Consider the following 126,395-nt stretch of genomic DNA (forward strand, 5'->3'; position numbering starts at 1 on the left):
TACCAAAGTCCTTGGACCCTTCTTTTCTACAATGTCCTCATCTTTTGAGCCTAGAGCTGTGTCCACTGGGGTGTAACGTTCGATAATGCTGCCGCCTAAGTTTTCATTAACATTCTCTTTTATCATGTTGCCTTTTATCTTGCTCACGCTCCTGACATATTGGTGTGTAAAGCTGCAGTACCCCTCAACATCAACACACGTGCCACTGCCAGCTGCTCCTCCTACACTCTGTGCTGTGCACATCAACCAAATCAGATGTGGTTCTAACTCTATTCCAACCACATGACTGGTTCAGCCTTTCATCTTGGCTGTCAAAACATGGTTGAAATGAGTTCTATCAACTCTATAAAGGCCATGTCTCAAAATTTCTATTAAGGAAAAGTTATTTCACAATGATTATCTTTATTGTTTTGTCACCCAGCCCTGCTGCCTGGGTCAGCAGATGCCTCCTCACCCATGTCCCAGGATGACTCCATGATGACACTGGGCCAGCTGCCACCATGCTTCTGCCAAGCCTTTAGAGGGACTCCATCTTCGAAACTGGCTACCTACTCTGCTTAACCACTGCCAGCCACTTGACAAGCCAGGGTTCTTTGTCCCCCATCAAACCCTGTCAAGCCTCCAGTTCAGTAGCCAAAGGTTTATTACTCCAGTGGTTGGCCATCTGCCCTGCCTCATCATCGGCTCGTACCCTGGCCACCTTAGCCATCTGAAAAGCTCTGCCTTTGCAGTTGGCCTCCTGCTAAGCCTCCAGAGGTATTCCTTCTCCATTGTCACTGGAGGACATGAGTATGGCTTCATCTCAGGTGCCATCCCACCCGGTCTTCTGAGTCTTCTTTGTCCCTGGCCTTCTGTCTGGTTCCACCCCCATTGCTGGCCAGTATTTCGACCCCACATGGGTCTCCCTGCCCTGCCTTGCTCCATCTCCAGGCTGACCCCACAACTGTCTTTTTCGTTTTGTTTAGATTTTTTGTTTTTTGGTGTTTTGAGGAGTAAAAAAAGTCAGATAATTCAATTAAATTCAGTTTTATTTATATAGCACCAAATCACAACATACAGTTGCCTCAAGGCACATCATATTGTAAGGTAAAGACTATACAATAATTACAGAGAAAACCCAACAGTCAAAATGACCCCCTATAAGCAAGCTCTAGGCAACAGTGGGAAGGAAAAACTCCCTTTTAACAGGAAGAAACCTCCAGCAGAACCAGGCTCAGGAAGGGGCAGTCATCTGCCACGACCGGTTGGGGCTGAGGGGAGAGAGACAGGACAAAAGACACACTCTGGAAGAGAGCCAAAGATTAATAATAACTAATGATTAAATGCAGAATGGGATATAAACAGAGTAGAAAGAGGTGAATGAAAAGAAATACTCAGTGCATCATAGGAATCCCCCAGCAGCCAAGGTCTATAGCAGCATGACTAAGGGAAGGTTCAGGGTCACCTGATCCAGCCCTAACTATGATCTTGATCAAAAAGGAAAGTTTTAAGCCTAATCTTAAAAATAGTGAGGAAGGTAGATAAAGTCACAGTTGTGTAATAGGAACAAGTCTGGACATGGGGTTCATAAGCCAGAGAAACCGTAAACTTTCACATTCATAAGCCACCAGACAAGCTTCTGTTAAAGTGAAAATGATTCTGGGCAGCTACAGTATGAAGACATTACACGGGAAGGCCAATGCCACTTGATGAGAGTGAAAGTAAGACAGTCAAGGAAGAGAGGTTTACAAATTGGGAGACAGCTTTCTTGCGTCAGCTGGGCAATAAAGTTTCCTCTTTCAATCGAATTGGGACCAAATGAACTGCTGTTTGTGTAAACAGCAGGGACAGTCTGTCAGTGTCACAACACATTATTCAGTGCTATATTTAGTCCATTTGGCATATCAATCATGGTATTAAAATCTTTGATTGTGGTGTATGTAATTTTACAAAAAGATTATATATCAGGGTGTAGCACCCTGATTCATATAACTATCCCATTAAAATGGTATAGGACTGAATCAACAAACCCTGATACCTTAGTGAATAAGGCAGTGATGTCTTTTTGGTGTTGTTTTTTGTTTTATTTTTTATTTATTTATTTTTTTGCTAAAGGTATCATTACATTTCCAACATTATGAGCTCATAAGCCGAAGTGAGGATTTTGCAATAAGAAAATTAGGTAATAACACAACCGGCCTTGTTCCGAACATCAGTCGACATGTGACCAGGGCTGTGGCTCCTGCTGTAGCTAATGTGTTGGCAAATGGCTATAACATGAGCTGCTTCTGTAAAAGACAAAACATTAAAACCACTGACAGGTTAATATAAACAATACTACTCATCTTATTATATTAGACTATGTAATCCCTTAGCGGCTGTGGGCTGGGGGTGGCTTAGGCCTCTTCGGCATGGAGGCGGGCTCTGCTGGGTGTTGGCCGGCCTGGGGCCTCGGGCTCGTGCTGGGGGGGTGCTGCTCATTGCCTCTGGCTCTATGGGCTCTTGCCCTTTGACCTTGGGGGCTTCATCTGGGGTCTCCCTCCTTCCTTGCCCTCAGGATGTGGGCTTCGGGTCTTCTGAGCTCCTGGTGGGTTGTAGATGACCCTGGTCCCCTGGGTCCTTCCCTGTTTGCCTCTGGATCCTAAGGGGCATGGTTGTGGCTTCTTATTGAGTATGTTCCATGACAGAGGCACACACACATTACTCCAAACCACAGCAAGATTGTGTGTATATTTATATGCATGTACATATGTGAATATGTGTATGTGTGTGTATCAACCTCTATCCTATTATTTTTTTCTGTTTTCTCCCCTTTTTTTCCCTCTTTCTCTCTTCTTCTTACCCCTTCCTTCCTGCCTGTCAGACCTGGCATGAATAAATAAAATAAAAATAAAAATACAAACATTAACAAAAGTAGCCTATTGAAAACTTAGAGCGCTTCTTGTAAAAGCAAATATGTTTGGTACAACAGTGCATTCAGATCATTATTCTGATTGCAAAAACTGTCAGACATGACAGACTAAAAAAAAAAAAATATGTAATGCTCAGCTGGATAACATTGGATCCTGGCAGTATATTGGTTTAACATGCACCATCTAAACTAGGAGTGGGCAATTAATTTTCCCAAGGGTGCACATGAGAACCTGGGACTGTTGTGGAGGGCCACACCAATAAGCTGAACCCAGTTCTGCTCTATATTAATTTTATCTCTTTATAAGTGTATTGATGCAGCCCTCCACAACAGTCCCAATTTCTCATGTGCCCCCTTGGGAAAATTAATTGCCCACTCCTGGTCTAAACCATGCTGAAATCCAGGCACACCCCCTCTATGGCAACGACAGTCCTCTATGGCAACAGCACTCCCCAATGGCAGCAGCTTCCCCCAACAGGAAATTGAGCCCTGTAACAAACCACGGACCTGCTATGTTACTAAAACATCTAGATACCTGCCAGCACAGAACAACACATATGTGTGACACAAAGCAGACCTACACAGTATTAGGACTGTGGGTTTAATTTTGTGGTGGTTATTTTGACTTGACCCAGACAGCTTAGTAAATCTTCTCCAGCCTGGATTTGAACCTTACTACTTCTGTTAGATATGGCAGTTGTGTAATGACTATGTCCCAGTAACTGTAGGTTAGTAAATGTTATACATAATCATAATCATAGCAACATGTAGCTACATTTACATCTATCAGTCAAAGCTCATTGCCAGTAGCAGTCAGTCCTCTACTAGTTATTATACCATTAGGCTACAATAATAGAAGCCCATGTGATGACCATAATCAACTTTATGTTTATTAATGTGAATGGCAATATAACTATAATTTTATAACTAAGCAAGCTTCAACCCACACTGCCACCTCATTATTTATTTAACCTCAGAGCTTTGATGAGATTAAAAAAAAAAGTGTCAATCAAGTTGATGTGATGGCTAAAATGTCACAAAACTTACCTGACATGTGTCAAGCTATGAATAAAAAGTTAATTTCATATGTTTTCTAACACTGTGTGAATGATTGCTAGACACACAATGAATCGGCTAAAAATCCAGAAAAAAACACATTACATAAAGGTTATAAAATGATTTGCATGTCACTGAGTGAAAAATGTATTTGATCCCCAAGCAAAACATGTGTGTACTTGGTGGAAAACCCTTGTTGGCAAGCACGGCAGGAAGCAGTTTCTTTTAGTTGGTCACCAGGTTTGCACACATCTCAGGAGGGATTTGGGCCCACTTCTCTTTACAGAAACTCTCTAAGAGAAACCTTGGCAGTATGTTTTGGGTCATTGTCATGCTAGAAGACCCATCCATGACCCATCTTCAGTGTTCTGGCTGAGGTAAGGAGGTTTTATGGTACATGCCCTCTCCATTGGGCCCTCAGTGTGGTGAAGTTGTCTTGTATCCTTAGAAAAACAACCCCAAAGCATAATGTTTCCACGTCCATGCTTAACTGTGGGTATGATGTTCTTTGTGACATACTCAGCATTTCTGTTCCCCCAAACATGTTGGGTTAAGCTGATGCCAAAGAGCTTTATTTTGGTTTCATCAGACCACGGCACTTTCTCCTAAGCCTTCTCCGAATCATTTAGATGTTCACTGGCAAACTGAAGATGGGCCTGTACTTGTGCCTTCTTGAGCAGGGGGCCCTTGTGGGGACTGCCTAATTTCAATCCATTATGGCATAGTGTGTTAGCAAAGGTGTTCTTGGTGACTGTGGTCCAACTGCCTTCAGATCATTACCAAGATCCTCCAGTGTAGTTCTGGGCTAATCCCCCACCTTTCACATGATCATCACCACCCCATGAGGTAAAATCGTGCATGGCGCTCCAGATGGAGGATGATTGGTAGTCATTTTATAGTTCTTCCATTTCCAAATAATCGCACAGTTAACACCTTCTTATCAAGCTTCTTGCTGATAATCTTGTAGTCCATTCCAGCCTTGTGCAGATCTAAAATTTTGTCCCTGATGTCCTTTGACAGCTCTTTGATCTTGCCCATGGTGGTATGGAAGGAATTGATTCTGTGGACAAGTGTACTTTATATATGTAACGAGCTGAGATCAGGAGCATCGGTAATTGATTGATTGATTGTAATGGCCAGTCTGTGGGAGCCAAAATTCTGCCTGAGGTGTATGGGATCAAGTACTTATTTCACTCAATAACATGCAAATCAATTTATAACTTTAATGTAATGTGTTTTTTTTTTTTTGGTTGATATTTTGTCTCTATCCATAAAAATGAGAGATTATTCATTTCTTTGTAAGTGAGTAAAGTTAAAAATTCAGCAGGGGATTAAAATTATTATTTCCCCTACTGTAAATTTCCAGCCCCTATTTGCCTATAGCAGACACAGCCAGCCAGGAGCTGGTTGCAGTCTGTATGCAGTGCTTGGTCCTGTATTTTTATATAGGTGGTAAATACTATCTTTTATAGCCTTGGAAAAGGTCAGGGACAGCCTCTGATTCATCTTCTAGTAGCATTAAAAATTTTAAAGGTCCATCAAAGTCCATCAATACATTTTTTTCCCTTAAACGTAACCACTTCTCCAAGTCAGGGTTGCAGTAGGCTAGAGCTCCCAGCAAAAATATCTTAAAGGTACTGTATTTCTTTGTTTTTCAGATGTGTGCTACTCTATTACTTTTACACCCATTCTCTCAAGAGGCTTTGCCTTTGGCCAGGCAATCATTTTAAATAAGAATGTATTCTTAGTGACTTTAGTGAAACTCTTAGTACTGTATGTGTGTCCATTTGTGTAGGCATTTTTGTTACACACTAATAGCTTTTATGTATGCAACCTATGCTGATGTGCTTGCCTGAAGTGCTCCACAAAAACAGCACTGTGTAGCCTGGTACTGACGATGCTATGCACATAGGTAGAATGCTGATTAGGTGAACACAGGACTTGAATGGAAAGGGAGAGTTTACCACTATGAAAAAAAAATGAAATAAAAATGATCAAAATCAAAAATGCAACATGAGAAGCAGAAACGTTGCATACAATGGACAGTTTTCATTATTTTTAATGCTGTTGATCTTCACCACAAAGAGGTTTTTGTCTGTTATGACTTCATTATTTTCAGTGGTAAAGGCTAAGCTACCGCATCTGTTTGTGGTTTGCCAGCTGCACAGCAGCAGTGAGGAAGGTGCTCCAGAGGGTCATCACAGTCGCCCAGAATTTCATCAGATGTCCTCTCCTCTTCCTGGAAGACCTTTACAGTTCCTGCTGCCTCAAAAAAAAAAAAAAAAAAGAAGCCCAGAGCATCCTGAAAGACCCATCTCACCCCAGACACTCTGTGTTTGAACTTTGGCAGGCGTTTCAGGGCATTAAGAACAAACAACAACAACAAAAACAGATTAAAATATTTTTTTTATCCAAAAGTTATAACTGCACTAAATGCTTGGCAATTTTGTTAAGAGACTGAACTGCTCAGTGAGTGCCCATATACTGTGAAATGTCTTGTACACGGGGCATGATGTGTATTTTACTTTTTTAAAAAACAATATATATTTATAGACTTGTTGTACATATTTTTATGGACACATTTTTAAACCTTTTAAGCCTTTTTGAGACCTTTGCACTGATAGGTTTGAATCCAATTATGTTACACATGTGCAATAATAATAAATAAATATTATTATTATTAAAGTACTAACAACAACACACATGCAAGAGTAGCATACAAACCAGCTATTTCACATAAGTTTCAAATTGTGTCCTAGTGATGGTAGCAGCTCCAGTGTGTAAAAAATTGTCTGCAAATGGTCCATCTAGTCCCTTTACCTGGCTAAATAAGCATTAAACCAGCTGGTGGTACAAACTGGTTACATGAAAGTACAGCTAGGTCCAAGTTCATCTTCAATTGATATCTCTTCAACACAGTACATGTTTTCAACATAAAGTCATAACATTTCTTGACATTCTGTTGATTGGTTTAAAACATTTTTATACACAGGAATTTACAATGAGCACCTTTAATTTAATTTAAATTTGCTTGCATAATCTGAGATTTAGAAAGCTATCGCTGTAAAGCTTCACCGCTGTATGGCACCAATCACCCTCCATACGGCGGAGGGGGCGTTCCCGGTTTGTGTCAGTTCTCGGGTCAGTCAGTCAGCAGCAGTCTCTGTGTGCAGGCAACGCTGAGCGGGGAGACACGCCACTGCTCGGCTGGGCTGATACCACCTGAGATGTTGTTCCTCGAAAAGCCGCTCTTTTAAAACTGATTGTTTAAGTCAGAGGTTAGAAGTAAGGGTGGCGAGTCCAGCTCTCGGTGACCGGCTGAGAGAGACAGATGACTCTGCTGTGTCTGCGGCTGTAGTAAGGTCTGTCTTTGTTTGGCTGTGGTATCTCATCTTCAGCTCCAATATGGACCATTTAGAGAAGGAGCACAGGTCTGACGACGAGGCTGATTATGAAGACGAAGAGGTGGACCCCAGAATCCAGGTGATGAATCTTTACTTTTAAAGCTTTAAGTGTTTTATTGATCTATTTAGTACCGACAGCAGCAGCAGGTCTGTCTCAAGACCGCTGTAGCAGCTAACAGCAAAGTCCTAGCATGATTCAGCCCCTGGATTGTCTTAGTAATTTAATTGTTTTTTGTAGTAAATATAAGGTAACACCGTTAGCCTTTAGTCAGTTTGCTTCCTATATTTGTATAAAATAATCCCCTCTGTCATGCTAGACTGCTGCTGGTTACGTGTAGATTGTAGCTAGTGTAATACTGGATGGAAGTGTGGTTAAAAAAGCCAGGGGATTTTACAAAAGCAGAAGTACCTGTGAATAAAGGGGAATACTTGGTCTACTGGGACATGCACTGAAATTAAAAGTGAGCCTGATTTAAAATGTTCAGAAATGCTTTTTTAAATTGTCATTTATTTTTTTAGAAAAGGCAAACATAAAATAATGAAATGGTTAATGAATGAATAAATGTCTTAAGTTAGTTTGCTTTGCACAGTAAACAGTCTATTTAATGTCATGTATAATTCACAGTTTCAGTGTTTATTTTTTTCTCCATAAACTCGACTTTAACATTTTAGATGCATGCCATACTTTACATTCCTTTCTTCCCTGTGTTCACTTAATTCTTTCCAGATGTTGCTAGTTTCCTCTCCCATACTTTTAGGTGTTATATTACGTTATTCTCCCCTCCTTTTTGCTTCATCTCTTTGTTGTTATATCACTTCCAGGGGGAGCTGGAGAAACTCAACCAGTCCACTGTCGACATCAACACATGCGAGACGGAGCTTGAGGTCAGTCTGTTGGTGTACACAGTGCTGTGTGTATTGAATGTGTTTGTGGGGTTTTTGTGTGCTGGAGTTGTGTGTTAGCTTTTGACTGAGCAAATAATCATGCTTACATGACCACTGTCAGCAAATAAGATTTAAAATCCACTGCCTGCCTCAGCTCTGACAAAGTCTCACAGCTTTTGAGATCAATCTGGCAAGTTGCCTGTTTTTTTTTTTTTGGTGGTGGGGGGGGGGGGGGGGGTTGAGGTTTTCAAAATATGTATCCAGCTGGACCTTTGCTCTTTCTCAAGGCTAAATTTTATGTGAAGTTCACATTTTATTCCATGTCAGCAGGTTTCTGCTTGAAAGAATTTGACTTGTAACTTGTCTGTGAGAGACACTAACATACTGTATTGTGTTACAATAAACTGATTTAAGCCTTAAAGTCATTTTGCTGACAGCTTTATCCAAAGCAATTTGGAAAGCAATAAGCACGCAAGCTTCAGAGTCTTGGCAAACCACCTCAACAGGGAACACCGGACTATTGTGGAGATATAAAGCTGTGATGACCAAAACAGAAGTAATGCTCTGCAGAGACATGACTCACACTCGGGCCATCAAAACCATTTAACTTGCTGAACTGATCTTTGAATCCTATTAAAACACAGTAGCAGCTGATGTTTTGCATTTATGTAGGTCGGCAACATTGTATGCAGCTTTACGGAGGTAAAAGTCCAAAGCTGTGTTGCATTGCAGATGTTTGCAATTGTTCACAGGGTTAATTGGGAAACTGAGAGGTTAAGCTGAACAGTACTGCATGAGTTTGCATCTTATCAGGGTTTGTTTTAAGTCACTGGTCTCTTTTGCTGCAGCAACATTTTGGCAGCATGGATGATAGTTGTAGTTGTTCAAATAAAATGAGAGCATTTTTTGTGATCTTTTGTACAGCAGCAATGAAAATCATGAAGATCCACTGGTAACATCTATGCAACATCTATGCAACAACAATACATAAATTATCCACCAACCCCAACTGTGCACATTCAGCTTCAGAACTGCCCAAAGAAAGCCATCCTTTTTCTTTTGTCAGCAACGGGGACACTTTCTTCTTCTTTGAATAACGGTTATTGCAGTTGTCCCGCTGAGCCGTATGGGATCATCTTTTGTCTTACCCAAAGAGGCTTTTGATTTGGAGTATTATTATACTGCTAAGTTAAATAAAGAGACTGAAATAGAACTGATCCCAGTGTTGTCAAGAAAACAGTGTATCTTCACAGCAGTGATGCAAATGATATTCAAACAGATAACCACAAGTTGCTGACACACTGCCTTAAGCTTGAATGCATTAAAGCCGAATTGCGTCACAGCGCCAGTGTCCGAACCCTGAGAGGGAGGACTGACACCGAAGTCTGCATCAGCATCAGTAAAATCCCAGAGATGGTGCGATGCAGAGGAAGGGATAAAGAATCAAAAAGAAAAGGAATATGTGGTTAAATGTCTGCTAAAATCCTTTCTCATAAATGCTTATCCCTACAACCTTTAAATGTCAGAAATTTTTAATTCAAATCAAATCAGTTTTATTTAGCTTGGCTCAAAATCACAACAGCAGTCGCCTCAAGGTGTTTTATACTGTAAGGTAAAGCGCCTACAGTATTAAAGAGAAAACCACATCATCAAGTGGTCTCCTATGAGCAAACACTGGGTAAACTCCCTTCAACAGGAAGAAACCTCCTACAGAACTAGTCTCAGGAAGGGGCAGTCATCTGTGTCACCAGTTGGGGTGAGGGAGAAAGAGAAGAGAAAAAGCAGAGCAGAGGGAGACAGAGCAACACGCAGACTATAAGAGAGAAGACAATTTAATGACATGCAGTGTATAAACACCTGGGGAGTGAAAAGAGGTGGGTGGGGAAGAAATGTTCAGTATATCACATGAAGTCCCCCAGCAGTCAGAGCCTATGGCAGCAAAAGGAATGCTCCAGGGTCACCTGATCCAGCCCTAACTACATGTTTTATTAGAAAGGAAGTTTTAAGTCTAAGCTTACAATTGGAGAGTGTGTCTGGGGGCTGGTTTCACAAAAGAGATTTCATGTTGAAAAGTGCCATATTAGCTGGAAATGAAGTGATGACTGCTGAGGGTTTTGAAATCCACATCTGACAAATTATGTGGAAACTGCATTACTTTTTATAGACAACCAAGTGTAAAAAGGATCACAGTTCAATCCTTTCCTCAAATTTAAAAGTCAGCACTCTTATGGTCACTGTTTAACTAGAAACAGTCACTCCCAGTGTGCTGGGCTTCAGAGTTACATCAAATGTACTGTAAATTGTGTAGTTCTTTTACATTTTTGGGGGTAATATTAGCGCTGAACATATGATTAACACAATTTTACAGTAATTTAGATATTTGTGAAATTATTTTAATCACTCATCAAGCTAAGATGATGAAGAATCACTGATTCTCGCATCTCAAGTGAGAAGGTTTCAGTACATTTTCTAATGTTGGTTAGAGAAAACCAAACCGTTGCTGTGGTCTTTTGGAAAATATTGAATTAAGTGGAAAGTCGGGGCTTATCAAAGTCATAATGATTCATCTTGTGGGGAACACTAATGTCTGAATAAGGAGCTGACAGTTTATTGATGTTCAGTGATGCACCGATTGACCAGCATTTCCTTTTTTAACAATGTTTTTGTCAATATAGTATTAATGCATCAGTTGCTGTCATTTGATGTAGAAGAAGTGCGCAGGGTTGACAGATTAGAAGATAAGTGGCTGAAGGGCATTTTTAAGAGGGGTGATGTGGATAAGAAGACTGGCCAAATGATTAAAAATCAGTTTGACAGAACAGCCACGGGCTAAAAATCAAACTCGAGAGGGAACGAAAGGACTGAGTGACTGTCAATGAGCCTGGAGGGGAGGATACAGTCAAAGTCAACATCGAGTTCAGACGTGAGTGAAAGCAAGCTGTAATCTAATGTTGGTTTTTAACTCTCTGTGCAGATGTGACACCTCGGACTGCTTCAGAATAGACTGTCACAGCCTCGTGAGAAATCTAACATGAGAGATGGCATCCTTTTAGATCCAGTACACTACTGAAAACAGGTTTCTCTCAGACATTAAAAAGCATAATGAAAGGTTCCTTTCAGGGACCTGAAAGTGTTAAAAGAAATTTAAAATCAATCAGAATTTGCAGTAAATCTCATTTACTCTTACTGACATTAATTTTCAACACATAACAAAACTTTGTCTGATCCACTGAAAGGCTATTTTTAAACACATGAGAGCATCTGTCTTTCAGCCACATCCAATATCCATAGAATGAGTGGTAAACAAACATCTTGTTCTCTGGATCGAACGTATTGCTGCCTCGAAGCTCGCGTTTTATTTTTTAACCCAAAGACTTCCACCTTAGTTAAAAATGTTCCCTCGCTCCCGGCTTGCATTTATTTACTTAACACTTTTCTGTTGTGCATAATATTTAAGTAAACAGGAACTTCTGCATTTGTTTCAGTGCATTTGTTTCCCACCCTGGACCTCCGTTCTTGTGGTTTCTCTTAAATTAGAATCTGAACACATCTTTCTTTAATATCAAACTGCATTTGAATGACAAGCCTGTAAGCATTATAAATATAGAATGTGGAGTCCAGCCTGTGTGTGCCCTCATGGACCTTTGTGGTTTTGAGTATACAGTGCAAAACAAATGAACCTTCAGAACTCATGCCATCGTTTAAAAGTTAAACTAATGGGGGCTTGTTAAGGCTGTGAGGCTTTGCTGTAGCCTATTCTATTAATATTCTAACAAAAGGAGCATAGTACTTAATTGGTTAACTATTACTTGGTATTGCCTTTTTTTAAGTTCAAAGAAACTTGGAGCACTCTCCATTTATTATGAGAATTAAATAAAAGTCAATCCAAAATTGACGATCAAAAGCAGGGTGCAAGTAATTTGTGTGCAGGCAGCACTGGCCTTACTGTGTGCAGCCTGTTTGCAACATGCATACCACATTATGTATGTTGCAAACTGTCATATGCAACATGCAGTTAAGGATGCATCAGTATTTTTGAGTTTTTTACTTCCTGGTGTTTTTGCTTTTTTGCGTTAATGTTTGTCATGCAGATTAGATGACTGTGATGAGATAAAAGTGTGAGAAGTTCCCCTTGTTGCATACAAGTGGACAAATAAAGCTCTCTAAGACTGAACAAACAACTATCAAAAGTGTATCAGACTTGAGTTTTTCACAGACTGTACTCATCAGATTGGATTTAGTTTGGTTTTCAGTTTCAGGAAAAAAGATGTGCCGGCTTTATGTGGCACATGGTATGAACACTTTATCCAGATTAAATTAAGTTTAATGCTTGAAAGCCTGTGTTTCCTTTTGGATTATTTAAATCCACTTTGTTTGGTTTTATCTTAAAGTTCTTGGGTTCTTAAGGTGCTTTAGTTCTTACTGGCTGTGACTTACAAGAGAGGCAACAGCAGAGCAAGTTTCATTTCCTCAAATAGTAACTTTACACGCTGAGAGTTTAATAAAGGTTAGGGGTTAAGAGCTACAACAGCCAGTATAATGATATGACAAATCAAGCCAGATAGGAGCATGTCTAATGACAGAAGCTGAGGTTTCTTCCTTCCTCCAAAGGAAAATTACCAGGATTATAATAAAATACATTTTGTTTTTTAAACTAAAATAATACATTTTATTTGTAAGCACCTTTCATTTGAAGCTTCTGGAGGGATTTGTGAGGGAGGCCAAATTGAGGAGAATTACAGTAATCGATACAATACAAGACTGTGAACAAGAATGGAGGAGATATGTGAGGAGAGGGAGGGGTGGAGGCGATTTATGTTTCGTAGATGGAAATATGCAGACTGGGTTATATTGATATAGGAGTGAAAGGATAGCGTGCTGTCAAAGATAACACCCGGACTCTTAACCTGAGGGGAGGGGAAAACTGAGGCGCTGTCAATTGTGAGGGAGAAACTGTCAGCTATGGATGGGGCGGATTTTGTTCTGCCGAGGAGAAACTCAGTTTGTTGCTCTTTTAAGTTAAGAAAATTTGAGGTGAACTGGGATTTGATTTCAGATAAGCAGGTGGTGAGGGAGGAGTTAGGTTTGGCGGATAAGTAGAGCTGGGTGTCGTCTGCGAAGCAGTGGAAATGGATGCTGAATTAGGGGTGCCAGAAACAACAAGAAAATGCAAATTGCTGTACATGTTTTGGCCTTTTTAAGAGAACTAATTTATGTGATCAGAGGAAAATTTAGGTGAGCAGGGGAGTCCTCAAGATTTTATCCATTTTTTTTTTTTTTTATAGTAAATTAAGCAGAAGACTTTTTTTCTTTTTGCTTCCAAAGAAGTGTTTGAGACGGGTTTAAGAGAGTAAGAGCAACAATCTATCCCCAGTTTATTTGGACTTGAATTGCTAAAGCTTTTCTTTCTTTCTTTTTAACAGGATGCAAGGCAGAGGTTCCGCTCGGTTTTGGTGGAGGCCACAGTGAAGCTGGATGAACTGGTGAAGAAGATCGGCAAGGCAGTGGAGGAGTCCAAACCTTACTGGGAGGCCCGCAGATTGGCCCGACAGGTCAGTCAACACTGGAGGAGTAAACATTCAAAACTGTGTCTTTAAGTATAGTGGAGCAACTCCAACTCACCAGTTGAGACAAGATCAGATTTTAGGCGCGGTCAGAGCAAACCTTGAGTGCAAGTCTATCAGGTTTCTGCACTGACCAATAAAATAACATTGCACTTTGTGATTTCTTTTCTTTTCCTGGTTGTTCAAACATATGTCGGCCTACTGATTAGATATTCAGTGTGTTTAGTTGTACATGACCTGGTTGTTCTTTTTTTTTTTCGTGGAAACACAAATGTTTGCTTGATCGCTTTTGCTTTGAAAGTAGGACAAATTCCAGCAAGTTTCCTGTCAGCAACCATTTACTTGTAACGCATAAAGACCTGGTTATTTAGGAGATCTGGATGGATGGATGGATGGATGAATAGGATTTATTGATAATTTACTTAAACAATCCGTGATTAAGTCAAAAGACATTAAAGACATTCCATTGACCATTGGTGTCCAAACCTGATTATGTGCACCAGAATTATTTATTTACTTTTCCTGCTTGTTATTAATGGTTTAATCTTCAGTAGTCTTAAAGTGATCTCTGTTTAGCTTTCTGATCTTTGTTTAAATCCGTTTAAACAGTAAAAGGTTGGTGAGGGGAAATAGAATAATTTCAGACTACAGTCTCAGTTCCTCTTTAAGTTTAGCCTGTGTGTATGTGTGATGGTTGTGAATAAAGGGGAAGAAACCACCTGCACATCTTGATAAGAGCCCATGTAGCTGTAAGTGCCCATTTAGAAGGCACTGAGACTCTAAAGACTTTGTGTCATTTTATAGCTTGGGACATGGGTCTTACTGGCATGTTTTCAGGATTTATGTGTTCACAAGGAGGTAAAAATGTGTTTGAAGGGTAGTTTTCCGCAGTGTGGTGAAATAAAGGCAATGTTGACAGAGCTTCTGTAAAGTGACCCTGTAGCCGGACTTCCCCCTTTTTAGCATTATGACTTGGTTCTCTGAGAGCACTACTGCTATTATTATGATGAAGGTCACATGGAAAGTTAATCTAGTTTGTGGCCAAAAATATAAATTCCTTGAAGAAATCATTGACATTCAGATGTGCTATAATATAATACTGTAGATTAGCTTGTTTTTTTTTACCTTTAATCTGAAATAGGCCTGAAAATCCAATATACTAGTTGTCTAATGGATGATTTTATCTGAAATATTTTTTAGCCATGGCTTACAGTTTCTTTAATGCTATTGTTAAGAGACCAAGGCTGTCACGCGTTCCATTTACAAATCCGTCCTTCATTTACTCATGTTAAACCTTTCTTGCCAGAAATACTATCCAAAGTGTGTTGCTAGATAAAAATGCATAAACATGAATGTAAAGTATGACATAAATATGAGATATGTCAGGTATCTGTAAAGAAGTGTCCCCTCTGGCAGGCTTTCCAGTTTTGGTCCATAGGGGAACTGAGATAAAACTGCACCGCACGTGATTGTTCTAGTTCCCTTCTACCTGTCAGCTCACCTGCAAGCCTAGTTTTATATTGGTCTTTTTCTGTCACCTTTCTTACACTTGTAAAGTGTGAATGTGGAATAACAACAGAATTAAAAAGGCTGTATTCACAATGCTTTTCTTGTGTCCCCAGAAAGGACGTTGAGAGCAGAATTTAAAAAAAAAGCTTAGGCTGGTTAGATGGTTGTTTGGGAATGAAGAGTGACAGGGAAGGGAATCAGAAATGATGAACATCAAGGGTGAGGCAGAGTTTGTGCTTTTCTATAGAGAGGAAAAAAAAAGCTTCCAATTTTATCCACTCTTCCTTCTTTATTACTCTGTCAGAGGGACTATAGAAGAAGTTACTCAGCGATACTACACCACTCTTTCTGCATGGCCAACCAAGCGATCATAGCGTGATATTGGTCTGACAAAAATAATTGGTTAAAGTTTGCCAGAGGATTTTTAGTTGGGCTCGTGACGTGCTGATGACCCAGTTTGATGACCCAGCTTAGCGAGAGAAACTGTCCCCTAACTCGAACAAAGAAAAGTAGCGATTTTGAAGCATCTTCCCTTCTATTTTGAGGAAAACATGTTTTAAAGATCTTGGCCACTGTCCTTATTAATATATAGGTTACCAAAATTTGTGTAGTGGAGGTCCAAAGCTACATTTCTGGAGTATTTTGTTTTTGGTGTGAGGCTACTGTTATCTGCCCCTATGTAACATGTAGGAATGATATTAACAATACATGTGTCGTCCTTAGGTTAAAACAACTTACACTTTACTGTTTTCCAATTCTGTCTCTTATTAAATTGTCAGATTATTACTCTTATTCTAAATGGCTTTGTTAATTATTTGATTTTTCCCTTTGACAAGCAGTACCAAGTTTCTGTTCTATAATTTTTGTGCTCATGCTTCTCTGTAAACATTTGTGGTTGGAACGTGTTATTCAAGGATGCTTGAAATGCTAATTTATCTCATTAATTCAGATTTTCTCAGCAGGTCTGTTTGAAAACGGCGATTTTGAAATCCCAGCCACCTTGCCAACCTCAGTGTAGCTGAATCCACTGTCATAGACCTTTTCTGTCTGGTGTAGCAAAGTGTACTTGCTCTCTAAGTGCCTCCCAGGGCCTGTTTAGTTGCTGTTATGCTTCGTATCAACAGTAGAGGATAAACATCAGTTTCAGTATGCCAGCTATGTTTTTGCACTGAGGTCTTTTCATCACTTGTGTCTCGCTGTCCTTCACTTGTATGTCACCTTTCTCTTCATCTTTCCTTCTCGCTCATGACTGCAGTAATTTTTTTCATCTGCAGTAATTCGCTGCACTTGAGCGTTTAAAGCTAAAGCTTTGCTTGCAGTCAGAGAGGGAAAGTTTTGGATGAGATTTTTGGCATATAGCTCCACTTTAGGTAGAGCAATATTGTTGATTATTGTGAATCTTATGATAATTCTTAATATTTATGATGCCATGTGTAATTGCCTTCTTTGTGCAGGTAAGCATTTGTGTGCAGGTACCTATTTCATGCTGTGATGAAAGTGGATTGATCCATTTAAAAGTGATTTTGTTTTAGCTGATTTAGAGGACAGAACATGATCCCTTTGAGCTGACTGGAAGTGGACGGTGTCTGTTCATCTTGACTTTCCTTTTATAGTTAGACTTTCTCTAAATTTGCCACTGACTTTGCAAGACTGTGCAGTCCTTTAACTTCCTGTGGCTCTGTAAACATTTATAAGGATCTTCCAGTATAGGCTGTGATCAGTCTTCTCTGAACAGATGGGGAGAAAAAAACTAGTGGAGCCAAAATAGAAAGAAGTCATGCAGAAGCAGCTGCTTATTGGAAGCTGTGAATGTTTTTTTTTTTTATTTATTAAGGTTAGATACTGAGGGTTTCTAACCTCTCTAATGAAGCTGTTACTTGCTTTCGAATCCTGCAAATCGATTCTGACACAATTGGGCAAAACTCATGCACCGTTCCCTTGATGCCATTTACTTTAATCACTTTTCAACTAAAAATATCTCATATTAAAGAAATGCGCTGGGACATTTTGTCACAGTCCTCACCCACATCCTAATACAGTAGAGCTGGCTTCTGCTTGTGAGCTTATTAGTCAACCTCAGCAGAGGTTTAATGATGTAATTGCTGTTTTCAGCGCATCCTGCTTACATCTGTTTGGGAGCAATGTAGGCAAGCTTGGATACACAGCATCATTTCTTTTGTTTTGTTTCTTGGTTCATTTCTTTCTTTCTCTTTTGATTCTTTATTTTCTTCTTCCTCCATTGCACCCTTTCTTCTTTCTTACACAACGCATGTGTCATATTTACTTCCTTTATTGTTACCCTTCCTCATCTCTTGCTTTCTTCCTTTCAATTTTTTCCCACACTTTTCCCATTATTTCCTCACCCTTCCAGCACGCTTCCTTTCAGGATTTTGTCACCTTGTTATATTTCTCCTTAATGTCTTATTTTTGTACACCTGATTGCTTTCTTTCCTTGGCCTTTTCTCAGCTTCCATCTCAGACTCTTTCTGCTTTCTTTCTTTTCTTCATCTCACTTCAGGTTTGCCCATTCTGTCATCACAGTATGCACGCAATATGCTTTGTTTTCTTATTCACAAAATATTTAACTTTTCGTCATACTGTCTGTCACTCTCCCACTCAGTTTGATAAGAAACAAATTATTTGCCATATTAGATACGTAGCAGGCAAGCACCCAGGTAGCAGCAGCAGAGGCCGATGGAAACAAACGATTGGGTGCGACCTTAACTTGAGATAGACGATAAAATCCAAGCCTAGACTTCAAAGTGTTAGATAATCTACATTTGCATATAAGGCATCGTGCTGGCAGCTAATGATTCATGAATGAGTCATTATGCAGGAGAACAATAAGGGTTTCCCCACTGTGTTCCCCAGGGATTGAACAATCATTTAAAGTTTTAAGTTTGAAAACATAAATGAAAAGCCTTTATAAATGCTTCTCAGGTCGCTTCAGTGTTCTTTTAAGGTTTTTGAGGTAGTTGATCCTAATCTACTTTTTTTAGTTGTCTTTGGTTTGACTTTGCTTTGCCTCTTTGAGGGAATCTGCTTATTCTGATGATTGCAGGCTGAAATGTTGCTGTTATGACTATTTATGCAATCCATTCCCTTTGGATCAAGCAGAACTCTTTTCTTCAAGGGCACGAGAAATTAGAAATTAGATTTTGCATGAAGTTTCAGACCTTTCTGTTGGAGAAAAAGGTTTGTCAGGTGATCCAATAAGGAAAAAAAAAAAAAAGAAAAATAAATGCCCTCACTCGTGACTTCAATGCTAATCCAGGAAGTGGGTCAGGGCTAAAAAGTTTGCAAAGTGATGGCTCGAGCACACATCGTTTCAAAGACACACGTTTTTAAGTGCTGACTCTGGTGGGATGAAGTAAAGCTGACATATCTCAAATTAGACTTTCAGAAGTGTGTGTGTGTGTGTGTGTGTGTCTTTTTAAACATTATGAAATATGCATTGGGCTCACTATATATTCCACTTCACCTCTCACGACTCTGCAGGAGATTGAAGTAAGCATATGCAAATGTATCGCGTCATACTGCTAATACGGTATGTGAACTGGAAGTCTTCAGTGTTTCTTGAACACAGACATTTGAAGGCTTGAAGTGGTTTTTGTTATTCTTTGACAGTCCCTTTTGAAATTGTGGATATTGCATTTTGAAGAAGAAAAACCACTTGTCCTTGCCGGTTATTTTGTTTCAGAGGAGTGAAGAGCAGCAGTGGCTCTCCTTGTGTTATGATGGAGCATTAAAGTGGATGACTCAGTTTCTCCTCATCAGTGTGGCAACTGCAGATTCTGATTGAGACCAGCAGCCCACTCAGCCTGCTGTACCACAGTGTGTGCTTGCAGGTCTGCTGGTCTTGGTTATAGAGAAAGAAGGGGTAGTTTGATCTGACAGACAGGAAGGAAAAACGAGTAAGATGGGAATGTACAGGATTTATATGAGGAATGATTAAGATTAAGATCACATGCACAGTTATACACAGTACAATGCACAGTGAAATGTATTTTGTACCTGCAACCATATATACACACACAAATAAATAAGAAGAATAAAAATAAAAATAAGTAATTCACACTATACACTATACTCTATATACTATACACTATACACACTTTTACATGGAATTATAGATTATAATAGTTACATTGTGCCATAATGGTCCAGTTAGGGCTCAGAGTTTAGCAGACGGATGGCTTGTGGGTAAAAACTCTTCTTCAGCCTTTCAGTCTTTGTCCTCAGGCAGCGGTAACGCCGGCCTGATGGGAGCAGGGAGAAGAGAGAGTGTCCGGGGTGGCTGGGCTGTTTTAGGATCTTCATGGCCCTCAGCCTGCACTGCTTGGTGTAAATGTCCTGCAGGTTGGGGAGGGTGGTTCTGATGGTCCGTTCAGCTGAACGAACCACCCTTTTTAGAGCCATGAAGTCCTGCTTAGTGCAGTTTCCCATCCAGGTGGTGATGCTCCCACGCATGATGCTCTCGATGGTGCAGGTGTAAAAGTTCCTGAGCACCTTGAGTGGGAGCTTGAAGTCTCTCAGCCGCCTGAGGAGGTAGAGACGCTGTCTGGCCTTCTTCACAGTGATGTTAATGTGATGAGTCCAGGACAGGTCCTGTGAGATGGTCACTCCCAGGTATTTGAAAGTGTCCACTCTTTCCACCTCAGCACCACTGATGACAAGTGGAAGGTAGTCCCTCTGCTGCTTCCTGCTGAAGTCCACAATCAGTTCCTTTGTTTTGCTGACGTTGAGCAGGAGGTGGTTCTCCTGGCACCAGTTCTCCAGGCGGGAGACCTCTCTCCTGTAGGCTGTCTCCTCATTGTGGGAGATTAGTCCCACAACAGCAGTGTCGTCAGCAAACTTGATGATGACGTTGGACTCTGACGTGGCCTCGCAGTCATGGGTGTACAGTGAGTACAGCAGAGGGCTGAGCACACAGCCTTGGGGGGATCCGGTGTTGAGGGTAAGGGAGGATGAGGTGAGGTGACCCACTCGTACCACCTGTGGTCTGCTGGTCAGGAAGCTGTGAACCCACCTGCACAGGGATGGGCCCAGGCCCAGGTCCAGCAGCTTAGAGACCAGCCTGGAGGGAACTATGGTGTTGAATGCTGAGCTGTAATCTACAAACAGCACTCTCACATAGTTCCCCTTACCGGTGTCTATGTGTGAAAGGGTCTTGTGGAGGAGGAAGTATATGGCGTCATCTGTGGATCTTTCTGGCCGGTATGCAAACTGTAGTGGGTCGAGGGTGGTGGGCAGTGAGGAGGTGATGAATGTCTTGATGAGTCTCTCAAAGCATTTCATCACCACAGAGGTGAGTGCTATGGGCCTGAAGTCATTGGGGCTGCTGGGGTGTGGTTTCTTTGGGACAGGGACTATGATGGACTTTTTAAAGCAGGTGGGAATCACGCACAGTTTCAGTGAGAGGTTGAATATCAGTGTAAACACTGAATGAAGGAAGAGAGGAGTAAATTTGCACATAAGAGGATGATTTCCTGTGATGTGATTGATGCACTCATTTAAGACTAGTATGCAGAGGTGCAAATCTGTCAAAATCGCAAAGAGGTCTGGTTTTATGCCATAATATAATCAAATATAATCTACGTTGTGAGCTTGGAACATTCATTTACTTGAATTTAAAAAACATTTGTATCTTCTCACTAAAAGCATATGGCTGAAATCTGTTCATCACTGCAGAGTACTTTTTTAATGCTTTTACTGTGATATATAAACTGTGCCCTGATATATTATAGATAATGTGTACTCGTTGGTTAAATATGACCACTTCCTTCTCAGATGTTTGCTCATGGCAGATGGCTGTCCCTCCTTGAGTCAGGTTCTGCTGGATGTTTCTTCTTGTTAAAAGGGTCAGACTGTCACCAAGTTCTTGCTTGGGGGATCGTCTAGATCGTTGGGGATCTCACTCTAATATTGTAAGGTCTTTACAATATAAATAATTTGGAATTGAATGTTGGCTGTGGGAATCTCCTCCGAGATCATAAGAATGGTCTTGGTTTGAACAGGCGTCATGGGGATTTGTAAGGGAAAGAGGGAATTAACAAGCACATTTCTGGCTGTTGAGAGGATGATATGCTAGACTTGGAGTGGAAGATTTAATCCAGTTGAAAGACAAGGCTGTGAGTATGTGGAGGAGGATGAGCACAAAGGAGTAGCAGTCAGCAAGAAAGTTCACGCTTTGCTTAATGAATGTGATTTGATTTGACTCTCTCAGCAGTGAACAGCAACACCTGTCCAACATGTCTTCCAGCCCTATTAGGGAGATGGGGCTTGGTGAGAGACTATGGGTGAGTGGAGGGGTGATACTGAAGAGGTAGCCACTGATCAAATGTTTAAGGTTGAGGTGAGGCTGTAGGGAACAAGACAAAAGGCATCTTACTGAAATTAAAATGTTATATGTGACACACAAATGCATTTATATGCAAATGAATTCTTTGCCTCGCTGATTAAAGGTCAGCTTACATCAGAGACTGACAGCAAAACAGTCTTTGTGAAACAGGCAGTCCTAGAAACGTGTTCAGGAACTTCAGGGGTAATCGTTTCATTTGTACTGCACAGCTTTCTGATATTTATTTTCTCAGGATTATTCTTACTTTGTTAAATATTTAAAATCTGCATCTAAAGGCATAAGGTTTAGGAGTGCTGCTCCTTTTGTTTGTTTGTTAGGATAGTAGTTATGTAGAACAGGTTTGTTTCCTCTATTTTCAATGCAAAATTAGATCATGCAAGGTTCACATGCTTTTTTTTTTTTTTTTAAATCAATTCACCCCCTCCTTCCTTAGCTCTCCAGTTCTTGTCCCTTGTACCATTTTCCACTTCTGAGCAGTTAAAACTGTTAAATGTATGTCAGCCTTGTCCATGTTTAGAATCATATGTCAAAATGTAGTTTCTTTTCTTTTCTTTTCTTTTCTTTTCTTTTCTTTTCTTTTCTTTTCTTTTCTTTTCTTTTCTTTTAGCATTAAATGTAATTGAATTTAAAACTCAGTCATCTCTGGTAACAATGTAATGGGTAAAAGGAGCCTTCACCAAACCTTAGAAAGCTAGCATCTTTCATGTGGTACTGTATGATACTGTATAACTTGTTTCAGATATTCAAACCTTTTAAAAAGCAGTAAAATTAGACAGTCATCCTTTCTTAGAGCTAAATGGAAAAACTAGAAATTATTTTAGCTATTATGTTATATATTTTGACAATGAAAAAAATATCTGACTTTAGGGGTGACTCATAGATGTGCCCCTGTGCTTCTTGTCGGCATATCTTCCTCCCTTCCCCTTCCCTTCTCTCTTTTTATCTCCCTACTTTGCTGGTATGAATTGTTTTTGGCAGGCAGTGCAGGCACACATGGGATGGTAATGATGGATGAAGTGAAATTTATGGATGGGTGGACTGAAAGATAGAGGGAATTTGGTTTTCTTGGGGGGAGAGGCAGAGGAAGCTGCTGCAAGGTCAAAGCCATCTGGTCTTGTTTTGACCACCTGGGACTCTGTCTGTGTGTGTGTGTGTGTGTGTGTGTGTGTGTGTGTGTGTGTGTGTGTGTGTGTGTGTGTGTGTGTGTGTGTGTGTGTGTGTGTGGTTTGTGTTGTCATATTGCCACTGGCCTTTATGTTATTGCATAACAACTATGGCAGGCACATCACTGAGCAGCTCTGACAGAGTTCTTTGTAGACGAGTGGATTTCCTGCTGTACTTTTGACAATGACTCAATAAGAGCAAACAGTGGTGTATGTGTGTTCACATTTATGTGTGTGACTTTGTGCTTTGCTCTAGCATTCCCACAAACAGAAATTAAACTGCTTCTCTTTCCCCCCTAATTTTAATATTTATGTTACAGTTCATATTGGACTGTAATTTTTAGCTGTTATTGTACAAGTAAGGGCACATTTAATATGAAAAAGTATAAATCATTACAAGTAAATTTAACCAATCTTTGAAATTTGAGCAGATACGTTATGAATATTTTTTGGATCTTTGTTTTTGGGCTTTGATTAAAAATGTCCGTCTCCCTCTGCTCAGTTATGGGATCACCATAAACCACTTTTGTCTTAGAGGTGTCTAAGCTAAAACTGACATTATTCCTCAATGCCTGCCCATTAATATATACGAAATAGTACCTGGCAAGGACTTTGGCAATGATACCTTGACTTTAACCCTTTATCACCAAGTAGCATCTAACAGATACATCAGCATTACTGATATAAATGACCAATTATACCTTAACAGCATCAGCACATGACACACGATTCCTCAAGATATCTTAGCTGAAAAATATGCAGCTCTGAGCTTATTTGGTCACAGTCCTTTTAATATAAGGAGATTCTTATCAAGAGCTTATATCCCAATAGCAGTTTTAAAAAAGTAAGCAGTGGCGATGGTCAGGTTGACAGATGAAGTCAGGCAAATGTCTCTGTGGATTATGATGTTTGCAGATGATGCTGTGATCTGTAGTGAGAGGGGAGCCCAGAGAGGGGGAGGTATGCTCTGGGGTGAAGAGCGGTGAAAGTCAGTAGAAGCGAGACAGAATACATGTGTGAATGAGATGGAGACAGGTGTAACAGTTGTTATCTCCACTAGATTTGTGGACAGACCAGACCTCTGGCAAAGTGTGCTTTCTTTAGTGTGGCTCATAGCTGGTAACTAGCTTTCTTGTCTGGAATAACTCAGCAAAGTGGAGAGATGCAGAGAGGCATTTAGGACTCTATTCCTTTAAGAGGCGGCGATCACAGTACATTGGATACTAATAGTTCACTCGTAAGTGGGCCACTTCAACACATTTTAGGTTGCTGTAGCTACTTCTATCAGCATGCTCTGCTCTCACAGAGGGATGAGACTTTGTATCGCTAACATTACTCCCACTCACTCACACACCCACAGCAGTGGGGGCAGTCCCTCAATTCCCCACAATATTGGACCGGTGCCACAAATACATTACCCATCTGGCTACCTTCTTACTGAAAAAGGGCTCTGTCTGTAACCCAGTGAAGGTGGAATTAACAGTGTACAAGAGGGGTGAAGAAGAGTGCAGGCAGGTGGATGGAGATGAGTGTCAGGGGTGATTTATGACACAAGGATAGCAGCAAGAAGGACAGAGGGATAGCTCAGGTTGAGTGGTTTGGAGACAGAAAGATAGATGTAGAAGAGGGATAGTGGATATATGGGGCATAGGATGATGAAGATAAAGCTGTCAGAGAAGATTCATAGATGTAGTGAAGGAGGACATGCAGAGGGTTGGCATGACAGAACAGGATGCCAGGGATAGGGTGAGATGGAAGCAGATGATCTGCTATGGCAGTCCCTAAAGGGAGTACCCGAAAGAAGTAGTAGCAAAGGTGTACTAAACTTATAAAGTTCATCTTCTAGGGTGTGCATAATTTCACTAACACCATTCATAGGGCCACTTCTAGTTCTAGTGCAGGAAGGTTAAATTGTTGCTTTCAGGAAGCTGAAAACTTTTGAGGCACATGTTTGAGTAGTTTAGTGCAGCAACTTGTTCATTTTACTTCATGTATGAAAAAAGTTGTTGGTCATAATTGTAATTAGATTTGTACCAGCTGACAGAGCCTGTTTAAAAAGTGAAAATTTCCCTTCGAACACATGACACAGCAGTCATCTGTCCAACATTGTTTATATCTGGGTTAAATTGCTTGTGTCAGACTGTGAAGTGGACATCAGAGGCTTAGGCTTCCTCCCCGCTGCTGAAGTCATCTGTTCAACCCTGAAGCTCTCTCGTTTATCTAGGCCAGTCGCAGTTCGTTCCCCCTCTCCTGGTATAAACGGCAACATCAGATAGTTTGCCGACAGCTGAGGTTAGTCAGGCGTACCGAGACATAAAGGATGTCATGTTTACAGCGTTGTGCTCTTCAGCCGGCATCTTTAATAGATGTTATTGTCCCAGATTATGCTTCCTCCTTGGAGAAAATTAATTGCCAGGCTTGATGGAGGAGCTGAGATAAAAATAATCAGATTTCCTGGAAAACTGGCCGAATCAGGCCACTTTAAAAACAGATTCAGCCTCGTGCATTCCCAACCCTTCTTCTTGTCATAATTGTGGATGACAAACAGATTTATGGTTTGCCCGGACTTTGAATTGTCTCCTCCTACTTTAGTCTGACCTGATACCTCTGAACATTGTTACTGCTTATCATGAATGTGAAAAAGGCATATCCAAGCCTTTCCTTCCCAGGTAAAGAAAGAAACACCTGAGTTCAACAGATGCAAATGTGTTATTTCTTTGAAATAACACAGACTTTGAAATCTGGGCATGTCTTATTTTCATCTTCTCTGGGATGCTGTGATGGTCAATGTAAAATCATCTAAAGGCTCATTTTTTACACACCTTTGTCCTTTGTCAGCTCTGACTGATGATGACATTTGTCCTTTTTTTGTGTCCTCTCATCCTTCTTCTTTATTCTTCTCCTGCTCGGGTTTGATAAAAGGTTTTGAAGATCTACAGATTCTCACACATTTCTTTCTTTATTTTTTTAAACATCTGTTTTACTTGGGTGCTCTTGGTAAGACTAACTTTGTGATCAGACTGCTCCTCTTCCCCACCTTTTTCATTCTTTTTTCATTATTTTCTTTGTGCCAATAAATTAACAAAGTTGGTAAAGCAAGTTTTCTTACTTTAAAAGAGGCTTGAATAATTGAAGCGGCTGTTGAAGTAAATTGCACTTGTCTCAAACGGAGGGGCAGACATGAAATCACAGATCTGTCTCAAGTCTTGCATTACTTACATGCTGGCTTCCCTCTGGAGGTTTGAATCTCTGAACATTTCATAGGGCTATGTGCAGAGTGATTTAAAATATGAAGTGGAAGAGCAAATGGTTGGAAGAACAAGGAAAGAAATAACTTATCATTTTGCAGAGGCGTGCAGGAAGAAATAGGGGAGTGTTAAGCATGAAATGTTGGGAAAGATGTTTAAAGAGGGAGACAGAAAGTCATGAATGTGGCTAGTGAGAGATCAAGTGGGATATAGAAAGTGACAGCTTTGGAAGAGAAGGGAAAGAAGAATAGATGTTGCTGAAGATTTGGGAGAAGGGTCTGATGTGGGAAAGAGTGACGGAGATGGAAGGAGACAGATGGATAAAGATGACAACTGAGGAGAAATGGCAGAACAATGGAAAAAGTGAAGCAACGAAAAAGAAGAAGAGTTTGATGAAATACAGTACAGGTTCCATATACCGGTAAACACAGGACTGGTACTGTATGATGGAGAAGCAAATCAGGTAGAAATGGAGAGAGAACCAAAAGAAATCGAAAGTACAGGACCAGAATTAGAGGAATGAGACACTTAAAACAATTTTTTTGTCACGCTTTTCCAAAGTGTGTTGCATTTTTCACATATACATACATTTAAAAGCAGAACTGGTCTGCTGTGGTAACGACGCCTTTCAAAACTCAAATCAGTATGACGGCAACTAGTAGCAACACTCACTATTAAGTCTCAGTCAGATTGAAGGAACAGGGCATGAACTGCAATTGTGACTAAATCAGACCCAGAGACTTTATACAGGGTGAAGGCAAACGATCTCTGTAATCAGAGGATGATCAGTTGTAAAACTGGTAAAATTATACAAGTGGCCCCACCACTTTAATGTTCATTCTTTAGCTCGTGGGTTTAACTTGCTGGTTCAGGTGCACACGTGCTTTTGGCCATGTAGTATTCAGCAGTAAGAGGATGCATATTAATTAGGGTGTTTTTAGTTTTTTGCTTTTTTTTAATCTCTTCTCCACTTTCTGCATCACTTTTTGCCCTTTCTTCCTAGCACTCCCCTCTCCCTCTTTCTTCCTCCTCTCTCTTGCTTCCGTGTGAGTGTTGTCTTTGAACTCTGGCTCAACGATGGCAGCACTGACGCCTGTAGCTGACATGTTGACACTGCAAAGGAAAACTGGGATAAAGGGAGAAAAACAGGCTTTTATTTTTGTATTGTCACGTGTTTAGCTGTTTGTTGTGTTTGAGCGTCTGAGATCTGCTTTAAAACTCAACCGTTAAAAACGCGAACACATTTCTTGCTTTGACAAGAGAATGCAGTACAGAGAAGTGTAATGGTCTCCTGTTAAAGCTGCATTACTCAGTGAAGAATGGGAGTTTTGAGTTTCGGGATTTTAATTTGGTGTGTACTGAGATGACACATTCAGTACCCGCTCAGCATCAAAATGATCGTCTGATTTAATTCTTACCACAAAAGACCAAGCAGAGTTTTGCTGACAGAATGGGAGAGGTGAGTGCAGGAGGTAGATGGAGTGAGCACGTGTATGACGGGTTGCTTGTGGGCAACTTGAGAGCGGAGAAGGAGGTAGTGAGGGAACATGGGGGGGGGGACAAGTGGCATTAAAAGGTGATAACCTGTAAGGAGGTGACAGATGGAGAGAGAACTTTTGAATTCTCTGCTTTGCTCAAAAATGTGCAGTTTGGTTTGAAAACTAAAAGCTGTGATTATGACAGCCACAGAAACCCACACAGGAAAATGATATGGTAGATAATTTTTCTACTTTCTCAGTTCTGCTCTCTCTTTACCAGCAGTGAGCATGCAAACATCAGCTTCATAGAAGAACTGTGCAGTCTAAGCCAATAAACAGCCTTTATGATTTGTTAGACTTGCTTGTTTACTGTGTCGTATGGTGATACTACCGGACACATCATCAGTGATGTTTCTGTAATCATCTGTTTCCACATGCCCTCGTTAAAGTGATCCATCTACTTATTACTAACAAGCTTCTCTATAAGATAGAGATTGAGGTTGTTGGTAGGATTGGATGGAGCCATTAGCGCTGAACATGTCAGGCTCAGCTGTATTTAAGGCTCATGTTAGCATACTAATATCAGGAATGTCCACAGGTAGATGTTCTGTGTAAATATTAATATTCTCTGTAAGGTAACACACACTCATTTATGGGTAAACCCTGTTTGTTACCTGTCTTTTTTTAAGTGTTAACTTTTTAGCATTCAAATCAACTTTTAATACAACTGAAGACCAGCTGGAATTTTAATTTTCACAAACAAATGCAGAATTAGAATTAATCAGTGAAGCTTTAGATTAGTTGGCAGTGCCAGCTGAAAAATCACAAGGTTACAAAATAAATGTTCTCTTGTGAACACGAATCTCTGAGATCTCTCAATAGTGAACTTTGGTGGTTCAGCTTTCATCTTACGAGTTTGGGAACTTGTCAGTTAATCAAGTGGCCAGAGGGTGTATGGTTTATGAGTTCCTTTTCTATATGTGGTCATTGTGTACAAATGCAGATACGTTTATCAAAGCAAAAGCAAGCATTCTTTTGCTCTCCACTTGGATTGTTTGCCAGCATGCAGCCAAAGCTTGCTTAGATGTCACTGGTCTCTGATAATAAATGGAAACCAGAAAGCTTGTTTGGTTTGTAGAGCTCTTTTATATCCAAATATCTGTTTATAGATATCTGTTGTTAGCTTATCCAAGAGTTAAATGCAAATAGTGTTTGTTTACAATAGCATGCCTGGTGATCCTTTTACCCACAACAGGATCAGCTTAAGAGGCCTTCCTACAAGATGAGCAAAAATGAAGAAATAAATCATCTGAATAATTAAATACTGCTGTCACAGGAGACAGCAATGTAAGAGACACAACTATAGCTAACTTGTGGCTCTCTGTAGTCTTCAGAGAGTCTGGAACACAAAGCCCACCACATGACGGCAACAAGGCAGAGGCTGTTTGGATCCTGCTGTGCTGGCATGTTGATGACCATCGATAATGAAATTACAGTGAGCATGTGGTGATGTCAGAGTGTCTGTAGACTAGATTTTGACTGAGAAAGCTGCTGGAAGACAGATGGAGTGTCTGTGAGTTGAAAATTCTGAAAACTAACACATTCCTGGAATGTAAATGGAACAATAGACCAATGTGCATGTATATTAATTAAATATTAGCATGGCAGTAAAATCAGTCTAGACAAACAGGCAGCAAATGTTCTCTTCTCTTCTTAAAAAGGCAGTCTGAGGTATACATGACTGGTTTTATTAGTTTACAGTAAATGTAGGTCAATCTGTATTTCATATGAACACAAATCTTCTTAACTTCACTACAACACTTGGATCTGTATATTTTAGTTGTGTTGATTCTCAGCCTGATTGCATCCAAAGATTATCCAAGTTGCATCTTCCTGCTCTGAAAAGTGTCTGAAACTTGTCTTTGGCCTGCAGGGGGCGTGTCTTCTGGTTGCAAAATGCTGTCCAGTTGACTTTGGAAAAATGTCTCAGCCACAAGTTCCCAGCATGATGTTCATATTGTACATTATAGTTCCTGTTAAAGTAAAGCGGGAGTATAAAATGTGACCTAACAGTGCCTATCTTTTATATACAGTCTATGGGTGGAACACAGACTTGCAGCAAAGTTTGAACAGTAACAAAGTTACCATAAACTGGGTCAGTGGAAACAACAGCTGATTTAATATTCATCAAACTGTTTTCAGCTGCAAGTTTTTCTCTCTGAGGGATCCGTCACTCTGCAGCATTGTACAGTTGCCACTTCATGCCGAGCTCTTCCTATTAGTCTAAGTATTTCCTTCAAAACTTCCAAAAACTTTCAAAAATGCCGACAGGGTAAGCAGCACGTCTTATTTCTGTCTCCGAGTAGGAGGGAGAGAGAGAGGGTGGGATTTTCTGCAGTACATCAGTGGTGATTCATTACATTCACATTACATACTGTACTTCATATTTGCAAGCACACCATGCACTCTTTCTCACTTACTCAAAGTGCGGTCAGCTCAAACTCTCCAAATAAGAAGACTGGATTAGCTGAATGGATGCACTGAATCCACAGATGTACACTATAATTCCTTGCCAAACTTGTGATCTTTGGTTTTGTCACCTTTTTTCCTGGTGTTGAGCCAATGTGGGTGTGGCCTTAATGCAGCCAAAGGCTTTTAGATACGACATCCACCGTCCATAGGATTCGTTAATAAAACATTGTTACCCTGAGCCTAAAACTAATCTGGGCATCCCTGTCATTTTCAATTTATTGCCATATTTTAGAGTTTAGAGTTTTACTTCAGAAAGACAGATGCGTGGCACATTTATATGGAGCCTACATGTTCTAAAGTAGCACACACAGTATTTTTTCGTGAAATACAAACGCCAGTACAGCATTCAGATTGCTTGAGCTGCAGTGATTTTTGCAGCTCAAGCTATTAACTCGCCCTAAAGGCAAATGAGCGCAACATCTAGATAAATCCTTTATTGATGACTAGGCCATAGTTACACCATATAAGTCACAGTCACATTTCTAGCTAGGATGTTTTATGTTAGTATTTTTATGTACCCAAATGGCTGGGGCACAAGAATAAGAGTATGTCCTTCAAAAGTGTCTGTAAGTCAGCTGTGTTTATTTATTCACCCTTGAAATGTGGACTTTATAGGAGAAGGCTCCCCTTAAATAGGACTCATCTTGTGTGTTCGTCCTCTCTCTCTATATCTCTCTCTCACATAGAGGCAAACAGTGGGATTCCTCATGTAGCTGCTGTGTAGATAAACCAGCTGGAGAGAAATGGAGTGTTGCAGTGTCAAGGCTGCAGCAGCTCTGAGCTTTTATTGTCTCTCTGTATAGCTTTTATTGGCCTGCGTAGCGTTGTGAGTTAAATGTTGCAGCTGATGTGTTCAGGCAGAGCTGACAGCAGCTGATAAGACTGGCAAAAAGCACAGGACACAGAGGCTTTCAGCTTCCCGGGATTAGAGTCAAAATGTCTCTAACTTGTGTCCATTGGCACAGAAAATTGTTTAGTCTCTTAATCCATTAGTTTTATTCACAGGTAGAGACATATACTTATGAACACCAACTTTGTAAATAAAATCAACACAATGTGATTACATGACCAGGCAGATTTTACTGATTTCTTCCAAGTGTGATCTTTTCTACTAATATCTCATCTATGAATGAAACTGTATCTCTTGGTTCATTTGAATTAATTAACTTGGACTTGGGAAAATTGTGTCAAAAATGGCTTTTGGGATTTTACAGACCAGAAATCCTAAATAATCAAAAGCATATGAATAATCTGTGGAATAATTTTCAAATAAATTTCCAAAAAAAGTGAAATGCAGATTAAAGTAAATGGTTAATGGCGGTACAGGTCTCCTCTCAATACTGACCAAGTGTACTGAACAATCATTTGCTAATGCTAACGCTAGCTTACAATAGCAATGTGTTCTGGTAGCTAACTGCTGAAGTTCTCAGCCCAGCGCGACCGCACCTCAGCGCCGGGCTGGGCGATCAACCGCTGCTGAGAACCCTGAGATTGATTTATTAAAAGTTCAGAAGAACTAAGGCCTTATTTAGGCGCTTTCTTGTCAGCAAAGTAGAAAAATTAGGTTCTCCCAGTTTTAAACTCACTGGAAATGTAAGTTTAAAAAAATCTGAAGGGTTTGGAGAATTACAGCAGTTCCTCAAGAGTAAAAGAATTTTTTCTTTCTTAGAAACAGACAAGTGCTTATTGTGTTACAGCCGAAGTATGACGATTACGTTTCAAAACTCAATAATGCTTCTTTCTTTATTAAATGATGGCTGGCAGATGTAAATATTGGAAATGTCTTTAGTGTGTAAATTAATTTAAGATAGCACCAAGTGAGTGACCTGTTCGACTCCTGACTGACTGACCTGGCTTCTTCTGCCTGCCACTTTTAACAATACTGCAGCTGAAAAGGTCTGTAGCCATAATTGAAACACAATGCATGTTGATCGTTTCCCTCAGGAAGCAATAAGCACAAGTTTATTATGGCACCAAGAAAGTATTCACAGCACACAGGCAATAAGAGTTGCTCAGAAAAACATAACTGTAAATATCCACAAATTCCTGGGAACAGTAATAGATTAAAATCTGTTGAAAGCAAAAAACAAATTTCAGAACTTTATTCTTTGCATTTCTCTTTCCCCCAGGCCCAACTGGAGGCCCAGAAGGCCACGCAGGACTTTCAGAGAGCCACTGAGGTTCTGCGGGCAGCAAAAGAAACCATCTCCCTGGCCGAGCAGAGGCTCCTGGAGGAGGACAACCGGCAGTTTGACTCCGCCTGGCAGGAGATGCTGAACCATGCCACTCAGCGGGTGAGGATGGGGAAAAGTGGGAGAGTTGACCTCAAAAACTGAGTATTAAGGTTCATGCAGTGCTTCTCACATGTTTAGTTTAAGTGAATGATGATGGTGAGTTCTGATTGGCTGCTACAGGTTATGGAGGCGGAGCACACCAAGACGAAAAGCGAGTTGGTGCATAAGGAGACGGCAGCAAAATATACGGCAGCGACTGGCCGTATGAAGCAGCTGGAGAAAAAACTCAAACGCACCATCAACAAGTCCAAGTAAGAGCCTCAGTCTTCTGTTGCAGCTCAGCACAATTTAACTGCACCCAAAATTCACTTATCAACTATGGGAGTTTTAGGACCACTGTTCTGAAAGGTTTTCAGGTTTCGATTTTATAAAAATGACATTAATAATATATTGTTCCATTTTTCTTCTGAAATTGTCTGTTTCTTTGGCACAAAAATACAAGTCTGCCTCAAAATTTCCAACTCAATTCAACAAATCAACTTCAAGTTTAATAATTGGATAGAAAAATTATTCATTCTCTACGTTAATATAGATTGCTTTTTTTTTGTGTGTGTGTGTGTGGGGGGGGTATTTACTCATCATGCATGAATCTAAAATCTGAATCTTGAGCATGATTTAAATCAAGATTAAATGGAAATTTTTGTGTATTTAGACAGAAAATTACCCTTATTAAATTAAACAGACTGCACACAGCTCTATTTTTTTTATTTTATTTTTTTTTAGACGGGCCAAGTTTGTATCTGATTTATTTTTGACCGTTTTATCTTTTGGTGGACTGGCATGTGGACTCAGTGGGGTGCTGAGCTGCAGAACCACTAAAGCAGACCGTCAGTGTGTACGTTGTGCTTGTGGGCGATTTCAGGCCAAATGTTCAGCTGTTAGGAAAGAATAAAAGCCTATAATAAACCTAATAAAAGCGTTCAATATATTGGACAGTTTTTCTGCAGCCAGTTTCAGGCTTTACTTGTGCCATGTATGACAAGTGATCTGCTCCTCCAGATGCAGCTGTTCAAACCTGCTTTGTTTTGCTTCAGTTTTCCGTGAAAGCAGCACGGCCAGGTTCAGGTGAAAGCAGCTGCTGTCTGATGTTGGGAAACTTTCAATTACAACCGCATTAAACGTGTCTGTTTTAATATCTACACAAAAGTCAGGTGTTAAAGGGGAAGTCTGGCTAAATGTAGTACAGTCATGAGTTGTTCCCCTTCTATGGTATCACATGATAAGAGATGCAGCTGCCAACCTGAAATGCTGAAGATGACATTTGAAGGTTTTTGTTATATGATGAATAAATGCACAACACAGCATTCCCCTTTATTTGTGAGATTAATTTATTGTAAAAGTGTAACAAAATTTAAAATATTGGACTGATGACAGACACACAGTAGCTTCAGTTCTAGAATATAAGAGTTAAGCTCCAGGCATTTTACAAATCACTGAATATAATATTCAAAATATTTATTATTGAAAACTACATTGATAGAAGTAATATGTCCTTAATATGCTAGTTAGTACTGATTGTTGGCCTGCTTTATCAAATCAGCAGTACAAGACATAAAAATATTTAAGAAAAAAAAGATTTTTGCAAATGAGAACCTTAAACATGATTTTTTTTTTTTTTTTTACCTTTATAAAAACATTACTTAAATTAATGTAATCAAATAATATTTACAGCTCTAGTAAATGTGAACCTTGAAAACTGAACTCCTTTAAACCACTCTGCACAGAGGCGAGAGCCGCCGCTTTTATTAACATGCTGCCAGCACCTTTGGAGTTCATTTGCCTGCATAGGAAAAAGTACATTTGGAGCTTAGATGTAAATTTCTGAACTTTAACCTTTAAGTAAAACTTTAGTTCGAAGTTACATAACAACCTCCCTCAAGTCCCGTATCTTTGTCTTATCACTCAGTGGCTGTTCTAGTCAGTGTGACCTCCAACTCCTTCTCTCTCTCTTAGTTTAATTAAACTCTGCAACTTATGAAGTCTATCAAATGTATATAAGGCAAACACAAAATTTGCATTTGATGTGTCGTCTCCCACAGATAGCTCTAGAGCAGGGAAAGTAAAGGCATATAAAATATGTATATTGAAGCATTCTACTGAAGTACAATTGTCTTCCCTTAAGGACTGTTACCAGTACTCTTGTACCTGTGTTCATTTACACATTCAGACTGAAAATTTGTTGCTTTAATAGACATTACTTGCAAGTTGGCAAAGTTGTATAAATTTGCTGTCCTTGAGTTTTTTTTTTTGTTTTTTTTTTAACCTTTTTTAACCTCTGTCAGACTCATTGTGTTCTTGGTTTGCTCTTTGCTCAGTCCCCTAGGAGTAGAAGAGTAGAATTTCCACCAGTTAAACACAATTTGTCTTATTGTGGATTAATGAACACCGAGGCTTTAAGAAAACATTATTTAGCCTTCACAACTACAGGCTGGAAAGACTCTGTGATGCTTCTTTTAAGGTCCTTAAGGTTAAAATTGTGTTCAAGGCATGAGTCACACGGGAGCAGATTTTGTCAGTTTGTGTACCTTATTTTAAGGGGAATGTACCTTTTGTTGCACATACTTTCTATCTCATCACTGTGATTGAAACGTTGATTCAAAATAGTTGAATCAATAGAAAAAAATCATTAACAGATAGTTTCACTTAACTTTTCCTAACATGAACTGTGTTTGTCTTTAGGCTTGGATGACTTCCTGGTAATTCTAAAAGTTTCACAACCGTTTTCTTGTAATGAAACATTTTGTTTCAAACTTTGGTTGTTTGTTTTGTTTTTGTTTTTTTTCACATTCAAAGCAGTATTTGAAAACATGGTTTCAAATCTTCTATTTTCCCCTCTAACATTAGATACTTATGACTAAATAGGCAGTGATAACTCAAAAAGCATCAAAGAAACAAAAAGAATTTTGTTAATACTGGAAATTTCAGTAAACTCTCCCCATCTACTGTACTTTTACTTGACAGCTGCAATTACTAGTTGAATCTCAGATCCAGAGTTTGCTTATGAGACAAAATCTGCAGATTCACATTCAGTCAAGTTTTTCCCAAATCAGTTATCCGGTTCCCACGTGAACATTGGAACACGGTTTGCTTGCTGTAATTGTTCCTTTTGGGCACACTGGCTATGAAACCCACAGTCTGTATTTGATGCAGACATTCCACAGTTTATAAAAAGATAACTTTTTCAGTGCCTGATTCCCAGAATTAAAGACAGTAATCTACAAAGTTTTCTCTCTTTTTTTTTTTTTTAAATTAAATAAATTAAATACCAATACCCAAATTAACTCATTAATTTCACAAAGAAAGAATTGTTCATTTAGTCCCCAGGTGGGATATATTGTGTTATTTTTTTCTGTAGTACATGTTGATATTTATATTAATACAAATACGATGCAAAATGAGCATACACTTATCAAATAAAGCTTGATATTTGCTCTGTTGTTGATGTTTCCTAAACAGCACTGAAAACAGTTGGCTTTTATCTACAGTGTGTGTCTCGTAAATTAAAAAGTATAACCGAGTCGATCACAAACCAGAAGTTGTTCCTGGATCAGTGAAGTTCCAGCTCTTAAAGCTCTGTTTTGTTTTTCTGGACTCTTCTAACCGAATTATCAGCTGCAGCCTTGCCGTGTGTTGCCTCAGCAGGGTGTTAATCCATTTTGCATCGTTCGCTCTTCCAACATCACAGCCCCCTTTATCTCCCTTTCCTTTGCCAGGTTGCCATGGTGACGATGTGGGTACCGGTCTTTTCTGGGTTAGCCTGTTTTTTTTGTTTTTTTTCCCATGATCTAATCTGTCTGTCCTGACCTCTCCTCCTCCCTCTCCACAGACCCTACTTTGAGATGAAGGCGAAGTACTATCTGCAGCTGGAGGTATGTGACCACTGTTGGGCTTTTACTTTAAACCACTTTCCTTCTCTAAAGGTTATGAGGATGCTGTTCTGTTTTATTGTTTTTCTGGATACTGCCAGACCTTCATAAAGGGTTAAACAGCTTGACCACAAACTGCAGTTGCTGTTTGTTTGTTTTTTATTCCATTACCTGCACATACCATTAGCTAAAGCTGTGCTTGAGGCTTTATCAGATTGAAACTGTTTTTCTCAGGCTTGATTAGAAATTGCAGCAGCTGTTAGCATTGTTAGGGCCAAAGAGCCTCATGCCCAGTGAAAAGTTGTATGGTATCTAATTAGCATGAGATAAAATCAACATTACTGATGCTGTGTCTTCTATGGAATGGGGGGGGGGGGGGGTGTGTGTGTGTGTGTGTGTGTGTGACTACATTCAGATATATTAAACTTTCATGAGGTGGTTCTGAAAAGTTTGTATCTTTCTCCTCTGGAGAGGACAGCAGCTGTAGTCAGCTTGAATTGTCTGAAGTCAAGATGAGTTACCATCAAGTTCCAGAGAGCAAAACAGAGCTGAATACAAAACTTCAATCTCTGAGCATCACTAATCTGAATCATCAGACTTTCCTCACCACAGAAACAGCACAGCAGACTACAAAGACTCACCAAATTGTGTGCTTTTTATTGATTAATGCCAGATCACCTCATTGTTTTCCCTTCAGAACCTGAAGAAGAATGTGGATGAGAGGCAGGCCAAGCTGTCTCAGGCAAAAGGCGAGTACAAGACAGCCCTCAAGAACCTGGAGATGATCTCTGATGAGATCCATGAGCGACGGCGTAACTCTGCCATGGGTCCGCGGGGACGTGGTGTTGGTGCTGAGGGGAACAGCATTTCTGGGGATGACATCTCCAGCTTTAAGATGGATTCAGATGGAATGTCCAGTGAGTACAAAACAGTCTTCCTCTCCTTTCACTTCAGCTCATCAATCAATCAAAGATGCTGGTTGCACGGACTCCACTGCAAATGTTGAAATTTGTGTCTCTGCACACTTCAGCATGCCTCAAATGATTTCCTGGACAATTCAGCTGATTCAAAAGGCTAATTAGTAAAGGTTAAACGTTTCATTGTTTTTGCTCTGTCGATCTGTGCAGCAACAGCTGCTCACTTCATGGCTCTCTAAATGTCAGGGTTTGCTGTAATGAGATTTTGTTGCAGCCCTGCTGCCATTTGGCAGGATTTAGTGTTTAACAAAGACTCTTAGGAAACTTTGAAAACATCACAGAGGAGAAAATTATTTTTGAAGAGTAGGTAAAACTTTCTGTAGTCTCCACTCTAAATCATCCAAAGGTGTTCTATCAGTTGAGGTGAAGACTCTGTGCAGACCAGTCAAGTTCTTTCACAGCAAACTCGCTCATTCATATCTTTATGGACCTTGATTTGTGCACTGATACACACAACTCCTGAAAAACAGCCCCACACTGTGGTCTCCCCTCCACAGTCAGACAAATACGCCAATCCCAGACTCGTCCATCAGATTACCAGACGAAGAAGCGTGATTCATAACTCCAGAGAACACGTCTCGACTTCTCTAGAGTCTAGTAATGGCGTTCTTTACACCACTGCATCCAACGCTTTGCACTATGCTTGGTGAGGTTTGGATGCAGCTGCTTGGCCATGGAAACTCATTCCATGAAGCTGACTACACGCTGTTTTTGAGCTAATCTGAAGGTCACATAAAGTTTGGAAGTCGGTAGTGACTGACTCTGCAGACCTCTGCGACTTCTGCACACCAGTATCCACTGACCCTGCTCTGTCATTTTTCGTGGCTGAGTTGCTGTCATTCTCAATTGCTTCCACTTTGATATCCCACTAACAGCTGATTGTGGAATTTTTATAATTTCACAACTGGATTTGTTGCACAGGTAGCATCCTATCATGGTACCACGCTGGAATTCCTTGAGCTCCTGAGAGTGACCTATTCTTTTACAAATGTTTGTAGAAGCAGTCTGCATGCCTAAGTTATTGATTTTATACACCTGTGGCCATGGAATTGATTGGAACACATTAATTTAATGATTTGGATGAGTGAGTGAATACTTTTGGCAATATAGTGTATGAGGGGTTGGCAAATACATCAGAGGGTTACCTATGCAACTGGATCCTGGGTAGGTAACACTCTCATTTCCAGGGCAATGGCCACTAGAGACCAGCTGTTAGCTGTAAAGGAATGAGCAACAAATGAATCACTTCATATGCAGACCGGTAAAAAGTAATTCTAACCCTCAAACAGCCCTACTGCAAAGAAGTGAAGCACACTGACTTAGAGTTCAGTGTCTTAGAATTTAAGAAAATTTTTTTTTTACCAATTTGGCAAAAATTTTCTATAATGCCAAAAAAAAAAAAAAAAAGCCACAAACAGCCTCCCTCTCATTACTTTCAGTTTTAGGCATCTGCAGGATGGTCTACAGGCCTCATAGGTTTTTAGTAGTTACTCCAAAAGGTAGAGTGCATTTTTGTGCTCCAAAAATAGTCAATCAGCAGCTAATTAATTCTTGCAGGTCATTGTCTGCTGAGTTTCTGTCTTTGGCAATTCTAAACTGAATTAAGAAAAACCTAAGAGCTACGTCAGGCAGGCAAGTTTCACTGAGTCATATACTAAACACAGCCTCTCAGCATGGAGGTTTATTTAAGCTGTGAAATCTCACCCATCTCTCTGTGTGATATGTCAGTGCCACAGCCTGATATTTCAACCCTTCCCCCACCACCCTAGTATGCTCTGGAGGCGATATTCAATTTGATTCGATTCAGCTGAGTTTTATTTATGTAGCGCCAAATCACAACATCAGTTGCCTCATGTGCTTTATATTATAATGTAAGGGTCATAAAATAATTCAGTAAAAAACCCAGCAATCAAATGACCCCCCCCTGTGAGCAAGCACTTGGTGACAGTGGGAAGAAAAACACCTCTGGCGGAACCAGGCTCAGGGAGGGGCAGTCATCTGCTGCGAATGGTTGGGGGTGAGGAGAGGGTGAAGACACACCGTGGAAGAGAGCCAGAGATTAATAATAACTAATGATTAGATGTAGAGTGGTGTATAAACAGAGAGAGAGTGAAAAGAGGTGAGTAAAGAAGAAACACTCAGTGCATCACGGGAAACCCCCAGCAGCTGAGGTCTATTGCAGTGTAGCTAAGGTAGGGTTCAGGGTCACCTGATCCAGCTCTAACTATAAGCTTTATCAAAATGGAAAGGTCTTTAAGATAAGATGGGGCCTGATTATTCAAGACCTTGTATGTGAGGAGAAGGATTTTAAATTTCAATTCTGGATTTAACAGAGAGCCAATGAAAGGAAGACAATATGGAGAAATATGCTCTTTCTAGTCCGTCAGTACTCTCGCTGCAGCATTCTGAATCAACTGAAGGCTTTTCAGGGAGATTTTAGAACCACCTAAAATCCACCTGGGTAGCATCTGCATAACGATGAAAATGTATGCAATGCTTTCTAATAATGCTGCCTAAGGGAAGCGTGTCCAATGTAAATAGAATTGGTCCTAGCACGGAACCTTGTGGAACTCCATAATTAACCTTAGTGTGTGAAGAAGACGCCCTATTTACATGAACAAATTATTATCTATTAGATATGATTCAAATACCTACAGTATGCTCTAATCTCTGTAATAAAATATTATGGTCAACAGTATCAGATTCTGCACTTATGTCTTCACTAATGCTGTTTCTGTACTGTGATGAATTCTGAATCCTGAATGAAACACTTCAAATAAACCGTTCCTCTGCAGATGATCAGTTAGCTGTTTTACAACTACTCTTTCAAGAATCTTTGAGAGAAAAGGAAGGTTGGAGATTGGCCTATAATTAGTTAAGACAGCTGGGTCAAGTGATGTTTTTTAAGCAATGGTTTAATTACTTCCACCTTAAAGACCTGAAGTATGTAGCCCATTAATAGTGATAGATTGATCATAGTTAAGATTGAACCATTAATGAATGGTAGGACTTTGAGGATATATACTCATCACTCCCCCATTTTATATGTTACATAATTTTAGGAAGTGCTAGCCCAAACTCAAACTGTATTCTGCTGCAGTAATAAATGACATGAAGCAGTTTTGGGGTTTGAGACTGTTGATGGAGCAAAACCAGATATTAGAAAGCAGCGACCGAGATTCATGAAAAACCGATGGACAGAATATGAATTATGATTGTAAGTCTACCCATCAGTTTTGGCTATACAGTAATTCCCAAAGTGTGGGCCAGAGCCCCCTGGTGGGCCATGGGGGTACTGCAGGTGGGCCACAGTAATAACAGAAATTCAGTTTGAAATTACTGACATGCACAGTTACACATGTATATAAATTTAATAATTTGTATAAAAAGTGAATTCAAACTGGTAATAGGAGGCGGATAATTTGTGATATTACTCATTACTCTGACCTAAATTTACTGCTCTTGTATTGAAGTTTGTGTCCCAGTGGCAAAGTGGGTCACATATTGGCCTTAATACTTTACAAATCACTGGGAGCATTAGAAATTTATAGCCAACAGCCAGTGTTGTTTTTTTTTGTTTTTGTTTATTCTAAATAAAATTTTCAAGGAAACACATGGGATTTTCTGTTTTTTAAGTAGGCTGCAACACCCTTGACTTTTGTAATGACTGGCCTATACAATACGTGAATGGTGTTACTATAGTAACAGCAGTTCAGTCCAAGCAGGCACTGTGTTGCTGAAAATAAAGGATACTGATGCATTCATGTTCTCTGATTTATGTCAGGAAAATGTAACACTTTGCGTAAATGTGATGTGACAGTCCTCTCAGTTCTATTTATATCTCTTTGGTCATACTTTGCCTCTCCATCATTCCCTTTTTCCTTCCTGTTCCTCCCTACCTTTTTCTGTCTTCATCATACTCCCTCCATCTTTCTACCCTGCTTCCCATCCCTTTTTTTCTTTACTCTTTTCCATCCCTCTATTTTATAACTTTTGCTTCCCTTTTCTCATCTCCTCCTCCTCTCTTCTATCCTTTCATATTTCCTGTCATCACTCCATCATCACCCCCCCCCTTTGTTATTTTATTGCATTGTTATAACTCTACCTCTGTGCTTTTGCCTCCCTCTCACGCTTCTCTTCTCATCACCCCCTTCTCTCTGCTACAGTGGCGTCAGTGTGTTTTGATGACGACCCGTGTGCCGGAGGCAGCATCATGTCTGAAGAAGACTCTGAGACTCGTTCCACCTGCAGCCTGGGTTCGTCTCCCAGCAGCCCCCAAGAAGAGCTGTCGCCCTGCCCCTTCGCCAGCTCCTCCTCATCTTCCTCCTGCATGTCCTCCTCCTCTGCCTCTCCATCACCCACTCCTTCCACCTCCTCCACGTCCTCCCCGGCTCCTTTGTCCAGGCCCTGCAGTCTTGACCTTCCCAGCACCGTGTCGCTGTCTGACTTTGGCCTCATCTCGCCGGTGCTTGGGCCTCGCAGCGAGTGCAGCGGAGCTTCATCACCTGAATGTGACATAGAGAGAGGTGGGTGATGAGAAAGAAAATCCAGTTTAACTCGATGAAGCTTGCAGAAACTGAAGATGTAAATCTGTGAGGTACTAATATCCCATAAATGAACTCCTACTGGTATCAGAAGGTCCCTCCAGCTTTCAGTTTCCCCATTTATATTTTTCCAGTTCCCATTTATCAATTACCACATTTGAATTATATGTTAATGTAAGATTATTAAGCTGGTTAATGGAGAATTTTGCCCAGTGTTGATAATCAGACTCTATTATAGATAGAAAAAACAAATTTAAAAAGTCATGGAAAATTAGTATTACACACATCCAACTACATCAACGGGCTCTTGATTCAGATGAGAAAAACTCAGACAGCGGTTAAAGGTTCGGGTCATGAGTGACTCAATTTGTGTGCAGCATGTGTACGCACAAGGCGGAGAAAGCTACATGGAAGTGAGATGGATGATAAAGAAGAATCTATTTTTGGTAACCCATACAACCTCCTGCTACCTGCTTAGCTCACACCTGCTCAACCAAACATGACTATTAGTCAAAGTGACAGCAAACCGAGTGCCTCACCTGCAGAGAGGAAGCCATTCACAACACTTTCAGCCTTAATAAAGCTCTCACAGCTGTGTTAATGTTTCTGTGCAACTTTCATTTATTTTTTTTCCCCTCAGTGTTATTTTTATCTTTTCTTGTGTAGTTTCACGTTTGATTTGAGCCCACAGATCAAATGTTTTATCTCACTGGATTTACCAAGCTTTGCTATAAAGAACAGCATTTACTAGAAGTGGACACATTTAATCAGCACTTTTAGTTTAAAAAGCAACTATACACAATTTCTGAAGATGATGCTTTAGTTTTTTTTTTTAAATACTATATTTTAAACACACATTGAAGGACTGAAAATATGTTTTAAACAAAGTGTATATGTACAGGTGTATGTCTTAAAGTCATTCTCTGAAATCTCTCCTTTGGGGCATACCTTTAGGTTGGAATGGCAAGTTTTGGGTAAAAAAAAACAAAAAACATTTTAAATGGGAATTTTTAAATTGCATTACTTTTAATAACAATTTAGCTTTGCTTAGAAATTTGTTGATTAAAACAAGCATCCTTAACAAAACTAGAACCTTGTATCAGTTTTGCTATTTTTGCCTTTTTTGAAAATTAACATTTTAATCCCCATAATCCCTTAATTTTTTAAGTACTATGAGCATAAATATAAAAAAACAACTCAAAGATGGCTATGTCAGTTCTGTACTGGTAGCAAAAGCTTTAGACAAACCCTCTTTGGCCATTTCTTTAGGCCACACCTATCTGGTACCAGGTTGGACCCTGTTTTACTTTCAGAACTTTCAGAGATTTTGGTCTGTATTGACATGATAGCATTACAAAGTTGCTGCAGATTTGCTGGCTGCACATCCATGATGTGAATCTCAAATCCCAAAGAAGCTATACTGTGGTCATAAAGGGATGGTCAGCAGCAATATTCAGATGGGCTGTGTAGTTTAAACGATGCTTAGTTGGTACTAAAGGGCACAAACCGTGCTAAGAAAATATCCCCCACATCATGACACTGCCACCGTGAGCCTGAACTGTTGATACAAGGCAGGATGGATCCATCTTTTTGTGGTGTTTACACCATATTCTACCCTACCACCCGACTGTCACAGCAGAAATTGAGACTCAGTAGGCAACATTTTTCCAATCTTCTATTGTCCAATTTTGGTGAGCTAACAGGAGTGACACCCAGTGTGGTCTTCTGCTGCCTTGTTGTGTATTTAGAGATGCTCTTCTACATACCTGGAGTGTACCACAACTAGTGGCTGTTTGAGTTGCTGTTGCCTTCCTATCAGTTGGAAGCAGGCTGACCATTCTCCCCTGACCTCTGGCATCAACTGTTTTTAAACAAAAAGTGTGGCAGTATTTTGTTCTTAAATATTGTTGCTGAAATAATTGTCAGTTTTCCACAAATTTTGTTCTAACCTGGATCTTTTGACTTAACCTTGCTAGAAAACCTTGATTACAGAGTCTTTTTTTTTTTTTTTTTTTTTTGGTCCCTTGTATTATTCATGCCCAAGATGCTGTTATAAACCACCCCAACAACAAAACCCAGGTTGCACGTTCACTGACCTCCTTCTGTGCCTCAGGTGACCGGGCTGAAGGTGCAGAGGGAAACCTAGACAATGCTCCGGCCACCACCACCACCAACAACAACAGCAGCTTGACATCCAGCACCAAGAAGAGCTTCAGCCTGGAAACCCGCTTCAGCTTTCTGAACCTGCGACGCCCACGAGCCGACAACACCAAAAACACAGACAGCCTTTCCCAGAAGACCGAGCCCGGGCAAACTGTGGTCCTGGTCAAAGGAGTCTGAAGAACAAAAAGAGAATGTGTTTAACTGAGTTTGACTCTCACTATGAACCAAACTGGGTGAGCCATTTGTATGCTAGCTGCCACTACTGCACTTCATTTCCAAACTCTGTGGTCAAAGAGAGACTTTGAATGTCATAGTTAGTGTATATAAGCTTTGTAAATATACATCGTGGCAGCAATGTGACTCCCATCTCCTTTCATGAAGGACACAGCACCTTTTGAACTCATGTCTGAGACATAAAGAGCACTGTTATGTTGGCAATGTTTTTGTTACGGGTGGTGAAAGGTAAAAATTGTTATGATTCTTTTTTTTTCCCACTAAAAGCTGAAAATGCATGTCACAAAGGCAAGTGTACACTAACTGCGTGCGTACAACCTTTGACTTGGATATCATCTGAAACCTGCTCTATTAAATAAGTAATTATAAGAACTTATTACTGTTAAATGGCACATGCTGTATCTATGCAGAGAAGTTCTGCTGAGCGCAACAGTAAAAAGTGTGAAAATGCTAAAGCTATATAAATAGCTAGTCTGATATGTGCTCCTGTATTTGTTTATAACTGTTGTAATTTTTCAGATTGTGTACGTGACGTGTCTTGAGTTTAGATTTGACTGTTTTAAAATTGTTTATTTTCCACATAAACTAAAAATATAATTAAATTTGAAACCCAACCCAAGTCTCTCAATTACACGTACAGAAAAATCCATCATACTCTCCTTTGACCTGAAAAGGTGCGCTTCATCTGAACTTGGAAAAAGTCTTACAAATAAAAAAATCTAATTCATAAGAATTTAGACAGTCAGTGAAATCAGTACATACAGGTGTGTGTTGCTTTAATCGTATTTAAGTGATCACTGGAGGTAGGCAGTATTGCTATTAAAGGGGACATATCCTGCAAAATCCACTTTTTTAGCCCTTAAATACATTTTTTGTGCACTTTGAATGTCTAGAAGTGCAGAAAATTAAAATGTATTTTCTCCCAGTGCTGCGTAGATATCTTTATATTCTTTTTGGATCATATTTTTCAGTCTGTTCAGTTTTCTCTATTCCCTATTACATTTTCTTGTCTATTATGTCACAGTATTTGCTATGGAACTGCTAAACAAGGTCATGGACTTGTGGCTAACCAGTTTTGTGAATCCGCCATTTTTTTCTCACAGCGATTTTGTTGTTCAAATTCAGTTATGCCAAAGTTGCAAGTAGACAAGGAAAAATGTTCGGTTGTTGAGTGTATTAACCCACATGATTCCTTACGTCGCCCCTGGCATCAGAGCCTCTTCAAAGTGCCTGTTTCTCTGTAGGTAGATACTGTAATTGTATTGCTGCTATCAAACTACAAAAATGGCCAAACGGGGTGGAGTGAAACGCTCTGTGACCAGGAGGGGGGCGGGGCATGAAATGTCTCATTCATATTTAAAAAGCGCACCAAAACGAGCTGCTCTAAGACGCGCCTCAGAACAGGTGTAAACGAGGGGTCTGTGCAGCTACGATAACGAGGAATTCAGACCAAAGCATTGCAGTTATACAGACCACAAGTGAATGATTTACGTATGAAAAGGAAGGATTTAAAAGCATATGTGCCCTTTAACAGACACTACAGAGTCATTTCACTGAGGTCAAATAGACCTATTTTAATTTTTTTTTTTTCTGTCACACATATACTGTTAATGTTATGGCTCAAATTCAGCATAGCCAGTCAGATAATGCTGTCAGTTCACAGGGAATACTTCTACATAAGCTAACAGCTCTAAACACTCCTCTTCAGATTTTTTTTTTCCAACACATATCAGTATGATGTAATCGAGAGACCCTGATATGCTCATCTCATCTCATCCACCCTCTAAGTGTTTAAATCGTTTGTTTATGAGGGGCAGCCAATCAGAAGAAAGATGGCTTAAAGGGAGAGGTAGCTAAAACACCTTGTTTCAGTCAGTGGGTGAACTGAGGGGCTGCACCAAAGTCTAATATAAGGTAAAGAAGTTATTTTGAACTGTAAATCATAAAAAGACACTCCAGAGTCCAAGAATAGAAATATGTAGTTGGAAATGAGCCTAATTGGTTGTCTTTAAAAAAAAGTGTCAGTGTATGTGATGATTCTCCTCAATTTGTGGATCTTAGGAAGCCCAGGCAGCTGGCTGTCATCTAGGGCTGATTGTGGCCTAGAGTAAATTAGGAGCTGGCCTAGTCTCCCTCTCTTTTGTCCTCCATATGGCAGCTAGGTTCCTGGACTGACGGACAGACTTTTTGCTGAGTCATCAAAGCATACACAACACCACTGTTATTAAAACAGAAAAGTCAATATCTCCAAAAATAAAACAGTTAATGCTTACCATACTTGTGTGGACTCCCTCTTTTGTTGCAAGCTGGAGTCACATGTAATAAAATGGGGACTTTCCTTAGTTTGTTAGCATTAAACTGCAGGCAAGCTTGGGAGAGAGCTCCACACCAGCTGCTTTGGAAGTAACTGCGACTTGCCTTAGGGTCTGTTAGCTGAGTGCTGGTGTTTCCATGCTGTGTTGACCTCTGATTTGGTGCAGGGGAGGGTCCATTATGCTGGGGAATCTGGCTGGATAAAGTGTGCCATTGCCAGCGGGGTCTTCTAAACAGGTAGTGAAGGATGTCTGTAAAGAGGAGCAGGATTTATCAGAGGTTATTGTTTCTTAGCCTGACTTCCCTGTATCCGTCTCCCGGAGAACAGCAGCAGGGAAGGCTCTTTTGTTTCCATCTTTTGTCAATAAAACAGTTAAAGCTTACTGTCTTTGTGTGGGCTCCTTCTTTTGTTGCAAGCTGGAGCCACTTGTACCTATGTACTATGATGTGTACAATTAATCACTGCAGCAAAGTGAAGCATTACAAGTGTTTAAGCTGCTATAACACAAACCACTGCTGTGCAATACACGTTAACTTTGTAATGCTCAGAATTTGTAAAATCAAGTTAAAACTGAGGGTCATCTTCCAATTTACACACAGTATAAAAACTTCAGCTGTCATTTGAGAAAGCATCATGGCAAAAACAGAAATCTGTTTAGAAAAAAAGAATTGCTGATGCTCACAAAGCAGGAGATGATTACACAAAGTTATCGCAGCATTTCCAGGTGTCGAGAACTGAAGTCTGAAATCTTTTGCTTTCTATCTCTGCCAGGCATGTTCTATACTGTGTGACTGTGTGATTTGAGAGAGATGTGTCTGAAGACTCCAGAACAGCTGCCAAGACGAGTGAATGGTTGGTCAAGTCAAAGAAGACGATCAATAGAACTCTGCACAGGAATGAACTGCAAGGTTGAAGACCAAGAAAAATTCCACTTCTGCAGAAGAGATTCCTTCAAACCGGACTGAAGTATGCTAAGGACAACCTGGAGAAAGGTTATGCATACTGGAAGCATGTCCTTTGGTCAGATGAGATGAAACTTAAGAGAACTGAGGTCCTCCGATCAAAAGCTATTGACCAGATACAAAGCTAATTTGAAGAGTAGAGGGGATAGAGCCTTTGCCGTGGTTGCCCCTAAACTCTGGAATGACTTCCCTCTCTACATAAGAGAAGTTCATTCCCCTACCGCTTTTAAAAAACATCTTAAAACTTATTTGCTTGTGCATTTCAGACTGGTAGATAGACCTTCTTGGCATTACTATTGGCACTGCTATTACAGTCCTTCATTGTTTATTGCATTCTTTATGGTTTTTACTGTGTTTTTATTTTTGTTTTATGTTCTTTTGTTTTTATATTATTTTATTTGTTGTTTTATTTGTTTTATGCCCTGTGAAGCACTTTGGTCAACGGCTGTTGTTTTAATGTGCTATACAAATAAATTGATTGATTGATTGAAACTTGAGCTCTTTGGCCACAGAGATGCTGCTCATGTTTGGAGAAAGGAGGGAGAGGCATGCAACCCAAAGAAGAACATCCCCACACCTCCTGGTGAACAACAATCTCCAGAAGACCAAACTGAACATTACTGACTAGCCTGCACAAAGCCCTGTCTTGAATCCCACTGAAAGTCTGTGGGGTGAACTGAAGACCAAGGCCCATGCCAGGAGACCATAAAATCTGGAGGAGTTTACGAGATTAGCCAAAGAAGAAGAATGGGCTGGGACTGCTCAGGAGTGAGGCTTGTTACAAACTACAAATGACTGTAGGATGTTTTTCAGCAAAAATTATTCACAATTGACTACCATAACTACTCATTTTGACCCAGGTAGTTTTTGTGAAATAATAATGTGCAAATAAAATAATGAAAGCATCCAAAATAAAACAAGGATGTTTGGAAAATATGGGTTAAAAAAAAAAAAAAAAAACAACAACTTTGTTCTGTTTGCACTTGGGAAATACTTTAAAAATGTCATATGGGCGGGGGGGGGGGGGGGGGGGGGGGGGGGTGTTCTATCCTCATCTGTAAATAAATGTGCTTATAGACTTCTGTATTCTTATGTGGCGTTAAACTTGTGAAAGTGCTGTGCAGAAATTAAGAGACTTAATCTCCATGTTGACATCTTGGTCTATTATCAGAGACACGTGTGACACGAGCTTCGAGCAGCCCAGTCAGCTCTCACTAATTTATTTTCGGTGTTCCCATTGCTCTCTTCCTGTTTGCACTTTAACTCTGACCTTTTGGGTTTTCTCCCCCCGTTAGTGTAATTACAGACACCAACATCTGATTAACCTTTATGTCTTGTCCTTGTGTTGCCATCATCACATCCTCTAAGGATGTGTTTGGTGCGAAGACTGTGAGAGACCTCACCTGGCCGTGAAGCTGTTAATCAATTGTCCAATTACTTCTGAGCCTCAAAAAAAATGGACTACCGTGTATCAAAGATGATAAACTTTTGTTAAATACCTTGAATTAAAGCTTAAATCCTGCACTTCAGTCAGATTGATTGATTTAAATTCCACTGTGGTCATCTACAGACTGACTGTCCAAATACTTTACTGTGCATGTCAATAAAAAAAGTCTTTAAAGTGAATTATTGTCACACAAAGAAAACTACACTTGAACCTGATTACAGCAAATTATCATTGGGTCATCGTTTTTCATCTCTTCTCTACTACATATACCTTGTTTTTTTAAAAGAAAAAAATCTGAAACACTATACTCATTAAAAATTGTGCATCTTAAACTGGGTTATAATTATGAGAACTCACCTCCTTTTTTCTCGTAGTTGCAGCACAACCTCAGTAGTGTCTAAACATCTGAAAAGGACGTTTATTTCAATGACATTTTAAATGAAATAGTACAAGCAAAACTTCAGCTATAATGAAAGCAAGACCACAAGTTTACCCCCATAGCAAATTCAACAAATTCCATATAAGCTGATAAAACCTCAAATGGCTTTGCTTCATCAGACTGCGCACTTGAAACTGCCTTTTATCACAACCTCGTGTGCTGTTTTTCACAGTTGGATGTTTTTTTTTTTTTTTAAATAAAACGGAGCAAAAGATTTCCCCCTCAGACTGCTCACACAGACAGTCATCATAAAGATTGATATGGTCTGCTTACCTTTTAATTTAACACTGGATTTCTGACTTATCTCTAAAGCACTAGCTCCACTAGCTAGTTACATGCAGTCAAAGTTCAAGAGTCAGATGTGGGGGAGGGCTTGAGGTTTCTCTGTAGGGGTTAGGTTATCATAAGGCTGATAGCTGACCACGTCATTACTACAGCTCGGTGTTGACATAATTACCTCTGCTTTGCTTCAGCATAGGATCTGGCCACAGAAATTGTGTACGTGAATAATATCGCACACTGGTTTCAAACAGGTGACAGATGATGCGTCATGCTTGCTATGAAAACCAAAGTATCTGCACAAATAATTCAAAAAGAGCACAAACAAACAAACAAACAAACAAACAGGTATAATTCTCTGTATTCAAATTTTGAACACGTCAGTCTACTCAACATTTAGTGCAATTTCTGCAAACATTACATCATCATTCACACAACAGCTCGCTGCAAGATTGTCCTGCTTTATCTGTAAATGAGTCGGCTAGTCGCCAATAAAAAACAAACAAAACGTAACTCAGTATGGTGACAGAGGGATATTCATTAAAACAATAAATTATAATCATTCAACAGGTGAAAAGAAGTCCCTGGCAATGGATATTTAAAGCTGAACTGATCACTTCAGACTTTTTACACACCAACACTGCTAATTCATTTACAGTCAGTCTCCATTGTGCATGTGCTTTTCCATTGCAAAGGAATTATGACAAGATGTACATGATGCACATGTGGAATTAAAATCACCAAAACAAACTGATTTTATAGCACAGACGAGAAAAAGAGTTTTGTGTGCTGTATTGTGACCAAGTTTCTGTAATATTGTGAACAATCAGCAGTATCCCGATGAGTATTAATCAATGGAAAATCCATCAACAATTTTTATAACCAATTAATCATTTGTGCAAAAATGCTTAATAGATATGTGTATTTAAGTGATGATTAGCTCTTTTTCTGTGTTTTCTACCACCGTAAATTGCATTATTTTGGGTTTTGAATGACTTTGCCTGCAAACAATGAAGATATTGCCAGGATTCTGTGATTTTCCACTCCACTTTTCTTTATGGAATAAACAATCTGTAAATTAAATGTGTGAAATCATTAATCACAAAAGAAACGGCAGCAAAAACACTGCTGTGCACTGAACGAGAGCGGCTCCCTGCAGGAGTTTACAGCTGTGCATTGTGCTCATTGAACTGAGTCCCTCAGCATGCGGCCGTGACACCACAGTTTTACCCGCCGCATTGGTTGCTTCGTGCGCCGACAATGACATCATCACACAGCCATATGCATTCATACCTGCTGTATGGCATTTTTGTGGCAACGACAAAACACGTGAAGTTACAGAAACTGGGAGGTGCTCGACTGGCTGAAACGACACCAAAGTGCAGCTTGTGTCAGTGGATGTGACATCACTTTGTTATACGGTGCTGTTTGTGGGGGAAAAATGGCGAGCACAATGGCCCGATAATACCCTTCTGTAAGTGAGCCATGTTAAAGTAAATATTAACATTAACTGTAATAAACATTTCCCAATTTTTTGCTGTTACTTAAGTTTGACTTAAAAAAAAATTATTTAACAGATGGATCTATAGTTCTCATACACCCAGTATTAGCTGTGTGACAACTGACTGAACTCCATTCACTTTTAGTTCCACTCTGATGTAAAAAGCTCAGGAAAAAAATATAGTAAGTAGACCTTATTATTTTACACACAATCTTTGTAAGGTGAAGAATAAATTTCCATTCTCAAAACATCAGAAAAAGTATGGCCTGTAGATTTTGACTCTGTAAGTTGCACCGGAATCTGTCTTCTTATGAGACCAAAGGTCCTTTGGTAAGTTCACTCACTGTTTTCTCACACAAACGTCTCTGAGCATACAGTACAGTTAATGAGTGTAACATTAGCCATTGCTTCTGCATGATGCAACGTACTTCCTTATGTTAATTTCAGCATTGATAATTTGGGGTATCTAGCCCAAATCCAAATCTAATACAATCTCTTACAGAAGTACCTCTATGATTGCAACAGATATTGCTGCCCAGGGATCTGTGATGCAACTACAAAGCTTGGCAGAGATAAGCAGCGATGGATATAGCAGCAACATCTGTCCATGACGGGCTGCTGATATCTGACATCACACAAAAGAAAATGTCTACTGAGGAAACATGATGACATAAGATGAGCTGCTGCTTGCAGTAAACATGATGAAAAATCATTAAAAAGGTGCAGCACATAAAAAAAAAAAAAAATAGGTAAACATGTTTTTGGGTACTTGGCAAGACATTTAAGTTTTAAGTGTAAAAAGGTAGACACCTACAGTACATTCATACATACACGCAGCTATAACACAAAACCGACGTGAGGCCTGTCAGTGAAATCAGGCTGACATTTCTCACTCATCACATCCACAGACAACATGTAGAGACATCATTCAACTGCTGCCATACTGGATTCCCTGTGGTGCTGCTCTGCTCCTGAGAATTAAAAAAACAAAACAAAAACAACCTTCATGGTCATTTAAAGAAACTAACTGCCCCTTCCACGTGACACCTTGTTAAAAGAATTTTTTTTAAACAGCTGTTACCATTTTACCGGCTTATTCATTTAGTAGAAGAGAGTGAATGTCAGGACAGATGAGTTTTTGATATACTCAGCGTGATTTAATTGCTCCTCAGAAACAGCTTGTTTTGTTTTGTTTTGCGGCTGCCAGTGTAATGCAGTTTCTTCTAATTTCATTAGCTTCGAAGTAATGAGCACCTCAAACATGAAATCCTTGGACTACTTTTCTCTTCTATGTGAGGGTCTTTTTCCCCTGGTTTAATATCTTTTCCCCAGTTCTATTAATCCGTCTATTTGTTTCATTTACTTTTGTGTATAGCTTAAAATTGGCCGGTTTGCTTCTGGTTACATTTGAGGTTGTATGTATTCAGCTACAATCTAAAAGTACCTCAATATTGTAATGGTTTATATTATATCAAAATTAAACATGTGATTCAAACTCATGGGGCTGTAACTCTGTACTGCAGAGGTGCAGAAAAACAGAACCTGTGAAGAAGAAGAAGCTGCTGTGTTCAAGCAGCCGTGTCACTAATACTGCACCTCATTTCACCCCTGTTACTGCTCCACATCCTGCTGAATCCCAGATGTGGCTTTACAATCATTACTGTTCCATGAAACCCCTCAGATCTGGCTATCATCAGAACAACAATGTTGATGCCAATTATTCCATTTGAGGAACCATGTGTCCTATTAGGGCAAAAGGAGTTACCACTTTAAACAGCATTACTTTGTCAGGCTTGTGATGGCTGTTTTTTAATTTGGCGTAGGTGTGTTTTATCATGTCCCAAGATGCTTTGACGGTTATGGGTTGTAGTTCATACTGAAGTGCCTCTTGATTATAGCTTCAGAACAGTTTTGTGGTATTCTTGAGTCAGCAAAAGTCTCAGTAAGAGAAGAAAAGAAAATGCTAGCAGCAGTCACATTCGGGGGTTTGTGGAGGCCTTGGCAATTCGTCACATCCAAAATGCAGTTCCAGAAATATATTCCACAATGCCATCAAGTACCTTCCTCCCAATCTCAGCTCCATCTTCATTGGAGCTGGGAGACTTTGAGGGGTGAAGTGCTGCTGAAGTCCAAGAAGAAGGGTCCTTCCTGTTTGGGCAGGAACGTGGTGGGGATGACGTTATAGAGGCCTGATGGGACGTGATCCACCTCCATGTAGCAGAAACCACATCTATGAGATGAGAGAGAGAGAGAGGCTGTGACTCCAAGCTTCCCTGTTCTCTAAAAACAGATTTAAACCTTCCAAAATGAACCAAATCTATAAACAGAATGTGAAAAGACAACTGCTATGACTTCATGTCCAAAGCATCTATTTACGGTGTTGAACTAAGACTAAGCTGCACTTTCATGTAATACCAGTTTAGACCAGCAGTTGGTGTAGCTAGTTGATGCAACTTAAAAACAAACAAACAAACAAAAAAAAAAAAACAGGCAGGCCATTAAGAACACATTCAAATTCAGTCAGCCTGTCAAAAGCCCCTTGAGAAAACTGGGTTCTCATTCCTAGCACTCGTTTCGATGTCTCACTATGGGATGCGCCTCCCTGCGTATTCCTCAGAAGCATTTATCTCATTACGCCAATCCTGATTGGCTGGTGATCGCGATGACCATGTCAGGCGGAGCCACCCACCTTTAAGTAGCTTGCGCTACAACATAGTCATTATTCAAAAACCTCTTCTCGCTTCGGAGCATATCTCAGGAGCAAATAGGCTAGCTAGTTGAACTGTCCACAGACAGGAGTGTCAGCTAACTTCTCTGTCGCCGGGCGCTAGCTGCCTTCTTTTGCTCACCTCTCCCCGTGAGTCTTCACCATAGACCAGGGCGTTTTACCACCTACCCTCCGGTAAGGCGGTTAATTACGGTTTGGCACGCCAGCCAACACCGTTCTCTCTTTTGCTGTCATCATAGTTGGCACCCCAGCTAACGAAGATGAACCCACCATTCCCTCACACCAGAGGAAGCGGAGACTCCGGGGCTCGACTCTGCGTTTGCGGCAACAAAATCTCGAGCAAAGACACACACCAGGTCTGCTCTTGCTGCCTCGGGCTGGAACATGCCCAGCTTGCGCTCGAAGCCCCCGGTTCATGCGTGCACTGTGCCCGGTTCACCATGAAGAGTCTCCGTCGACGGCTAGCGCGCCAAGCTAGCCTGTCGGGAGCAGATCCTTCCTTGCCCACAGCCGGGACCGCGGCAGATGGTGGTGACAAGGAAGAAATTGCGGAAGCCGAACCGCGCGCTGGCACCAGCTGGGGCTCACAGCTGGACCTAGCCGCGACGGCTCCGCCGTTGGAAGACGTGCTAGAGTTGGATTATGAGGATGATGATGAGGACACCTCAGAGCTCCTCGTATCCGACGATGAGGTGGACGAAGATGAAATTTTCGTTCCCTCCCCTCAGGCTGTCAAGCCTAACACTGCAGCGAGGACAGCGCATCAGCATCCCCCGCTCCCAGCATGGATTTGCAGAATGTGTGCAAACGCGCTGCTTCCAGGCTGAACATTCCGTGGCCCGACGTCGTAATGGAGACCACCAGATCACGTTACGAGGGGAAGAAATTGCCCCGGGCCACCAGGGCGGCGAAGCAGTTACTCCCAGTCTTCCCGGAGCTGTTGGAAGAGATAGCGGTCTCGTGGAAGGACCGCCCGTTCAGCAGCAGAAGCCCAATACAAGGGGCTTCTTCCTTGGATTTTGAGGGCATGGAGAAGCGCGGCTTACTCCGCATGCCCCCTATGGAGCCGTTAGTTGCAGCCCACCTCCATCCGCGGCGAGCAGCGGCATCCTCCAGGAACCCCACACTCCCGTCAAAGGCGGACCGTTTTCAGTCCGTCATGACTGAAAGGGCCTACAAGGCGGCGGCCTTGGCTGCTAGGGCGCTGAATGTCTCCTCCATGCTCGCTGCTTATCAAGCAGAGCTGTGCGAGGATATGACGACTAGGCCCGACCCGAGTGTGTGGGAAGAGATCACTGTGATTACGGACATTTGCCTCCGCGTGCAGCGCTGTGCAGTCCAAGCCACAGGGAAATCTATGGGAATGATGGTGTTGCAGGAACGCGCCAGATGGCTCAACCTGACAGACCTATCAGAGAGGGAAAAGGAGGACATCCTTGACATGCCGATCGTGCCTGACGGCATTTTCGGAACTGCTCTGGCTTCCATGCAGCAGAGATGTGAGGCAAAGAAGAGGGAGGACGAAGCTCTTAAACTTTGCCTCCCTCGGAAAACCGAGCCGATGCCTCCTCCGGCCCTGCGACAGACCTTTGCACAGGCTGTCCCTCGGCCACCCCCTCAGTTCAGAATCCCAAAACGTACGAAGCCCCAGCCGCCCTCCGCACCCCCACCGAGGCAGCAGACGGGGGCAGGCTGGCCACGGAATGGCCCGACAGCGGCTCCGCCAGGTCGACCAGCGCAGCCCCTCGATCCTCAGGCCAGGAAGAAGAAGAAGGCAGCCTGACAGGCTGCTCACTTCCCACAGGTGAAGAAGCTGGAAGTTCCCTGTTCACCAGCCCCACCTGCTATGTTCCAGAGTGTGTCGCAGGGGTACCCCCGCCCCATCGACCCCTCGTCGCTGCGCGTTATGCCCCCTCAGAGCGCACACGCACAGGCCACGAGGAAAGGAGACTTTGTTTCGGGAGCAGCAGACCCTACCCCTCTCCTGAGTCGCAGAAACACACACTCTTGTTATTTAATAAAGCATGTTCCACTGCAGCATCCAGACTTACTGTCGAGGGCGCAGTCAAAACAAGAAAACAGCACAATGGCACTGCTGCCTCGGGAGGGGGCTGCACTTCCCCTCAGGAAGAGTGCCATAACCAACGCTGTGAAAAGTTTAACACCCCGCGCATGCGCAGTGTTAACCTATTGTCACCACGGTACCCCACCGCAAGATGGCCTCCTAACACAAGTTTTAGGGGCCCCCCAAGCGGACGAAACACAAGAAGTTGCCACTTCTCTATCTCGGAGGAGAGAGAGATGGGCGGAGCTCACAACTTCATCCTGGGTACTGAAAACAGTATCACGGGGCTACAGGCTTCAGTTTGCCGTTACTCCCCCTCGTTTCTTGGGCATAATACATTCCCAAGCACGGGGAGAGTCTGCTCGCATTCTACAGGAGGAAATACACTCGCTGTTAGAAAAGAGAGCGATATGTATAGTGCCCCCCGATCAGAGTCGAAGCGGCTTTTACTCCAGGTATTTCCTGGTCCCCAAGCGGGGAGGGCGTGGACTTCGCCCTATCCTGGATTTGCGGGCTCTGAACGAATTTCTCAGAAAATACAAGTTCAGGATGCTGACTCTTGCATCTCTGGTACGTTTGGTGCCCCAGGGCGACTGGTTCACTTCTGTCGACCTAAAGGACGCATATTTTCACATTCCCATTTACCCTCCACACAGGAGGTATCTGAGGTTTGCTTTTCGGGGCATCTGTTACGAGTACAGAGTGCTGCCCTTCGGCCTGTCCCTGAGCCCCCGGGTGTTTGTACGCTGCACCGAAGCAGCGATAGCGCCGCTCAGGCAGCAGGGCATTCGTCTGGCTACATATCTAGACGACTGGCTCCTTCTAGCGTGATCGGAGCAGGAAGCTGCGACACAGACGTGCGTCGTCGTGAAGCATCTAACCGATCTGGGTTTCATAATAAACACAGAAAAGAGTGTGTTGTCTCCGGCACAACATATAATATTTCTGGGTTTATCTCTGGACTCAATCTCCTTCACAGCCAGCCTGTCAGCGGAGAGAGTGAAGGCGTTCAGAGCGTGCCTCGCTCTTTTTCGTCTACACAAACTGGTCCGCTTCAGGTTGTGCCTTCGCCTACTGGGACTGATGGCTTCAGCCATCCTTGTAGTGCAACTCGGCCGGCTGCATATGAGGGATTTTCGGCGCTGGGTAGCTTCACTCAGACTGAGCCCCGTGCGTCATGGCGCGCGGAGAGTTACAGTAACAGTGGATTGCGCAATGGCTTTACGCCGTTGGCGACATCCGGATTTTCTGACTCAGGGGGTACCCATGGGCACTGTTCAGTGTCGGAAAGTGGTCACCACGGACGCGAGCCTGTCCGGTTGGGGCGGTGTCCACGAAGGGCGATCTGTGAGAGGTCTCTGGAGTGGCACTCTCCAACGATCCCACATAAATTGTCTGGAGCTTCTGGCGGTGTTTCTCACCCTCAGGCGCTTTCTCCCGTTCCTACAGGGATATCACGTCCTTGTAAGGACCGACAATACAACGACGGTCGCTTATATCAACCGTCAAGGGGGACTGCATTCACGCCAGTTGCACATACTGGCACGCAGACTGATCCTGTGGAGCAGCAAACGTCTCCTGTCTCTGAGGGCCACGCACATCGCAGGCTCTCTAAATCTGGGAGCGGATCTGCTATCCAGAGGCGCTCCGCTATACGGCGACTGGGCCCTGCATCCGGCCATTGTAGAACAGCTGTGGCTGTGCTACGGCCAGGCTTCAGTGGATCTTTTTGCTTCAGAAGAAAACGCGCAGTGTCCGCGTTTTTTTCTCCTTGCGCGATCAGAGCGCGCCTCTCGGTGTGGACGCGCTCGCGCATGTTTGGCCACCCGTGCTCCTGTATGCTTTTCCTCCTCTGGCGTTAATACCTCCCACTCTGTCCAGAGTGAGGGAACATCGCCACACAATGATTCTGATAGCTCCGCTCTGGCCGACAATGCACTGGCTAGCGGAGATATATCAGCTTCTGTGCGGGCAGCCGTGGCAACTCCCGTTGCGCAGGGATATGCTGTCCCAGGCACGGGGGTCGATTTTCCACCCACATCCAGAGCGCCTGGCACTTTGGGCCTGGCTCGTGAGTGGGTTAATCTAAGCATGGTCTATCTTCCCCAGGGGGTGATTAACACTATTCAGAATGCTAGGGCATCCTCCACCAGGTCTCTGTACAACAGTAAGTGGAGGGTGTTTGAGGACTGGTGCCACGAGAAGGGTCACATTCCCTTTCAGTGTCCAGTTGGCCTGATTCTGTCATTCCTACAAGACTTGATTGACAAGCAAAAGCCTTTTCCACAGTTAAAGTGTACTTGGCTGCCATTGCTGCCTTCCACATGGGGTTTGGTGATAAAACAGTTAGCCAACACCCTTTGGTTTGCCGTTTTATGAAGGGGGCCCGCAGGTTACTCCCTGTCTCCAGGCCACTGGCACCCCCTTGGGATTTGGCGGTGGTTTTGGATGGGCTCTGTTGCCCCCCATTTGAGCCTCTACAGGAGACTGATTTAAAGCATCTGTCCCTGAAGACTGTGTTGCTGCTTGCTTTAGCCTCGGCTAATCGTGTCAGTGACATTCATGCCCTTTCAGCACACCCTTCTTGCACTCAGTTTGCCCAGGGGCAGGCTAGGGTACTGCTGAAGCCCAACCCGGCATATGTGCCTAAGGTGGTTGGGTCATATGTGCCAATTACCTTGACAGCATTCTCCCCGCCTCCTTTTTCTTCTGATGAAGAACAAAGGTTGCACATGCTGTGTCCTGTTCGTGCTTTGTGTGCTTATTTGGACAGGACTAAGGGTTTCCGAGGAAGTGACCAGCTTTTCATTTCATGGGCAGGTCCTCACAGAGGCAAACCTATCACTAAGCAACGGCTCTCACACTGGATTGTGGAGGCGATTGCGCTGGGGTATTCGAGTCAGGGGCTGCAGGCTCCAGAGGGCCTGCGGGCTCACTCTACTCGTGGTCTGGCGGCATCCTGGGCCCTGTTTAACCCCTTAACTGGCAGCAAATAAAATCACCTGAAACAACTACATAACACCCTCTGGTTATTATTGGCTCTGAACAACCCATTTCATAGCCTATTAATCGGCTGCGTCTGGTCCGCGGGCCGAATGAAGTGCATTTATATGGCAGGCTAGACCCGCCCATTTTGACTGACACCTCATTCGGCCAATCATGTTAAGAAATGGGTTTCCCAGAGCCAATAATACTCAGAGGGCGTCACGTACCTTTGTCAGGTGATTTGGTGCAGCCAGTTACATGATTGGCCGAATGACGTGTCAATAAAAATGGGAGGGTCTAGCCTGCCATATAAAAGGGACTACAAACGGCCCGTCAGTGGGCCCTTGCCAGTTAAGGGGTTAAAGGGGTGTCAATCCAGGACATCTGTGCAGCCGCAAGCTGGTCTTCACCTCTCACTTTCGTCCGGTTCTACAGACTGGATGTCTCTGCTCCAAGTGTAGCCCAAGCAGTACTGAGCTCTGGCTCCTCACTTGGATAGGTGGACTACTTGCTATTTAGCTGGCGGTTGCTTGAGATAAGCTCGTCTGGCAATACGGGAGTCTCCATTTCCCGTAGTGAGACATTGAAACGAATGCTAGGAATCTCTGGAGCTTGAAAAAGGCGACTGGACTTCTTTTTGTTTCTTGAAGACGTTTCACTGTGAACAACCATCATTGAACAGAGGAGGTGGATTACGTCACCAACTTTCCCCCGCTTACAGTGCTGTCCTGAGCTCCCTTCCCAGACGTCTCAACCCCCATTCACACCTTTGTTCCAGTGACCTCAATAGGCCACAGGAAACAATGGAGCGGAGTCCTAAATTGGTTTCAACTGAAACCACTGATTAAATATGACCCACGCCCCCTTCACACCTGGGCACATGTGTTCACGCACATGATCAATAGAGGGTCATAACCACCTCCAGGGGACTACGCCCACAGGGGTTTAAATACCTGGGTCTCTCCACCATTTGGTTGAGAACTGAAGAAGCCTTTCGGATGAGAGGTGAAACGTCTTCAAGAAACAAAAAGAAGTCCAGTCGCCTTTTTCAAGCTCCAGAGACTACTATGACCTGGATGACTGAGAATCTACACAGACGAATGCTAGGAATGAGAACTTTAGGTTACTTGCGTAACCCCGGTTCTCAGAGTAGCATGAGTGAGATGTCTCACCAGACAGCCCTTCTTGCTGGGGCGAAGCGAGAAGAGGTGCTTATCTTGAATAATGACTATGTTGTAGCGCAAGCTACTTAAAGGTGGGTGGCTCCGCCTGACATGGTCATCGCGATCACCAGCCAATCAGGATTGGCGTAATAAGATAAATGCTTCTGAGGAATACGCAGGGAGGCGCATCCCATAGTGAGACATCTCACTCATGCTACTCTGAGAACCGGGGTTACGCAAGTAACCTAAAGCTAGCTAAACAGACATTAAAAGTTAGAAGTCCCACCTACTGCACCCTGGTGGTGAAATATAAAATTATTGTGAGAAAAGCTGAGCGCAGTACAACATGTACACTCAACTTATTAGCTACACCTTGCTGGTGAAGACCCATATGTATGTAAACAAGAAAAGGCATGGCTAAATATGCATTTAGTTGACAGTTTTTTCAGTATTCAAGTGGTAAAAGATTAGTGGCAGCAAAGATGAGGGCCTTTGTAGATAGAAACATGCATGTAATCAATGTAGGTAAATTAAAAATGTTTTTGAGGAACAAAATTAATTGATCAAGTCCTTGGTGATGTAAAAATTGTAGTGAGAAACATCTCTGAGCATTTACAGGAAAACTCCACTCCTTTAATTCAAATAACCAATAAATACATTCAATCAAATATACACTATATTGCCAAAAGTATTCACTCACCCATCCAAATCAAATCACTGAATTCAGATGTTCCAATCACTTCCACGGCCACAGGCATATAAAACCAAGCACCTAGGCCTGCAGACTGCTTCTACAAACATTTGAGAAAGAATGGGTCTCTCTCAGGAGCTCAGTGAATTCCAGCGTGGTACCGTGATAGGATGCTACCTGTGCAACAAGTCCGGTCATGAAATGTCCACGCTACTAAATATTCCACAGTCAACTGTTAGTGGTATTATAAGTGGAAGCGATTGGGAACGACAGCAACTCAGCCACATAAAGCCACATAAAATGACAGAACGAGGTCAGTGGATGCTGAGGCGAATGAGTGCCAAGACATCAACTTGTTTCTGCAGAGTCAATCGCTACAGACCTCCGAAGTTCATGTGGCCTTCAGGTTATCTCAAGAACAGTGCGTTTAATGGAATGGGTTTCCATAGCTGAGCAGCTGCATCGAAGCCTTACATCACCAAGCACAATGCAAAGTGCGGGATGCAGTGGTGTAACCCATGGCGCCACTGGATTCTAGTGGAGACCTGTTCTCCGGAGTGACGAATCACACTTCGCCATCTGGAAATCTGATGGACGAGTCTGGGTTTGGTGGTTGCCACGAGAACGGTACCCGTCTGACTGCATTGTGCCAAGTGTAAAGTTTGGTGGAGGGGGGATTATGGTGTGAGGGTGTTTTTCAGGAGTTGGGCTTGGCCCCTTAGTTTCAGTGAAAGGAACTCTTAATGCTTCAGCATACAAAGACATTTTAGACAATTTCACGCTCCCAACTTTGTGGGAACAGTTTGGGGATGGCCCCTTCCTGTTCCAACATGACTGCACACCAGCGCATAAAGCAGCTCCATAAAGACATGGAAGAGTGAGTTTGCTGTGGAAGAACTTGACTGGCCTCCACAGAATCCTGACTTCAACCCAACAGAACACCTTTGGGATGAATTAGTGGAGCCTGTGAACCAGGCCTTCTCATCCAACATCAGTGTCTGACCTCACAAATGCAAAGAACAGTCAAATATTCCCATAAACACTCCTAAACTTTGTGGAAAGCCTTCCCAGAAAAGTTGAAGCCGTTATAGCTGCAAAGGGTGAGCAGACACCATATTAAAACTATGTATTAAGAATGGGATGTTACTCAAGTTCATTTGCATGTGAAGTCAGATGAGTGAATACTTTTGGCAATATAGTGTGAATCCATTTTTCCCCTCAGAAAGGATCCCCAAGTCACAAAAACACTGTACCACATCGGATCAATGCATTGCAACACTGGTCTTGATACTACAGAAACACTAATGCAGTGTCCTCAAATAAATGAACAGACTGCAAACTGCAGTCTGACTTCTCCAACCTTCAGTTTCTCTGCTAATGGTCTGTGTGCCTTTCATGAGTGATGCCTGCTCATTACTGTACCTGTAATCTCCACTACTTTTCTTGTTGAAGGCAGCTGGGCCCGGATCACCCACTGTCGACACTGTCACCATCTCAAAACCAACACTGTACTGCCTGCAGACACACAGGGGAAAAAAAAACACAGGGAATAGCAACTGACTTTAACACAGATCGAAGCTGCTCAAACTAAAGGCACAGGGTTTTGTCGTGCATGAGAAAAAAATAACTGCTGTGTGTACTGTCTTTATTTGATTTCATGCAGTGCAGAGTCAGACGTTAGTACCACAAGCCTGTGTGTTTGAGTCTTTAATAGAGAGAAAAGGCACGAGTCAGAGTGAGAGATCGAGGCAGGGGATTTTTATGTGTTAATGCTCCATGAGAGAAGTCACTGAGTCATTGTGCTATTGAATCATTTAAATAGTCAAACAGAAATGAGGTGAAACAGAATGGCAGTACAAGTGGCAGCTCCCCAAAATTAATACCATCAATGAGGAGATTTAATGTCAGAACAAACAAAACAAAGCAGAAGCAACAATAACTGCTACGGACATAATGCACAAACATTATTTTTGAGATTTAAATGCTGACATCTTATTTTTTTTGTTCACTGTTAAACCTCCCTACAGTGTTAATAACTGTTTACATGGTGGACTACAAATCTTAAGAAATGAAAATCACTGTTTCAGGTAAAAAAAATTAACATTCAAATTCCATTTTACTTCTGAATTCATCTCTAAATACCACGTTAACAAAAACAGACTGTCAATGATGATGATGATTATTATATCACCATTTGCTGCAATATGACAACATGAAACATGCTCTAAAATCTATCAGAGGTAAAATGATATGAATGATTTCAATGCAAAGCGAAAACTGTGCTCCTATTGGGACATTAAAGCCACATGGAGGCCCAATACACTGTATACCACACAACTGTCCCTGGCAGGAGCCTGACCTGGATCCTCGGAGCTCGATGAGCAGCGGTCCGGACCGTTCCAGGTTAATCTGATAGATTGGGTTGTGCTTGTACGAGTCTTTGTAGTTTCCACAACCACCGGCGCTGAGCCCCTTCCACTGGCCATTGATCTGAAGACAGAGGCAAAACCAGTAAAAACAAAATAAAGTTACCAGTCAGTTATTATAATAAAACTCCTCATGCATGTGTACAGTATTTACTTGCTGATTTATAGATAACATACCCTTTTTGTGTTAGTGAAGGGATTTGGGATCTTGGAGAAGGTGAATTTGCATCCAGTGTACACCTGCATAAAGAAACAACCTCCTTTACTTTACAGTGAACATGGTCTACTGTTCTCATTGTTTGTGGGCGAACTGCTTAATAAAATATTCAACAAAAGAACAAAGGAAGCAACCAACAAATAGACTAACAAACAATACTTCATTATCTGCAACTTTGGGAAAACGTCTCGCTCATGTCAAACACTGTAAAAACTGTTAATGAATTCTTAACTATCTGCTCATAAAATAGATCTTTTGTATCATTGCCATTCCTGCAAAAGAAATATTAGAAAAGAAATAAGATTTCCTGCTTCCTGCTTTGATCTCTGGAGAAAACTCAGTGAACACAAGAGAGTTCAATCAGTTATTCCAAAGATGATATTCATAGAGCAACACTGATGTGAGCTGATAGGAGGGCTTTTTCACGGTTGGCTTGGTGGTGACAGAGGGAGAGAAAAACTGAGAGAAAGAGTGCAGCGCTTAAAGCAGTCGCATTGGTGCTACAAACAGAATACACACACATACAGACACACACATATACAGACACACACACACACACACGCAAAGCTTCCAGATGACACGTGTACACGAGTGCACGTTGTTTTAATGAGGGATTTCAGTATAAACTGTTCTCCAAAGTCCTTACTGCGGCTAGCAAGAAGAATCCATGAATTATAAATTACTAAAAATATATTTGGGTCAAACAGCCCGTGCGCACACACACCACACACACACACACACACACACACACACACACACACACACACACACACACACACTTAAAAGTCCCTGAGAATCTACACCCAAGGACCTGCGGTTTTTTCAGACAAGTGTAAGTTGGTGTAACAGAATAATGCGAGAGGTGAATTTTAATTTATAGGGAGAGGAGATCAGACAAGAGCAGTCTCTGTTCCTAAGTGCATGTTTAAGTATGCAAGTCTGCCAGAAACAAAAGCAGACATTCTGCTTTTTGCAGCATAAGCCAGTTTTGATCCTTGTGAGTTTTCTTACCCTGCAATCTATACCAGAAACCCAACTTCAGAAAAAGATTAGCACGCCTTTCCCTGCATAACATAAACTGTAATATGGGACAAGTGATCAAACAGCTGGCTGCAGTGTAGACACTGGTCACACAATGATGAGACTATACTCATCAGTCCTAAATCTAGAAGGGGCATGTAGTACTATGTACTTAATTAAAAAAGGGGATTAAATGTGTTTTCCCCCCATAGTCAATTTACTCCAGTCTGAATCAGCTGATGACTTTGCAAACTTGTAGTTTTTTCCAGTTGTTTGTTTACTTTTCACATAGAAAAAATTCCAAGCAAACTCCAAATGAACCAAAATGCAGCCAGAAGTGTCTGGAGCAGGAGCAACAAAAGTAAAAAGAATAGGGTGCTGTGTATTTGGAAATTTTCCATTAATTTTATGGCTAGCTGCTACAGTTTGTGTACTCTGCAACATCCCAGAAAGCAAAGCATACCTGCATAGGAGAAGGCTCAAAATGCAGAGTACAACCTGTTGTTGGGTCGGGTCGAGGTCTGATCATGTTCCCACTATAAATGAACCAGTCTGGAGTTTCAGTGCTTTACAAAAGTGTTCAGTCACACCTCATTTCTTCACATTTTGCTTCCAAGAAGAATTTCTTTTTTCAAGCAGTCCTGAGCAATAACTCAGAAAATGGCTTTCTGGAAGGTTTTTCAAAGATTTTCCTTTCTGCTTTTTCACTCATTCTCAGTCTAGTCCTTGCACCAGACCATTTTCATGCTTCTTTTGCTTGTAAAGTCACTTAACACTGACTTATAAATCATTGAAGCATTAAAAAGGCACCTAACTCAAGGGATGAACCAGTGTTGTATCTACACATAACAGACAGTTTAGCAAAGAATCTATGAAAATAAAAGCATACGCACACAGAAAAACACAGAGTGGAATACTATTAGTCATGGGCTCACCTCCCCAGAGCCTGAACCTTAACACAACTGAAAGGCTTCTAACCAGCAGTTGATCGCCAGGCTGAGAATTTCAGCAGTTAGCTACCGGAACAGCGACGCAGCCGTTAGCATTGGCAAGCAGTTGTTTGCGGTCCTACCGACATCAACATCTCATTTATAAGATAACTGATATGTACAGTTTTCAAACGTTATGATTTTTTTTTTTTAGATTACAGGTGAATGAGCATAAACAAATTTAACACTAAAGTCTCTCACCCGCAGCGTGTAGTTGATGGTGTTCTGTTTCTCATACTGGGAAACCACCAGGGTAAAGGTGTGTGTTCCTGCGCTCGTCAGCTTCATTTTGGTCAGATAATGTGGACTGTTGATTCGGATGCCATCTATGTAAGGAGGGGGGTCCGCTGGGGAGGAAGAGGGGTTATTCAAAGTAAATAACCGAACTGTAGTTTACTGTCAAGGTGAAGCTTTCTTTAAAATGAGCATTTTCTTAACAACCAGTTACAAAGTAAAAGATCACCAAACTAACATTTATTGCCATGTTATCTTTGTGAGAAGAGTGACACACTGCAAAAGCTAGGGGTCTGTAATAGACTAATCTTCTTCTTCCAGGCATCTGACCTTGTTGTACGTGATTGTAGGGCAGAAATAAAACCTGCCATCAATCTCCTGCTACCACAGAGCTAATCTCCCTGCTCAGTGGTGCAGAGAGAAAACGTCCTCTAAGGCATCTTTCAAACCTCACCTGGATAGTAAACCTTCTTGCCATCGGTCTTGTAAACGACCAGTGTGATGAACTCTCTGTTTTGTGCAAAATCATCCTGGACAGACACAAAGTAGCAGCACAAAAATGAAGCATTACGATATCAGGTCACCGCATTAATGGAAATGAGATTTGAACAAAATATAAATATATCGTTGAGCCGTCTACCTTATCAGTGATGTGCCTGGTGAGAAGCACCCACACAGCAGCGCCACCAGCTGGACACTGGACCTCCAGCCTGTACTGGGGATTGTTAGCCAGACTGTAGACGTCCTTCACTGGACCCTGCTTCCCATCCCAGGTACTGCAGATGGAAAAGAAACCAGGACAGGGACATTTGAGACACTTTCAATGTAGAAGGGCCTAAAATTCACCCAAACACCTGAGAGTAAGATTTTGTGTAATTTTTTTTCATTCCCATGAATAAGTTGAGTTCTTAAAATGTGACTGTTAAAGAGTTCCGCCTCCATAAAACACAAATAATACACACACACACACACACACACACACACACACACACACACACACACACACACCTGTGAATACAGGAGGAGTTTCTAAAGAGTGCAGGGTTCCAGCTCAGGTAGATGACGTCATAGTATTGACAAAGGTCCTCCCATGCAATCCAGAACACGCCTGGAACGCAAACACAAGTTGGCCATTAACATCGATCCAACATTATTTTAAAGTTTGCCGAGAGAAAAAACATGTCTGGATTTGAACTTTTATGTGATGAGCTTATGTATAGTCTGTGCTGTGCATTTTGCATTCTTAGCAAGTGATTTTACTTTTTAACACTTCCTAATATTCATTATCCCTCTCAAGGAGTTCTGTGGATACTATTCATTTTTCAATTGTTTCATTCATACGGCGCCACTTCACAACAGCAGCCATCATAAGGTGCTTTATATTGTAAGTTAAAGACCTGCAATATCAAAGAGAGAACCCCAATAATAACACAACCCCCTGTGAGCAGGCACTCGACAGGAGCATAGAGAGTAGGTGTGTGCATGACTAGTTGAGTAGGCGTTTAAACACTGGTGCCCTCGCTAGTCAGCAGCTAAAAATATTGGCTAGTTAAATTAATTATTCATATTTTATTCAATTGCTACAGCAGTAAGCCGTTGCTTCTGAGATATTACAGTGGTAAATGCCACGAGCTGGTGCTTCAGCTCTGACAGATGGCAGCACCTCTCTCTCTCTGTTTGTGATGGGAAGATGTAAACATTGTAAGCACTCAACAGGAAGAATGTGTAACCTCACTCTGGACACTGCAGCCACTGTTGGCACTGCCAACACTAAAGTAATCTAATATTGTGTATGGGTAATGTTATGCATGGTGCAAAGTGGCACACATGTAAACATGTAAAATACCATTTGACTATTTAAGAACTTGATTAACACTTTCAAAAGGCTCTTACATGCACACACAGTAATTTTATATACAGTGTTTAACCTAAAAATGTTCAATTCTTTTAGACTCATCAATTAGTCAGATTTCTTCCCTACTGTTTAAATTAATTAGTTTCCATGAATGTTTTTAGCAGAGAAACAGACTGCCTGTGAGCTAAACTGGGACAGAAAATGATTCATGCCTGGAATGATTTAAAGACAGAATATTAATGACTTCAGTTTGAGTATTAACTCCATGTGGTATTTTTTTTTTCTAGCCAAACTAAAAGGTACTACATTTAATACAAACAAACATGAATACCATTATCAAACTTCTGAGCCGTCTTGGGGTCAAAGTTGAGGTATTTGAGGAGCTCAGGTGTCCAGTTCTTCTCGTCGCGCTCACTGTAGCGCCCCTTCCACCGCAGATGACTCCATGGGTTCTTCAGCTGCAGGAAACGCATTTTCTACAAAAGAAACAAGTATTTTTGTTTGATTTCTGTTCAAGGCCTGCTGAAAGCTTTTGATAGCTTGATAAAAAAAAAAAAAAAGATCCAATCACCCTTTGAATGTATTGACATAAGCAGCTTATTAAATGAGTCATGACTGACAAACACCAGTGACACCATGCACAGACTACTTTTAGAAGCTTCACAGATACCTGGAATGAAATGTCAAATGTCATAAACCTCAGACTGTGTAAACATACACAATCTGAATTCTATTTGCAACATTTGTTCCTCCTGCTGGAAATGAGAAAGTATGTACTGACGTTACCTGACGTGCCCCAAGGTTACTGCCACCTTTGATTTACAGTTTATGTTTGGGACCTCTGAGTGAAGGGCTGCTTCAGGATCAATACAAAGCCATTTTGAGCGATCCTATGACAAAACATTTCCATCCTGATGTGAGGGGTTCCTCTCAGGATGACCATTATGTATGGGGGGGGGGGGGGGGGGGGGGGGGGGGTCACTGAATGGCTTACTGTGTATAAGAATGATGTTAATCAGAATTAACACCTTTTTGGACCAACGTGTTAGTTATCTTTTTAAAATTTAGTGTTCAATCCCTTCGTTTTGAATGATGTGGAGAATCAATGACAAAGTGCACTGAAGCTGTTCTGACAGCACCTGAGGGCTCAACACTAAAACTGACACGATAATGCTACACAACCAATGCTAACCTTGTATTCCCTGATGTCAAGAACAGCGTAGGCGTGTGTTGGCACTAAACCCCATCGCTCCCCTTCTTCCTCTGTCATCACACCCGTTGCTGTGGTGATGAGAACGTCACCCCTGTGAAACCTGGAAAGGGAGCGAGACAATTCAAAGGGAGAATAAGCACTGACGTTTAGTCAGGGAAGTAATCGTCACCCTCCCAAATAATGGCCTGAAGTAATATTTTTCAGGTTTTTATAAAACACAAAAAACTGAACCAATTATTGAAACTATGATGATTTGGGTAAAAATAAACTTTCCTGTTAAAAAAAATGCCATTATTTTAGGAAGGTGACACCATCATAATCTATAAAATTATTTTGTCTGAGTAAGTCTGTGCGTCTACCTCTGGAAGAGCATGCGGAAGGTGTCGTCCTTGTTGAATGACTGATTGTCAGAGTGCATAGCGATGCGTTCAGGGATCCAGCCAGTGAGAGCATGCAGATCAATATTCTGTAAAAAATTAAGCTATTATAAAAACAGTTCTCACCTTCCACAACCTAATTTGTTGACTTTGACATCAGAATAAAAATTCAGAATGCATGCAGGAAGTTGCTGAACAACATGGTAAAATTTCTCAAGCTAAAAGAATAATTTATATGTACAGATTTTTAAAATATATTTTAAAATTCTTTATTTTAACTGTATATTCCTTTCTCCTCAGTTCCAGCAAATCCCTGCTCAAATCTGTTTTACTTAATTCACTTTTATCTGGGAGCTGTTTTTAGAGGTCACACCTTCTTGTACCAGGAGAAATCACCAGTTAACAAATCTCCTGGTTTTCTTCACTTACTCACCGAGTTGGAACCGGGGAAGTCGTAGCCACCCATCACCTTCATGTAGGCCTTCTCTATCAGGGACACCCAGAGCTCGTTCCTGTTGCTGGAGTAGGAGCAGAGCAGCTCTCCATTACGATCCACCGGCAGGAAGTCATCTATAATCACCTGCAACAGGCACAGAGTCACTTTCTCTGTTTGAAGGATGCCGTGAGTGATATTAAAGAGATCGTGACTGTAACGTTTTCTCTTCATGTCTTTTCCTATATTTCTATTACACAACAGTTATTGGATAGAAGTAAGAGAGTCCAGTGTTCCATTTTCTAGAGACAAAAAGGAGATGAATTTTCTATTGTACATTACTATTGTTATGTTTAAGTCAATCCCAAACTATACACTTTAAATTGGAAAAAAGGAAACAATCCTTTCTTTTGCATAATGAAACTAACACGAGGGTACACAATTCACTCAGTATCTTTTTCAATGTTTAATTAACTCCATTAACACTGTTGGATTCATTTGTTTAAATCTTTTTATCATTTCTACTCTCAAACTGTAAAGAAAATATATTTGCAATGCAAAACATAACATAACAGGGTGCAAAACTGACTGTTGGAAATTGTTGTTTACCTTCCTGGGAACTCCGTTGATATGAAGTTTGACCATGTACTTTCCACAGGGGTTATACTCTGGCTCTCCTCGTCTGTTCTGAGGGTAGATTATGCTGTAAAACATAAAACCCTGATTTAAAGTTTGAAAGTTCCATTAGATGTGCAGTATGCGCTGATGAATCTTACTGTAAAAATATTCAGAACTGAATATTTTTATTTTTGGTATGAAAGGTATAAAGTGTAAAAAACCCAACATCTTTACAATGCTGAAAATTCCCATGAAAATGCACTGCATGTTGATGCGTCTGCCTTAAAAACAAACAAACAAAAAAAACGATATTAAACAAAACCAGAAGCTACGCACAGTACCTGGTGATGAGTTTTTTGTTGTAGCGTCTCTCATAGGCTGCGCTGATGGCTAAAGAGGCCACAAATGAACAGTCAGATACCACCGTCTGGTCCGTAAAATGAAGAAATCAAAGTGAATGGGTTAATATATAATTATATATATTTAAAGAGCTCCTACAGCATTAAGCCACCATGCTGTGGAAGTATTTTTATACATTTAAAAAAAAAAAAAAAAAAAAAACATTTCTGGTTACTTTAACTGTGTTTGGATTTTTCATACTGAATGTTTGTTCATGCCCTTTTTACATATCAAAGGGTATTTTAAATGGTCTCCTGTAAAGATGCTTATTTGTGATGATGCGGCGCCACCTACTGGATGAATTTTTTTTTTTTTTTTTTTTTTTACTGGATGAATTTAAGCAGTAAATTTTTAAAAAATATATCAGCAAACTCAGGAAAGAAACAATTATAGGCATGACAATTTAATAACTAACACGTGAAAACTGTTGCAGACAAATCTGAACAAGACGAGAGTAAGATTTTATCTGATATTAAAATATGAGCATTTTACAAAATAAAGCCTGCAAAAGAAATACAGATCAATTGAGGATTGTGGAAATAAAATGAATCCATTTTGACCTGTTTGATGCTGAAGCTGGACACAGACATGATCATGGTGGGATTATTGCAGATCTCGTCTGGCCGAACCCAGCGGGAGAAGATGGCTTTCTGTTTGGGTGACAAAGCCAGTTTCCCTGATTTGTCCCTGGTGAGAATAAAAAAGAAAAACCACACACATTAAAAACTGTGTTTAGCCGAATCAGCCACTCATTTTGTTTGTCCATAGCACATAATTTAATCTACAGTGAGTTTTTCTGCTGATAAATCAGCATTTGTTAAAATTTTTTTACCCTTTGCAAGACTTCTTACAACCATATCTAGACCTCAAAGCAATCCAGCCCTCAAGTGTGCTGTGAAGCATTTCTTGAGTGCTTTAGGCATCCTTCCCTTCAGTGTCTCAAGAAACAGATACTGCAGCTTCTACAAATCTTTAAACTGTCTTCAAGAGACTTTCCTGAATACCAAAGTGAAGCATAATGCCAAACATGGAATTGTTGCATCGACTGAGACCATGACGAGGTTCCTGGTTTCTTTTGATCTAATCATAAAACCTGATTGCTCAGATTAAAAAAAGACAACACCATGATAACAACTGTTGAAGAAACATATATCTTTACTACGCTATCCATGTTAAAGGTTTTTGTTGAAACCTAAAGTTTAAATTTGAAATAAGAGTTATGCAAATTCAACACCATGTATTAACTTTAAAACTGCTACAATTATAAAAACTGACAAACAATAAAGCAAGCTCACGAGAAAGGTACAGGAAAGGCAAATCGCTCCTTCAGGTCCACACTCATGAAGGGCACGTAGGCTATGCCATTGATTGTAGATGTACTCCTGAAAATAAAGCACAAGTTTAGATAAAGAAGGATGTACTAAAGAAGTACCCAGAAAAGCATCAGCCTTTACAACATATTCCATCAGCTTTCTCACCTGAGCACCTCGATCTCCTCAGATGTGTAGCGCTGACCTTGGGGCTCACTGGACTGCACAGCCCGGACAGGTTGGGGTTGTGATCGATCATTGAGGGTGAAGTCTGGCCCGAGGGGGAAAAACTGGCGGACAGATGCTCCAGAACTGGGCTTGGTTCCAGGAGCCCCCGTCCTGTCCTGAGTCTGAGCTGAAGTTGATTTGGACCGGGATTCTTTAAGACCTTCCGCCCTAGCAAAACACAGTGAAGAAGTTTTTTTTGTGTTTGTTTTTGTAATTAAGTCCGTTTTTACCAACCAAAAGGAAAAAAGAAACAAAACACCAAAATAAAAGCTCTAAAGCACATGTGTCAGACTCAAGGCCTGTGGGCCACATCCGGCTTACGATTTTTTTACGACTCGTGAGATGATTTCATATAGCTATTATTAATGGCCCGCAGGTAAATAGCGTACCCTCCACTTATACTACAAATCCCACAATGCACTGCAACATATACCACACAGGCCAAGACCTGCGCACTAACTTGTTTTCCCCTGTTGCCAGTGACACGATCAATGATCAGCGGGTAAAAACATCGGTCAGCACTTCTTACAGCGACATTTAAGCTGCGTGACCCCCAAAAATGGCCAAATGAAAAGTCGAAAACAGGGATTTTCCCCAAACAGGTGGAGGGCAAAGGACCTGATCACTGACATCGGAGGTAAACTGTCTGTCTCTTTTCCTTGCCTGCGATGTGTGGGGAAAAGAGTGGATTGGTAGGGCAGATATGGGCAGATACTGTCAGCACAGGTGAGCTGACAGTGCATCACTGTGTCACACACCAGGAAACACTGCACAGCAAAGTCCTGAAGACAGTACTTGGCATAAGCACCGAAACACAGACTCTGAACTTTATAAACGGCAAAGGTTTAAATCACCAGCAGTTTCGGAGGAAATAGCTTCTAAATTTGGTGACGTGCCTTATCACACAGGTATGATGAGCCGCCTGAGGAAATCTGTCAAGTTCATGAAAAGTAAAGGAAAAGACACAGCAGGGCTCCGGGATGAAAGGTGGCTGTGTGAGTGAGCTTCTATCTGTGACATAATGAAGCATCTTAATATGGTAAAGCTGCAGCTTCAGGGACGGGACCGTGTAATTACATGAGCGACTGCCAAAAAAAAAAAAAAAAATCAGAGCAGGTCTCCACTACTGTGTTTGCAGCTGTGCTTTTTGCTGAGAAACTGGACACACTGTGCAGTTTTTCCAACTGTGAAGCGCAGAAATTCACATCACAGTTTTTACCTGAAAAATTTGCAAAATTTCATCAGCTTGAAATATTTTCATTTTGTTTGATGTTATTTTTGAAGAAAAATATACGTTTATATTTTATTTGATGTGTTGAGGAAAAAGTTGCCGTATTCTGGCTATTCAAATTCATATTGCTAATTAAAATTATTTTTAATCCTGCTCGGTCCTTGACTCAGACTGTGTCTTCAATTTTGGCCCGTCCGGTGATTGAGTTTGACACCCTGCTCTAGAGCATTTAAAATAACATTCGGTCATTTTTACCTGTCTAAAGCTTGCCGTGCCAGCTGTTTCAGTTTGTTCTGCAGCACCTGCTCTGATGTCTCATTGGACTGGTGTGAAAATAGAGAGAGAAATCAATGTGAGAGCAAATAGGAATAATGTGAGGGAAGACCGAGTGCCAGTTAGAGAGTGTGAGTGACAAAATGACCAATGGAAAAATGGGCAGAGTGAGAGACTAACCGTCTTAATGCACAGCTCCACAGCCTGAGTGTACAGTTCAATAGCTTCATCATCATTTCCCTTTTCATCTTCCTCAAAAGCCTGGGTAACCAGGAAGTGGGCACGCTCCAGGTCCACCTGCTGCCGGGACTTCAGTGGGTCACTTTTCTGTGCTTGAACTAGGGTCAAAGGTCAATGGAAGGAATGATTAAGACAACAGGCAATTTGTAAAAGGAGGACTTCATATTATTATTTTTCATATGGAGTCTTTATTGCATCGTTTACATCGTTTAGAAGCTGTTTAAAGATCACTAAGTTAACCCGATCTGCTTTTTAACTGGCTCAGAGTGGGCCTTTCTACATTATACCCGAGTAAACAATTATAAAAGCTCTCTACTCTTTTCTGTCTGACCCAAAGACTCAGGCCACAATTTTGACTCATCTTGAAAACCGTGTGGCCATATTTATCTCTCATTGTATTCAGTAAGTGAAACTGATTTCCAAACACTTTCCTTAAACCACCTTTAAACTCCTGATGAGTGTTGAAGTACTGATTAAACTATTACATTCATTCATTACATTCACTGAGCTAAAACTGATGCAGCCTAATACAACAGCATACACAAATTCATAAAAGTCCATAAAGTAATTTTTAGTTTTTGTTAAAACTGACTCTTCCTGAGTCAGTGGTTAATGAACTTTTTTAAAGTCTGTCTTGTCTGGCAGCTTTTGCAATCAGAATTATGATCTGAATGCTCTGTTGTGCCAAACATATCCGCTTTAACAAGATGAGCTCTATAGATTCTCTATAGGCGATATTTTTGGCAGATTTCTGAATAGATGGTAAAAAAGAAAAAGGGCAATCAAACATTTCAGATCATAGAAACTAAACAGCAACACACAGCACTAAGCGTCATATTCTGGTTGTCCAACAAAAAAGGACTCTAGCCTGTTGCCACACCCATGTGAACACACACACACACGCGTGCACGCACGCACACCCACCCACCCTGAGCATGAAGAGAGTCATGGAAAAAAGCAGTCAGACAGCAACTGAGATGTGCATAGGGCCTTTTTAGTAATAACCAAAAACATTTCCTCACCCACTAAATGCTTCAGCTCTAACGGTTTTCCTCAAAAACAAACAAACAAACAAAAAACAGCAAATCAAAGGCTGCCAAGCACAGGGCAACCAGTTCAGCTGATAAGCCTGACAAACACAAAAGGCTTAATGAACTGTCCATACACTCTTTAAAATGGCTCCATATTTTTATTCTTGTATGTTACTAGAGTAGCTTTGTATGATTTATATTTCCAATGAATCCTTATTTAACTTATCCTCATCTGCCATGATACAGAAATTTTGTTGGAACAAAAAATTCATCTTCTGCCTAGACAATCTTTTAAGGTAGGAGATGTCAGAAAATGAATATTACAGTACAATATATAACTATAGAAAGTGATGCACACAATTGTGTGCTCGGTCATTGAAGTGGGTTATACTGGACCATGGTGCATCCCCTCAGTTCATCCACAAGCAGTTTTAGCTGCTCACCCTTTGAGCAGGTGAAATGGAGCAGCTTTGGTCCCCCTTAAGAGACTCAACGATACTTCAGTGACAGTTCATTTGTAAGTCATTTGAAGCCGATCAGTTAGAAGTTTAAAAAGCAGATCCCTCTGTGCCTCTTGAGCTTACCTGCATTGTGGAGGGCCTGAACCCGATCCAAGTATTCATTCACTTTCTCCTGGATTCCCTCCAGTTTGGACCCCGCCATGCCAGCATATATCAGGGCCTGGGCCGCCTCCTGCGGCAAACAATCATAAAAGAAGAAGCAGTTTGAAAAGTATCATACGGTACATCCGCTGAACACTGGCATTCAGGGACACCAGCAACGCTGAACTCTGAGTAAATGTAACTGTAATCAGATAAATCGTAAAGCGGTAGACTTTTTTAAATATAATCCTGTGGCTATTCCAGAACTGAAAGAGTTTTAACTTCTGCCTAAGATGAGCTAAATGCTAATCTTGAAAGATGGCAGATGTTAAAAGGTAAAACCCACGGATACCTACCTTATAATAAAATACAGCCTCGTTATATTTGCCATTCTGGTCATAGGTTACAGCTGTTTTGGCAAATTTGACAGCATCGAGCTCCAGCGCCGCGCAGTCCATGCTGAACAAAACTTGTTGACAGAGTGAAAAGCTCTCAGTTAGCCAGAACAGGCTAGCTAACCGCTAGCTACCTATAAAATACCTACAAATTAACAAAATGTCTGTTTTTCACTCCCAGCACTGTTCATTCTATCAGCTCGGACGACACATAGTGAATATAATCCTAATGTGTGGTCTTGATCCCGCCGCCGAAACTGCCACTGTAAAAGTTTTCCTTCGCCTTGTAACAAATGACTACAACATTAGCGGACACCAAAACAACCATTTCGTTTCCGGGACACACAACTTGCGCAGTCGCAGTAGAGAAACAGACGCCGTTGTAGATCGCGGATAATGAGTGCGTATTTTTTACCCCCTTTCTTTTTAAAGTCTGGTTTCTTGTGCTCGTACAGGTCTAATAGCACGCTTTTCCCCTCCAAAAATAAGGGTGATGTGCGGAGCGGTAGATAAAGCTCATGAGCGATATGTACATAATAATTACTTCTGTCCACAAATGACCTTTGAAACAGGAAAAAAAGCAGAAGTATGACTGACTTCTAATAATTTGAGGAAAACTGCTTTTATATACGGTCTTTTAAACAAAGACAGAATGTAGGGCAATGAAACTGCTGGAATAAAAAAAAACTGTAAATCATTAAATCCGATTGCAGACAGAATTAGGAATGGGGTCAGTTACTGTATGGGCCTCGCAGTATTAAATCCATGAATGTAACATTTCAATGCACTAATAGGCAACTTATAGCAACATTCACTTAGAAGTTGCAAGTAGTGGTTTAGCAGATATTTTTCTGCTGTTATCAGCTTGAAGGAGAAATATACAAAAAAAAATGAAGACAGTTAATATATTAAAGAACCAGAAGATATCACACATGTACATGTGGTCTCTTGGTTCAGGGAGACACAGGCCTTCTCTGCAGCTGACTGTTGCTCGCCTCCCCACACAGCGCGGGCTCTAAGCTAAACAACAATTTTATACTACCAGCACTATCTACAAGCACTATCGATTCAAAAACAGATGGAGAGAGCTGTGGTTTAGACTTGGCCCTCTCAGACTGGTTCATCCAGTGGTTGGTTCCGGCATCATAGCACAAGCTTCTCCAGTCAGCAGTAAAAGGTTCCATAAAAGAAACACACACCTTCCTCCCTCACATGTTCCTAATCATGACTTGGCAGTTTTATTCTCCTTAGCAACAGGGAACAGTGACCTACACACACCCTTCCCTCCTTAGACACAGATGTATATGTTTTGACAAAACCTTTAAGGATAAGATAAGCATATTCTTCTCTGAGACCGGGAAGGTCATAAATAAGATAATCATATCGCCCAAAGGCCATGAAGTTCATCTGGCAACCACTGGTCTCCCATCTATCTGCTCTCTATCTAATGTATTTATTTAATTGTCTATTATTTGCTTCATCCACTATTTAGTTATTTTAATTCAACTACTGATTAAATATTATTTGATTCAAGTATTAATTTATCATTAAATCAACTACTATTTAGAGCTTTGAGTCAACTGACAATTATTAATTTAATTCAATTATTAATCTAATCTTCTGAATTATTCACTTATTTAATCATTGATTGATTCACTATTTAATTAATCATTTGATTGCAATTTTACTCTGAAACATTATAATTTTGTTCATAAGGTAGAAAGAGTAAAAATAAGACCCAACACTATGATATTTTATTTTTTTTGTATTTGCTGATCAATTGTGACACAAACCACCTGTCTAATTACCCCCCCGCCCTTTTTTTTTTTTAAATCTCAGTAAAACAGTTCTGAGCCATTGAGTGATAAACATAAGACCGCTGGTTGTGCATTTACGCACCAGGATGTTTGCAGCTGATAATTTCTGTTTTGTTGAGTGGGCTCTTGATGGATCAGGCTTATTGTGGCAGATGCTTGATTGGATTTGGATCTGGGGAGATTGGAGGCCATGTCAAAACTTTGGTCTTATTTTGTTGTGTTGTGTACCCAATAGAAGATGGGTATACACTGTGGTCATAAATGGATGGACACAGTGAGCAACAATAGTCTGGTAGGCTGTGGCATTTAAATGATTTCTGTTAGCACTGGGGAGCCCAGAGTGTGTCAAGAAAATATCTCCAACACCTTTACACTCTTGAACTCTTGATACAAGGTGGGATGGATCCATGCTTTCATGTTCTTTGCGCAGCAGAAGAAATCGAGACTCATCAGACATGGGGACATTTTTCCAATCTTCTAATGTCCAGTTTGTTTAAGCCTGCACAAACTGTAGCCTCAGTTTTCTGTTCTTATTTGGCTTTGAGTTTAATAACCATTCTGAGCTTGTCAGATCTGACAAATACCACACATATTATAGTAAAAAAAAAAAGAAAAGAAAAACTAACACTGAAACAGAAACTAGTAAATGCTAATTTATTTTTTAACTAAAATACTAAACCAAAAACTGATAATCCACTCTGGAAATTAACTGAGACTAATCTGGGAAGAGGAAAAAAAAAAACACTGAACTTGTGAACTTGACCTGACAAACAGTATGTGTAAAATACACAACATGAGACTCCTCTAAGTTGAACTTTATTTTCTTCTCTGCAGCCCTGTGGCTGAGACAGAGCTGTGACTGATTCACTGTGATAATTCCAGATGTCCAGATGTAGAGGCCTTCTTCTTCCTCATCTTGATTAAACATGTTACAGCAGCTTGAACAGTGTTGTTCTTGGCTTGACTGAAACTTTTTTTCAAAAATAAAAAATCGACAATGTGGCAAGACGTGTTTCTTTGAATTGAAGTAAGGCAGCGCCATCTGTTGGCCAAACAGCATCAATACAGGGACAAGGAAACCGCACAATCTGTAGGCACTGCATCTCTACAAAGTAAAAGCAAACCACTTAAAAGACACAAATTAATAACAGCTGAGAGCCACTTTAGACTGTTTTTATAAATGCTGGCATCAGCAGTCTTTTTTAGTAATATTTTTACACACAGAAAGGTCAACAGCTTAATTTTTTCTTTTTGTAAAAGTAAAATACATGTAAAATATTCTTCATATTTCAATATATTTCATTTATATACTTCATTAAGATTAATATGTAATTCAATTTTATTTATATTGTTAAAAATGATCAACAACTGTCACCTGAATATATTGTGCGCACAATATATTCAGGTGACAGATTATATATATATATATATATATATATATATATATATATATATATATATATATATATATATATATATATATATATATATATATATATATATATATATATTTTGTATGGTAAAGTTCCTACAATAATACAGGGAAAACCCAACAAACAGACCGCCCTTTATGAGCAAGCATTTGGTGACACTGGGAAGGAAAAACTCCCTTTTAACAGGAAGAAACCTCGGGCAGAACCACACTCAGGGAGGAGCAGCCATCCAATATCATTAATATTATATTTCCAGACTATTCAGTAGACTTCTGAAGTTTTACTGCAGTATTCAAACAGATAAAGCTTTCTTTTTGCAGATCCATCGGTTCTTCTCACCACAGCTCACTGATTCAAATCCTTGGTTTTGGACAGAAATTGCACAGAGACCATCAGAAGGAGGCTGTTGGATCCAGGAGCTGAGGAAAATACCAAGTCTGATGAAGGCTGATATAAAATAATATATACTTGATTTCACCCTGATTTGGGAAATGTTTGAAATTATTATTGATTCACAGGGTCTCTTACTTATTAGTCAGATCACATCCATTCACCCACTTCCATTTCCCACCTTCAGCTCTCAGACCAATCCAGTATCCTTTGCTTAATGTACTGTTCTGACTGTTGTCACTGACAATGTTCTGAGGACAGAGTGAAAGTTATTAGATATATTTAAATACTTTGCTTAAGGCACCGTAACACAGAGCTGTCTGAAGAAAATATATTTTGGTTTCATTAAGTCTGTAAGTACAATTCCCACAGTTTTCTCATCACCTTTTCTGCTGCATCAATTACAACAACCAAATCTGAAATCTTTCCTCTGCACTCTTCTCGGGCTTCTTCCCAGGTTTTCTGCTTAGAAGTTTCAACATTATAAATTGCATAGCAGCTGGACTGGAAGTCCAACCAGCCCTTCTGACAAGGTTTACACTGTCTGCCTGCAAAGAGAGAGCTCAATTAATAAACAGCATCAGTGCATATTTATGTTAAATTAGGTATTTTTGCAGCTAATGGGTTTGGAACATACTGTTATTTTGTTTGGGACAGTAGACATCAATGCTCCACTGAGACTGATTAACACTGGGCTCCTTCCAGGATGTCTTCATGTGGTGTGTTTTTTCTGTTATGTTTTTCTTCTCTGCCTCCAGTTTCTCATTTTCCTGTGTAAGGTTCAGGTTTATTTCAATCATTTTTGTCACCTGTTTTTCTAAAACAGTGAAGGCTTGTGTCAGGTTGGTTTGGGTCCTCCTCAAGTCTTCAGCGTTTGAGCTGAGTTTGTTGTAGAGATCTGTCAGGTTGGGATTGGCAACAATTAGAGTGATGCGATGTCTAAGCTGAGTTCATGCATGGACTGATCTTTTTCATACTTACAGTAAACACTGGCTGCTATGAAGCCCAACACCAGAATGACACAAAGTGTTCCCAAACAACAAGCCAGCTGCTGACAGTGGTGACATCTGCTGGCTTTCTTGTTTTGCAAGAATCCTGCTCAACAGTAGATATGAATATATTGCCTGAGTTAATGAAGTTAAAGCTAAATGTCACATGACATGACTAGCAACAACTGGCAGGGAACTGCAGAAAGAAAAAACTAGACATAGGGTAATTAACACAGAAGGAAAAGACAGGACACGCTGAGGGAATACAGTAAACACAACAGTAAATGAAACCCAAAGCTGAAAACATGAAGGAAATACACAAAGGTGAAAATCTAAGTCTAATCTAAAATGTAATCTAAGTTCATGGATTATTCAGAGTTTTAATTTTTCAGTTCAGCATTTTCTCTTTATATTAATGTCTCAAGTGATGGTATTTTAAACACAGTAGGAAGTCAAAAAGCATTTCATTTGATCAACTTAGATTGCTGAAGTGAACTTTTACACAAATATATATATATATATATATATATATATATATATATATATATATATATATATATATATATATATATATATATATATATATATATATATATTTATGTGTGTGTGTAAATAACTTGTGCTGTTCCCTATCTTTATATGTTCTAAATGTAAATTATAATAGCATGCTGACACTCTTAGCAGTCAATTCAGATCAATTCAATTTTATTTATTTAGCACCAAATGACAACAAATAGTTGCCTCAAGGCGCTTTATACTGTAAGGTAAAGACTATAGAAATATTCCTATGGGGAAATCAAACAGGTAAAGAAAAAATGGATTTAAGACTTGGAAGTCCATCATTTATCTCAAACTTTAAAAACTTAGAATGCTGTGTGTGTCATAATACAATCTTTGTTAAATCCCTTTATCCACATCTCCAGTTGGTAAGACAAAATAGCTGATTAGTACTCTTCACAATTTCTTGTGGTGAGAGTTTTAGAAATCTTTACAACTCACCATTTGTGTCAGGAGTTTGTTCCGTTGCTTTTCCTTCCACCTTTACTTCATCATACACAATTTCCTCCTCCATTTTAACTGTAAGATTTAAAGACTAATTAGTATTTACAATTTGAACTCATTTAATGCTTTCCCCCATGAAGATGACGTTTGACAGCATCTGTTAGACTAGATGTTAGATTTGACTCATTGTCATTGTGCGCACAAAGCACACAATGAAATGATTGTTCCAGATCACTCATCCAGAGACGAGCATCTGTGGTCATGCAGCCAGAGACCTGCACTAACTTTAGGCAATGTGGTTTAAGCGTCTTGCCCAAGGACACAACGCAACGCAGGGACAGAGGCTCGAAGCGGCAACCCTCCGTCTGCAAGGTGAACGCCTACTTACTGCCATCTGTAATGGGCGTTCATGGGGGAAAGAGATGATACAACACAAATGTACAATACAGGATGTACATATATATATATGTATGTACATTTCTCCTGCTCTGTGTGATGAATTTGAAAATCTTAGATGATATCATTATCGAGTTCATTCACATACTTGTTCAATGACACACACACACACACACACACACACACACACACACACACACACACACACACACACACACACACACACACACACACACACACACACACACACTATATCCAAGACACATTTCAGGTATGGACGATGAAACTGCAGTATTGCCACATTTCCTGCTGGACAGGAAGCTTATGGAGAACAGGAAGGTGCACACATGTGCGCGCGCTCGCACGCACACACACACACACACACACACACACACACACACACACACACACACACACACACACACACACACACACCCCAAAGGGGAAACTGCCTTTTATGCAGAAGCACTTTAGCAACAATTTTCATCACATTTTTCTGTCATAATCTTTAGTGAAAGTTGATTAAATAGGAAGTGCACATTTAAAAAAATCTAATATGCTTTAAAGATGACATATTTTAGATCTGTAGATTAGAAAAGTGAGTTATACTGTACCAGTCAAAGGTTTGGACACACTTGCCCATGTCCAGTGTGTCCAAACCTTTATGTATTCAGCTCCAACCCTCAAACAATGCAGTATTAGTTATCCCATTTCTAATCAAATTTTATTATTTTGTATTTTGAAACAAACAGTATGAGTTAGTTGTACTAAAAGTAGCTGAAGTCATGCATCATCGGAATTAAACTAGCCTAGATAAGTAGTTCAGGAGATGGATAGCTATTGGAATGGTGTTGGAAATCCAGGTGGATTAATGCTGAAAAAGTCCACATTCTTAGTGCAGAAGACACACTTATTAATAGTCTTGCAGGAAAGTTTGAATTTGGCACTTTTTCTTTTTTATTTATAGTGAACAGTTCACCATAAATAAAATATAATGAACTATAAAATATACATCTATCCATAGGTTTTCTCCCACTTATCCTAAGTCTGTGTTTTGGGGGAGTGGGGTGTTGCTGATGGAAGCGATCTAAACAGAGATGCCCAAACCACCCTCTCCCCAGTCACCTCCTCCATTATTTTTGGTGGGGCACAAAGATGTTCCTGAGGGATCTGAGGGATGTAATCTCTCCAGCATTTGCCGTGTCTGCCACAGGGTTTCAAATACCTCACCTAGGAGGCACCCAGGAAGCACTCAAGTCAGCTGCCCAAGCCACCAGTTGAGGTGGTTCAGACATCAGCTTAAAATATCCAGGTAAAAACCTGGGATAGTTAGCTCAACATCCTGATTTCTACAGTTTTTTTTTTTTTTCTAGCCTCTATTACTGCAAAAAACAAACAAACAAACATTAGAAGAAATCAATATTGTGTAAAGCTCTGTCTCTGATTCACATAAGTATCCTGAGTTTTAGAATAATGTTTCTTGTTTCAGCAAATTTGAAAAACTTAGCTTACCTTCTGATCGGGATTGTTTGTTGGTTTTGAATATGACCGAGGCATACTTGACCTCCTCCGCTGTCATCCTTACGGTCTTTCTGTTCACCTTTTTGTGACTTCCAGACAGAGAAATACTGTTTAAAAGCCACAGAGCATCAAAATAAGAGAAGTTTTTTTTTCTCCGTTGTGTCATATTTGTTTCCATTACCAACTTCTGCTTATGGTTGAGAAAGTCACTCGCATCCATTCCCAACTAGATATGAACTCCAAACTGTAGACATTGTGTTCTTGTGTAAGAGAAATATAATATTATTGCTAGATGTGGTGTATATACTGGAAACAGATTTCTAATTTGTACCTTGGACTTTGGATGTTTGCTTAACAGAATCACAACGCTTTCAAAACTGTGTTAATGAATAATCCTCTTTCTTCATTTTTTAAAGGTCTTTATTCAAAAAAGTATGTGGCAGTTACATCATAAACACTTATAGACAGAGAAATAGATGAAAATATGACAATAAAAAATGCATTACATTTATATCATAGACCTTCCCAAGGAGGCTGAGGAGCGCTAGCCCCGATAGCTGGAGCACATCATCCAGTCCCTTTCGTAAAGATGGGAACCACCACCCATGTCTGCCAATTCAAAGGCACTGCCACAGATCTCTACACACCGTTGCAGAGGCTTGTCAAAGTATTCCTTCCACTCCTCAGTTGTTATCAACAAGGCCCCACCTGCACTATACTCAGTGTGAGCAAAGCACCACTTTCTCCTCCTGAGTTGCCTGATGGTTTGAATCGCAGCAACTGAGGGAGACCAAAAGTCTTTTTCTGTAGCGTCACCAAACTCCTGCCACAGTATTTGTTTCAGTCACCCCCCCGAACAGTGTTCTGCTTTGCCTGCTGATGGCTAACCAAGGACTCCTTCAGTTTGTTGACTCTCTTCACCCCTGGTGTCCACCATCTAGTTTGGGGATTACCACCATGGCCAAGCACCTTGCAGCCACATCTCCATGTTCCAAGCAGCCTCAATAGTGGAGGTGCAGGACATGGTCTATTGATGGGAATGCTGTCAGAGTTCTGTAGGAGGTGGGCGTTGAAGATCTCTCGGACTCAGACCTCTGCCAGGCGCTCCCAGCGCAGCCTGACTGCATGTATAGGTGTCCCAGATCTGTCCAGCAGTATTTACTTTTAAGTCTCATGGTTTTTGTTTTTTTTAAGCATGTTGTGCTTTGAAAAACGCCATTCATTATAGAAATGTGATCCTGGTACAGTTTTAATGTATGAGAAAATAAAGGAAAATCTATACATTTTTAAAATTGAACTCATTTTTTCTGTTGTGACAGATAGCTCGGTAATGCTGAGTTGGTGTGACAGGACATATTTTCAGTGGTTTTTAACCCCGGAGCTTGTTCTCGGGTGGTTGCGACTTCACTTTTTTATCATTTGCTTGTTTCTTGAAGTCTAACGCAAACACAAAACTGTTTTTTTCAGTATATTTCCACTGGTTGTTCCTGAGTTGATTAAAGATTCAGGGTTCCTGACACTTTCCTGACAAAAAAAAAAAAAAAAATTTAAAACAAAATCAATGGGGCCACCTCAACATAAAAAAAATAACATTTATATCTGAATACAAATTTTAAGACAACAAGCTCACGTAGCATTTTATTGCAAAGTAATGCAGCATCCACTATTAAACAAACAGCAACAACTATTTAAAATGTTCCATCTGAATATGTGAAATAACAGTATTCATATTTTTATTTACTTACATAATATTACATTTACAGCCTTCTGAAGTTTGATAGATTAACTAGATAAAGGTTTCTTTTTTACAGATTCATTGGTTCATTTCACCACAGCTTCACCACTTTGGACAGAAATTGTGAAGTGACCATAATTCATTTTTGTCAGTGCCACCATCTTCACAACCATAAACTATAGCAAGTCTTATTACCGTATTTTAAAACCTCCCTTTCATTTATGCTGTGGTAACAGAGATTCTCACAGTTTTCTCATCTATTTTCTGCTTAATTAATTACAACAACTAAATCTGGACTCTTTTTTTTTTTTTTTTGCAGTCAAGCACTGCCCCAGGTTCTGTGGTCAGAAGATTCAGGGTTGTTATTTTCGGAGCAGCTAGACTGACAGCTTTTACACTGTTTTCCTGCACAGATAGAGATGAACTAATAAACATATTTATGTTTAATTAGGCATTTTTCAGCTAATGATTTTTGAACAAAGCACTTATTTCTTTGGGGGCAGTAAGCATCACTCCTCCACTGAGCTCAGTTTAAATTGAGCTCATTCCACACTGTCTGGTTTTTTTATATGTTCACTTAGGTTTATTTGGACTCTTTAGCTCCTGGCTTTGTGTCTTCAGCTCCTCCTTTCACTCTATAAAAATGTGGTTATCATTCTGGACAGCCAGATTACTTTGGGTCCTTGTCAAGTCTTCAGTGTCTGGGCTGAGTTTTTGTTGAGGTTTTTCAGGGTGTGATTGACAGTGATTAGTTGCTGTTGTTGGATTTTTTTTTTTTTTTTAACTGGTTCATCTCAGTTACATTATTCCTGTGAATTCATGTAAAGAAAGAAGACATTTTAAAAATTTGCTTCTTAAGATATGGCAACAATGCAGTTTTGGTTTCATCTTTTTTGTTTTTATAATTTTGCCACCATCCATATCATTTTCTTGCTGTTTTCCGGTTTCCCGTCATTTTGTGAGTTACAACAACACAGCCACAAACTCAAGATCCATCATTTATTATTTTCTGAATATATGTGGCACTCAGCTGGAGCCCAGTATTTCATATGGAGGATGTAAATTCCCACTAAGCATTTGACTTCAGCACTTTTTCTAGTTTGGCACATTGACTGACAGGAAGATGCCCCTGCCATCCAGGACTGATGCTGCCCTTTTAGGTAGTCTCAGTCTGCAACAACGTTTAAGTGTTATGTGTCAAATTATCATCCACATGAATATGTCTCATCTAAAACACGGTTTGTTAAACACTGACCAGATCATGAGCCTTCTCCCACACAGGCATATTTCTTGATTGGGATTGTTTGTGAGTTTTGAATACATCTGAGGTGTAATTAACCTCTCCCTCTGCTGTTTCTGTTGAACTTTATATGACTTTCATAATGAGAAATATCTCTGTATTAAAACCACAGAACATTCTGTTAATAAGAGAAGTTATTTCTTATCTGGGTTACATCTGTCTCACGCACTAACTTCTGCTGTTGGTTGATAAATTGTCCTATATTTGACCTCTAACTGTACACAATGTGCTCCTATTTTTGCTTTTAGACGTGCCTCAGTTCTAAGTGGCATAGATTCAATAAGATGCCGACAACCACACGACATTCATCTTCACTTAAATCACCTCTCTTCCCCATTTTGATGCTGGGTTTGAACACTATGAAGTGAGTTCAGCTTACTCAGGGTATCTTTTCCTTTCAGGCAACAGCCATTTTTGATGTGAAATAATGCAGCAACCTCTTTTGGCCAAACAGCATCAATACAGGGACCAGGAAACCATTACACAAACTGTAAGCACTACATCTCTACAAAGTAAAAGGAAATCACTTCACCAATAACAGCTTAGTGCCTCTTTAGACCTTTCACTGTTTTTCTAAATGCTGGTGTCAGCAGTCAGATTCCCCTCAAATATATATTATTTAGAACTATATGTAACTGTATTTAGTTTTTTCAGTATTCAAACAAATCAAGCATTCTTTTTGCAGATCCATTGGTTCTTGTTGTTACAATGCACTGATTTAAATCCTTGGTTTTGGACAGAAATTGCACAGAGACCATCAGAAGGAGGGTGGCGGATCCAGGAGCTGAGGAAAAAACAAGTTTGATGAAGGCTGATCGATATTGATATAAAATAAGATATAATTGATTTGTCCCAAATTTGTGAAATATTTTAATTTATTGTTGAGTCAACGTGTCTCTTACTTATCAGTCAGATCGCTTCCATCCACCCACTTCCATTTCCCATCTTTGACTCTCAGACCAATCCAGTATCCTTTGTTTCCTGAACTCCCCCAGCTGTTGTCACTGAGATATGTCTGAGGAAACAGAAAATGTTATCAGAGATTTTTAAATATTTTCTTCAATGTACTGTGACGCAGAATGTGTTTAGTAATAAAAAATTTAATTAAGTCTGTAATAAATATTCCGACAGTTTTCTCATTACCTTTTCTGCTGCATTAATTACAACAGCCAAATCGGAAATCTTTCCTTTGCAGTTTTCTCGAGCTTCATCCCAGGTTTTGTGCTCAGGATGTTCAGCATTATTAATTGCATAGCAACCAGACTCAAATGGGAGCCAGCCCTTCTCACAAGGTTTACACAGTCTTTCTACAATGATAGAGATCAATTAATGAACATCAGCACCTCTTCATTTTAAATGAGGTATTTCTGCAGCATCAGTAGGCTGTTCCACTAACCTCTGCTGACACAGAGCTCCTTCCATGTTGTGTTCATGTGTTGTATTTGTTCTCTTAGGTTTTTCTCCTCTTCAGCCAGCTTCTCATTTTTCTCTCTAATGTTCTTGTTCTCTGCAGTCAGGTTTGTGATCTGCTTTTCGTTCTTACGAATTAATAATGTGGTAACTGAAAAACAAAAATCACACTTCATTGGTTTACAGACACACTGCAGATAAAAAAAAAAGTCATATTTAAAGTTATACTCACAGTAAATGCGAAGGACCATGATTAGTAACAGAATTCCCAAACTTGCTGCGACTGATGGACAAGATTTAGTAAATGCAGACTTCTTATCTAGCAAGATAAAAGAAAAAGAATGATTAGACAATCAAATTTATTCATATGCTTAAAATTTTAATTACATTTTTTTTCCTGTTGTGTGCAACAGAATGAAAGCACATATTTTAATTGTGTTTTGTGTTTCTGGTGAGGACACTACAGTGTATGAGGTGCCATTTTTTCTACCATTAATGCTCCTAAATGTTTCTCACACAGTAAAAAAGCTGGATTTTATTCAGCTGAGGTTTTGCTGTGTCAGCAGTAAAAAGCAGCTCATGGCTCTCACATTATACAGAAAACAGTTTTATGTGGGATCATTTCTGAGTTGTTTTGCGTCTTTGTCAAAGGTATTCTTAAAAATTGACATTTGAATAACAACAAAATGAATAAAGGTGGCAAAAATGTTATTTCTCAAAACATTATTTCAATTTGTTTTTCATTAAGAGGTTATACAATTTTACAAAAATTAACTGCTTGATTTTTGGGTGCATTTCTGTGTTAATTTTTCTGTCAACAGACTATTGTCCTTTACACATTTACAAAATTCAAGAACAGAAACCAGCAAAATCTACTAATCAAATCAGCAAATAATTTGTGGAAAATTGTGTTTATACAGGATTTCATGCAAAGGCTTATTAATGCAGGGCAATGAAACTTTTCAAATACAAATTTTTCTTAAAGACAAATCTGATTTCAGACAGAATCATGAATCACCTCACTTGCTGCAGTGGCCTCTTAGTAGTAAACCCATGATTGTAACACTGTAATGCATAATATGCCAGTCAATTAAAAATTGTGAGACATCTTACAGACATCTTTCCTGCTGTTATGAGCTTGAAGAAGAAAAACACAAAAGAAAAACACACGTCTATGCTACAACATCTGCTGATGATTCTCCCCACAAGCCTGTCTAATATGCCCTACTTCATGCTACCAGCTCTGAGCCATTTGGTGATGGACACGAGGCCTCTAGTGATGCCTGTCTGGCACCAGGATGTTTGCAGCTGATCATCTGAGAGCTGCGCACTGTCGATGGATCAGACTTATTCTGGTGCAACTCGCACCTCGGTTGGATTTGGATGTAGGGAGATATTCTAGGAATGTTAGTTGTGAAGTTTTGGAGAACATGCGGGGAACCTATATGAAACATTCCCTGAAGACTCTCTGAGGTTTTCACATAACCCGAGAAAATGAAATAGGTGAAACAAGTTAAAGTTTTAGGGTTGTGCTGTGGTATACAAATATAAGTGAAAACTATAATAAGGCTATGAAATAATATGTGTCTTAGAATAACTCATTTGACTGAGGAGATTTTTTTCTTTGTTTGAAAGCACTGAACGTGCTACTGGACTTTTAGATCTGTACCTCCTACCACTTGGCTTGTAGTTTTTCCAACCACCAAAGAAGAAGAGGCGTCTCATTTTCAACTTTTTAACATCAGTAGAACCCCAACAGTCTGGCTGTGATCCACAAAAGAAGGACCTCTCCTACTTGGAATGCAGCCGTCATTATCACAGCTGTATTTTCCCTACTGTGAAGTCGAGATGTCTGCTGTGGAAGAGGTCTATGTGTCTCCCACATATCTATCTGCAATTGTCAGGTATTTACAGAGGCTCTCAAGGAGCCACCTGACAGCAAGAACACGGGAGATAGAGATGAATCCCTTAGTGAACCATCCATAAATACTTCCTGAGAAAAAGTCTTCTACAGATATAAATCCACACTGTAACATGTATGTTATCACTAACATACATCATTGTTTCCACTTCTGTCATTCATCCAGCATCCTGCCATACGTGGAGGTTCGGCCACACAGTAATCTGCTGTGCTTAATCTTCCTCCCCACCTTGGAATATAATTTGGGAAACTAATTGTCAACAGTAATTATTTGACCTGATTGTCACAGCCAGACTGTGCTACTAAATGAACGCTTTCTCACATCATAACTATTGTAGGCTGCCGAGCCATGTGATGAGTGCTACATCTTGAGCACCTGTTAGTGACAAACACATTAATTTCTTGTATAGAAATTACAAAATGCTGCACTTGCATTAGTTTGTGTTGAGTTGGATGGAACTGGGATGCACATTTACAGAAGCAGTCATGCAAATATAAAGAAGATATATTAAGAAAGGGTTTGTAAATCTACTAGACTTTGATGACTAAAGAGAAAAAATATCTGTTTTAGTGAGCTGCAAATAGTAAAACAATATTTTTCAAAAAAAAAATTTTTTTTTTTCTTTGTCGTTTTCTGCAGATGGTGTTGGTTGTTCAGGAAACTCTATTTGAAAATGTGAGATGAGATCATAACCGCGGATGAGTGTTAGTTAGATCACCACCGGGTGAGTTGCAGGAAACTGTGAAGTTTGGGCCGCTGTTTCTCCTAAATCAGGTTCTTCCTCCTGTCTTTGTAGAAGTACCACAGAAATAAAAATGCACTCTGTAACAAGTCTGGTGAAGAAAAGAGTTTCAAGTTGGATATTGGATATTCAATCTCCGCAGAGTTAGCGGCATCTAGCTATCCGATTCAGGGACTCAGATTTCGGCCAGCCGCTCTCTGCCGCTCCCTGTTCTCTCGCGCGGAGGTTCACTTAGGGACTATCAATAAATTTCCGAACCAAACATTCTTGAGAAACAAAAATCAATAAATTCCTTATCTTGTGACCACCTGTGAGGAAACTAATATCAAATCATGCCAATAAATTACATCGGTGAGGTACACACATTTTTATCCCATTTTAAGCCTTTTTATATTTTTTAGCATTTTTTTTATCCAAAAAATATGATTTTTCTTCAATAGCTTCCAGGTCATGTGACCCACAAACTCAAAATCTGTGTGACATTATTCTGCTACACTAGACAGATGAGGCACACTCATTGTCTTTCTATTTTAAGCCTTTTTACATTTTTTAGCAATTTTTTATGTGAAAAAATATGATTTTTCTTCAATAGCTTCCAGGACATGTGACCCACAAACTCAAAATCTGTGTGACATTATTCTACTACACTAGAAAGATGAGGCACACTCATTGTCTTTCCATTTTAAGCCTTTTTAAATTTTTTAGGATTTTTTTTATCCAAAATTTGAGATTTTTCTTCAATAGCTTCCAGGTCATGTGACCCACAAACTCAAAATCTGTGTGAAATTATTCTACTACACTAGACAGATGAGGCACACTCATTTCCTTTCCATTTTAAGCCTTTTTACATTTTTTAGGATTTTTTTTGTCCAAAAATTGAGATTTTTCTTCAGTAGCTTCCAGGTCATGTGACCCACAAACTCAAAATCCATGTGAAATTATTCTGATACACTAGACAGATGAGGCACACTCATTGTCTTTCCATTTTAAGCCTTTTTACATTTTTTAGGATTTTTTTAATCCAAAATTTGAGATTTTTCTTCAATAGCTTCCAGGTCATGTGACCCACAAACTCAAAATCTATGTGAAATTATTCTGCTACACTAGGCAAATGAGGCACACTCATTTTATTTCCATTTTAAAAATCATATTTTTTCACATAAAAAATTGCTAAAAAATGTAAAAAGGCTTAAAATAGAAAGACAATGAGTGTCCCTCATCTGTCTAGTGTAGCAGAATAATGTCACACAGATTTTGAGTTTGTGGGTCACATGACCTGGAAGCTATTGAAGAAAAATCATATTTTTTGGATAAAAAAATGCTAAATGTATAAAAAGGCTTAAAATGGTTTAAAAATGTGTGTACCTCACCGATGTAATTTATTGGCATGATTTGATATTAGTTTCCTCACAGGTGGTCACAAGATAAGGAATTTATTGATTTTTGTTTCTCAAGAATGTTTGGTTCGGAAATTTATTGATAGTCCCTAAGTGAACCTCCGCGCGAGAGAACAGGGAGCGGCAGAGAGCGGCTGGCCGAAATCTGAGTCCCTGAATCGGATAGCTAGATGCCGCTAGATGCTGCGGAGATTGAATATCCAATATCCAACTTGAAACTAACTTAACTGCGGTGTGTTTTTAGTGGGTATATGATCTGCAATGTGTTTTAAATGAAGTTTCGCTTCCACTTCAGAGAAGTCTGTTAATGGCTTGTTAAATGTTCATTCTGCTGAGCTCCAACTATATGTTTACTGCACAGCCTCAGTGCTATTTTCTTTTCACGTGGACAGTGCCCCAGTTTATTTATTTATTTAATCATTTAGGTGGAAGTGGAGATAATTTTGTTGTGTTTTGAGCAAAATGCAGCATCTGTTGAATTTCTGGACATAAAAGAGCCTTAACGTCATTTTCTGCAGGTTTAAATGGCTCAAGTGAACTTCAGATCATTAATTTAAATTTTAGATTCACATAGCCTGTTTTTGTTTTGGGGGGGCTAATGATGTGGCTCATTAACCTTGTTGACATACATATTTCTTGCTGGTTTGGTTCTGTGTTTTTTCAGCCTAAATGTATTTATAGACTTTGCATTTTTATTTTTGAATATTTAAAAGGCACAAAGCATTGTAATGTTCAAAATATTACAGTGCTGTAGTATTGTAGTTAATGTAATTATCCAATAAAATCATGTGAAAAGATTTGAAAGAGTTCAGAGACGAAGCCCGTGATATGGATCTTCAGTGGATTCTGTGTATCTCATTATGGAATCTGCGAGGATCTTTTCATTAAACCCCTGTAAGGGAAACACGAGCAGCACACCTCCTGAATCTTAAACAAGCTCATTTGTACTTGTCAAGACTTCTTTTAGTAAAAGTATCAGATTTGTATTTTCATGATTAAACTCACCATTTTTGTCAGGTTCAGTTGCTTTATTTTCCATGATCATTTCTTCATACACAGTTTCCACTTCTGTTACTGAAAGGATCAAAGGGTAATTGGAGTTATTTATTACTAGTGTAAACACCTTTATATGGTTCAACATCTTAATTTATCCTTTTTTTACAATCTTTTTCTCTTTACTATCAGTGAACAAGAAACAAACACTGCATGAAACTGTAATCACATAAAGATGCAGACTCTGATCCACATCATTAGGCTGAGTTTTAGAATATCTTTTGTTAATGAACTGTATTTGAAAAGCTTAGCTAACCTTCTTATTGAGATCAGTTGTTAGTCTCGAATACGACTGAAGTGTAGTTAAACTTCTTCACTGCCATTGCCGTCTCTCTGTTGAGCTTTTTGTGACTTGTACACTTAGAAGTTGCACTGAAACTGCAGCGTGTTATAAAGGAAGTCGCTTTCTCACTTCTATTTATATCTCTTCTACCAACTTCTGCTTTTTTCTGACAAATCGTGTAAGCAGTGTGTTCTTATATACAGTGGGTGATACTTTATTAGGTACACTTTACAAGGACTGTGTTGGACCCCCTTTGCCTTCAAAACTGTGCTTTTTTTCATGGGAGAGATTCAACAAGGTACTGGACACATTCCTCGGAGATTTTGCTCCAGATTGACATGATAGCATCCCACAGTTGCTGCAGATTTGTTGGTTGCACATCTATGAAGTGAATTTTCCATTCCACTGCATCCCAAAGGAGCTCTGTTAGATTGAGATCTGCTGACTATGCAGGTCATTTGAGTACAGTGAACTCATTGTCATTTTCAAGAATCCAATTTGTGATGATTTGAGCTTTGTGACATGGTGTATTCTCCTGCTGGCAGTAGCCATCAGAAAATAGGGGCACTGTGGCTGAAAAATGGAACAATACTCAGACTGTGGTGTGTTGTTGAAAAAATAAATTAAGCATTGAAACCAAACAGATTTTCTGAGATTTACTGATAGAAACATTTGCAAAGAGATCAATGCAGCACAAACAGTCTTTGCATTAGCACTGATACTGAAATACTGATACACTCACACGGATACAATCTTTCTCTGTTCCAGCTGTGAATAGTTTTCTTCCCACCATCATGTAGGTACCAGCATGATAATGACCTGCATCCTGGCTTTGGACACAACTTACATTTTTTGTTGGCACACTCAGTCTTTGTACAAGAAAACTACAAGTACATGTCCACAGAGGAACACAGAGGTTATCTGAGTTGAAACACAAATTTTCCAGTACATGGTGTTTAGCTCAGTTGGTACTAAGGTGGGCCAAGAAGATATCCCTCATACCACTGCACTGCCACCACCAGCCTGAATCACTGATATAAGGCAGGATGGATCTTGCCGTGTATCAAAATGATTCACATTTTCATGTTGTTCATTCCAAATTCTGACTCTACCATCTCAATGTCTCAACAGAAAATGAGACTCAGGCAATGTTTACCCAATCTTGTCTAATTTATTTGAGCCTGTGCAAATTGGTGCCTCAGTTTCTTGCTCTTAGGTGACACAATCTATTAATTTTTCATTTACTGTAAAACTGAAAGCGCGGCATGGTGATTTGGTGGTTAGCACTGTTGCCTGACAGATACAGTGGTGTGAAAAAGTGTTTGCCCCCTGCCTCATTTCCTGTTTTTTTGCATGTTTGTCACACTTAAGTGTTTCGGAACATCAAACCAATTTAAACAATAGTCAAGGACAACACAAGTAAACACAAAATGCAAGTTGTAAATGAAGGTGTTTATTAGTAAAGGTGAAAAAAAATCCAAACCATCATGGCCCTGTGTGAAAAAGTGATTGCCCCCTAAACCTAATAACTGGTTGGGCCACCCTTAGCAGCAACAACTGCAACCAAGCATCTGCGATAACTTGCAATGAGGCTTTTACAGCGTTCTGGAGGAATTTTGGCCCACTCATCTTTGCAGAATTGTCCTAATTCAGTTACATTAGAGGGTTTTCGAGCATGAACGGCCTTTTTAAGGTCATACCACAACATCTCAGTAGGATTCAGGTCAGGACTTTGGCTAGGCCACTCCAAAGTCTTCATTTTGTTTTTCTTCAGCCATTCAGTGGTGGACTTGCTGGTGTGTTTAGGATCATTGTCCTGCTGCAGAACCCAAGTACGTTTAAGCTTGAGTACACGAATGGTCTGACATTCTCCCTCAGGATCTCTTGGTAGACAGCAGAATTCATAGTTCCATTTATCACAGCAAGTCTTCCAGGTCCTGACGCAGCAAAACAGCCCCAGACCATCACACTACCACCACCATATTTTACTGTTGGTATAATGTTCTTTTTCTGAAATGCAGTGTTCCTTTTACGCCAGATGTAATGGGACACACACCTTCCAAAGAGTTCCACTTTTGTCTCATCGGTCCACAGAATGTTGTCCCAAAAGTCTTGGGGATCATCAAGATGCGTTTTGGAAAAATTGAGACGAGCTTTAATGTTCTTTTTGCTCAGCAGTGGTTTTCTTCTTGGAACTCTGCCATGCAGGCCATTTTTGCTCAGTCTTTTTCTGATGGTGGAGGCATGAACGCTGACCTTAACTGAGGCCATTGAGGCCTGCAGTTCTTTGGACGTTGTTGTGGGGTCTTTTGTGACCTCTTGGATGAGTCGTCGCTGCGCCCTTGGGGTAATTTTGGGCGGCCGGCCACTCCTGGGAAGGTTCACCACTGTTCCATGGCTTCGCCATTTGTGGATAATGGCTCTCACTGTGGTTCGCTGGATTCCCAAAGCTTTGGAAATGGCTTTATAACCCTTTCCAGACTGATAGATCTCAATTACTTTCTTTCTCAATTGCTCCTGAATTTCTTTGGATCTCGGCATGATGTGTAGCTTTCAAGGATCTTCTGGTGGACCTTACTGTGTCAGGCAGCTCCTATTTAAGTGATGTCTTGATTGGGAACAGGTGTGGCAATAATCAGGCCTAGGTGTGGCTAGGGAAATTGAACTCAGGTGTGAAAAACCACAGTTATAGTATGTTTTAACAAGAGGGGCAATCACTTTTTCACACAGGGCCATGATGGTTTGGATTTTTTTTCACCTTTACTAATAAACACCTTCATTTACAACTTGCATTTTGTGTTTACTTGTGTTGTCCTTGACTATTGTTTAAATTGGTTTGATGTTCCGAAACACTTAAGTGTGACAAACATGCAAAAAAACAGGAAATGAGGCAGGGGGCAAACACTTTTTCACACCACTGTATATGGTCTGGGTTTGAATCCACCTTGGCTCGCTGTGTGGAGTTTGGATGTTCTTCCTGTGTTTGCGTGGGTTTTCTCCAGGTACTCTGGTTTCCTCCCACAGTCTAAAGACATGCAGTTACTGGGGTTTAGCTTAATTGGGGATCCTAAATTGTCCATAGGTGTGAATGTGAGTGTGAATGGTTGTCTGTCTCTCTGTGTTAGCACTGTGACAGGCTGGTGACCTGTAGTAAAAACAGTAAAATGAAAGCACATATTCTTAACCTGGTTTGGTGCCATTCCTGTTTTCGTGCTTTAATGAAATTGTGTTTCTGGTTAGGACGCTACATTTGCAGTATATGAGGTGCCATCCTTTCTACCATTAATGCTCTTAAATGTTACTCATGCACTAAAAGGCTGGATTTTATTCAGCGGAGGTTGTGTTGTGCCAGCAGTAATAAACAGCTCATGGATCTCAGATTATAAAGATGTGGGATCATTTCTGTTGTTTTGCCACTTTTGTATGATATATTGCTACGTTAAAAATGTTATCTGAATAACAACAAAATTAATTTAAAAAAAAACCCAAAAATTTGATTGTAGGGGGATTATACTCCCCAGCCTTCCCGGGAAGGTTTATGCCAGGGTGCTAGAAAGGACGGTTCATCTGTTAGTTGACCCTGTAATCCAGGAGGAACAATATTTGTCCTGGTCATAGACCAGCTCTTTATCCTCTCAAGTTATTCAAGTGTGAGTGGGAGTTTGCCCATCCAGTACCTGCGTTTTGTGAACTTGGAGAAGGCATTCGACTGCATCCCTCAGGGTATCCTGTTGGGGGTGTATGGCCCAGTGGTAGCACTGAGGACTTTTTTCCCATTTCCTATAGCCTATTTTCATGAGTCCAAACCATAACAACAGAGAAACCTTGGTCCCCAGAAAGCTGTTGCAATGCTCTGTAGCTTTAGCTCTATTGTGCATTTTCTCAATGTACAGACAAAAAGGTCAATAGAAAGACAGCAACGATGGCAGGTTAACTGTACATCAGTCATACTCAAAAATAAACGATTCTGATCAGAAGGTGAGCTAAGCTTTTCAAATACAGTGCATCAACTCAGGCCATTGATGTGGATCAGTGTCTGTATCTTTATGTGAATCGTTTCATACAATTTTGTTTCTTATCCTGATTCTTTCTTCAGTAATAGTAAACAGTAAAAAAGCAGGAGCTAATAAAATGTATATCAAAGTGCTTCCACAAAAGGTAAGCTTTCCCCTGATAATGCATGGTGAGGGTCTACAGAAAAACAAACAAACATCATGATTGGCTGGTATTAGTACTTCAGAAGCTGCTGATCTACTGGGATCACCAGAAGGAGGCTGTTGGATTCAGGAGCTGAGGAAAATAACAAGTCTGATGGACAATATATGCTGATATAAAAGAAGATGCAATTGATCTCACCCTGATTTGGGAATTGTTGTAATAAATTTTCTATGTGTTTCATTACCTTCTCTGCTGCATTAATTACAACAACCAAATCTGACAAATCCGGCACTTTGAATGTGCTATTTTGTTTTCTTTTCATCTCATGTTGTTGTTTCCATATTCACATGGATGCGGGTTAAATTTTTATTCTAATGCATTTTCTGTTCATATGGACAATGGCCCAGTTTATTTATTTTTATTGTTTTATGCCAGAAAGAAAGAATTTTGTTTGGTGTTAAAGAACTTTCCTACATTTCAAATAAATATTTCTGAAGCAAATGCTGCATCTGTTACATTTATTTTATTCATTTATAGACATTAATATGCAACAATGTTTAGGTGTGCCAGATTATCTCCTAGCATGTGTCTCATGTTAGCATGGGCCAGATCATTAGCCTTCTCCCCACATACATGCTGCGTATCTTGCTGGTTTGGTTTTGTGCTTTCTGGCCTAAACTCTACTTTTATGTATTTATACACATTTTGCATTTTTATTACATAATTACAACGCACAAAATTATTGTAGTTAACCAACTTGCCCAATATTATCTAGAGAAAAGACTGATATCAAAGAGAAATGCGAAGCCCAAAATATGAATCAAATTCCAGTAACAGTGGATCTGGTGTATTTCATAATGGGATTTGAGAGCATCTTTTCATTGACCCTGTGTAAGAGAAATACCAACGGCACACTTCCACCTCCAGCTTGTAATACAGGCTGATTTGTCCTAGTCATGACTTCTTATAGTAAAAGTAGTTATTTGTAATGAACTAAATATTTTGTTTAGTGTTGACAGAATTCAGTGTCTTAAATCTGTTTGATACATGATAGCTCTTTTTTTTTAAACATTTTTTTTCACCTTGCATTATCAGGGCAAAGTTTATGTGGAAGCACTTTTAGTTAGCGCAGCATCTTACTTGCACCTGCTTTTTGAAGTTCTTTTTTTTTTTACTGTTTATTACTGAAGAAAACACTGAAGAAACCAACACTGGATGGCACTGACAATTTTATATATATAGCACATTTCTTTGCATGCAAACTCAATGTGCGTAACACAAATGATTAAAACATAGAAACCTGTGTAGGTTTACAATGCCTTCAGGCAGTAAGCAATGATGACAAACTGTTGCCTCAGTTGTGCATTCAGAGAAGCTCTTCTGCATACTTTGGTTGTAACGAGAGTTTATTTGTGTTAGTTACAGTGGTGTGAAAAAGTGTTTGCCCCCTGCCTCATTTCCTGTTTTTTTGCATGTTTGTCACACTTAAGTGTTTCGGAACATCAAACCAATTTAAACAATAGTCAAGGACAACACAAGTAAACACAAAATGCAAGTTGTAAATGAAGGTGTTTATTAGTAAAGGTGAAAAAAAATCCAAACCATCATGGCCCTGTGTGAAAATGTGATTGCCCCCTAAACCTAATAACTGGTTGGGCCACCCTTAGCAGCAACAACTGCAACCAAGCATCTGCGATAACTTGCAATGAGGCTTTTACAGCGTTCTGGAGGAATTTTGGCCCACTCATCTTTGCAGAATTGTCCTAATTCAGTTACATTAGAGGGTTTTCGAGCATGAACGGCCTTTTTAAGGTCATACCACAACATCTCAATAGGATTCAGGTCAGGACTTTGGCTAGGCCACTCCAAAGTCTTCATTTTGTTTTTCTTCAGCCATTCAGTGGTGGACTTGCTGGTGTGTTTAGGATCATTGTCCTGCTGCAGAACCCAAGTACGTTTAAGCTTGAGTACACGAATGGTCTGACATTCTCCCTCAGGATCTCTTGGTAGACAGCAGAATTCATAGTTCCATTTATCACAGCAAGTCTTCCAGGTCCTGACGCAGCAAAACAGCCCCAGACCATCACACTACCACCACCATATTTTACTGTTGGTATAATGTTCTTTTTCTGAAATGCAGTGTTCCTTTTACGCCAGATGTAATGGGACACACACCTTCCAAAGAGTTCCACTTTTGTCTCATCGGTCCACAGAATGTTGTCCCAAAAGTCTTGGGGATCATCAAGATGCGTTTTGGAAAAATTGAGACGAGCTTTAATGTTCTTTTTGCTCAGCAGTGGTTTTCTTCTTGGAACTCTGCCATGCAGGCCATTTTTGCTCAGTCTTTTTCTGATGGTGGAGGCATGAACGCTGACCTTAACTGAGGCCATTGAGGCCTGCAGTTCTTTGGACGTTGTTGTGGGGTCTTTTGTGACCTCTTGGATGAGTCGTCGCTGCGCCCTTGGGGTAATTTTGGGCGGCCAGCCACTCCTGGGAAGGTTCACCACTGTTCCATGGCTTCGCCATTTGTGGATAATGGCTCTCACTGTGGTTCGCTGGATTCCCAAAGCTTTGGAAATGGCTTTATAACCCTTTCCAGACTGATAGATCTCAATTACTTTCTTTCTCAATTGCTCCTGAATTTCTTTGGATCTCGGCATGATGTGTAGCTTTCAAGGATCTTCTGGTGGACCTTACTGTGTCAGGCAGCTCCTATTTAAGTGATGTCTTGATTGGGAACAGGTGTGGCAATAATCAGGCCTAGGTGTGGCTAGGGAAATTGAACTCAGGTGTGAAAAACCACAGTTATAGTATGTTTTAACAAGAGGGGCAATCACTTTTTCACACAGGGCCATGATGGTTTGGATTTTTTTTCACCTTTACTAATAAACACCTTCATTTACAACTTGCATTTTGTGTTTACTTGTGTTGTCCTTGACTATTGTTTAAATTGGTTTGATGTTCCGAAACACTTAAGTGTGACAAACATGCAAAAAAACAGGAAATGAGGCAGGGAGCAAACACTTTTTCACACCACTGTACATTCGTATCAGCTCAGAGCAACCTGTTCATTCTCCCACAGAGACCTTCTGCTCACTGGATATTTTCTCTTTTTCTGACCATTCTCTGTAGAGATGATTGAGTGAGAACACCAGTACAACAAACAATCACATTCAAAGTCACTTAAATCACCTTTCTTCTTCATTGTGATGCCTTGTTTAAATTTCAGCAGGTCACCTCTTAAATGTGTTCACATGCCTAAATGTACTGAATTGCTTCCATGTGATTGGCTGATTAAATATTGGCAGTAACAAGAAGATGAACTGGTGTACCTAATAAAGTGAACATGTAATATGTAGATTGGACTGGAATAATTTTTAACTAAAATGCTAACCCTAAAAGAATCAATCTGAAAATAAACTGAATCTAAAAGCTACTTTCAGCTGCTCCCTTCTCACAAGAGGTCGCTGTTGGAGGTTGTGTATGTCAAAAAACAAATACCTAAAAGCATAATAGCAGACATCCACATCTTGCAAAGCAAATAAAAGGACTGCTTCATGTGCAGTAATAGAGTGTAGACATGTTGCTATTTCTCTTAATTTTTTTCTGATATAATCTCAGTCGTAAGTAATCCTTTTTGTGATCTTAATTTTTTGATTTATAGTAGTAATCATTGTGTATTAGAGAGGAAAAAAAAAAAGAAGTTTTGAATGAGTGTGAAGCGGCTGGCATGAGAATCAGCACCTCTAAGTCTGAGGCCATGGTCCTCAGCCGGAAAAGGGTGGAGTGCCATCTCCGGCTCAGGAACGAGTTCTTGCCTCAAGTGGAGGAGTTTAAGTATCTCGGGGTCTTGTTCACGAGTGATGGGAGAAGGGAACGGGAGATCGACAGGCGGATCGGGGCTGCTTCTGCAGTGATGCGGACGCTGCACCGGTCCGTCGTGGTGAAGAGGGAGCTTAGCGTAAAAGCGAAGCTCTCGATTTACCGGTCGATCTACGTTCCTACCCTCACCTATGGTCACGAGATTTGGGTAGTGACCGAAAGAATAAGATCGCGAATACAAGCGGCAGAAATGAGTTTCCTTCGAAGGGTGGCTGGCCTTTCCCTTAGAGATAAGGTGAGGAGTGCGGCCATCCGGGAGGGGCTCAGAGTAGAGCCGCTGCTCCTCCACATCGAAAGGAGCCAGTTGAGGTGGCTTGGGCATCTGATTAGGATGCCTCCTGGCCGCCTCCTGGGTGAGGTGTTCCGGGCATGTCCCACCGGGAAGAGGCCCCGTGGTAGACCCAGGACACGCTGGAGAGATTATGTATCTCGGCTGGCCTGGGAACGCCTTGGGGTCCCTCCGGATGAGCTGGAGGAGGTGGCTGGGGAGAGGGAAGCCTGGGCTTCTCTGCTTAGGCTTCTGCCCCCGCGACCCGGCCCCGGATAAGCGGAAGAAAAAAAATGGATGGAAGTTTTGATATACTTGTATCTGGTTTTCTATGAAGTATCTCTGTACATAACCCATTGTTTTAAAGCATGCAAAACTGTTTAGAAGCAGGATAGGGACAGAAATGAGGGGGAGACATAAGTGTGCAGCTGCTACTGCACCTTCTGTGTGCACCTTCAGTAGTCTTCTGAAGTTTTACTGCAGTATTCAAACAGATACAGCATTCTTTTTGCAGATCCATCGGTTCTTCTCACCACAGCTCACTGATTCAAATCCTTGGTTTTGGACAGAAATTGCACAGAGACCATCAGAAGGAGGCTGTTGGATCCAGGAGCTGAGGAAAATAGCAAGTCTGATGAAGGCTGATAGATATTGATATAAAATAAGATACACAGTCCAAAATTTGGACACAGCGTATCCCAATTTTAGTGTAATTGAATGCACACTTATTTGGAAAACATTTTGAATTTTTATTGATTCAAAGTGTCTCTTACTCATCAGTCAGATCACTTCCATCCACCCACTTCCATTTCCCACCTTCAGCTCTCAGACCAATCCAGTATCCTTTGTTTCTTGAACTCTCCCAGCTGTTGTCAATGACATTTTTCTGAGGACAGAAAGTTATTAGAGATATTTAAATAGTATGCTTAAGGCACTGTGACACCAATTGTGTTTATAGCTAAATAATTTACATTTGTGTTTCATAAGTCTGTAATAAAGATTCCCACAGTTTTCTCATCACCTTTTCTGCTGCATCAATTACAACAACCAAATCTGAAATCTTTCCTCTGCAGTTTTCTCGAGCTTCTTCCCAGGTTTTCTGCTCAGGAGTTTTCGCATCATTAATTGCATAGCAGCTGGACTGGAAGGCCAACCAGCCCTTCTGACAAGGCTGACACTGTCTGTCTGCAAGGATAGAGATCAATTAATAAACAGCATCAGTGCATATTTATGTTAAATTATGTATTTTTGTAGCTAATGGATTTGAAACATACTGTAATTTTCTTTGGGACAGTAGGCATCAATGCTCCACTGAGCTCGACTAACATTGAGCTCATTCCATGATGTCTTCATGTGGTGTATTTGCTCTGTTCGGTTTTTCTTCTCTGCCTCCAACTCCTCATTTTTCTGTGTAAGGTTCGTTTTTTCTGCAGTCAGGTTTATCACATGTTTTTCTAGGACAGTGGAGGCTTGTGTCAGGTTGTGAATCTGGAGTCTTAGCTCGGTTTGGTTCCTCTTCAAGGCTTCATTGTCAGAGATGAGTTTGTTGTTGAGGTTTGTCAGGTTACAGTGGAGAGAAGTCAGAGCTGCAAAATGAAAATTAGCTTCTTAATGAATGGCACAAATGCAGTTTTCTCCATTTTGTTTTTGTAATTCTACCACTGTTCAATACATTTTCTTTTTGCTCTAATTCAGCTTTCCCAAACTTTTGGGAGTTGAGTAACATATGTTCGTTTCAAATTGCTTTTCTAACTAGAAGATTTACCAAATGAGAAAGAGAAAATAGCATCAATGTGACTGATATAATTACTCAAATGTGCTGTTATTTTAGATCTGTCTCATGTCTAAGTTGAGTTCATGCATGGACTTTTTCATACTTACAGTAAACACTGGCTGCTATGATGCCCACCACCAAAATAAGACTAAGTGTGCCCAAACAGCAGGCCAGAAGCTGATAGTGGGGACATCTGCTGTCTGAATTCTTGTCAGGTGAGATTTCAGCTGAGGCGAAACAACACATAGAAATATGTCACGTTAGTTAATTGTTGAAGTTAATTGATTATTCAAAGTTGCAGTTTTTTTAATCTAACATTTTCTTTTTGTCTCAATGTCTCAAGAGATGGCCTTTTAAACAGCAGTAACTAAAAACAAGGAAGGACTTCAATGACTGTCCAAGACTGCTGAAGCCTCATATCAGCTTTGAAATGTATATTACCCAATATAATTTATGCTGTTCCCTATTTGTTGCAATAAAAATCTTTTAGGGAGTATTTTCCTATTAACCATTATGAACATGAGTAATAATACCATGCAAAAACTTCCGTTATTCACACAAGGAATTCAAATAGTTGTAGTTTTTTAACGACTCACCTTTTGCATCAGAAGGTTGTTCTGTTGCTCTGTTTTGCACCTTCACTTCATCATACACGGTTTCCTCCCACTTTTTAACTGAAAGGTTTAAAAATGAATCTGTAATCACAAGTTATCCAACAACAGTGGTTTCTAATGCTTATTTCATTACTTGGAATTAACTATTCTTTGCTGATTGTTAACATAAAGCAGTATCTGAAATCCATGAGGTCTCATTCAGTGTTTTTTTCTTTTTTCAGAACACTTATAAACCTCTTCTAAGAAGAATAAATGAGAAATGTTGCCTTAAAAACTATAAAAATAAATTTCATTGCATTTGCCTTTTTCGGTCACATTGTAATTTGCAGGTTGCTTGAATGGGAAGTGAAAACACCAGAGCACATTTTTAAATCCATTATGCTGACAACACTACAAAAACTGTCTGAGTTTAAGAATCTGCATTTGAAAGGCTTGACTTACCTTCTGATCCAGGTTGTTTGTTAGATTTGAATACCACTGACGCATAGTTAACCTCCTCCTCTACCATCTTTAAAGTCTCTCAGTTGAACCTTTTGTGATCTGTAAGCAGAGACAGACTGGTGGATTAAAACCACAGAGCATTAGAATAAGAGATGTTGTCAAGACTGTTTCTAATATGAACTTCTGCTTTGGGGTGGGCCTAAAGGCTTTATGAGTGCTTACACACACATTTGAACTTTGTCTTGTTGAGAATTTTTACTGCACATATTCTCTGTATGTACCTTTTATGGCTTTTTTTTTTTTTTTAAGGACAGCTCACAACTAAAGAGATTCTTTTTTCAACAAGTAAGAATAAAAGGGAAGAAAATGTATCCTCAATGTCAGGTTGCTGTCTCTTTTTATACCTAAGCAACAGAAAGTAATGTGATGAGTGTGCTTGGGCATTTGGTGCTAATAAGCTTATAGATTTCAGAAGAACTATTATATTCACTAATATATACAGCTAAATGCAAAACATACTGAACTTCCTGAAAGCACAACTGTGCCCATGTTATTATTAATTAATTACTTTGCCAAATATCACTGTGAATTTATTCCAGTAAAAAACTTGCCCAAACTCAAAAAGTATTGACCTTGAGGTCTTCTAAGTGAAACTTTAAAATCTGAATAAAGAGAGAGAGAGGAGCTACATATGCAGGGACACTCCATGGCTGGGATCAAATGGCAGGATCTTTCATTCAAAATGGGCCAGTGGTGAAAGGGTTAATTTTGTAAATTGAATCACTGCCTGTGCCCTTTCCCATCTACAGTATATCCACCCCTCCTACTCCAACCCTCCATCTCATTTCTCTGCTTTCCTTCATCCTACTTGGTTTCTCCATCCTTCTTCCTCTCCTCTCCCCTCCCTTTCCAGCCTTGAGTCTCCTCCCTCTCCACCCCCCCCCTCCCCTTTTGTCCGTGTGCCCAGCCCCTTCATTAAGCCTAGTATGAAAGGAAAGCCTCTTGCAGGCAGTCACATTTCCAGAGCCTCCCAGGAGCCTCACACGAGCCTCACACACACACACACACACACACAGAGCGACCACATACGCTGGCTCAGGCCTGGACACAGATACAGTTGGCTGCCAATTCCTAATCAGTGCACCGTTGTGTGAGGCCTCAGTTTGCCATATCGCTTCTTTTTAACATTGACATGGAGCTCCACAGTTTGCATAGAATCTTCCACCCCAACCACCTGGGTGAGGAAAAGCAACAGATGCTGAACCTAAATCGACGTCTCGAGACCTACCTGAACCGAGTTAAACTCCTAGAGGAGGAAAACGCTCTGCTTGCAAAGGAGATCCAAGTTATAAGACACAATAATCAAGGAGCTCTGACACACAAGAAAGGCCTGGAGGAAGAGCTGCGGCAGGCAAGACTGGAGGTGGATGCAGTCTGGAGAGACAGGGTCCTCACAGAGGTGGAAGTTGGCAAGTTGACTGAGGAGCTTCAAGCCCTGGACCTGCAGAGACAGAGGGAGGCTGAAGCCCAAGTGAAGGCCAGGACAAAGCTGGAGCAAAGCAGGAGGGAGTTGGAAGAGGAACAGAGGGCACAGATCTGGCTGAGAGAGAAGGTCAACCAGCTGGAGTATGAGATGAGACTCCTGATCCAAACGCATGAGGAGGATGTAGCCCACCTGGAAGCCAAACTGACCAATTCTAGAGCCACATTATCGCATGCATTTGCTCAAAAGGGCAACCAGACACCAAATCTCCTTCAGCTGGGACATGAATATTCCCAGAGTGCCACCAGAGCATGGCAGGAGGCAGCAGAAGCCTATCAGGGTCAATTGGCTCGGCTAGAGGAGTCACTTAACCAGGCCAGGAGCCGTTTGACCCAAGTGGGCCAAGAGAAACGTGAGAGCCAGCTGAAGCTCCAAACTCTGGAGAAGGAGATCGTTTCAGCTCAGGAAATCAGGCAGCACCTGGAGAAGACTGTTGCCCAGCAGACATGCAAACATAGCCAGGAGATCCAGCAGCTCCAGGTGAGTGAAATTATTCACACATGCTGAGATGCAACAGTTATTATTCATTGGACCTGATAAAGGTTTTCATCTAATGTCAGCCCTTTGTAAACTGTGTTTTTCATCAAGAGTGTTTTATTGAACATGATATGCTGCTCCACCTCAGCTGAATCTCAAAGGGCTTTTACTGCCACTGCCAACAACTTTCCAATTAATGTATTACCTTTTTGAAGCTGTGAAAATTATTCAGCATATTGACATTTTAGGCAACTTCTGAGCTGTTGGGAAAGAATCCCCCACAAAATTGTCAGCTGCTGCTCATGAAATGTGCAATAAGTCATGGTGGTTGATCTCTTTGCTGTAGCTTAACACCGCAAAAATAGACACAGTCTAAAATAACAAATACACAAACCACAGGGGAATGTGAACACTTGATAATCAGCAGACTGACAAAATGGAGTCTGCGCATATCTACTGTTGCATGTCACTACATTTGACTGGTCAAGTCCCAAGAGATCAAATACTTAATCAAAATAATGTGCATACTATTTACATTTTATTTAGATATATATTTCCCTTGAAATACTCAAGGCCTTCAGTAAAATATGCAAGATGCTCCACTAAAGGCTTTATGAGCCCCCCCCCCCAAGGGAATTTGCTCCCTTGACATGAACATTTTATATGCTGATGGAATGAACACATTTGGGTATGAAAGCAACTGGGGCTACATATTTATGGGTTGGAGTTAATGGGATTAGTTCTGGGTCACAGTTAGGTCTGAGGGGTGAAGCACCCACCCTAAGTACTTTTTATGACATTGCTGCTTTTTCTCCCAGTGTGGTCCCCGACTAGCAGAGGTTATATTGTTTGTAACAGTGTGTGGGTCTAATAGCACACTAGTGTGTAGCACAGCAGTCTTAACAAGCCACCATACAGTATATGACAAGCACAAGAACAAAGAAGGTTTATTCTTACTTAATATAGTACAACATAGGATTTTTTTTTCAATGCCTTTTTTTAACTTCTTCCTTTTCCTCTTCTGCTTCCTGTTTTGGCAGGAGCACTTAGAGGCCTTAGAGGTGGAGAAACAGGAGCTTGGCCACCAGATTGATCACATCGTCATGGAGAACCGAGGCCTGCTGCAGCTGAAGATGTCTCTGGGTCTCGAAGTAGCAACATACAGGTACACTGAGCTGCCAGGTGCACTGTCATTTTTAAAGCACCCTTAATAATTATTTTTCTACCTGACTGTGCAAGACTGGGGGGATGGAGCCTCTCCCAGCCTGCGTTGGGTGCCCATTATAGGAGTGAGATCTGTTAAAATACCAAAAAACAATAAGAAGTAGAAGGCAAAATATGTTGTAACTTGGAAATTAATTGTTTAATTTTTTTTTTCATGAGTTAATAACGTGTGAAAAGTGACTTTGCACATGTAGTATTATTTCAAAGTGAAACATTCATTTTGCTGTTACTTCACAGTGTTGCAGTATATAGTTTCTGTTGCCTTTAAGGTGTCAGTGCTTCACGGTGCAATGTAAATGCATTAAAACATCACTGGGAAGCATACACTGAGAAACTGGGCTGCTTGATATCAGACAGGTGGGGTGAACGTCACATTTGCAGTTGATTCCAACTCGGTTAGAGGCAAATTCAGCTTCACAAGTTTTTGACACGTGCTCAAAGCCATCTCATTTTGGGATCTGACTAAAAATCATGAGATTTCCCAAATCAGTTTTCAGAAAGAGTCTGTAAATAAGTTATTAATGCACATGACAGTCAGTGTTTCTGCTTTTCTGCAACACTTTAAGGATCAATCAAACTAACAGGGAGAAATTATTTAAAGATTTACTTGGACAATTCCATTTGTTTCATAACTTTAAACAAAATAATGCTTTTATATATTAAACTGGTACAGTGTAATCTCTCATTAGAGATAACATTATAAGGTTAGTTTATTTATTTTGATAATTATAAAATATTTGCTGGCCTCACAAGAGAAACAAAGCAGCAAATGTTTAGATATTATTTATCTAGATATTTGAAAACAAGACCCTAAGTTTAGCAACTTACTATGGGTTGATTTAGCCCTTTTCTTACATTTAACAGACTAAATCAATCAATAAATCTCAATCACCAGATTGATTAATAATTAAAATCTGCTTTAGTTGTACCCCTCCAACTGCACTGCAAGAGTTTTTGAACTGCAAACAGAGTGAAAGTCCACATGCGTCCAGCTGAGTTATCACCATGACTATGTAAACTGTGATTTGCATGATTAATTTAACCCATTCAAAAGCAGGGTATACGGAGACTCTTCCAATAATGACAGAGACTGACAAAGAAAAAAGGTACCCATGGGAGCAGCCTGTCTGGAAGGTCCTTTCATTGAAGCAGCAGCCTCTGTTGCTTTGGACAGAGTAACTTATCCATTATGAGGCTCTATAGCCCACGTCCCCACCCCACCCTCAAAATATTGACCCTCACCCTTTAGCGAGAAGCTAAGAATTTCTGAGCTATGGGAGTCTAGAATAACAGCGCCGTGGAGCAGATGGAGGGAGGGCATCACTAGAGGACAAATTTCAGTGTCATTTACTACATGTACAATTATGAATTCCCACAAAAAGAGGAAGAATTTTTTTTTTGTAATGGAGCTAATTACTTGAATATGTGTTGGAATGAAAACTACAGTCATCCACCCTTGTGAATGGAAACAGTTGTATTAGTGCTGCATGGGCTGCTTGTAATATCTGCTGTCATTATGTGTGTGTCCATGAGCGTCCCCTCTGTTTTTGTGTATGTGTGTGTGAGGAGGTTTGTGCGCTGCAGATGGCTCCTCAATGGCGCTGCCTTTCCTTCATTTCCATAACAACAGACCTCAGTCTTTTCTTTCTGCTCAAGAGCATCTAGAGTCTCCCACTGGTCCCCTTCCCACCCACAGCTCCATGTGTTGCATCATGTTTGCATTCACTTCTTTACGGCTCCTTCAAAATCTCATTGTGCAACTTCAGGATGTAATCTCCCTCTTGCTGTCTGTCTCTCCACAGAGCTTTGCTGGATAGTGAAAGCCTGAAGGGAGATGTGTCTTTGTTAAATCAGCCAAGAAGCATTTCCATCACAGGTAATTAAAGTAAACTATACTAACACATCAGCACCATTGCCACTGAATTTACAGCTGCCTTGTTTAGAACATGTCATATTAATCCTCTTTTTTTATGCCCACTCACCTTACTTCTCTAAAACTCAACCTTTCTAAAGGTAAAACTTCAATTATTGTAAGTAAAGTCTCCTCAGAGAGGGAGCCATGTTTGATTCAGTCAGTAATCGCATTAGTCTTATTAGAGACTTGTGGTGGTGCGGGGGGGTTGACTGAAGGGGCTGAGGTAGGCACTTTGGGTCTTGTAATGCAAGCCACCTATGACAGTCCCCAAAGGTTATTGAGCCATATGGCTTTGCTTTCCAGTAACTTAGACAGCAGTGAAAGGAAATCACGATCAATATCTCCCCATTAGTGTCCAAATCCCATTGAGAACATACATTTTAATACTGCTTTTGTGAGGCAGGTTCTCCTCAGAAAACCCCCACACACTGACCAGCATTGTGTGGGATTATCAAATATCTTACAGATATAGAATACTTGTCAAGGTATCAAAAAGGATATGGTTAGCCACATCTGAACTACATGTGTTTGAGTGGCTGTTGTACAAGTCATTATTATTACAGTAGCTCGGGTCATTGTGTATTCATGAGCTGTTCTCTTGTCTTCCACAGACACAGTTTTCAGTCCTCGTGGGGTTAAAAAGAATTACCAGACGCAGCTGTCTGCTAGCCGCAAGACCACTTCCCTCTCATCTGTTCGCAGCATTCCAGAACCAACAGTGATGTCTGCAAGTCCACCTTTAAATAGAAATCCTGTAACCTCATATGAAATGCAGAAGATTTCGGGGAAATCTGCTGATACTGATGCAACAAAGGCAGCAACATGGGAAACTCCTTATCCAAAAATACTGCACGATGGAGCTGTTGAAAATTTCAGACCGCAAGAGGTTTCTGAAAAAGTAACGTATGCCGAGCCTTTGTCGCCTCCTAATGAGCCAGAAGCTATTGCTAAAACACCATCAGGGGAAGATGAAGAGGACTGGAACAATGGTGATGTTGAATGCTCTGATGAAAGACCAGTTGTTGAGTCAGTTGTCAGTTGCCAGCCTGAATCTGCCCTCAGCACTGGGCAGTCATTCAATGATGAAGACGGCAATAACCAGTTTGCAACACCCAGCCATACTCTAGACCATGCAAATGTGACAGGTGCGCCCTGCAGTTTGCCTGGTGAATCTGTTGAGGATGTGGCTTTGGAAGAGGATGCTGGAAAAGAAGAAATGCAGCAGCCACCAGCTCCACTTGATGCATGGGTAATGGAAGAGTGTATAAACAAAGACATAGATCATTTTCAAGAGGAGTCTTCAGAGTCTGAAACTGAGGCAGTGCTCGAACCAACATCTGAATCCAGGCCCAGCAGCCCAGAATCTGAATGTGAGCCTGCAGAAAGTGTTTTTAACCAAATGGTCAATGAAAATTTAGATGAAAATCCTTCAAATGATGGTGATCCAACTGATATAAAACAAGAAAAAAGTAGTTCTATGGTAGGAATAAATCAAATGGATGTCGAGGACAAACTGTACCCTGATGGAGAAGAGATGGACACGTGGGATAGTGTAATAGAAAGGAAGATTGATGTGAAGAGAGATGATGGCATTACAAATGATGGAAGAAAAGGACAACATGCTGAACCAGAGGAAGACATATCAGCAAGAGAAGCAGTAAATGAGCAGAGAGGAGGGATTAGGAAAGATTTTGCTACAGTTGAACAGCAAGACAACATTGTGACTTCTTCCCTGGTAGACACACAGGCAGATAACAAAGAGCACGTGGCATTAGAGCAAGAGCTTGCTCTGCCTCCTAACAATGAAGAAGAAGATGATAAAGAAGACTCTCAAAATGTCTCTATGTCTTGGAGGACTGAGTTAGAGGGTGACAGTTACGCTCAGGATAACACTCTGGCTGACACTCGTCCTCTGATCCGATACAAAAGTGATGAGACTGATGCCAACACTCAGGTGTCGCACATGGATGAGAGTGAGTCCAGCGAGGGTGAGCAGGAAAAAAAGACTGGAGAGACAGGAACTGGAACTTGGAGTGAAAGTAAGTCAAAGAAGTTTGGAACCATGGAAGATCTGTGTGAAGAAGTTGAAGGAGAAACAATGGATGATGAATATAATCTGGGTTACACTCACATCAAAGATGGAGATATTGATGATACAACTGTCAATGAGAATGCTACACAGGTGAATGATAAAGAAAGTGCAAAAGAAATGATAGGAGATAGCAGTGAGGGGCATTCAGATGAAGAAACTGAAGAACTAATGGAAGACACGGTATGCACAAACGCAGACCACGATGAGGAGTTGGAGACAGATAAACTTGTGGAACAGGAATTAGAAAATCTGTGCACAGACAGCTACAATGCTCACTTTGCACAGCAGCAAGTTAGTGAGCAGCTACTACACCCGAATGACAAGACTGTCCAGGAAATGACAGAGGAAGAAGAGAACATATCTGCCTGTGAGCCTGGACTGACGGTGAATCACGAACTTGCAACTTCCACTACAATTATAAATCAAACATCTGAAAACTTAAGTTTCAGGGAGTCATCAGTTGTGATGCCTCAAATAGACACTGTGGCTATAGAGGAAATCCAATGTGAAGCTCAAGAAACTAAAGATACCCCAGAGAAAAGAGAGGAAGAAAATGAGCCCAGTGTGTCCATGGTGGCGCGTGCTGATGTCACAGAAGATCAATCTGGATTTAATGACTTCATGAACAGACTTGAGACAGAAGAAAGCAACGATTCAGAGGATTCAAACTCTGTGTTATTGGTGACAGCAGATGAAATGAAAAATGTGGAGGATATGACAGCCCCCACTGAGGAAAAAGAGGCTTCACCTCTGGAAGCTACCAGTCACCCTCAAGAACACCTAGATGAGAATGTTGAAGAGTGTCAAGAGCTTCCTGAAGCTGAATGGGAAGTCCTAGAAAACCCAAGAGAAGATTTTAAAATCAGAGCTCAGATTGAACATGATGAAAAAAGTGAGAAAGTGCCAGAAAGCACTAATGAGGGGTCTATTACACATCAGGAGGAGTCCCTTGAGATTCCTCCTGAAAGGACACCTGACGAAAATGCTTTTTTTAAGGTGAAGGATGCAACAAACAACGGACTTAATGATTTCTTTTCCTCTGGAGTAAAGAATGACTTCTGGGTGTCCTCCTTGGAGAGCGGTGCCACCTGTGAACCAGATGATGCCTGCAATGAAAATGATGAGCAAATTAATGAGAATCTGGGATTTGCTGACAACCTAGTTTGGAAGATTACAGAAAACCAGAACGTGTTTAATGGAAAGTCCAAGGTGGATACTGACTCATCGAAAACGTTGACCTTGAAGAATGAGCAGGAACAAATGCATAGAGAAGTAAAGGAGGTGTTGAGTAGAAATGCTAGTGAGGGGGAGTTGGTACATTCTGAGGAGTCTGAAGTTGAGGCTGAATTGTGGTCATCTGGGGAGGAACCAGCATAAAAATTCATGGCGTTTTAGGTGTAATGTAGTGTTAGTCAAAAGTGTGTTTTCTGCAAAACCAAAGTTGTGCCTTGGTGCGCTCCTCAGTGACGCTAACCACCAATGTGCCAATTCTCTCCACAAATGTACTGAGCATGCCCTTTTTCAAGTTTTCCTCATTCCTAGTTGTTTAAAGGTTTCAGTCTTTCATGTGCATGTTATGGAAGAAGATTAGGAGTTTCTGCATGAGGGAGCTGCATGAAGACAGAACAAAGAATGTCATTTGAAAGTCAAAGCATTTATTGATTGCTGGTTAATCTGATTTTACTGACTAATGGGAATCAATAATAGCAGAAGGGTAGGATTACTTGTAGAGCTACTGTTTTAAAAGCACGGCAGACAGCTAGTGTTTCTGCTGGTGATTTATTTCATTTCACTAGACAACAGTTGACTTGTTGCATGTTTTACACATATAGAATGAATGAATGGTGGTAAAATCAGTTTAGATAAGCAGATAGTTGTTTTTTATTTGGCTGATCTGTAAGAAATAAAGGTTTAAAGGATTTTTTTCCCCCAGCCATGAAAATGTTTAATACACTGCGGTACATTTACAGTTCAAAATAAACTGTAGCTTCAAGACATACTCAGTGTCTTTGTCTTTTTATATTTATTTGCATGCACAGTGCACCTTATCCATGCATTTAATTCCTAATAAAAACTGTATTTTCATAGGTGCAAATATATTGTTATTTCCTGCTTATCTCTAGTATAGTTCAGTGATAGCTGCTCAACTTAATGGTTGAGTTTTTAAAATAGTATTAACAGCTTATCAGCCTTTCTCATGCAAATCAGCAAGTGCCTGAAATGGTTAATTTTTACAGATTTTTACAAGACCTTAAATGTCATAATGCTGCTTTAGAACAATAACAAAAAATTTCCTTCCAATAATTTGTTAGAGATAATTTAAAAACATTTTTTAATTCCAAAATAGGAACACTGTTAAAATGTTTTTTGCTTGTTACACAGCAGGTTAGCTGAATATCTAACTAACTATCCAACATAAGAAATTAAGTTTCTAATAACAAATGAATAACTAAGAAGTGCTTACTTGGGTTTAAAGGGACACATTCTTTTAAAAGAAAACCTGTTTCATCGATAACAAAACTTTTTTTTGTTGTTGAGATAACTACCTAGAAAATTAAACAACTGACCCACACGATCTCAGTACCTTTCCTGACTAATACTGGAGGCAGACTGTGCAGCTGAAAAAAAAATATGAATGTCTTTTTAAAAATATCTTTGTTTTTGAAAAAGGATTTGGTTAGTGATTGAGACGTGCCTCTCCAAAGCTCTGAACTTTTCTTTTAGAGTACAGTTGTATTCTTGAGAGAGGGTCAAGAATACCAGCTGCTTGCTGCCTTCCAGCAACATCCATCTCCATTTCCTTTGGGGTTCGCACTGAAGAAGAGAATAAACCTTGTATGTGCCTGGATTTGGCAACAGCCCAGTTTTTGCTGACCTCGAAAGCAGGCGAGACAACAAAGCAGCACCAAGGTCCTCTGCAAGCATGCAGCCATCCCATGAGGCAGCCAGGGGAAAAGTACGAAAGAGAACAATGTATGACCTCATCTCTTCTCCTTCACAACCCCGCCCCCACTCCCCCTACCCCCCCTCACATCTTTCATTAGCCAGTTTACCGAACAATGATGGCTATTTTAGTTGCTGCTTGCCTCCTCACTGCCCAAATCTGCCCAATGGGAGATTCAGTCGGGAAGGAAACCGCAGACGGTTGTATTCAGGATGACAAAGCTGAAGTGCTGGAATGGCATTACGGCAGCTGTTTGGCATGCTCCTATTATCCACCCATCCACAGCTGTTCTACCCAAGACAGTCTTCATTCAATCACTAACTAAAACAAAAATAAGTGTATTAATTTCTTGAGAGGAGAATGGCAATAAAATGCAAATCAAGACATTTACTAAAAGCAGTTGATTTGGACTTGTGTCCCATCTGTGCAACAAAAAGATCTTCAAAATGACAATAGTTAGATTTAAGATGATTTTACTGTGCTGTTTATATAGTAGCTGGTGAAGAAAAAGCTACTCAGATACTATGTAGTTGTTGCGATTTGATATGGCTTCATTTAAAACAATGTATTCCTAAAATATGCAAGTGTTTGTGTAGTTAATGTAAGCATGGCTCATCTCTCAGACTTGAAGATATTTGGCGCAAATCAGTGGCTTCCACTAATTCATCTTCATGGTTGGATTTGTCTTTTGATGGCAGCATGAATCATTGTATTTTTTGGCAGCTCAACATAGGAAAACCTTGTTGCTGGGGGTTAAACATACTGTCAACAACAAGTGTATACTCCGTTCCAGGTTTTGACTAACAAGTCCCCAGTCACCACAAACTGGGCATAGCTGCTAATGAAGTATTGTTGCATTTGAGGTAACTCATGAGCACAACTAGAACATGTTTTGATACATTGCAAACCATAAGAAACACATGAATGGACTTTTTCATGTTTGATTGTCGAACTCATTTTTGAGCCAGTTCTGGTGGGTTTAATTGCTGCTATGTTCCAATTTCTCACAAACTGCAACACAAGCGCTTTCTCAGGTCTTCTGCCATCATTTTACGCTCCCAAAGGCAACAACCTTAAAAGAAAACACAAAATTTGAGTGAAATTCTTTGTTACCTTCAACACTAGTAACAAAGGGTCCAGCTGTGACCAGCTATTGATTATTGATCACTGTTTAACATGGGGGAGGTTTGTTTGTACAAATTCATTATGAGATCTTTTTGTGGTAGTAGTTGCACACATGTGCTCCAGTTGTCATCTGCTAATCATCATCCATCTCTATTGATTTACTGCTGATGTCACTGGTATGAATAATGTAGGAGGAAGAGGTTTCTCCCACTTTAGACCATCGTTACATCATGAAAGACATGATGCACATATGAGCCTTATAGCTAAAGTAACAGATGGTGTCATTCTGCCAGACATACATTTATACTCACCTATGTCCAAAATGGAAGAATGATAGTGTGCAGTGTATTAATCTATTTAGTGTCAAGGACGTCACCAATAATATTAGAATTCATCCTCTCTGGACTGTGTATATGCACATTAGAAAATCACATAAGTCATCATAATTTCCCATAAATCTTTTCAGCAGCTTTGATGTATCAGTGAAATCACCTAAATGAAAAGGTTTCATTCTTCCCCTCCTTAGTCTTGCCTAAATACAAGTGTCTAACTCTGTGTGTACAGGGCTTAAAGACTCTTGAGTGTATTATACTATCAAATCCTGCCTATCAAATCATCAGTCACAAGGCTGTGTTAAAATAGAACAGAAGTTGCACCGCACTGTGCAATCTGCTAATGACAGCTGCAAGTTGCTTTAGTAATCCAGGATGAGTGAGACTGCAGGAATAACACAGGAATAAAAACTCTAATCCTCCATCAGAATAATATTAGCAAAAGTTGTGACCTGTACATTTGAGTTCATCCTCAACTAGTTTGTAGCAAAAGCTATTGTAGCCTCAGCACAACAGCAGATTCAAACACTGTCTCACTTTTTAATGAAATCATATTAACTAACTTAAATAAAAATATCATTGTAACTGAGTTTCAGGGTGTGTGAGAAAGGGTTCAGTTCCTCTGTTGGTGTGGGTTTGTCTGTGTGTTTCTGCCAGATGCCCACACAGTGATTAAATTAGTGCACAGAAATGAAGTTAGATGTTTTGCTGCCAGACAGTCTACCCCCATAAACACAGAGAACATATAGGAAGGCAAAGAAGGAGGAAGATGAGTCATAGCTCCTTCATTTCTTGTTTTCTGGCCATCTACAAACTGCAGCAAGGACATATATAACCTATTAAAAAGCCACATGCATATCTAAAAAAATGCCACTTTCCCACAAATTCATCTCACAGAGAAAATAGACTAATGAACTGTAGAAAGATAGGATCACACTCAGAAAATGGCTGCCTTCATGACTCAGCAGCAGGAAATGGGGTGACCTGTCTGCCAGATAATGCCTGGACTGTCCAATTTGACTTTTGACTGATCTGTCTGTGTGTGTGTGTGTGTGTGTGTGTGTGTGTGTGTGTGTGGTAAATTCCAGCTATCATCGGGAGAGGGAGAGAGGCAGGGTGCACCCTTGCAGGTTTCCAGCCTGTCGCAGGGCTAACACAGACAGACAACCATTTAGAATCACCAGCTAACCTAACCCCACTAAGTGCATGTCTTTGGACTGTGGGAGGAAACTGGATTATCCAGAGAAAACCCACGTAAACACGGGGAGAATATCCAAACTCCACACGCAAAGGCCCTTGGATTAATTTCATTTTGTCATTAAAACAGAGCAGCATTTGAATGATGACATGTACTATGGGGAACATTTGTGGTACAGTGAAACATATACTGCATTAGGTTTCTTAAATTGGAGGCTAAGTTTTGATGACAGCTCATCTGCAAGAAGAGCACAGTGCCATTTGCTGTTAGATCCTCTTATTTGGTCAATTCCTGAAAATCGGAAGACAGTTATTTATGTACAGACTTCCTAAATATGTGTGTGATTGTTGTTATTGTATTGTTTGAGCTGGTTGAAGAAAAGTATCTTTTAAGATGATACATTGTTTTTTATGGAAAGCTGTTTCATTCAAAATGAAATAAATAAATAAATGAATAAATAAATACTGCTATTCATAAATTATTAATAAATATTCCATGAAATAAATATCCACATGAAATAAAATAAAATATTAAATATTAAAATATTAATAAAAAGAAATTTTTATCTTATTTTATTTTATTTCAAGATTTATTTATTTCATAATGGGGTTTTATTTTGTGACACTTATTTTGTAAAGTGTGGTCCATCTAAATGATGTAACCACATTAGTGTTTAAAAGTTGCAATTTTAAATGTCACTTAATAAGTGTTCCTTTATATCCTACATGAGTATTGCGTTTATAATTGTTTACTTTGCATAAGTACTCCTGTTTAAATTATACTGTGGAGGAGCGGAACCTTTGCGCACCTCTCAGTCCCGGCTGCATAAGCTGGTGCAACTTCCTGCTCGCGCTTATACGCAGTCTGGAGAAAGACATAAGTGTTGGTGTGCTTCTTACTCTTTCACTCTACAATTGCTTTACAGACACTCTTTTTGTTACCGGAGTCCCTGTGTCAGCTGGGACCTGCAACAAACTGTGGGGGCTCGTCCGGGATCCCTCCTTTTCAGTCTTAGGGGGATCCAGTGATAACAGAACCACAAGACAACCACAACCTAGGTGTTACTTCAGCCACGCAAGCCAGTGAGTGTCCACGGAGGAAGATCAAGGTGAGAAGGATCTTTGCCTCATCAGGGAGCTGCACGGCTGCAACGGAAAGGCAACATTTGCTACAGAGCTACACCAAAGAAAACACACATGTCAACTGCATGGAAGGAACTCGCATGGAGCATTAGAAGGCGCTTGTTCACGCTCTCAGACACTAACCTTTTTGAGCTAGCAAGGAACCTAGTTGCAGACAGTCAAGACACAGCACCTTTCAACCAGGATGATATTGAGGGCTGCATGGACTATCTCACCTCCTACATCCAGTCAGAGACTCTCCTAGGACTTGAGGACGAAGGAATGAGTCATCTGCTGTCACTGAACGACTTAATCAGCCAAGCCATTCAAGTCAGAACAGTAGATAATCTCTCTGGAGCTGCACTGCCAAACATGCCTAGTCCCCATCCATCAAATTTTCCACCAGAACCACCAGCCTCCCCTGAAAACCAAACAGACATCCGTGCAAATGTAAGTACAGAGACACAGTCGATAGAGGACCTGAGGAGAGTGTATGAGGATCTGGGGGAGAGACTGAAACAGTACAAAGCAGCAGTTCCCCGACAAGCTGTAATGGCTGGTGATCAAAACCACTCTGGCCCCCTCAGCCGCTCACACCTCAGCCCAGAGGGACCAGTTATCATAAGAGACCTTTCCTACCTCCCACGTAGAGAATTCAAAGTATTTGGAGGGCAAATAGCAGACAATAGTTCTGAAATCAGCTATAACAGCCTCACAAAGCAAATCAATGAGGGACTAAAAGAAGGGGTTACCGAAACAGAAATTGTCAGGGGAGTACTTAGAATCATCAAACCTGGCACCTTCAGGGACAGCTCATGCTCAAAGATGAACTGTCTCTCCCTGAACTCTAAGGCTTCCTCAGGTCCCACCTGGGAGAAAAGGTAACAACTGAGATGTTTCAGGAGTTAATGTGTGCTAGGCAAAGTGAGCAAGAATCACCCCAGCAGTTTTTGTATCGGATAACTGGGCTCAAACAAAAGCTAACCTTCCAGTCAAGACAGACCAACGTAGACATTTCCTATGACCCGAAAACCATTCAGGAATAGTGATGGGAAATCTGGCTCTTTTCAGAGAGCTGGCTCTGTAGTCTCAGCTCTCAAAGAAGAGCCGACTCTTTCGGCTCCCAAATGGCTCCTTAGATTTTAATTTAAAAAGTGTAAAATGAATTACTAATGTAAAAGCATACATTAGGCCTATATCAAACATTTCTTTATATATTCAACAATAATAGAGTGCTCCAAATACAAATTATAAAACAAAAGATTGGAAATCAGAAAAAAACAACGGCCTTTGAGGAGGCGATCCTGTTTCTCCTGCCTGATGACCTTCCCTGTTTTGTTCTTCTAATTACACTGAGGGATGAACAGTTCATATATAGTATACCTATGTAGGTTGTTTCTGCAGCCTGCTCGATATTAAATTTTAAGTTTGCAGTCTACTCTCTGTCTATCAGAATAATCCTTTAACGCCAGGCGATCACTGATGAATCGCGGGTTTCCTGACCTTACAAGGCGCGAACAGCTGATTATTAAGACATAGTGTCTCACCGCAGAGTCAGCTGGTCCAAGGAACTTGATCAGCTGGTTTTTCACCTTAACTCCGCGACCATTTGTGCTATCGAAAAAATTCAAATGGTTCCTGAAAGCTCAGAAATTACACTTCAGTCATAGTGGTATGGTATTTGTGACCGGAAGTCTGCAAATGCTGGCACTTTTGAAGTACGCTGTATCTCGTTCGACATGTTTGGAGGTATAAGGTTAAAATGTTTCCAGTCTTCCATCACTAATTTTCCTCAACGTTCCCGCGTGCAACTTCCTCTGGCTCTTTCCTGTCTCCAAGTGCATTTTGCAGGAGCCCCTCCCTCTCTGGTGTTTGTTTACTCACTGCGCAGTGTGTCCATGGACCCTCCCCGCTCAGTGTAGAGCCCCAACAGTATTATAGAGGAGCCCAACAAGCCAATGATCCCCTATGAGCAAGCACTTGGCAACAGCGGGAAGGAAGAACTCCCCTTTGACAGGAAGAAACCTCCGACAGAACCAGGCTCAGGGAGGGGCAGCCATCTGGCGCAACCGGCTGGGTTAATGTACTTGGGGCAATTGCTGTTTTGGTTCTATAAAAACTATAACTTAAAATTTACAATGTAAATCCACTGAAATGGATCTTCTGTCATTACTGTGAATGCTGGAAAGCATTCACAGTATTGTTCTTGTACTCCAAAAACATTCGGTCGCTAAAAACTCAAGCAGCGTTTAGGCTACAGACACCGTTCTGGTATCAAAACGTTCAGCCTGTTCTGGAGATTTATGCTATTACTTTTCTTTTTTGTAACCTTTATACTTTTTAAGATATTGAACTTTTTATAATCTTCATTTTTGCCATTCAAAATGAATGGGGAAGTTTCAAATCCTTTTCAAATCTTTTCAGGCTTTAAAAGCTAATAACTTCAGCATACTTTCAGCTAGAAAAACCATTTAAGCTTTAAAATGAAGCCAAGCCTTTCAGCTATTCAGCTATTACTTGGTGTTTCAAAATCTTTTGGTTGTGTATTGCGTTTGCTAGAGTGGGAGACTGATTAGTAGAGTGGGAGACTTCAAAACTTTCAGGTGGAAAATTTATTTTTAAACTGCCACTGTGTCCACACTCTTTGCGCTACAGCCATCATTTTATGCTCAAAATGTAGAGCTGCTTCTCTACTTTCAAACAATGTGTCTCTAAACCCTGTCAAATGTACACTTTTTAAACTGTAAGCGTTTAAACAGAGGGAGTACCTTCCAACTCCTTCATTAACCTCCATAGTAATTTCAGAGAGCTGATTTTCTCCAAAGCAGAAATGAGCACCTTTTTTAAACTGCTCCCACGGCCACACTTTTGAGCCCAGGAAAATAAAAATTACACCACTGTTTAGAGCAGGTCCTTGTGACGCTCACAGTTCAAAAATGATTTTGATAGGAGCTACGGTTGTTGACTTAGAAGCAGTTATTTGACAGGTGCGCCCAGGCAAATTTGACAGAGTGCATGCATCTCAGCAGGTAAGCAGTGCACCTGGCAGGTGTTTTCAATTGGCGCATTTACAAGCATTCAGCTTGGCACAGCTCTCCAATATGTATGCTTGCAAACCTCACTGGTTGTGTGACACTACTGTTGGCTCAGTGGTAGAAAAGGGGCCCATGTATGCACAAGAAGCAGACAGAGCAGGTTCAAGTCCCACTTTATTCCAAACTTTAAAAATTTTCCACTGAGCATTCATTCACCAGCTTAAACTCTTTCAGCCAGATTTAAGCTCTTTGGAGCATTTCCTGGCATTTCAGCTAGAGACACCATTTAGGGTTTAAAATAAAGCCAAGCCTTTCAGCTATTCAGCTATCCAGCTGTTCAGCTATTCAGCTGTTCAGCTGTGCTTTGAAATAGAATAACTTCAGCATACATTCAGCTAGAGACACCATTTAAGCTTTAAAATAAAGCCAGGCCTTTCAGCTATCCAGCTGTTCAGCAGTTCAGCTGTTGAGGCTCATTCAGCAAATAATGTTTCAGCTCTTTGAAGCATTTCTTAGCATTTCAGCTGCAATCTTTCAGCTTGCAGCATTCACAGTGCATTTTCTTCAGGAAATGCTTTTTCTAGTTATTGGTTGTTGTTTGTATTATTCATATTAGAATAATAATCTGAATCATGTGCACTGTTGCCATCTTGGTGACTTTGTCGCTAGATTTAGCAGATTTTCAGACCCCTCATAGCGAGTTTTTTTTCCAAAAAAGCGACTAGCGACAAATTTGGCAAGTTTTCCCGGTGACGTCGGCGACTTTTGTAAAGTTTTTTGTTAACCTGAAATCCTTCGCTGTCGCCGGGTTTTCTGTACATACAACCTTCGTACTGCCAAGAGTACCTACCTGTTGGTATGTACCATAAGTCACGTGACCTTAATAGCGAAAGTGGGTCTGTTCATGTCCTCCTGATGCAGGTGGCGGATACGACGCCGCATTGAGCGGGTGCTGCCGTTGCTGTGATACGTCAGCATATATGTCTATGGATTTACAAATCCTGCTGACTGAAGGATGGAAGTTTGTTCATTCAGTCTGTTTACATGTTTATCTTACACAGGAGGAAGCTACGGTGGCCCATAAGTGTCAGGTCAAATACAAAAGCCGCAACACAAATACAAAAGCCGCAACGGAAGTGACAACCTGCAACATAAGTAACAGTGCCTGTTGAATGAAACAACGCGAAATTAAATTCTAGATATCTTGAAAGCAAATAATGACTAGGCAAAACTAAATTAGAGATATCTAGAACTGTAATTTTGACTAGTAAAAATGCCTTTTAAGATATCTCAAAATGAATTACAGATATCTTGAATTAGACGACTTTTCTATTTAAGATATCTTAAATTAACATTCTGACTAGTCAGAATGATGTTTGAGATGTCTTGAATTACGGAGCATTTTAGCGGAATGTTATTAAGGCAGTTTGTTAAAACAGCCTGCCATAAAATCAGAGATTCTGTGCAGATTTCTTAAGCAGTGTTTAAGTACACGATTTTTGCGGTCTCTGCATATCCCATACTGAGGAGCTCTTTCTATATTGTTTATTACAATTTTGTCCACAACGGCCAGCGCCGTTGCAGCCACCTGAAATTCTACACAGGCAATTGTTTGGACAGTTCAATAAAGCACAAGGGGACTTACCTGCAATCGCTTAATTCAGATGTCTAAAACGTAATTTTGACTAGTCATAATTACGTTTGCGATAGCTTAAATTGTAATTACGGATGTGTGAGCCGTCAAATGAAGAATCCGGTGACGTCATTTGAGATATCTTGAAAGGTTGACTCGTCAAAATATAATTGAAGATATCTTGAATTATTATTCTTACTAGTCAGAATGTAATTTTGCAGATATCTTAAATTACCATTCTGGATAGTCAAAATGTAGTTTTGTCTAGTCAAAATGCAGTTTGAGATATCTGAAATGTAATTAGGGATAGTCAGACAAACGGATTTTATGTTAAAACGGCCTGCCATAGAGAAGAGACCTCACATCTGTGAGGTCACACAACAAGGGGCATGATGTCACGAGGTACATGTAAACATGGAGCATTGATGAGATTCTGGTTACTATGGCAGCATTACTAGGGTTTCTCAGTTACTCCTTCACATGGAAAACTAAAGTGTGAGTGACGTGTGTTATTGTATATACACTATAATGAAGCTTATATAAGCACAAAAGACTTATCACATAAAAGTTTGGGCACACCTTCTAATTCAGTGCTTTTCATTATTTTAAAATTGTCTGCAATGTAGATTATTACTAAACTCACCCAAATTCTGAAGAAATACGTATGGAATTATTTAGTAAACAAAAAAGTGTTAAACAAACCAGAATATGTTATTCTGTTATTATTTTAGGGCTTTCAAAGTAGCCATCTCTTGCTTAGACTACAGCTTTTCACACCTTGGCATGTGGCCAAACTTTTGACTGGTACTCTGTGTGTGTGTGTGTGTGTGTGTGTGTGTGTGTGTGTGTGTGTGTGTGTGTGTGTGTGTGTGTGTGTGTGTGTTATTATTAGCAGCCTCTTGAGCCAGGAGAGCATGAGTCTATCTGAGACATGAGCCTGACCATTGTTGCGCACAAGCCAGCTGAACGTGCCAGCTGACAGCCTGCGGTCAGTTCAGGCGGTCCAGAGTTGGGTTGGGTGAGCATTTGCAAGGTTATCCCCCTTTTTGTCTCACATCGCCAACCAACACCTTAAATGTCCATTTACGAAGAAAACCAGCATGTGAAGAAATAACATCTAAATCCTATCTTTATGTTTAGTGAACTTAAATGGCTAATAGCAGATCACTACCCCCATCCTCCATAAAACAAGAGGGTAGTGATCTGGCCTTTTATCTCTTTAGTGATAATGATAACTTTCTCTGGGATATTCTTGGGATTGCTGGTCTGTATTGTACAATTGTATAAGGAACACTTTAATATTTTTAAAAATAAATATCCATATTGCTGTCCGTAAAATATATACTGTATATATTTAGTCTGTACAAAATCTAGCACTATATGCCAGCAATATTGGATACTTTATTTTAATCAAGCCCAGTACGTTCTTTGATAGAAACACCTGTTCAATTGCTTGTTAACACAAATACAGCAACTCAGTGCATTTAGGCATGTAGAAAGCGTGGATCCATCCTACCTTGTATCACTGGATCAGGCTGCTGGTGGTGGTGAGGTGGTGTGGGGGATGTGTTCCTGTCACACTTTGGGTCCATTAGGACCTGAACTGCTGACCATGTCTTTATGGCTGCAGTTGACCCATCTTCCAATGGCTGCTTCCAGCAGTCTAACACATCACGACACGAAGCTCAGATCATGCCAAACCTGAACATAATTTCACATGTTCATTGAAATAAAAGGTTAAAAAAAAAGGTAAAAAAGAAAAAATGTGACTCTTTAGATAAGAAATGTTACTTAGGCTGGGCAGGTAGTGCAACACTGTCAGCCTACACAGGCGGCTGAGGCTGTTGTCAGCACTCAGACCTGTGCAGACTACATTCACTTAAGTTGTACATTAATCAGGCTTTTCAATTGATGAACTACAGTTTTAAGCACTTCCGCGAATGTGTCTTGTATATCCATTGAAGTTGTTGCTTGTTAACATGTTCAGGAAAAAAAAAAAAAAAGAGACGTCACCTCTCTTAGTAAATTTTACCATACAACAGTACTTCCTTTCCCTTGGACTTACCATGTTAATATGTACTGAAAGGCAGCTCCACATAATTGATCTGGCACATTTTCACATTGGATGCCTTTCCTGAGACCCCCCCCATCCCCCCATCCTAAGGGATTTGTGTCTCCTCCGAAGGGTCTTTCACTTGTTAGTGTGTAAACCACTACACTATGGAGCCACCAAGCATCAATATTTGTATCCAGATACAGATGTTAACACAAATTGTTAAGTGTGTGCTATTATAAGGGTTTAAAAGTCTTAATCTGCAAAGTAACTATTGACTATGGATCACAGCTGTATTACTGTACTAATTTCTGGCATTGGTCTAAAGTATTATTTTATTTGTTCTCTTTGCTCGGTACATCTTGAAGATGCACTCCCAACGACACTTTTGCAAACAAATCTGCTACTGTATCCTTGTTGAGTGTGAAATAAAAATAGACTTCAGCACACTGGCAGGTAGAAAGAGCTTGGGAGGGTGTGCATCTAATTATTTCTGATTCTTTCTGAAGCTCATTAATGTTGTCATACATTGTTTTTTTTTTCCCCTGTGATCACCAAATAATTATCCTTAGATGACACATACTGTAAATCTTTGTTTACCCACCATGACAAAGCAATTACTTGATTTTGAGACCTTGTGTTGAAACAAAGGAATAAATGCTCGTTGTATTAAGGTAATTGAACAAATTGTTTTCTTGTGATTTATCTCCAGGAAAACAGCATGTTGTTTTAGAAAGTCAGGGAAGTTTAAAGTGTACTAACATATTTTTAGAATCTTCTTTTCTACAATCCCAGCTTTAGTTTGCATCCTTCTTATATTTAATTTAATGTTTTTTTTTTTTTTTTAAAAAAAAGCCTTTTTAGCTCAGTGTTGAGTGTATTGTGTCACCTTTTCTTGGAAACAGACTACTTCACTTTAAACACAAGACTGGTATTAATAGGCAGCAAGAAACCATTCTGCCAAACTGTCCTTAAGTACCATCCATCCTCTTCAACTTATCTAATCAGGGATGGGGATGTGGCCTCTGCCAGCTGTCATAGGGCAAGAGGTCAACAATCTATCATGGGGGTAACACAGACAGACGTTCATATTCACACCTACAGCCAATTTAGAATCACTAATTAATTTAGCATGCAGACCCGGGGAGAATATACAAACTCCACGCACAAACCCAGGACATCATTGCAGTGAGGCAACAGTACCATCCACTGAACCACTATGTAAATAAGTCCAATTTTATATTTATGTATATATTTATCCAAGAATGTCAGATGTGTCTCAGATGGCTTCACAGTATCAAAAAAATCATCAATTTTTAAACATTTAGCTTTATCTGGTCTCC

The 126,395-nt window shown here is 40.4% G+C and overlaps 6 protein-coding genes across 6 annotated transcripts; 2 read left to right on the forward strand and 4 right to left on the reverse strand.

The window, feature by feature from the left end:
- Nucleotides 1-7,108: 7,108 nt before the first annotated feature.
- sh3bp5b (SH3-domain binding protein 5b (BTK-associated)) lies at nt 7,109-46,838 on the forward strand. Its single transcript, XM_030750499.1, has 9 exons — nt 7,109-7,429; nt 8,173-8,235; nt 13,659-13,787; nt 32,220-32,384; nt 32,505-32,635; nt 36,211-36,253; nt 36,948-37,167; nt 41,394-41,753; nt 43,885-46,838. The coding sequence occupies exons 1-9, from the start codon at nt 7,352-7,354 to the stop codon at nt 44,109-44,111; spliced, it is 1,416 nt and encodes a 471-aa protein (XP_030606359.1). The 5' UTR covers nt 7,109-7,351; the 3' UTR covers nt 44,112-46,838.
- A 3,114-nt stretch (nt 46,839-49,952) lies between these two features.
- capn7 (calpain 7) lies at nt 49,953-76,158 on the reverse strand. The gene is made up of 21 exons (XM_030750222.1): nt 75,795-76,158; nt 75,421-75,529; nt 73,746-73,903; nt 73,548-73,615; nt 72,002-72,229; nt 71,819-71,905; nt 71,084-71,210; nt 70,466-70,551; nt 70,116-70,209; nt 69,507-69,653; nt 69,056-69,162; nt 68,676-68,796; nt 67,815-67,959; nt 66,637-66,736; nt 66,269-66,404; nt 66,083-66,158; nt 65,596-65,741; nt 63,346-63,408; nt 63,102-63,232; nt 62,165-62,257; nt 49,953-53,340 (listed from the first exon to the last, which is right to left on the reverse strand). Exons 1-21 carry the CDS (start codon nt 75,894-75,896, stop codon nt 53,196-53,198), a joined length of 2,469 nt encoding a protein of 822 aa, XP_030606082.1. The 5' UTR covers nt 75,897-76,158; the 3' UTR covers nt 49,953-53,195.
- A 3,112-nt stretch (nt 76,159-79,270) lies between these two features.
- On the reverse strand, nt 79,271-83,666 carry LOC115794985 (C-type lectin domain family 12 member B-like). The gene is made up of 7 exons (XM_030750716.1): nt 83,373-83,666; nt 81,462-81,539; nt 80,455-80,568; nt 80,111-80,371; nt 79,858-80,021; nt 79,612-79,724; nt 79,271-79,502 (listed from the first exon to the last, which is right to left on the reverse strand). Exons 1-7 carry the CDS (start codon nt 83,599-83,601, stop codon nt 79,376-79,378), a joined length of 1,086 nt encoding a protein of 361 aa, XP_030606576.1. The 5' UTR covers nt 83,602-83,666; the 3' UTR covers nt 79,271-79,375.
- A 3,416-nt stretch (nt 83,667-87,082) lies between these two features.
- On the reverse strand, nt 87,083-93,028 carry LOC115793965 (C-type lectin domain family 4 member G-like). The gene is made up of 6 exons (XM_030749189.1): nt 92,893-93,028; nt 88,059-88,145; nt 87,813-87,977; nt 87,560-87,723; nt 87,319-87,431; nt 87,083-87,200 (listed from the first exon to the last, which is right to left on the reverse strand). The coding sequence occupies exons 1-6, from the start codon at nt 93,026-93,028 to the stop codon at nt 87,083-87,085; spliced, it is 783 nt and encodes a 260-aa protein (XP_030605049.1).
- Nucleotides 93,029-102,017: 8,989 nt separating this feature from the next.
- LOC115795052 (C-type lectin domain family 4 member G-like) lies at nt 102,018-104,433 on the reverse strand. Its single transcript, XM_030750818.1, has 7 exons — nt 104,361-104,433; nt 103,904-103,979; nt 103,407-103,519; nt 102,806-103,081; nt 102,553-102,716; nt 102,305-102,417; nt 102,018-102,144 (listed from the first exon to the last, which is right to left on the reverse strand). The coding sequence occupies exons 1-7, from the start codon at nt 104,425-104,427 to the stop codon at nt 102,018-102,020; spliced, it is 936 nt and encodes a 311-aa protein (XP_030606678.1). The 5' UTR covers nt 104,428-104,433.
- A 939-nt stretch (nt 104,434-105,372) lies between these two features.
- Nucleotides 105,373-113,599, forward strand: nes (nestin). The gene is made up of 4 exons (XM_030749057.1): nt 105,373-106,383; nt 107,421-107,545; nt 109,407-109,480; nt 110,131-113,599. The coding sequence occupies exons 1-4, from the start codon at nt 105,553-105,555 to the stop codon at nt 112,986-112,988; spliced, it is 3,888 nt and encodes a 1,295-aa protein (XP_030604917.1). The 5' UTR covers nt 105,373-105,552; the 3' UTR covers nt 112,989-113,599.
- Nucleotides 113,600-126,395: the final 12,796 nt, after the last annotated feature.

The sequence above is a fragment of the Archocentrus centrarchus genome, chromosome 16, assembly GCF_007364275.1.
Source record: "Archocentrus centrarchus isolate MPI-CPG fArcCen1 chromosome 16, fArcCen1, whole genome shotgun sequence".
Classification (NCBI taxonomy): Eukaryota; Metazoa; Chordata; class Actinopteri; order Cichliformes; family Cichlidae; genus Archocentrus; species Archocentrus centrarchus.

Bases quoted from the DNA above. Each gene is read 5' to 3' on its own strand.
- LOC115794985 (XM_030750716.1), bottom strand. From the start codon at position 83,601: ATGGATGCGAGTGACTTTCTCAACCATAAGCAGAAGTTGGTAATGGAA. The intron at 79,725-79,857 runs GTGATGAGAAAA...CTCTGTCCTCAG, and splicing joins TAATTGATGCAGCAGAAAAG to AACATTGTCAGTGACAACAG. The intron at 79,503-79,611 runs GTAAGAGACCCT...TATTTTCCTCAG, and splicing joins GGATGTGATCTGACTAATAA to CTCCTGGATCCAACAGCCTC.
- LOC115795052 (XM_030750818.1), bottom strand. From the start codon at position 104,427: ATGGTAGAGGAGGAGGTTAACTATGCGTCAGTGGTATTCAAATCTAAC. The intron at 103,520-103,903 runs AGGTGAGTCGTT...TGAAATCTCACC, and splicing joins GAACAACCTTCTGATGCAAA to TGACAAGAATTCAGACAGCA. The intron at 103,082-103,406 runs ATGAAAAAGTCC...TGACAAACCTCA, and splicing joins AGCCAGTGTTTACTGTAAGT to ACAACAAACTCATCTCTGAC.
- sh3bp5b (XM_030750499.1), top strand. From the start codon at position 7,352: ATGGACCATTTAGAGAAGGAGCACAGGTCTGACGACGAGGCTGATTAT. The intron at 32,385-32,504 runs GTGAGGATGGGG...TGGCTGCTACAG, and splicing joins TGAACCATGCCACTCAGCGG to GTTATGGAGGCGGAGCACAC. The intron at 32,636-36,210 runs GTAAGAGCCTCA...CCCTCTCCACAG, and splicing joins CGCACCATCAACAAGTCCAA to ACCCTACTTTGAGATGAAGG.
- capn7 (XM_030750222.1), bottom strand. From the start codon at position 75,896: ATGGACTGCGCGGCGCTGGAGCTCGATGCTGTCAAATTTGCCAAAACA. The intron at 71,906-72,001 runs GTGAGAAAGCTG...CTTTATTTTCAG, and splicing joins GAGGAGATCGAGGTGCTCAG to GAGTACATCTACAATCAATG. The intron at 69,654-70,115 runs GTAAACAACAAT...TGCCTGTTGCAG, and splicing joins TCAACGGAGTTCCCAGGAAG to GTGATTATAGATGACTTCCT.
- LOC115793965 (XM_030749189.1), bottom strand. From the start codon at position 93,028: ATGTTGAACCATATAAAGGTGTTTACACTAGTAATAAATAACTCCAAT. The intron at 88,146-92,892 runs GTGAGTTTAATC...TTATCTTGCTAG, and splicing joins AACTGAACCTGACAAAAATG to ATAAGAAGTCTGCATTTACT. The intron at 87,432-87,559 runs GTAATGAGAAAA...CTGTTTCCTCAG, and splicing joins TAATTAATGCAGCAGAAAAG to ACATATCTCAGTGACAACAG.
- nes (XM_030749057.1), top strand. From the start codon at position 105,553: ATGGAGCTCCACAGTTTGCATAGAATCTTCCACCCCAACCACCTGGGT. The intron at 106,384-107,420 runs GTGAGTGAAATT...CTGTTTTGGCAG, and splicing joins AGGAGATCCAGCAGCTCCAG to GAGCACTTAGAGGCCTTAGA. The intron at 109,481-110,130 runs GTAATTAAAGTA...TGTCTTCCACAG, and splicing joins AAGAAGCATTTCCATCACAG to ACACAGTTTTCAGTCCTCGT.